General features: G+C 44.8%; 14 protein-coding genes across 15 annotated transcripts in view; all 14 read left to right on the plus strand.

Annotated features, from left to right (window-relative positions):
* Window positions 1-1,701: 1,701 nt before the first annotated feature.
* Window positions 1,702-3,081, plus strand: LOC142377977 (nuclear factor 7, ovary-like). Its single transcript, XM_075462313.1, has one exon. The coding sequence runs from the start codon at window positions 1,702-1,704 to the stop codon at window positions 3,079-3,081; it is 1,380 nt and encodes a 459-aa protein (XP_075318428.1).
* A 13,864-nt stretch (window positions 3,082-16,945) lies between these two features.
* LOC142377646 (nuclear factor 7, ovary-like) lies at window positions 16,946-19,865 on the plus strand. The gene has a single exon (XM_075461954.1). The coding sequence runs from the start codon at window positions 16,946-16,948 to the stop codon at window positions 18,329-18,331; it is 1,386 nt and encodes a 461-aa protein (XP_075318069.1). The 3' UTR covers window positions 18,332-19,865.
* Window positions 19,866-27,714: 7,849 nt separating this feature from the next.
* Window positions 27,715-30,040, plus strand: LOC142377647 (nuclear factor 7, ovary-like). The gene has a single exon (XM_075461955.1). It carries the CDS (start codon window positions 27,715-27,717, stop codon window positions 29,098-29,100), a length of 1,386 nt encoding a protein of 461 aa, XP_075318070.1. The 3' UTR covers window positions 29,101-30,040.
* A 9,273-nt stretch (window positions 30,041-39,313) lies between these two features.
* Window positions 39,314-43,722, plus strand: LOC142376656 (E3 ubiquitin-protein ligase TRIM35-like). Its single transcript, XM_075460100.1, has one exon. The coding sequence runs from the start codon at window positions 39,314-39,316 to the stop codon at window positions 40,697-40,699; it is 1,386 nt and encodes a 461-aa protein (XP_075316215.1). The 3' UTR covers window positions 40,700-43,722.
* An 8,254-nt stretch (window positions 43,723-51,976) lies between these two features.
* On the plus strand, window positions 51,977-54,310 carry LOC142377648 (nuclear factor 7, brain-like). Its single transcript, XM_075461957.1, has one exon. The coding sequence runs from the start codon at window positions 51,977-51,979 to the stop codon at window positions 53,357-53,359; it is 1,383 nt and encodes a 460-aa protein (XP_075318072.1). The 3' UTR covers window positions 53,360-54,310.
* A 5,720-nt stretch (window positions 54,311-60,030) lies between these two features.
* On the plus strand, window positions 60,031-61,482 carry LOC142377649 (nuclear factor 7, brain-like). The gene has a single exon (XM_075461958.1). The coding sequence runs from the start codon at window positions 60,031-60,033 to the stop codon at window positions 61,408-61,410; it is 1,380 nt and encodes a 459-aa protein (XP_075318073.1). The 3' UTR covers window positions 61,411-61,482.
* A 10,107-nt stretch (window positions 61,483-71,589) lies between these two features.
* On the plus strand, window positions 71,590-73,743 carry LOC142377650 (nuclear factor 7, brain-like). Its single transcript, XM_075461959.1, has one exon. It carries the CDS (start codon window positions 71,590-71,592, stop codon window positions 72,970-72,972), a length of 1,383 nt encoding a protein of 460 aa, XP_075318074.1. The 3' UTR covers window positions 72,973-73,743.
* Window positions 73,744-79,059: 5,316 nt separating this feature from the next.
* Window positions 79,060-80,442, plus strand: LOC142377651 (nuclear factor 7, brain-like). The gene has a single exon (XM_075461960.1). It carries the CDS (start codon window positions 79,060-79,062, stop codon window positions 80,440-80,442), a length of 1,383 nt encoding a protein of 460 aa, XP_075318075.1.
* Window positions 80,443-88,993: 8,551 nt separating this feature from the next.
* LOC142377652 (E3 ubiquitin-protein ligase TRIM35-like) lies at window positions 88,994-90,445 on the plus strand. The gene has a single exon (XM_075461961.1). The coding sequence runs from the start codon at window positions 88,994-88,996 to the stop codon at window positions 90,371-90,373; it is 1,380 nt and encodes a 459-aa protein (XP_075318076.1). The 3' UTR covers window positions 90,374-90,445.
* A 7,388-nt stretch (window positions 90,446-97,833) lies between these two features.
* On the plus strand, window positions 97,834-100,376 carry LOC142377653 (E3 ubiquitin-protein ligase TRIM35-like). The gene has a single exon (XM_075461962.1). The coding sequence runs from the start codon at window positions 97,834-97,836 to the stop codon at window positions 99,217-99,219; it is 1,386 nt and encodes a 461-aa protein (XP_075318077.1). The 3' UTR covers window positions 99,220-100,376.
* A 4,574-nt stretch (window positions 100,377-104,950) lies between these two features.
* Window positions 104,951-106,330, plus strand: LOC142377654 (E3 ubiquitin-protein ligase TRIM39-like). The gene has a single exon (XM_075461963.1). The coding sequence runs from the start codon at window positions 104,951-104,953 to the stop codon at window positions 106,328-106,330; it is 1,380 nt and encodes a 459-aa protein (XP_075318078.1).
* A 5,335-nt stretch (window positions 106,331-111,665) lies between these two features.
* On the plus strand, window positions 111,666-115,179 carry LOC142377656 (nuclear factor 7, ovary-like). The gene has a single exon (XM_075461964.1). It carries the CDS (start codon window positions 111,666-111,668, stop codon window positions 113,043-113,045), a length of 1,380 nt encoding a protein of 459 aa, XP_075318079.1. The 3' UTR covers window positions 113,046-115,179.
* Window positions 115,180-131,266: 16,087 nt separating this feature from the next.
* On the plus strand, window positions 131,267-135,381 carry LOC142377657 (nuclear factor 7, ovary-like). 2 transcript variants are annotated; one of them, XM_075461965.1, is made up of 3 exons: window positions 131,267-131,291; window positions 131,564-131,857; window positions 131,956-135,381. In XM_075461965.1, the coding sequence occupies exon 3, from the start codon at window positions 131,973-131,975 to the stop codon at window positions 133,353-133,355; it is 1,383 nt and encodes a 460-aa protein (XP_075318080.1). In that variant the 5' UTR covers window positions 131,267-131,291; window positions 131,564-131,857; window positions 131,956-131,972; the 3' UTR covers window positions 133,356-135,381. The 2 variants fall into 2 exon arrangements, with proteins under 2 accessions (XP_075318080.1, XP_075318081.1); XM_075461966.1 differs by having other exon boundaries at window positions 131,621-131,857.
* Window positions 135,382-141,623: 6,242 nt separating this feature from the next.
* LOC142377658 (E3 ubiquitin-protein ligase TRIM35-like) overlaps window positions 141,624-142,671 on the plus strand; it is a 2,019-nt gene continuing 971 nt past the window's right edge. Inside the window, exon 1 of the mRNA XM_075461968.1 lies at window positions 141,624-142,671. This exon is cut by the window's right edge and continues 971 nt beyond it. Coding sequence (XP_075318083.1) covers window positions 141,624-142,671 — 1,048 coding nt within the window.

Genomic DNA, 142,671 nt, shown 5'->3' on the forward strand with positions numbered 1-142,671 from the left:
GCCTCCTCAATCCTACCGACACGCCTTCCGATGAGGAAGCAGAGTTGGGGAGCTCAGACGTGGGACCTCCCATCTCTGGGGCTGAGGTCGCCGAGGTCGCCGAGGTGGTCAAAAAACTCCTCGGTGGCAAGGCCCCGGGGGTGGATGAGGTCCGTCCTGAGTTCCTCAAGGCTCTGGATGTTGTGGGGCTGTCTTGGTTGACACGCCTCTGCAGCATCGCGTGGACATCGGGGGCAGTGCCTCTGGACTGGCAGATCGGGGTGGTGGTCCCCCTCTTTAAAAAGGGGGACCGGAGGGTGTGTTCCAACTATAGGGGGATCACACTCCTCAGCCTCCCATGTAAGGTCTATTCAGGGGTACTGGAGAGGAGGATCCGACGGATAGTGGAATCTCGGATTCAGGAGGTGCAGTGTGGTTTTCGTCCTGGCCGTGGAACAGTGGACCAGCTCTATACCCTCCGCAGGGTCCTGGAGGGTGCATGGGAGTTCGCCCAACCAGTCTACATGTGTTTTGTGGACTTGGAGAAGGCGTTCGACCGTGTCCCTCGGGGACTCTTGTGGGGGGTGCTCCGGGAGTATGGAGTGCCGGACTCTTTGATACAGGCTGTTCGGTCTCTGTATGACCGGTGTCAGAGTTTGGTCCGCATTGCCGGCAGTAAGTCGGACATGTTTCCTGTGAGGGTTGGACTCCGTCAGGGCTGCCCTTTGTCACCGATTCTGTTCATAATTTTTATGGACCTAACCACTAAAGTTGGTTATTAAATAATTTACCATAGATATGTAGGCTACCCAGACAGACCAGTAGAGCTGACTTATATCTTATAATAACGAATGTACAGTAATAAAGATTTCAGCTGCTCAGGTAGCCTGGCCTAAATGACTGCAGGGGGCCTAAACGACTGCAGGGGGCCTAAACGACTGCAGGGGGGCCTAAACGACTGCAGGGGGGCCTAAACGACTGCAGGGGGCCTAAACGACCTGCTCCCGATTAGCCACAACCACCTATAGCCGGCTTCAGTCAAGTACAATTAGCTCCATTTTGTGCCACAACATTCACATTGTTTCAGCTGCATCTTGTGATCCCATCACATTGTCATGGCCAAACACACATGCTCACAGACACTGATGTTGTATGTGGTCATTGGGTATGTTTACTGTGATTAAAAACAGCTGGTTGCAGAAGTCATAACCTCCATATCTGCTGTTGCTGAGTTCAGCTGCTTATTCTTCTTTTTAACAGAGCTGCATCACAACTGAATGTTTTACATTCTTCATAGTATTTGTTGTTCTGAACTGTGCAGATAAAAATATAAAACCTACTTATCATTAACTTTCAGAGCTGCTGGCAGGTTTCTCTGGAATGAAACACACCTTAGTTGCAGGTAAGGCAGCAGGTCTAACAGGTTTAAGCTCCACCCGACTGACCTGAGACGGAGCAGGAAACAGTCAGAGATTCTTCTTCACTACAGAGAGACACACAGACGATCAGATTCACCTTCAGACCAAACTCACAGCTTCCTCTGAGCGAGTCCAGCTGCAGGAGAGAGAAGTGGAAACTTCAAGCTGCTCACACTCCACACACTGAAGGTGAGTTTGACCAAAAACACCACAAACAGTCAGTTTGATGAAGTCAGTAGAGCTGGGAGGGGAGCCATGGCTGACTGTATTCTGTCTGCTGTTTTCAGCTTCACTCACAGACTAAATGGCTTCCAGATCAGAGAGAAATTTCTGCTGTTCGGTCTGTCATGACATCTACCGATATCCTGTTATTCTGTCATGTAGCCACAGCTTCTGTAGAGACTGTCTGAGGAGCTGGTGGAAGGAGAAACCAGCACGACAGTGTCCAGTTTGTAGGAAAATATCTGTGACAGAACCACTCTGTAACCTCGGGTTGAAGAATCTGTGTGAGTCCTTCGTACAGGACAGAGATCACAGAGCTTCAGAGGCTCTCTGCAGTCTGCACTCTGAGAAACTCAAACTCTTCTGTCTGGACCATCAGCAGCCGGTTTGTCTCATCTGCAGAGATTCAGAAAAACACTCCAACCACAGATTCAGACCCATCGATGAAGCTGCACAGCAACACAAGAAGGAACTTCAGAAATCTCTGGAACCCTTAAAGAAGAAACTGGAGCTCCAGAAGAAAGTTACAGAGAAGTTTGATCAAACAGCAGAACACATTAAGGTCCAGGCCCGACACACAGAGAGGCAGATTAAGGAGCAGTTTAAGAAGCTTCGGCAGTTTTTAGCAGAGGAAGAGGAGGCCAGGCTGGCTGCACTGAGGGAGGAAGAGCAGCAGAAGAGTGGGATGATGAAGGAGAAGATGGAGGCTCTGAGCAGAGAGATGGCAGCTCTTTCAGACACAGTCAGAGCCACAGAGGAGGAGCTGAGAGCTGAAGGCGTCTCATTCCTGAACCACTACAAGGCTGCAGTGGAAAGAGTCCAGCGCTGCCCCCTGCTGGATGATCCACAGCTGCCTGCAGGAGCTCTGATAGACCAGGCCAAACACCTGGGCAACCTGGCCTTCAACATCTGGAACAAGATGAAGGACATGGTCCAATACACTCCTCTCATTATGGACCCAAACACTGCTGGTCCAAAGCTCATCCTGTCTGAGGATCTGACCGCTGTGAGTTTAGGAGAGGAACAGAACCTTCCTGATAATCCAGAGAGGTTCAGAGGATTCGCTGTTCTGAGTTCTGAGGGCTTTAACTCAGGGACTCACAGCTGGGATGTCGAGGTTGGAGACAGTACAGCCTGGTTACTTGGTGTGTTAGCAGAATCTGATGATAGGAAGGGAAGATTATCGACTGGATTGTGGATGATTGGGCTCTATAAAGGTGAATACAAAGCATGGTCACCACCAGCTGGACTCACTCTTCTGTCAGTACCAAAGAAGCTCCGGAGGATCAGAGTGAATCTGGACTGGAACAAAGGAAAGCTGACGTTCTCTGATCTTGGTAGAAACACACACATACACACCATCACACACACTTTCACTGAGAAGATGTTTCCATATATCTTCGGTGTGAATAAAGTGAAGATGTTACCTCTGAAGGTCTCAGTGACGGTGGAACAGATCTGATGTGTTCAGGATGAAGAACACAGTTCACATGAGACTTTATTGATCTGTTTGAAACTCAGTGTTTTCATCTTCAAACAGGAACATTTTAGACATTTTCAACTCTTCTTCTTTTAAATCAAACATGAAGACTTTCCTGTTCGCTGCATTTAATGAGCAGGAATCATTTGGCCTGGAGGACTCTGATTGATAACTCGTAACCAAAGAACCTTTTTGTGATTTGTAATGGAAAATGAATTCTTCTATGCATTGTATTGAGTGTTACTGTGTATAACCTGCAGATGACCTTGTTGCCAGATCCCAACACATCCCGTTTTTCTCTTTCCTCCCGAGAACACGGTGTGCTGGTTGTATGATAAAGCTGCACTTTAAGCAGGATAGAAGGGAAGCTGGGACTTGCAGCTGTGTCTGTGTAACCTCGACTGTAGCTGGGGAGGAAAGGTAGATAAGAACGCTCAACTACACCCGAGGAGCGATGACGCAACAATGTGCATTATAACCGACTTGTTTTTGTCTCGGTGGTCAGAGCAGCTCTGTACTTCGTGCTGTGTTGTTCTCTCTTGCAAGATATTATTAAAAGCCTCTTATCTCCTCAGAAAATAACCGACTCTGAGCCTTACTAACATTTCCACCACAGACTCTCAACCGCTTCTGTTTGAGTTCAGCCTCCACATTCGTTTCTTTGCACATCTCCTTTGCAGTTGTCTGTGCATCAGAAAATCCAGTGGTTCTGCAGCAGGTGAGGGAATGGCTGGTTTTCTTTAGCAGGTTGGCAGCGACCTCTAGCTGCACGGAGGGTGATTGCATCAGTTTACTCACACGCTGGATGTTGCTCAGAATGTCATACATGGCTGTACAGATGCGAATGGATCCAATCTCCTCAGCCAAAGACTGAGCTGCAACTCTCACCAAAGGGTCTACAGTTGACTCCCTCCAGGAGAGCCTCTCTGATTTGCCTCACTGCCTCAATGCTTTTTATGTCAGTGTCGAGGGTCCAATTCAGGTCATTTGAGACTTTAGATCCCAGAAACTTGAATTTCCAGCAATTATTTATCAATTATTTGTGTCATCTAGTCATGCTAACAGTGATCCATAAAAATGAGGAAGAGTGTGAGCAGCCTGTGACAGCACAGTCCCTCCAAAAGTTAAAACACACACTGAGCTAATCCTATAACTGGGCTGACTAAAAAGAATTTGGGTCCTGCAGACCCCTCCCACAGATTAACAGGCAAATTGGCCAGTCTTGGCTGAAACGAGTTTCAATGGGGGCTGTTATCACACAGTGAACCTAAACCAGCAGCAAGCCTACTTAGCAGTCAAAGTACAGCAAAAAGCAGCCTGGTACACAAGAAACATGTAATTTACTTATTCTGGATTAATCAAGGAGTTCACAGTCCCTCCAAAAGTTAAAACACACACTGAGCTAACACACTATCTGGGCTGACTAAAAAGAACTTGGGTCCTGCTGACCACTCCCACAGATTAACAGGCAAATTGTCTGGAACTAGTTTAAATGGGACTGTTATTACACAGTGAAACTAAACCAGCAGCAAGCCTACTTAGCAGTCAAAGTGTCACGGTGGGGTTTAGGGAAGGACACGGATGCGGACTTAAGAAGAAAGGTAGGTTTATTAAGGCAAAAATAACAATAACAAAGTTCAAACTAAAAGTGCGGCTGAGCCGGATACAGAAAACATAACTGGGAAAAAAAACAAACAAGGCTTTCATGGCATGGAATAAATAAATACTTGCTTTGGTCAGAACAGGTTGTGGCATGGCATGAAGGGCAGGTGACAAACATAAAGATCCGACGACAAAAGAGGGGAGACTGGAAACTAAATACAGGGCTGGGAGTGATTGGAGAGTGAGTGCAGCTGGTGACAATGACTAACGGGTGCAGTGAATGAACTGATGATGTGAATGAACCAATGACCAGAGTGAGGGGGAAAAACAAATGACAAGACTGAAACTCAAAACCTGGACATGAACTGAACACCTAAAACATAAAACTTAACACATGAGTCCCATGGCGTGACACAAAGTACAGTAAAAAGCAGCCTGGTACACAAGAAAAATGTTACTTACTTATTCTGGATGAATCAAGGAGTTCACAGGCCCTCCAAAAGTTAAAACACACACTGAGCTAACACACTTCCTGGGCTGACTAAAAAGAACTTGGGTCAAGCAGACTCCTCCCACAGATTAACAGGCAAATTGGCCAGTCTTGGCTGAAACTAGTTTCAATGTCGGCTGGCAATGTTGGCTGAAAGCCAACTTTTCGGGTAAAATTAGTTGCAGGGGGCTAAAATAAAGCTAGATATGATTAGCCACAACCACCTATAGCCGGCTTCAGTCAAGTACAATTATCTCCATTTTGTGCCACAACATTCACATTGTTTCAGCTGCATCTTGTGATCCCATCACATTGTCATGGCCAAACACACATGCTCACAGACACAGATGTTGTATATGGTCATTGGGTATGTTTACTGTGATTAAAAACAGCTGGTTGCAGAAGTCATAACCTCCATATCTGCTGTTGCTGAGTTTAGCTGCTTAATCTTCTTTTTCACAGAGCTGCATCACAACTGAATGTTTTAAATCAAATCAAATCAAATTTATTGGTATGGCAAATTTCATGTACAAACAATTAAAAGTGCTTTACATAAAATAAAAGCATTGCAGCAGGGAATCATTAAAAATACATGACATAATATAAAGAGAAATAATTAAAACCATTTATATTAATTTAAAAACAAGCAACAGTCCAGATAAGTTCAAAGATATTTTGCAGATTTCATGCATAGACACATGAGAAAAGAAATGTTTTTAACCTGGATTTAAAAAGGTTTACATTTGGTGAAAGTTTAATCTCCACTGGCAGTTTGTTCCACTTGTTTGCAGCATAACAGCTAAATGCTGCTTCTCCATGTTTAGTCTGGACTCTGGACTGGACCAGCTGACCTGAGTCCTTGGATCTAAGAGCTCTGCTGTGTTTATATTCTCTGAACATATCACAGATGTATTATGGGCCTAAACCGTTTTGGGATTTGTAAACCATCAGCAGGCTTTTAAAATCTATTCTGTGACTGGCTGGAAGCCAGAGTAAAGATTTTAAAACTGGTGTGATGTGTTCAGATCTCTTAGTCCGGGTTAAAACTCCAGCAGCAGCGTTCTGGATGAGCTGCAGATGTTTAATGCTCTTTTTGGGAAATACATTTGGGAAGTTTTACATTCTTCATAGTGTTTGTTGTTCTGAACTGTGCAGATAAAGTCATGAATGTCATCCTGCTGGCAGGCATGGAATGAAACACACCTTAGTTACAGGTGAGGCAGCAGGTCTAACAGGTTTAAGCTCCACCCAACTGACCTGAGACGGAGCAGGAAACAGTCAGAGATTCTTCTTCACTACAGAGAGACACACAGACGATCAGATTCACCTTCAGACCAAACTCACAGCTCCCTCTGAGCGAGTCCAGCTGCAGGAGAGACAAGTGGAAACTTCAAGCTGCTCACACTCCACACACTGAAGGTGAGTTTGACCAAAAACACCACAAACAGTCAGTTTGATGAAGTCAGTAGAGCTGGGAGGGGAGCCATGGCTGACTGTATTCTGTCTGCTGTTTTCAGCTTCACTCACAGACTAAATGGCTTCCAGATCAGAGAGAGATTTCTGCTGTTCGGTCTGTCATGACATCTACAGAGATCCTGTTGTTCTGTCATGTAGCCACAGCTTCTGTAGAGACTGTCTGAGGAGCTGGTGGAAGGACAAACCAGCACAAGAGTGTCCAGTTTGTAGGGAAATATCTGTGACAAAACCACTCTGTAACCTGGTGTTGAAGAATCTGTGTGAGTCCTTCGTACAGGACAGAGATCACAGAGCTTCAGAGGCTCTCTGCAGTCTGCACTCTGAGAAACTCAAACTCTTCTGTCTGGACCATCAGCAGCCGGTTTGTATCATCTGCAGAGATTCAGAAAAACACTCCAACCACAGATTCAGACCCATCGATGAAGCTGCACAGCAACACAAGAAGGAACTTCAGAAATCTCTGGAACCCTTAAAGGAGAAACTGGAGCTCCAGAAGAAAGTTACAGAGAAGTTTGATCAAACAGCAGAACACATTAAGGTCCAGGCCCGACACACAGAGAGGCAGATTAAGGAGCAGTTTAAGAAGCTTCAGCAGTTTTTAGCAGAGGAAGAGGAGGCCAGGCTGGCTGCACTGAGGGAGGAAGAGCAGCAGAAGAGTGGGATGATGAAGGAGAAGATGGAGGCTCTGAGCAGAGAGATGGCAGCTCTTTCAGACACAGTCAGAGCCACAGAGGAGGAGCTGAGAGCTGAAGGCGTCTCATTCCTGAACCACTACAAGGCTGCAGTGGAAAGAGTCCAGCGCTGCCCCCTGCTGGATGATCCACAGCTGCCTGCAGGAGCTCTGATAGACCAGGCCAAACACCTGGGCAACCTGGCCTTCAACATCTGGAACAAGATGAAGGACATGGTCCAATACACTCCTCTCATTATGGACCCAAACACTGCTGGTTCAAAGCTCATCCTGTCTGAGGATCTGACCGCTGTGAGTGCAGGAGAGGAACAGAACCTTCCTGATAATCCAGAGAGGTTCAGAAGATTCGGTGTTCTGAGTTCTGAGGGCTTTAACTCAGGGACTCACAGCTGGGATGTCGAGGTTGGAGACAGTACATGGTGGAGACTTGGTGTGTTAGCAGAATCTGCTGAGAGGAAGGAAGACATATTGCCTGGATTGTGGATGATTTGGTTTTATAAAGGTAAATACACACATACACACCATCACACACACTTTCACTGAGAAGATGTTTCCATATATCAACACTGATAATAAAGCTAAGATGTTACCTCTGAAGGTCTCAGTGACGGTGGAACAGATCTGATGTGTTCAGGATGAAGAACACAGTTCACATGAGACTTTATTGATCTGTGTGAAACTCAGTGTTTTCATCTTCAAACAGGAACATTTTAGATGTATTGATCTGATCTGTCAGCAGAGCTGCTGTTTGGCTTTAAACTCTGATCAGTTCAGTTTGATCAGCTTCATATCTGCTTAATAATCTGTACTGATGAAACGTCACATGAAGTCGATGACCTGAAGTTTAGTTTTGCTGTGGCAGCGGCTTCACCTTTAATTTCAGTTGCTGACATTTTCAAACGTGTTCGTTAATATGTTTAACATCCATGTTCTCAGCAGCGATCAATAATCTGTATTTTCACTGTGTTCCAGGTACATTTACATGTTTTTCTGCCTTTATAATGAGGGATGCTCTGATCGCTCAGCTGCTCATCATCAGATCAGACTGATCAGAGAAATATGATCATTTTAAATCAGTTAAACTCTGATCACAGACATCTGAATATAAAATGTATCTATAGATATAATATGGATCATATATGTGGAACAAACTCCCAGATAACTGCAGCTCTGCATCAACTCTTCTTCTTTTAAATCAAACATGAAGACTTTCCTGTTCGCTGCATTTACTGAGCAGGAATCATTTGGCCTGGAGGACTCTGATTGATAACTCGTAACCAAAGAACCTTTTTGTGATTTGTAATGGAAAATGAATTCTTCTATGCATTGTATTGAGTGTTACTGTGTATAACCTGCAGATGACCTTGTTGCCAGATCCCAACACATCCCGTTTTTCTCTTTCCTCCCGAGAACACGGTGTGCTGGTTGTATGATAAAGCTGCACTTTAAGCAGGATAGAAGGGAAGCTGGGACTTGCAGCTGTGTCTGTGTAACCTCGACTGTAGCTGGGGAGGAAAGGTAGATAAGAACGCTCAACTACACCCGAGGAGCGATGACGCAACAATGTGCATTATAACCGACTTGTTTTTGTCTCGGTGGTCAGAGCAGCTCTGTACTTCGTGCTGTGTTGTTCTCTCTTGCAAGATATTATTAAAAGCCTCTTATCTCCTCAGAAAATAACCGACTCTGAGCCTTACTAACATTTCCACCACAGACTCTCAACCGCTTTTGTCTGAGTTCAGCCTCCACATTCGTTTCTTTGCACATCTCCTTTGCAGTTGTCTGTGCATCAGAAAATCCAGTGGTTCTGCAGCAGGTGAGGGAATGGCTGGTTTTCTTTAGCAGGTTGGCAGCGACCTCTAGCTGCACGGAGGGTGATTGCATCAGTTTACTCACACGCTGGATCTGACTCAGAATGTCATTCATGGCTGTACAGATGCGAATGGATCCAATCTCCTCAGCCAAAGACTGAGCTGCAACTCTCACCAAAGGGTCTACAGTTGACTCCCTCACCTCCAGGAGAGCCTCTCTGATTTGCCTCACTGCCTCAATGCTTTTTATGTCAGTGTCGAGGGTCCAATTCAGGTCATTTCAGACTTTAGATCCCAGAAACTTGAATTTCCAGCAATTATTTATTGATTATATTTATCATCTAGTCGTACTAACAGTGGTCCATAAAAATGAGGAAGAGTGTGAGCAGCCTGTGACAGCACAGTCCCTCCAAAAGTTAAAACACACGCTGAGCTAATCCTATAACTGGGCTGATTAAAAAGAACTTGGGTCATGCAGACCCCTCCCACAGATTAACAGGCAAATTAGCTGAAACTAGTTTCAATGGGGGTTTTTATCACACAGTGAAACTAAACCAGCAGCAAGCCTACTTAGCAGTCAAAGTATAGCAAAAAGCAGCCTGGTACACAAGAAAAATGTTACTTACTTATTCTGGATGAATCCAGGAGTTCCCAGTCCCTCCAAAAGTTAAAACACACACTGAGCTAACACACGACCTGGGCTAACTAAGAAGAACTTGGGTCATGCAGACCCCTCCCACAGATTAACAGGCAAATTGGCGAGTCTTGGCTGACACTTGTTTTAATGTCGGCTGGCAATGTTGGCTGAAAGCCAACTTTTCGTGTAAAATTAGTTGCAGGGGGCTAAAATAAAGCTAGATATGATTAGCCACAGGGCTGCACGGTGGTGTGGTGGTTAGCACCGTCGCCTCACAGCAAGAAGGTTCCAGGTTCAACACCCAGCTGGGGCCTTTCTGTGTGGAGTTTGCATGTTCTCCCCGTGTATGCATGGGTTCTCTCCGGGTACTCCGGCTTCCTCCCACTGTCCAAAAAATCATGCATGTTAGGTTGATTGGCATCTCTAAATTGTCCTTAGGAGTGAGTGTGAGCGTGTGTGGTTGTTTGTCTCGTATGTCTCTATGTGGCCCTGCGATGGACTGGCGGCCTGTCCAGGGTGTACCCCGCCTCTCGCCCATTGACTGCTGGGATAGGCTCCAGCCCACCCGCGACCCGATCGATGGATTCAGCGGTATAGATAATGGATGGATGGATGGATGATTAGCCACAACCACCTATAGCCAGCTTCAGTATTATCTCCATTTTGTGCCACAACATTCACATTGTTTCAGCTCCATCTTGTGATCCCATCACATTGTCATGGCCACACACACATGCTCACAGACACTGATGTTGTATGTGGTCATTGGGTATGTTTACTGTGATTAAAAACAGCTGGTTGCAGAAGTCATAACCTCCATGTCGGCTGTTGTTGAGTTCAGCTTCTAATTCTTGTTTTTAACAGAGTTTGAATGTGAGCTGCATCACAAAATATAAAAATGCAGATAAAAATATAAAACCTGCTGATCATTAACTTTCAGAGCTGCTGGCAGGTTTCCCTCTCTGGAATGAAACACACCTTAGTTACAGGTGAGGCAGCAGGTCTAACAGGTTTAAGCTCCACCCGACTCACCTGAGACGGAGCAGGAAACAGTCAGAGATTCTTCTTCACTACAGAGAGACACACAGACGATCAGATTCACCTTCAGACCAAACTCACAGCTTCCTCTGAGCGAGTCCAGCTGCAGGAGAGACAAGTGGAAACTTCAAGCTGCTCACACTCCACACACTGAAGGTGAGTTTGTATGGAGTAAGACAGCTTCCAAAAAGATGTATCCATCATTCTAACCATTCGTACTCGTAATGATAAAGTTGTACACAAAATTCTGCTGTCTTACACACGAGTCTGAGCAATTGTTCGGGTTAGGAATGTTTTTTTATGTGAGTATGAATCTAAAAGCTGTGAGTGCAAAGTCTTGTGAATACAACTCTAATTTCTACGACTACGAATTCTCCACTGTGAACACGAATTCAAGTGTGTGGGTACAACTCGAAAAGTGTTGAAATGACATCACATTGCTCACAGGGGAAAGTAATCGAACCCCGATTGCTCCAACCGCGCATGCGCCAAAGATGGCCGACAGGAGTGCACGCACCATGGATGTATTAATACATCCATGGCATGCATGGTTACGCATTATGGAAAAATGACGAACATCGTGCAGACCCCCCACAAAAGAATACATTCTTGCGTCGTTACAATCCCGATTATGTAAAATACGGCTTCATAAACGGAGGTACCGAGGCAGTGCCGAGAGCCCAGTGCGTGGAGTGTGGGCTATCGCCGTCAAATGACTGAAACAGACTCAGAGCAACGCTGGAGGCTACTCTGAGAGTGAGCCTTTCCCCATCCCACCCAGACTGGATCTGACTGTGTCTCAGAGGCAGGCCCGAATGTCTCATTAGGAGGTGAAGATTCAAAAGATGGAGTTGTATTACTGTTGTTATTATTGTTGTTATTGTTGTTGTTAGTGTTGATTTGTCAGATATAAAGATTCTTCTGGTTCTTCATGCCTGCTGAACCAATTGTCAAATGACTTTGCAGATTATAAGGCTATAGTTTCATTTGCACTTTATTTCAATTTTATTTACAGTTTATTTCATTAAAAAAATATTCATATTATTCGAATGTATTTATTTTGTCACCCTTTTATGGATTCATTGATTTATATATATATTTAAAAATTTTTTATTATAGGTAAAATCTAAATATTGGTACTTTTTCAATTAAAAAGCCTGACTTGATCCTTTAAAAAAATTTATTGTCCCGGCTTGATTTGTGCCAGGAATTATCAGCCTGTTCAGTGGCTTGATGTGTGCAGGTTTACATACACATGTCTAATAAAAGTCTTTGTGATGATCCCATTTTATCATGTCATTTTATTTGACAAGGATCTGCTTGTCAAACTGTAAGTGGATTTGGTTTATTATTGAATACAAATCAAACCGTGAGTGAGGTCAATTAAACCTATACAGTGTAAATATTTAATGGGCCCTGGGCCACTTTGTACTATAAAAATTGGGCCTCAAGGTAAAAAAGGTTAAGAACCCTTGCCTTAGATATCACTACTCATGAGACACACACACACATTAGGTCTTGGGGGGTGCTAGCACTGAGTGGTATCTGGTGGTATCTGGTGTATCTTTGGGTATGTAGGCTGTCCGGAGGGCCACGCTCACAGTTCCACAAGGTTGCCTGCCCCTCAATTTTAAATGCTCACTATTAGGAAATATCAAAGAGCCAGAGGGGCAAGGGGAGGGGTCTTCCCACACCCCTGTTGCCTGGTTGCTGCCTGGGGCGGGAGGGGCCAGGAGGAGGAGTTGTCCTGCTGGTTCGGGGGCTGTGGCGGCTGGGGGGCTGCTGGCCCCCGGATGTGCCCGCTGCGCAACACCCCAGCGGAGTTGGGGGATGGAATGTGTGTGTGGATGTGTGTTTATTTATTTTTTTATTTTCTTATTTTTATTTTTATTTTTTTCTTATATGATTTATGGGGTGACTGGGTCTGGGTCTTGCTGTCCTCTGGCCTGCTTGTGTTGTTCCTGATGGGGGGGGGGCATTGCCTCTCCCTGCTGCTCGCGGCTTCACCCACCTGTGGGCACGTCTTGACTCCCGGGGCGCTTGCCCAGGGGCACTGGGGCGTGCGCTGGCCCACTGCGCTTGGCTGTCTGGGGTTCCTGGCCCTTTCGGGTGTTGGGCGGGGCCTCTGCCGGGGGGTTTGGTGGCGCTCGGGCTCGCGGGGGCCAGTTCCGGCACACGGCCCATGTCTGGGTGGCGGGGGCCTGGCGGGGCTGGTAGACTGCTGCCTCTGGTCACCGAGGGGCCTCTGCCCGATGCTTGTGGGGGCTCTGACCGGGGGCTTCCTCTGCTGTCTTCTGGGGGGATGTGTGGTTGTCCCTACGGTGGGCTTCCCGGGTTCTGTGCTCCTTGGGGGCTGTTGGTGGCCTGGGTGTCCTCTCAGCCTGCTTCTCATTGCTCGGGGGGTGAGGCTTGTGGCCCTATACACTTATACACTCATATTTAAGCATGGTTATTATGTGGGACCATCTATGTGTATTGCATGTTCATGCACACACGCACACACATTAGCCCAGTAGCATGTTCGCTAAGCAGTTGTGTTGTCCTGTGGTTTAAGGTCATCTGTATCCACAGTTGTATTATGTGATTGCTGCTGTTTGTGCTTTTTTGTTTGTTTGTTTGTGTGTTTGTTCTCTGCTCCTGGTGCCTCGAAGCCTGGATTCCCAACAAAAGCCGTGGATTGTCTTCAGTTTTGTTTTTACAGGTGTAGCAGATGGTTTTCTGATTTTTCATTGTTTTTGTCTCTTCATATTTCTGTTCTTTTTTTGTTTTTCCTTCTTCACTCTCCCTCTCTCTCTGTCCCCCGGTCCGGTTCGGCACTATCACATGTTAAGTATTGTAACAAAAAATAAATAAATAAAAATGAGGAGTTGATGGGCATCAAGGGGAGCTTTACATTCATAAAGCTTCCCTTTGGCATAGCAAATGTGTTTGGCATGAACGGTATTCAGATTACAATTCCACTGCCATAATGCTGGACAGGACAAGGGGTTAAAAAGAAAAGAAAAGAAAAAAAAAAGATGTGCAAAAAACCCACAAGATTTCACCCAAACATTTCATTATAAAATGTCATAATGGAAAATGTAAAATAAGCCTTAATAAATAAGTTATTTTACTGCTATTTATACTGTTGGGTAGATTAATCTGCAACAGTGAGCTGTATTTGATCAAATTTAAGGGTTTGGACATTGTAGAAAAGTTCTGAAGTCCTATTGAGGGTTGATCCATGGCAGCATGACTGCAGCAGCGACCATCACATCTGCTGACCTCCCTGACAACAACAAGAGAGAAACAATTCATTATCACAGCTGCAAAGTAATGCTGAAAAAAACGTACTTAATTAGTTAAAGACCGGTCAGCTAATGCCTCACAATGCCAAAAGAATTATTAAATGTATCATTACTATAGGCCTTTATGGTATTTTGGTAATGTTTTAAAATCTAACAATCAAAACAACTTTACATAATGTCACCTGACAATTAAAAGTTAACGGACTTTGAAATGATCACGTTAATTACCTCACGTTAGCCTTCGTTAACAGCTTTCAGTTAGGTCCCTAAATCCATTCCATTTTTAACTTTAACCCTCTGGGGTCTAAGGCCTTCCAAAGACTTTGAGGCAGTTGTCACCACCTTGACATTTTCAAGTATTTCAACTGTAAACATCTATGCAAAAGTGACACATATGGTTGTATTCTGAAAAGCCTCAAAAAAACAATGAGAGTGAAGTGAATGTAATATAAACACGTTTTATTTAGATTGAGGGGAAACACAACTGTACAAAAAAACAGGTTTTAGAGGTCTTCAAACAGTGCAAGAAAACACACTATAAATGTATCTAGCCAAGACTTTTGAAGGTTGAACCTTGTAAACAAAAGTGTTGGCTGCATAAAAGTAAAAAGTGCAGTCAGAAATGTTTTTTTGTTTTCACACAAACTGTAAAAAAGTAATTGTACCTCCAGGCAGTGTCTCTGTTAGTTGAATACTAATTAGATGGGTGTGTAACACCCCTGATTGCCCCCACCCCCCTGTCACTCTCCATGTGATAATTGTCTGTCACTGGCAGGACATTGCTGCCTTCCCCCACATGCTGGCTGAATGGGGCGTGTTCTCACCTGTGAACAGCCACTCAATCACCTGGTACTTTACATGTGAATAGCGATAGGTGTGGCCTAGGAAGCTGCTACTGTCTGAGAGTACAGAAAATCCAAAGATTTCTGTTCACTCTCTTTAAAAAGGGCCAGCTATATAATTTATTTAAAAATATATATATTTGAAAACTAGAAGTTTCAAGGTTTTCAATGGTGTCACTTATATGTTTCAATGACAAAAACTCACAGAGTTACAGATGTGTTTTTGGAGATGTGTCAAAAATCCCGCCGGTGGGCATTAGACCCCAGAGTGTTAACATCGACATTTCATGCAAACCAAATGTAAAAATAAGGATGTCTAACGGTGCGTTCACACCAGACGCGGTCGGGCGATGCGATTACATACAAAGTCAATGCAAAGACGCGATTAGACGCGGATTCGAGCCGGCGGCGCGGTGGGGCGGCGCGGTGAGGCGGTGCGGTGATGCGGTGGCCGCCGCGCGAGTGAAAATATGCAATTCGCGCGAGTTCAAAAAATCCAACTTTGGCGAAATATTCGCGCCAGACAGCCTATCAGCGTTGAGATTCTGGACGACAGTGACGTGGAGACAGATGGACAGGCGCTGTCTGTGACATGCAGATGGGACTGCAGATGGAAATTAGCTTCTAAGCTACAATCTGGTGCAGGTCATCTCTTTACTTTGTAATTAATGTACTTTGCACATGGTCCCTGACAAAATAAAATAAAAAAATTAAATCACCGCCTTCTCCAGGAGTTCCGTCTGGATGACGGCCGCCTCCAGCGGTACCCCAGGCCCACCAGGACCCAGCCCGACGACCCGCTCGGGAGGACCGGCGCCGCGATCTCTCGGCAGGACACCAACCACAGGCGCCCCGCAGCTGAAACGGAGCCGCGGCCCAGCTGCGGAGCGCCTGCAGCCGGCGTCCCGCCGAGAGATCACGGCACCGATCCTCCCGTGGCGGCCGCTTCCAGCGGTGTTTCGGGCTCGCCGGGACCCAGTTTGGTGGCCTGCTCGGGAGGATCGGTGCCGTGATCTCTCGGCGTGACGCCGGCTGCAGGCGCCGGTCCTCCCGAGCGGGTCGTCGGGCTGGGTCCTGGTGGGCCTGGGGTGCCGCTGGAGGCGGCCGTCATCCAGACGCAACTCCTGGAGAAGGCGATGAAATTATCCGAGCTGAATGCACCACCGGATGATGTCACTGACCCAGACACACGGCGTGTGCGTTTCAGACGAATCTCGGACTGCCACAGCAGGTACAAGGACGCGATCAGCCATGAATAGCCCCTTGAGCTATTCACTCGTTTTTTACTCGCGCGAAAGAGGCGTTTGAGGCGATGGAATTTAATTTACACCTGCGTCAACGATCGCGCGATGAAGGCGGTGCGAATATTCGCATCGCGTTTGGTGTGAACGCACCGTAAGAGTATACTTCTGATGGTTAATGCTTAAAAATGTAACATGGCTTTAAAATGCTGTTATTTCATTAACTTACCAGTAATTGTTCTTGACGAGCAGTTGAGATCAACGATGTATTACTCTATAGCTCTGCTGTCGGTCATCTTTGGCGCATGCGCGGTTGGAGCAATCTGGGTTTGATTACTTTCCCCTGTGAGCTATGTGATGTCATTTAAACACTTTTTTTGTCCTACCCACAAACTTGAATTCGTGTTCACAGTGGAGAATTCTTTGTCGTAGAAATTAGAGTTGTATTCACAAGACTCACAGCTATTAGATTCGTACTCACATAAAAAAAACATTCCTAATCTGAACAATTTTTCAGACTCATGTGTAAAACAGCAGAATTTTGTGTACAACTTTATCAATACGAGTACGAATGGTTAGAATGATGGAGACATCTTTTTGGAAGCTGTCTTATTCCATAAGTTTCACCAAAAACACCACAAACAGTCAGTTTGATGAAGTCAGTAGAGCTGGGAGGGGAGCCATGGCTGACTGTATTCTGTCTGCTGTTTTCAGCTTCACTCACAGACTAAATGGCTTCCATATCAGAGGAAGATTTGTGCTGTTCGGTCTGTCATGAGATCTACAGAGATCCTGTTCTCCTGTCATGTAGCCACAGCTTCTGTAGAGACTGTCTGAGGAGCTGGTGGAAGGAGAAACCAGCACAAGAGTGTCCAGTTTGTAAGAGAAGATCTTCAAAGGAAAGCCCACCCTGTACCCTGGCGTTGAAGAATCTGTGTGAGTCCTTCGTACAGGACAGAGATCACAGAGCTTCAGAGGCTCTCTGCAGTCTGCACTCTGAGAAACTCAAACTCTTCTGTCTGGACCATCAGCAGCCGGTTTGTCACATCTGCAGAGATTCAGAAAAACACTCCGACCACAGATTCAGACCCATCGATGAAGCTGCACAGCAACACAAGAAGGAACTTCAGAAATCTCTGGAACCCTTAAAGGAGAAACTGAAGCTCCAGAAGAAAGTTACAGAGAAGTTTGATCAAACAGCAGAACACATTAAGGTCCAGGCCCGACACACAGAGAGGCAGATTAAGGAGCAGTTTAAGAAGCTTCAGCAGTTTTTAGCAGAGGAAGAGGAGGCCAGGCTGGCTGCACTGAGGGAGGAAGAGCAGCAGAAGAGTGGGATGATGAAGGAGAAGATGGAGGCTCTGAGCAGAGAGATGGCAGCTCTTTCAGACACAGTCAGAGCCACAGAGGAGGAGCTGAGAGCTGAAGACGTCTCATTCCTGAACCACTACAAGGCTGCAGTGGAAAGAGTCCAGCGCTGCCCCCTGCTGGATGATCCACAGCTGCCTGCAGGAGCTCTGATAGACCAGGCCAAACACCTGGGCAACCTGGCCTTCAACATCTGGAACAAGATGAAGGACATGGTCCAATGCACTCCTCTCATTATGGACCCAAACACTGCTGGTTCATATCTCATCCTGTCTGAGGATCTGACCGCTGTGAGAGGAGGAGAGAAACAGAACCTTCCTGATAATCCAGAGAGGCTCGGAGGATTTCGTGTTCTGAGTTCTGAGGGCTTTAACTCAGGGACTCACAGCTGGGATGTCGAGGTTGGAGACAGTACAGTCTGGGGACTTGGTGTTTTAGCAGAATCTGCTGAAAGGAAGGGAGACATAAAGCCTCGATTGTGGGCAATTGGGCTCTGTGAAGGTGAATACTCAGTATGGTCACCACCAGCAGCTAAACTCACTCTTCTGTCAGTACCAAAGAAGCTCCGGAGGATCAGAGTGAATCTGGACTGGAACAAAGGAAAGCTGACGTTCTCTGATCTTGATACAAACACACACATACACACCATCACACACACTTTCACTGAGAAGATGTTTCCATATATTTCCACTAATAATAAAGCTAAGATGTTACCTCTGAAGGTCTCAGTGACGGTGGAACAGATCTGATGTGTTCAGGATGAAGAACACAGTTCACATGAGACTTTATTGATCTGTGTGAAACTCAGTGTTTCCATCTTCAAACAGGAACATTTTAGATGTATTGATCTGATCTGTCAGCAGAGCTGCTGTTTGGCTTTAAACTCTGATCAGTTCAGTTTGATCAGCTTCATATCTGCTTAATAATCTGTACTGATGAAACGTCACAGCAAGTCGATGACCTGAAGTTTAGTTTTGCTGTGGCAGCGGCTTCACCTTTAATTTCAGTTGCTGACATTTTCAAACGTGTTCATTGATATGTTTAACATCCATGCTCTCAGCAGCGATCAATAATCTGTATTTTCACTGTGTTCCAGGTACATTTACATGTTTTTATTACTCATCACAGACAGGAAGTAATGCTCCACTCTCAGTAAGGTTCATTTGAGTTAAGTTAATGTTTCCTATGATCTTGGATGCAAACTAACTATCCTCCTTTTTCACCTGGCACCTTAAACATGAATCACACGCTAACATTTGAAGTCTTTGTTAAACAGGACTGGACCAACCAGCAGTGATTTGAACATCCCACTCTGTAAAGGTTTCGTTTGTCTTGTTGTAGCTTGCACATTCTGGCCCACATGTCTACAGAGACAAAGAGCCCAACATCTTCAGTCAACATGTGGACTACATGTCCACCATTGTTGTAGCTTCTTCAGCTAACACGTGATCCCAGCCACCATCCTTTGACCTTACCGACCAAATGACCACAGCCACCATTTTGTTTAGTGATTCTTCCTCTTCTGTGATACACCCACAGATTATCTGTCTTTTACTGTTTCTATATGTTGTATATAGTGTTTTGAAGACAATCATGTTTATTGATAAAGGTATCATTGATTAAAGGGTACCATGCTAAGTTAAAAAAACTCGATTGTGCTATCTTAAAGGAGAAGTTATTATGGGTGCCAATGCCGAAGGAATTAGACACGCATACTAATCTGTTGCCAGACTCTTATTATTTTCCCGTTTCCGTCATGAATTTTGGCGCGCTACTTGTCCAGCAGCGATTGTCCGTCCGGCATAAAAAGCACACCGCTGCATGCGCAACGACCTCGATCAGTGTGCAATGATGTTTGGCTCTCATTAGTCAAAAGGAATTCCGGCAAAATTGGAAAAACCAGGAAAATTGTGATTGGGAAAATGCATTGAAAAGGAAAAAATAGGGGATATTTTTTGCAGTTGGCGCAAAAACTACCATTTTTTGGAGGCCTCATAACTCAGCCATACAGCATCACAGAGACATCATTCAAAGTTTATATGTGACAGGAGACTCTCAGCTTTAACTGAACAAAAGGGTTTGTTCATATATTATACAGCTTTGACACAACCGCAGTTTACGTTTTAGGAAGAGTAAAGCTCGGCCGAGGTGCTTCTCCCACTTAAATCCTCACTCAAAATTTGATACTGCACCAATTCCACGAACAAATGTCTCTCATGTCCAAAATATCTGCCCGATCTGGACAAATTTTACTTCAAAACGTAGGTATTTTTGTCCTCTTTCACCCAAAGTTCCACTCATTGAGCTCTGCCTCACAGATTTCTCACAAATCGCCTCTGAGCACAGAGAGTCCGCCCTCCAGCTCGCATTCCGCCCATTATAAACGGCTAAACTCATAAAATTCATGTGAAAACTCATTTTAAAACTGCCATAAAAAACGAGCCACACATAGTAGCTGAAGAAAAATTACACCGCTGGCTTCTGCTATCTCTTGTGAAGCTCACAGTTCAAGAATTATTCGGATACTACTTTTACTTTTCGAACAGTGACCGTTTGTTCGAGACAATGCGGTTAAAAAAATCCTCCAAGGTTAAAAACTCATAGTCTGTGTACAAATGTCAGTTGGAACTCACACCAGCGTTGCACAGGGTTAGGGTTGCCAACCGTCCCTTGAAAAACGGAATCGTCCCGTATTTAGAAACAAAAGCATCCGTCCCGTATTGAACTGAAAAGGGACGCACTTTGTCCCGTATTACTGTGAGAATCCAAAAATAGGCAGTATCATGCCAATGGAAATGAATAGCGGGGCTTTATATGAAAATATACGGTAAATTTTTCCCAGGCTGTCCTGCTCTGTGACCAATGAGCTGACAGCATATTCACACACGAGAATACGCTCATCCCATTGGTCGAGGAGTTACTGAGAAGATAGCGGAAGACAACAAAGCAGCATATATGGCAGTTACGCAGACGCCAACACTACTTTAAGCAGTGGGAGACAAAGTACTCAACTCCAATAATTGAGTCAAAGTATTGATACTCATGGTCAAATCTTACTCAACTACAAGTAAAAGTCGCTAAAAATTTTACTCAAGTTAAAGTACTGAAGAACTTACTTTTAAAAGTACAAACTACATTTTCTAATATCAGTACATTGCTGTATTGTTTTCTGAATGCTTTTACAGAACCATGTAACTCTGAAACCACTTAATGATGAACAGAGATGTAGACTTTTTGCACCACTCTGCTACAAAATAACAACAACACGGCAACTATGAGCCAACAGTGCAATAGTACTTTACTCAAACAGAAGGAAAAACATTTTTTCATTCATTCGTCTTAAAGTATTGGTGAAATAAAGACACAGGTAAAAAAAAAACAAATAACTTCTCCTTTAAGAAAGATACTTATTTTATTCAGTTAATTTGTTATTTTATATTAAAGTGAATTGCTGGATAATAATTTGTTTTCCATGTGTTCATGTCACTCAAAAATATGCATCTAATTCAATTCAGGTTCGAGTCAAATAGTTAAAAAATTGTTTCCAGGCCAGGAAGGGTGAAGGCAATCCGTTTCGGCCGACCCTTCTAATGAGGTGTCCCTTATTTATTTTTCGGGGAGTTGGCAACCCTAGTTGGAACTCACACGAGCCGCAGCTGGTGCCGTATCCGTAGCAACGCCTTGTTAAGCCTGCTCTGTTCTAAGACTGCTTATGAGGGTGGAGCCAAGATGGAAGCCCTGTTATAACAGCTTGATGTTATAAATCTGATCTGTTTTTCTCCTTTAAACTGATAGTGAGGGGAATTTTGAAAATACCCACAATGCAATGGGAAAACGCATTGAAAAGCACTTAACATTTTGGGGCTCAACAAGCATTTTGAAAATACCATAAAAGCTGTATTTTAAACAGGACCTTGATAAAAATGACATAACTCTTTTCAGCAGACCTGTCTTCTTTATTTTGGGCCTCGCAGATTGAAAAGCACTTAAAGAGCCAAAAACAGCCCTATTTTGGAGGCCTCATAACTCAGCCATACAGCATCACAGAGACATCATTCAAAGTTTATATGTGACAGGAGACTCTCAACTTCAACTGAAGTAAAGGGTTTGTTGATAGGGTGGGCAGTAGATTGGCACCCATCAAAATTTTTTCAGAAATGTTCTAGTTTGTAGTTATTGTGTATTTTTACTGTAATAGCTGCTGGTTGTGAAGGTCAGAGCTCAGATTCAAAGCCTTTATGTCTGTTCTGTATGTCTCATATCTGTCCCAGATTTACAAATAGTTATAAGCGCCTGCCTGTGGCAGTGGTACCACATGATTGAAGAGTTTCATGAATCATTTTGTTTATTATCAATAACTATCATTGGACATTAATTAATATTTGCTAATGACCAAGCCAGCTGCTTCTTGATCCCAAACACAACCAAAGCAATGACTTTGCCACATTTTCACCAAAATCTTGTGTAATGAGAAATTCAGGTTCTTCATTAATGTGTTGTGTTTCTCTTGGTTTCCCTAAAATGTTTTACAACAGAACTGCATGAACTGCTTCAGCTAATAATGTTTAACGTCATATGGTTGATTTTCCAACATGCTCTGTACTAAAGATGGAATTTGAACTGTCTGGACAAATATGTGTACGTGATGAAGACTGTATGAAAGGACCGATCTTAGCTTCAGTGGGTTGTCCAGACTCCTGAACCCCCGCGGTTGAAAGAGGCTGCACCCTATTGGGCCGAATAGTGAGACTTGGTGTCTGACTCTGATTATTGCTGATTATTGCTGGTTGTTCATTCTGGTTTGATTTATTATTCTGTAATAAATTATTTAAATCTTAGGAGACTTATTGTTGTCTTTGCTTCCTCTCCACAGAGCAAACAGTTGTTGCCTCTACAAACTTGAACATTAGACAAACAATCAATGTCTCCATTGCAGCTAATGGAAATGCAACTGTAAAAGTACAACAGGAAAATAAAGACGAGGTTTTAAAAAATCATTTAAAAAAATTACTTTGAAACATTACAAAGAAGCTGAGACCCTTAAAGGTGATGTTCATTTTTTTTTTTTTTTAAACCTGCACCTGGCTCATTTCTGGCACAAAATACGTTCATCTACTCACCAATAACAGTTTGGTGAAAGTCGGCGTCCTTCGGAAGATATTTAGATCACTCAATATCCGCATATATCCATATAACGGGAGAGAACAGGGCAGAGACAATACAGTCTCTAAATAAGACCCTATCTGTCTTAATTTCACCAATACTTTAAGCCGAATGAATGAATGAACGCGTACTATTGCACTGTTAGCTCAGAGCTGCCGTGTTGTTGTTATCCGGGGCTATCCAGGGTTTAAGGAAGCTTTCTGGACACGGGTCTAGTGGGATGACGTCATCGACACGCCACTTTGCTTAACTTCAGACCTCATTGATGTTGTTAACACATGTTATCTTTCAGGTGTTTGTCCAAAGGCTCTAAAAGCAGTGATCAAGCCATCATTAAAAAACAACTGTTTGGACTCCTCATAAAAGAAGGATGTGGCAGAATCAAACCTCCAGAACTTATTTTCAGTCCTTTAACACATTTTAAGTAATAACTCTCTAACACAGAGAACCTTTTTTCCATCCAAATCTCTGAATTAGTGTTTTGGATCTTTTAAACATTCTATTTTCAGATTATGGACTTTAGCTCTGGGCTGCACAGAGGTGGGGTGGTTAGCATCATCAACTCACAGCAAGAGGGTTCCTGGTCCGAATCCCTACTGGAGCCTTTTCTCTGTGGAGTTTGCATGTTCTCCTCATGTAAACTCTGTTGAAACAGGCTTGGTCAAACACAGGAACATTTTATTGCCAACCAGGTCCATATTGGAATTACAGATTTATGCATAAAATCTGGAGAGATCTTCAGAGCCCCAAAATCCATGCAATCTCTCCCTCTCTGTGGGTGCTTCTCCCGTTAAGTAGGGTGAAACCTTCCCATATTTGGTAACCCTGACGATGCTGCACTTCCTCGCCACCCGGCACATAGCCAGAAGATAATGTATTCATATCTGGTGGGCCTCGGACCAGCGGAAGATAATGGATGGATGGATCTGGTGGGCCTCCCCATGATGCACTCAGTGAGGAATGTGTTTTTTTTCAAAATGCTCTTTCGAACATCTGTTAAGTATCAGACACTACATATTTCCCCACTTTGGGACTATTTAGAGTCCAGGCCTCATTACAGAAACTTCCTAAGTCTGAAATCCTATCTTATCTTAAGATAGGAAGGGATTTAGGAATTTTGGTATTACAGAAGGAGGTTTCCTATTAGCCATTCCAGAACCATCCTAAGTTAGGAATATCTTAACTTAGGATGCCTAAGTTAGGAGACCATACACCCTGTCCTAAATTCCAATTTTTAACTGACAGTTAGTGAAATAATGGCAGCAGCACAGTTACTAGGCGTGTTTGAAGAGGAAGAAAACAGAAATTTAATGGTGGAAAGGCTACTGAGACCACACAACGACATGCTGAATTTTCCTGATGGGACTTTGATGTCTTTTTATCTTTTTATATTTATTTTTTTATAATTTATTAATTTTAAATTTATTAAATTTATTAATAAAATCTTCCAAACAATGCGGCCTTCCTCTCCTCCACCGCCCCAACCAACGCCTCCACCTCTTCATACGAGAAATTAAAAGCTCTCCTTTTCTTTGAATTGTTTGCGTCCATATTCATTATTAATTATGCTAGAACTATCTGGTTTTTTATCTGGCTGCCCCGATGAAAAAGTCGTTGTTGTTACATTCTATCAATCTCCTGCACATTCGAAGTGGCAGAAACAGACACGACCAATCGAAAAAATCTATATGATAGAGTAGTTAGGATTTCCTCACTTAAGTTAGGATGAGCAGTTAGGATTTGTTCTGTTATGTGGCCCCAGAACAATGAAATGATATCACAAATATGTGTTATAGCAAGTGACTGAACCCTGTCTGTGGACCTGTGCCAAAAAAAGCCTGATCGTTCGACATTATCTGTATCATAAAAAAACATAGTTTAAATCTTTTTAAATGTCCGGTTAAGCACTTTGCTGCTCTGTTATGAGACTCAGCTGATCCTAAGTCAGATTTTGCTCTTAAACCAAGCTTTTAAGGCTGTTCACCTCTTCATTTTCTCCATTGGTATTGACTTTAAAGCCGATTAAGAAAAAAATATTAATGTCTGTCAATAAAATCTGGGATCTAAACGCCAGCGCTTCCTCTAAAATCATTTCCGTTCTAAACTTATAATTGTGAATGCGACCAGCTCACACACTAAGTTAGCAGGCAAAATGCCTCTCTTTCCTCTCTTCTCTGTATTCTGCACTGCGAGTGTAACAAGGGTTCATTTGGCTTGTGTATAATTCCACAAAATGATTGTTTTTAAAATGACATTTATAAGAATAGTCAGGTGGAACTTTTGTTTTCTGTTTCTGTACATTCTTTTATGGGGGAGCAACGCCTAAACTCTTCCTCTTTTTTCTGATGTTCGGGGAGGAAAGGATGAGGAAAATAAAGACCTTCCAAAGAGCAGCCGTGTGGTCTCCATTCGTTCTAACCTTAACACAACGCAGAGGTTTCATACCGGTTACACGAGGACGGTCCGCTTTGTGGGGACACACACATTAAATTCTATTGTCAGCAGGGACTTTTCAAGGGTTAAATATTTCCTCAGGACTTCATTTAGATCCTGGTGCCTGTAGAGGGAACACACCAAAGGTTCCTGGAGAAAGTTTCCAGGATGGAGAAGCAGGCATGGACTGATAGTCGGGCGTGCCGGGCATTTGCCCGATGGGCCGACGTGCTATTTGGGCCGGCAGATCCGACATGTATATTAATAATATGTGTTATTATTATTATTATTATTATTATTATTATTGTTGTTATATATCGTCATCATCATCGTCATATCTACATAATGCATGAAGAAAAATTCAAATCAGCAGCGCAAGAGTCTGTTCCGATCAACCGGCCCTTACGACAGGCAACTGCAGCCCATTGGTTATCATCACTGACAGTCTAAAAAAGGGCTGGGCCAATCATGAAATAGAAAAACACCTTCACTCTCCGTGTTCACTTAGTGATGGATAGGAAACGCAAGGGAGGCGCGTTTTCTCTTTGTTTTCTCTGCACGACAAAAAGAAACGCGAACTTCAAGGGGACGCTGCGAAATGTGTCAAACTCACTGACATGTTCGCAACAGCTCTTCATCTGCTCCTGTGACTGATGTCAAATATGGTGGTGGTGGTGGTGGCTGTAGTGGAGGCGACGGCGAATCGAGCAGTGAACATGTCAATGCAGCTGCTGCAGTATTAGAACCTGCGGTAAGCTGGACAGTTTTCAGAGCCCCAAACTATGTAATGATAGGATAAACCAACCTACCCCTTAAGGAATGTGATAAAATAACATAACCCCAATAAAATTATGTTGGCTAATGTTCCATGGTCAAGTTAGATTGTATAGTAAACACAGGTGCTGCTACCCATAAACTTCATGCTACCACTAGCGGCTAATGATGAATTTTCTAGCCTACACTGAGTGCATGGGAAAATATGCCTAGGTTTGGCTAATACGTCTATGTCTTCCACCCTGAACTGAACACTTTTCAATGCGAGAACCTTAAAACCACTATTCACCAACAATAACAGAATGTAGCATGCAAATGTCATCATTAGACTATCATTGTTTGTGGGTAGAGTAGCCTTGGCTAGACCAAGGCTAAATGAGGTTTTGCCAAAAGGCAGGTAGTAGTTTCTATTAAGATGAATAAGGTCAATGAAAGAAAGTCACAAATTTTTTAAATCATATTATTTTGCTATATCATTTTGCTTGTTATGCCAATTAGGCTGTGTATCTGTATTTGTATACATATGTATACTGTGTATATGTATGACTCTCTAAGAGAGTCAAATAGTATTTCAAATGTATTTCTAAAGCCACTCCCCAATATGAAAAGCGAGTTAGCACTCTGATTTCATCATTAGGCTAATTGTTGAACTACTGTTAGAAGAAATTACATAATTTTTGTGTCAGTGTTATGCTAATGCAGCTGTGTCTGTCAACCAGACAATCCAAGAACTCTGGAACTGACTGCATCCTTATGTGAAAAAAAACACACACAGTGACAACACGTTTTGTTGTGCCAGGTTGAGAGAGCATCCCAAGAAGAGGAGAGTGGTAGTGTGAGAGAGGAGAGAGTTGGCGAGACTGAGGAAAGACATGGTGAGAGAGATGAGAGCAGAGAGCAGGAGGAAATCGATTACTTTAGATTTTCTTTAGTTTAGTTGCTTAACTTTTTGAATCACCACCCACAACGAAGCACAAAAAATCCAGTTGTGCAAAAGGTATTCACCACTAAAAATGCAAATTTTAAGTGTCCACTCTCACTAATTTCCATTAACCCATGCCTCAAGGTATTTATTTTTTCAAAATTTGCACAGTTGGTACACACATTCAGTACACCAAAAAAAAAAAAACTGACAATGTTTGTGTTGTGCAATGTGGTGGGCCAGTCTAGTCCAAAATGCCAGCGCCGATTTTTTGTCCCAGTCCACCCCTGTACAAGTAAACACTGGAGGAGGATGGGAAGCTTGTTGAGTTCAGCTGCTTATTCTTGTTTTTAACAAAGTTTAAATGTGAGCTGCATCACAACAAAATGTTTTACATTCTTTATAGAGTTTGTTGTTCTGAACTGTGCAGATAAAAATATAAAACCTACTTATCATTAACTTCCAGAGCTGCTGGCAGGTTTATCTCTGAACTCTGGAACGAAACACACCTTAGTTACAGGTGAGGCAGCAGGTCTAACAGGTTTAAGCTCCACCCGACTGAGCTGAGACGGAGCAGGAAACAGTCAGAGATTCTTCTTCACTACAGAGAGACACACAGACGATCAGATTCACCTTCAGACCAAACTCACAGCTTCCTCTGAGCGAGTCCAGCTGCAGGAGAGAGAAGTGGAAACTTCAAGCTGCTCACACTCCACACACTGAAGGTGAGTTTGACCAAAAACACCACAAACAGTCAGTTTGATGAAGTCAGTAGAGCTGGGAGGGGAGCCATGGCTGACTGTATTCTGTCTGCTGTTTTCAGCTTCACTCACAGACTAAATGGCTTCCAGATCAGAGGAAGATTTCTGCTGTTCGGTCTGTCATGAGATCTACAGAGATCCTGTTGTTCTGTCATGTAGCCACAGCTTCTGTAGAGACTGTCTGAGGAGCTGGTGGAAGGACAAACCAACACAAGAGTGTCCAGTTTGTAAGAGAAGATCTTCAAAGGACATCCCACCCTGTAACCTGGCGTTGAAGAATCTGTGTGAGTCCTTCGTACAGGACAGAGATCACAGAGCTTCAGAGGCTCTCTGCAGTCTGCACTCTGAGAAACTCAAACTCTTCTGTCTGGACCATCAGCAGCCGGTTTGTATCATCTGCAGAGATTCAGAAAAACACTCCAACCACAGATTCAGACCCATCGATGAAGCTGCACAGCAACACAAGAAGGAACTTCAGAAATCTCTGGAGCCCTTAAAGGAGAAACTGGAGCTCCAGAAGAAAGTTACAGAGAAGTTTGATCAAACAGCAGAACACATTAAGGTCCAGGCCCGACACACAGAGAGGCAGATTAAGGAGCAGTTTAAGAAGCTTCAGCAGTTTTTAGCAGAGGAAGAGGAGGCCAGGCTGGCTGCACTGAGGGAGGAAGAGCAGCAGAAGAGTGGGATGATGAAGGAGAAGATGGAGGCTCTGAGCAGAGAGATGGCAGCTCTTTCAGACACAGTCAGAGCCACAGAGGAGGAGCTGAGAGCTGAAGGCGTCTCATTCCTGAACCACTACAAGGCTGCAGTGGAAAGAGTCCAGCGCTGCCCCCTGCTGGATGATCCACAGCTGCCTGCAGGAGCTCTGATAGACCAGGCCAAACACCTGGGCAACCTGGCCTTCAACATCTGGAACAAGATGAAGGACATGGTCTGCTACACTCCTCTCATTATGGACCCAAACACTGCTGGTTCAGAGCTCATCCTGTCTGAGGATCTGACCGCTGTGAGTGCAGGAGAGGAACAGAACCTTCCTGATAATCCAGAGAGGCTTGATTATTACAGGTCTGTTCTGAGTTCTGAGGGCTTTAACTCAGGGACTCACAGCTGGGATGTCGAGGTTGGAGACAGTAAATGGTGGAGACTTGGTGTGTTAGCAAAGTCTAGTTATAGGAAGGGATATATATCGACTGGATTGTGGATGATTGGGCTCTATAAAGGTAAATACAAAGCATGTTCACCAGCAGCTGAACTCACTCTTCTGTCAGTACCAAAGAAGCTCCGGAGGATCAGAGTGAATCTGGACTGGAACAAAGGAAAGCTGACGTTCTCTGATCTGGATACAAACACACACATACACACCATCACACACACTTTCACTGAGAAGATGTTTCCATATATTTATACTGATGATAAAGCTAAGATGTTACCTCTGAAGGTCTCAGTGACGGTGGAACAGATCTGATGTGTTCAGGATGAAGAACACAGTTCACATGAGACTTTATTGATCTGTGTGAAACTCAGTGTTTTCATCTTCAAACAGGAACATTTTAGATGTATTGATCTGATCTGTCAGCAGAGCTGCTGTTTGGCTTTAAACTCTGATCAGTTCAGTTTGATCAGCTTCATATCTGCTTAATAATCTGTACTGATGAAACGTCACATGAAGTCGATGACCTGAAGTTTAGTTTTGCTGTGGCAGCGGCTTCACCTTTAATTTTAGTTGCTGACATGTTCAAACGTGTTCGTTAATCTGTTTAACATCCATGTTCTCAGCAGCGATCAATAATCTGTATTTTCACTGTGTTCCAGGTACATTTACATGTTTTTCTGCCTTTATAATGAGGGATGCTCTGATCGCTCAGCTGCTCATCATCAGATCAGACTGATCAGAGAAATATGATCATTTTAAATCAGTTAAACTCTGATCACAGACATCTGAATATAAAATGTATCTGTAGATATAATATGGATCATATATGTGGAACAAACTCCCAGATAACTGCAGCTCTGCATCAACTCTTCTTCTTTTAAATCAAACATGAAGACTTTCCTGTTCGCTGCATTTAATGAGCAGGAATCATTTGGCCTGGAGGACTCTGATTGATAACTCGTAACCAAAGAACCTTTTTGTGATTTGTAATGGAAAATGAATTCTTCTATGCATTGTATTGAGTGTTACTGTGTATAACCTGCAGATGACCTTGTTGCCAGATCCCAACACATCCCGTTTTTCTCTTTCCTCCCGAGAACACGGTGTGCTGGTTGTATGATAAAGCTGCACTTTAAGCAGGATAGAAGGGAAGCTGGGACTTGCAGCTGTGTCTGTGTAACCTCGACTGTAGCTGGGGAGGAAAGGTAGATAAGAACGCTCAACTACACCCGAGGAGCGATGACGCAGCAATGTGCATTATAATCGACTTGTTTTTGTCTCGGTGCTCAGAGCAGCTCTGTACTTCCTGCTGTGTTGTTCTCTCTTGCAAGATATTATTAAAAGCCTCTTATCTCCTCAGAAAATAACCGACTCTGAGCCTTACTAACATTTCCACCACAGACTCTCAAACGCTTTTGTTTAAGTTCAGCCTCCACATTCGTTTCTTTGCACATCTCCTTTGCAGCTGTCTGTGCATCAGAAAATCCAGTGGTTCTGCAGCAGGTGAGGGAATGGCTGGTTTTCTTTAGCAGGTTGGCAGCGACCTCTAGCTGCACGGAGGGTGATTGCATCAGTTTACTCACACGCTGGATCTAGCTCAGAATGTCATACATGGCTGTACAGATGCGAATGGATCCAATCTCCTCAGCCAAAGACTGAGCTGCAACTCTCACCAAAGGGTCTACAGTTGACTCCCTCACCTCCAGGAGAGCCTCTCTGATTTGCCTCACTGCCTCAATGCTTTTTATGTCAGTGTCGAGGGTCCAATTCAGGTCATTTGAGACTTTAGATCCCAGTAACTTGAATTTCCAGCAATTATTTATTGATTATATTTATCATCTAGTCGTACTAACAGTGGTCCATAAAAATGAGGAAGAGTGTGAGCAGCCTGTGACAGCACAGTCCCTCCAAAAGTTAAAACACACGCTGAGCTAATCCTATAACTGGGCTGATTAAAAAGAACTTGGGTCATGCAGACCCCTCCCACAGATTAACAGGCAAATTAGCTGAAACTAGTTTCAATGGGGGTTTTTATCACACAGTGAAACTAAACCAGCAGCAAGCCTACTTAGCAGTCAAAGTATAGCAAAAAGCAGCCTGGTACACAAGAAAAATGTTACTTACTTATTCTGGATGAATCCAGGAGTTCCCAGTCCCTCCAAAAGTTAAAACACACACTGAGCTAACACACTACCTGGGCTGACTAAGAAGAACTTGGGTCATGCAGACCCCTCCCACAGATTAATAGGGAAATTGGCGAGTCTTGGCTGACACTTGTTTTAATGTCGGCTGGCAATGTTGGCTGAAAGCCAACTTTTCGTGTAAAATTAGTTGCAGGGGGCTAAAATAAAGCTAGATATGATTAGCCACAACCACCTATAGCCGGCTTCAGTCAAGTACAATTAGCTCCATTTTGTGCCACAACATTCACATTGTTTCAGCTGCATCTTGTGATCCCATCACATTGTCATGGCCACACACACATGCTCACAGACACTGATGTTGTATATGGTCATTGGGTATGTTTACTGTGATTAAAAACAGCTGGTTGCAGAAGTCATAACCTCCATGTCTGCTGTTGTTGAGTTCAGCTTCTAATTCTTGTTTTTAACAGAGTTTGAATGTGAGCTGCATCACAAAATATAAAAATGCAGATAAAAATATAAAACCTGCTGATCATTAACTTTCAGAGCTGCTGGCAGGTTTCCCTCTCTGGAACAAAACACACCTTAGTTACAGGTGAGGCAGCAGGTCTAACAGGTTTAAGCTCCACCCGACTGACCTGAGACGGAGCAGGAAACAGTCAGAGATTCTTCTTCACTACAGAGAGACACACAGACGATCAGATTCACCTTCAGACCAAACTCACAGCTTCCTTTGAGCGAGTCCAGCTGCAGGAGAGAGAAGTGGAAACTTCAAGCTGCTCACACTCCACACACTGAAGGTGAGTTTGTATGGAGTAAGACAGCTTCCAAAAAGATGTATCCATCATTCTAACCATTCGTACTCGTAATGATAAAGTTGTACACAAAATTCTGCTGTCTTACACACGAGTCTGAGCAATTATTCGGGTTAGGAATGTTTTTTTATGTGAGTATGAATCTAAAAGCTGTGAGTGCAAAGTCATGTGAATACAACTCTAATTTCTACGACTACGAATTCTCCACTGTGAACACGAATTCAAGTGTGTGGGTACAACTCGAAAAGTGTTGAAATGACATCACATAGCTCACAGGGGAAAGTAATCGAACCCCGATTGCTCCAACCGCGCATGCGCCAAAGATGGCCGACAGGAGTGCACGCACCATGGATGTATTAATACATCCATGGCATGCATGGTTACGCATTATGGAAAAATGACGAACATCGTGCAGACCCCCCACAAAAGAATACATTTTTGCGTCGTTACATCCCGATTATGTAAAATACGGCTTCATAAACGGAGGTACCGAGGCAGTGCCGAGAGCCCAGTGCGTGGAGTTTGGGCTATCGCCGTCAAATGACTGAAACAGACTCAGAGCAACGCTGGAGGCTACTCTGAGAGTGAGCCTTTCCCCATCCCACCCAGACTGGATCTGACTGTGTCTCAGAGGCAGGCCCGAATGTCTCATTAGGAGGTGAAGATTAAAAAGATGGAGATGTATTACTGTTGTTATTATTGTTGTTATTGTTGTTGTTAGTGTTGATTTGTCAGATATAAAGATTCTTCTGGTTCTTCATGCCTGCTGAAGCAATTGTCAAATGACTTTGCAGATTATAAGGCTATAGTTTCATTTGCACTTTATTTTAATTTTATTTACAGTTTATTTCATTAAAAAAAATATTCATATTATTCGAATGTATTTATTTTGTCTCCCTTTTATGGATTCATTGATTTATATATATATTTTAAATTTTTTTATTATAAGTAAAATCTAAATATTGGTACTTTTTCAATTAAAAAGCCTGACTTGATCCTTTAAAAAAATGTATTGTCCCGGCTTGATTTGTGCCAGGAATTATCAGCCTGTTCAGTGGCTTGATGTGTGCAGGTTTACATACACATGTCTAATAAAAGTCTTTGTGATGATCCCATTTTATCATGTCATTTTATTTGACAAGGATCTGCTTGTCAAACTGTAAGTGGATTTGGTTTATTATTGAATACAAATCAAACCGTGAGTGAGGTCAATTAAACCTATACAGTGTAAATATTTAATGGGCCCTGGGCCACTTTGTACTATAAAAATTGGGCCTCAAGGTAAAAAAGGTTAAGAACCCTTGCCTTAGATATCACTACTCATGAGACACACACACACATTAGGTCTTGGGGGGTGCTAGCACTGAGTGGTATCTGATGGTATCTGGTGTATCTTTGGGTATGTAGGCTGTCCGGAGGGCCACGCTCACAGTTCCACAAGGTTGCCTGCCCCTCAATTTTAAATGCTCACTATTAGGAAATATCAAAGAGCCAGAGGGGCAAGGGGAGGGGTCTTCCCACACCCCTGTTGCCTGGTTGCTGCCTGGGGCGGGAGGGGCCAGGAGGAGGAGTTGTCCTGCTGGTTCGGGGGCTGTGGTGGCTGGGGGGCTGCTGGCCCCCGGATGTGCCCGCTGCGCAACACCCCAGCGGAGTTGGGGGATGGAATGTGTGTGTGGATGTGTGTTTATTTATTTTTTTATTTTCTTATTTTTATTTTTATTTTTTTCTTATATGATTTATGGGGTGACTGGGTCTGGGTCTTGCTGTCCTCTGGCCTGCTTGTGTTGTTCCTGATGGGGGGGGGGCATTGCTTCTCCCCGCTGCTCGCGGCTTCACCCACCTGTGGGCACGTCTTGACTCCCGGGGCGCTTGCCCAGGGGCACTGGGGCGTGCGCTGGCCCACTGCGCTTGGCTGTCTGGGGTTCCTGGCCCTTTCGGGTGTTGGGCGGGGCCTCTGCCGGGGGGTTTGGTGGCGCTCGGGCTCGCGGGGGCCAGTTCCGGCACACGGCCCATGTCTGGGTGGCGGGGGCCTGGCGGGGCTGGTAGACTGCTGCCTCTGGTCACCGAGGGGCCTCTGCCCGATGCTTGTGGGGGCTCTGACCGGGGGCTTCCTCTGCTGTCTTCTGGGGGGATGTGTGGTTGTCCCTACGGTGGGCTTCCCGGGTTCTGTGCTCCTTGGGGGCTGTTGGTGGCCTGGGTGTCCTCTCAGCCTGCTTCTCATTGCTCGGGGGGTGAGGCTTGTGGCCCTATACACTTATACACTCATATTTAAGCATGGTTATTATGTGGGACCATCTATGTGTATTGCATGTTCATGCACACACGCACACACATTAGCCCAGTAGCATGTTCGCTAAGCAGTTGTGTTGTCCTGTGGTTTAAGGTCATCTGTATCCACAGTTGTATTATGTGATTGCTGCTGTTTGTGCTTTTTTGTTTGTTTGTTTGTGTGTTTGTTCTCTGTTCCTGGTGCCTCGAAGCCTGGATTCCCAACAAAAGCCGTGGATTGTCTTCAGTTTTGTTTTTACAGGTGTAGCAGATGGTTTTCTGATTTTTCATTGTTTTTGTCTCTTCATATTTCTGTTCTTTTTTTGTTTTTCCTTCTTCACTCTCCCTCTCTCTCTGTCCCCCGGTCCGGTTCGGCACTATCACATGTTAAGTATTGTAACAAAAAATAAATAAATAAAAATGAGGAGTTGATGGGCATCAAGGGGAGCTTTACATTCATAAAGCTTCCCTTTGGCATAGCAAATGTGTTTGGCATGAACGGTATTCAGATTACAATTCCACTGCCATAATGCTGGACAGGACAAGGGGTTAAAAAGAAAAGAAAAGAAAAAAAAAAGATGTGCAAAAAACCCACAAGATTTCACCCAAACATTTCATTATAAAATGTCATAATGGAAAATGTAAAATAAGCCTTAATAAATAAGTTATTTTACTGCTATTTATACTGTTGGGTAGATTAATCTGCAACAGTGAGCTGTATTTGATCAAATTTAAGGGTTTGGACATTGTAGAAAAGTTCTGAAGTCCTATTGAGGGTTGATCCATGGCAGCATGACTGCAGCAGCGACCATCACATCTGCTGACCTCCCTGACAACAACAAGAGAGAAACAATTCATTATCACAGCTGCAAAGTAATGCTGAAAAAAACGTACTTAATTAGTTAAAGACCGGTCAGCTAATGCCTCACAATGCCAAAAGAATTATTAAATGTATCATTACTATAGGCCTTTATGGTATTTTGGTAATGTTTTAAAATCTAACAATCAAAACAACTTTACATAATGTCACCTGACAATTAAAAGTTAACGGACTTTGAAATGATCACGTTAATTACCTCACGTTAGCCTTCGTTAACAGCTTTCAGTTAGGTCCCTAAATCCATTCCATTTTTAACTTTAACCCTCTGGGGTCTAAGGCCTTCCAAAGACTTTGAGGCAGTTGTCACCACCTTGACATTTTCAAGTATTTCAACTGTAAACATCTATGCAAAAGTGACACATATGGTTGTATTCTGAAAAGCCTCAAAAAAACAATGAGAGTGAAGTGAATGTAATATAAACACGTTTTATTTAGATTGAGGGGAAACACAACTGTACAAAAAAACAGGTTTTAGAGGTCTTCAAACAGTGCAAGAAAACACACTATAAATGTATCTAGCCAAGACTTTTGAAGGTTGAACCTTGTAAACAAAAGTGTTGGCTGCATAAAAGTAAAAAGTGCAGTCAGAAATGTTTTTTTGTTTTCACATAAACTGTAAAAAAGTAATTGTACCTCCAGGCAGTGTCTCTGTTAGTTGAATACTAATTAGATGGGTGTGTAACACCCCTGATTGCCCCCACCCCCCTGTCACTCTCCATGTGATAAATGTCTGTCACTGGCAGGACATTGCTGCCTTCCCCCACATGCTGGCTGAATGGGGCGTGTTCTCACCTGTGAATAGCCACTCAATCACCTGGTACTTTACATGTGAATAGCGATAGGTGTGGCCTAGGAAGCTGCTACAGTCTGAGAGTACAGAAAATCCAAAGATTTCTGTTCACTCTCTTTAAAAAGGGCCAGCTATATAATTTATTTAAAAACATATATATTTGAAAATTAGAAGTTTCAAGGTTTTTAATGGTGTCACTTATATGTTTCAATGACAAAAACTCACAGAGTTACAGATGTGTTTTTGGAGATGTCAAAAATCCCGCCGGTGGGCATTAGACCCCAGAGTGTTAACATCGACATTTCATGCAAACCAAATGTAAAAATAAGGATGTCTAACGGTGCGTTCACACCAGACGCGGTCGGGCGATGCGATTACATACAAAGTCAATGCAAAGACGCGATTAGACGCGGATTCGAGCCGGCGGCGCGATGAGGCGCGGTGGGGCGGCGCGATGAGGCGCGGTGGGGCGGCGCGGTGAGGAGCGGTGAGGCGGTGCGGTGATGCGGTGGCCGCCGCGCGAGTGAAAATATGCGATTCGTGCGAGTTCAAAAAATCCAACTTTGGCGAAATATTCGCGCCAGACAGCCTATCAGCGTTGAGATTCTGGACGACAGTGACGTGGAGACAGATGGACAGGCCTGTCTGTGACATGCAGGTGAGACTGCACATGGAAATTAGCTTCTAAGCTACAATCTGGTGCAGGTCATCTCTTTACTTTGTAATTAATGTACTTTGCACATTGTCCCTGACAAAATAAAATAAAAAAATTAAATCACCGCCTTCTCCAGGAGTTCCGTCTGGATGACGGCCGCCTCCAGCGGCACCCCAGGCCCATCAGGACCCAGCCCGACGACCCGCTCGGGAGGACCGGCGCCGCGATCTCTCGGCAGGACACCAACCACAGGCGCCTCGCAACTGAAACGGAGCCGCGGCCCAGCTGCGGAGCGCCTGCAGCCGGCGTCCCGCCGAGAGATCACGGCACCGATCCTCCCGAGCAGGCCACCAAACTGGGTCCCGGCGAGCCCGAAACACCGCTGGAAGCGGCTGCCACGGGAGGATTGGTGGCCGTCATCCAGACGGAACTCATGGAGGACCGGCGCCGCGATCTCTCGGCCCAGCTGCGGAGCGCCTGCAGCCGGCGTCCCGCCGAGAGATCATGGCACCGATCCTCCGTGGCGGCCGCTTCCAGCGGTGTTTCGGGCTCGCCGGGACCCAGTTTGGTGGCCTGCTCGGGAGGATCGGTGCCGTGATCTCTCGGCGGGACGCCGGCTGCAGGCGCCGGTCCTCCCGAGCGGGTCGTCGGGCTGGGTCCTGGTGGGCCTGGGGTGCCGCTGGAGGCGGCCGTCATCCAGACGCAACTCCTGGAGAAGGCGATGAAATTATCCGAGCTGAATGCACCACCGGATGATGTCACTGACCCAGACACGACGGCGTGTGCGTTTCAGACGAATCTCGGACTGCCACAGCAGGTACAAGGACGCGATCAGCCATGGATAGCCCCTTGAGCTATTCACTCGTTTTTTACTCGCGCGAAAGAGGCGTTTGAGGCGATGGAATTTAATTTACACCTGCGGCAACGATCGCGCGATGAAGGCGGTGCGAATATTCGCATCGCGTTTGGTGTGAACGCACCGTTACGGTGCGTTCACACCAAACGCGGTCGGGCGATGCGATTACATACAAAGTCAATGCAAAGACGCGATTAGACGCGGATTTGAGCCGGCGGCGCGATGAGGCGCGGTGGGGCGGTGCGGTGATGCGGTGGCCGCCGCGCGAGTGAAAATATGCGATTCGCGCAAGTTAAAAAAATCCAACTTTGGCGAAATATTCGCGCCAGACAGCCTATCAACGTTGAGATTCTGGACGACAGTGACGTGGAGACAGATGGACAGGCGCTGTCTGTGACATGCAGATGGAAATTAGCTTCTAAGCTACAATCTGGTGCAGGTCATCTCTTTACTTTGTAATTAATGTACTTTGCACATGGTCCCTGACTAAATAAAATAAAAAAATTAAATCACCGCCTTCTCCAGGAGTTCCGTCTGGATGACGGCCGCCTCCAGCGGCACCCCAGGCCCACCAGGACCCAGCCCGACGACCCGCTCGGGAGGACCGGCGCCGCGATCTCTCGGCAGGACACCAACCACAGGCGCCCCGCAGCTGAAACGGAGCCGCGGCCCAGCTGCGGAGCGCCTGCAGCCGGCGTCCCGCCGAGAGATCACGGTACCGATCCTCCCGAGCAGGCCACCAAACTGGGTCCCGGCGAGCCCGAAACACCGCTGGAGGCGGCCGCCACGGGGGGATCGGTGCCGTGATCTCTCGGCGGGACGCCGGCTGCAGGCGCTCCGCAGCTGGGCCGCGGCTCCGTTTCAGCTGCGGGGCGCCTGTGGCATGGTGTCCTGCGAGAGATCGCGGCGCCGGTCCTCCCGAGCGGGTCGTCGGGCTGGGTCCTGGTGGGCCTGGGGTGCCGCTGGAGGCGGCCGTCATCCAGATGGAACTCATGGAGGACCGGCGCCGCGATCTCTCGGCCCAGCTGCGGAGCGCCTGCAGCCGGCGTCCCGCCGAGAGATCACGGCACCGATCCTCCCGTGGCGGCCGCTTCCAGCGGTGTTTCGGGCTCGCCGGGACCCAGTTTGGTGGCCTGCTCGGGAGGATCGGTGCCGTGATCTCTCGGCGTGACGCCGGCTGCAGGCGCCGGTCCTCCCGAGCGGGTCGTCGGGCTGGGTCCTGGTGGGCCTGGGGTGCCGCTGGAGGCGGCCGTCATCCAGACGCAACTCCTGGAGAAGGCGATGAAATTATCCGAGCTGAATGCACCACCGGATGATGTCACTGACCCAGACACACGGCGTGTGCGTTTCAGACGAATCTCGGACTGCCACAGCAGGTACAAGGACGCGATCAGCCATGGATAGCCCCTTGAGCTATTCACTCGTTTTTTACTCGCGCGAAAGAGGCGTTTGAGGCGATGGAATTTAATTTACACCTGCGTCAACGATCGCGCGATGAAGGCGGTGCGAATATTCGCATCGCGTTTGGTGTGAACGCAACGTAAGAGTATACTTCTGATGGTTAATGCTTAAAAATGTAACATGGGCTTAAAATGCTGTTATTTCATTAACTTACCAGTAATTGTTCTTGACGAGCAGTTGAGATCAACGATGTATTACTCTATAGCTCTGCGGTCGGTCATCTTTGGCGCATGCGCGGTTGGAGCAATCTGGGTTTGATTACTTTCCCCTGTGAGCTATGTGATGTCATTTAAACACTTTTTTTGTCCTACCCACAAACTTGAATTCGTGTTCACAGTGGAGAATTCTTTGTCGTAGAAATTAGAGTTGTATTCACAAGACTCACAGCTATTAGATTCATACTCACATAAAAAAAACATTCCTAATCCGAACAATTTTTCAGACTCATGTGTAAAACAGCAGAATTTTGTGTACAACTTTGTCATTACGAGTACGAATGGTTAGAATGATGGATACATCTTTTTGGAAGCTGTCTTATTCCATAAGTTTCACCAAAAACACCACAAACAGTCAGTTTGATGAAGTCAGTAGAGCTGGGAGGGGAGCCATGGCTGACTGTATTCTGTCTGCTGTTTTCAGCTTCACTCACAGACTAAATGGCTTCCATATCAGAGGAAGATTTGTGCTGTTCGGTCTGTCATGACATCTACAGAGATCCTGTTGTTCTGTCATGTAGCCACAGCTTCTGTAGAGACTGTCTGAGGAGCTGGTGGAAGGAGAAACCAGCACAAGAGTGTCCAGTTTGTAAGAGAAGATCTTCAAAGGAAAGCCCACCCTGTACCCTGGCGTTGAAGAATCTGTGTGAGTCCTTCGTACAGGACAGAGATCACAGAGCTTCAGAGGCTCTCTGCAGTCTGCACTCTGAGAAACTCAAACTCTTCTGTCTGGACCATCAGCAGCCGGTTTGTCACATCTGCAGAGATTCAGAAAAACACTCCAACCACAGATTCAGACCCATCGATGAAGCTGCACAGCAACACAAGAAGGAACTTCAGAAATCTCTGGAACCCTTAAAGGAGAAACTGGAGCTCCAGAAGGAAGTTACAGAGAAGTTTGATCAAACAGCAGAACACATTAAGGTCCAGGCCCGACACACAGAGAGGCAGATTAAGGAGCAGTTTAAGAAGCTTCGGCAGTTTTTAGCAGAGGAAGAGGAGGCCAGGCTGGCTGCACTGAGGGAGGAAGAGCAGCAGAAGAGTGGGATGATGAAGGAGAAGATGGAGGCTCTGAGCAGAGAGATGGCAGCTCTTTCAGACACAGTCAGAGCCACAGAGGAGGAGCTGAGAGCTGAAGGCGTCTCATTCCTGAACCACTACAAGGCTGCAGTGGAAAGAGTCCAGCGCTGCCCCCTGCTGGATGATCCACAGCTGCCTGCAGGAGCTCTGATAGACCAGGCCAAACACCTGGGCAACCTGGCCTTCAACATCTGGAACAAGATGAAGGACATGGTCTGCTACACTCCTCTCATTATGGACCCAAACACTGCTGGTTCATATCTCATCCTGTCTGAGGATCTGACCGCTGTGAGAGGAGGAGAGAAACAGAACCTTCCTGATAATCCAGAGAGGCTCGGAGGATTTCGTGTTCTGAGTTCTGAGGGCTTTAACTCAGGGACTCACAGCTGGGATGTCGAGGTTAGAGACAGTACAATCTGGGGACTTGGTGTTTTAGCAGAATCTGCTGAAAGGAAGGGAGACATAAAGCCTCGATTGTGGGCAATTGGGCTCTGTGAAGGTGAATACTCAGTATGGTCACCACCAGCAGCTAAACTCACTCTTCTGTCAGTACCAAAGAAGCTCCGGAGGATCAGAGTGAATCTGGACTGGAACAAAGGAAAGCTGACGTTCTCTGATCTTGATACAAATACACACATACACACCATCACACACACTTTCACTGAGAAGATGTTTCCATATATTTCCACTAATAATAAAGCTAAGATGTTACCTCTGAAGGTCTCAGTGACGGTGGAACAGATCTGATGTGTTCAGGATGAAGAACACAGTTCACATGAGACTTTATTGATCTGTGTGAAACTCAGTGTTTTCATCTTCAAACAGGAACATTTTAGATGTATTGATCTGATCTGTCAGCAGAGCTGCTGTTTGGCTTTAAACTCTGATCAGTTCAGTTTGATCAGCTTCATATCTGCTTAATAATCTGTACTGATGAAACGTCACATGAAGTCGATGACCTGAAGTTTAGTTTTGCTGTGGCAGAGGCTTCACATTTAATTTTAGTTGCTGACATTTTAAAACGTGTTCGTTAATATGTTTAACATCCATGCTCTCAGCAGCGATCAATAATCTGTATTTTCACTGTGTTCCAGGTACATTTACATGTTTTTATGACTCATCACAGACAGGAAGTAATGCTCCACTCTCAGTAAGGTTCAGTTGAGTTAAGTTAAGGTTTCCTATGATCTTGGATGCAAACTAACTATCCTCCTTTTTTCACCTGGCACCTTAAACATGAATCACACGCTAACATTTGAAGTCTTTGTTAAACAGGACTGGACCAACCAGCAGTGATTTGAACATCCCACTCTGTAAAGGTTTCCTTTGTCTTGTTGTAGCTTTCACATTTTGGCCCACATGTCTACAGAGACAAAGAGCCTAACATCTTCAGTCAACATGTGGACTACATGTCCGCCGTTGTTGTAGCTTCTTCAGCTAACACGTGATCCCAGCCACCATCCTCTGACCTTACCGACCAAATGGTCACAGTCACCATTTTGTTTAGTGATTCTTCCTCTTCTGTGATACACCCACAGATTATCTGTCTTTTATTGTTTCTATATGTTGTATATAGTGTTTTGAAGACAATCGTGTTTATTAAGAAAAGTATCATTGATTAAAGGCCACCATGCTAACTTAAAAAAACTTGATTGTGCTATCTTAAAGGAGAAGTTATAATGGGTGCCAATGCCGAAGGAATTGCACACATACACACACAGATTATCTGTTGCCAGACTCTTGTTATTTACTCGTTTCCGTCATGAAATTCGGCGCGCTACTGGTCTAGCAGCGATTGTCCGTCCGGCATAAAAAGCACACCGCTGCATGCGCAACGACCTCGATCAGTGTGCAATGATGTTTGGCTCTCATTAGTCAAAAGGAATTCCGGCAAAATTGGAAAAACCGGGAAAATGGTGAATGGGAAAATGCACTGAAAAGGAAAAAATAGGGGATATTTTTTGCAGTTGGCGCAAAAACTACCATTTTTTGGAGGCCTCATAACTCACCCATACAGCATCACACAGACATCATTCAAAGTTTATATGTGACAGGAGACTCTCAGCTTTAACTGAACAAAAGGCTTTGTTGATACATTATACAGCTTTGGCACAACCGCAGTTTACGTTTTAGGAAGAGTAAAGCTCGGCCAAGTGCTTCTGCCACTTAAATCCTCACTCAAAATTTGATACTGCACCAATTCCACGAACAAATGTCTCTCATGTCCAAAATATCTGCCCGATCTGGACACATTTTACTTCAAAACGTAGGTATTTTTGTCCTCTTTCACCCAAAGTCACAGTCATTGAGCTTTGCCTCACATATTTCTAACAAATCGCGTCTGAGCACAGAGAGTCCACCCTACAGCTCGCATTCCGCCCATTATAAACGCCTAAACTCATAAAATTCATGTGAAAACTTATTTTAAAACTGCCATAAAAAATGAGCCACACATAGTAGCCGAAGAAAAATTACACCGCTGGCTTCTGCTATCTCTTGTGAAGCTCACAGTTCAAGAATTATTCGGATACTACTTTTACTTTTCGAACAGCGGCCGTTTGTTTGAGACAATGCGGTTAAAAAAAACCTCCAAGGTTAAAAACTCATAGTCTGTGTACAAATGTCAGTTGGAACTCACACGAGCCGCAGCTGGTTCCGTATCCGTAGCAACGCCTTGTTAGCCTGCTCTGTTCTAAGACTGCTTATGAGGGCGGAGCCAAGATGGATGCCCTGTTATAACAGCTTGATGTTATAAATCTGATCTGCTTTTCTCCTTTAAACTGATAGTGAGGGGAATTTTGAAAATACCCACAATGCAATGGGAAAATGCATTGAAAAGCACTTAACGAGGGCATTATGAAAATGCCATAAAAGCTGTATTTTAAACAGGACCTTGATAAAAAATGACATAACTGTCTTCAGCAGACCTGTCTTCTGTATTCAATGGGAAAATTGATTGAAAAGTACTTAACTAGCCAAAAACTGCCCTATTTTGGAGGCCTCATAACTCAGCCATACAGCATCACAGAGACATCATTCAAAGTTTTTATGTGACAGGAAACTCTCGGCTTTAACTGAAGTAAAGGGTTTGTTGATAGGGCAGGCAGTAGATTGACACCCATCAAAATTTCTTCAAAAATTTTCTAGTTTGTAGGTGGTCGGTGGCGTAGTTGGTTAAGCAGCCGCCCCATGTACAGAGGCTAAAGTCCTCGCTCTAGCTGGCCCTGGTTCGACTCCCGCACCGAGCGGCCCTGTGCTGAGTGTCTTTCCCCCCTGCTTCCTGTCTCTCTCAAACTGTCCTAACATTAAAAGGCATAAAAAGCCCCAAAAAATACTTAAAAAAAAAAGTAGTTATTGTGTATTTTTACTGTAATAGCTGCTGGTTGTGAAGGTCAGAGCTCAGATTCAAAGCCTTTATGTCTGTTCTGTATGTCTCATATCTGTCCCAGATTTATAAATTGATATAAGACTCAGACTTAGACTTTCTTTCTATTGTCATTGCACAAAAAACACAAGTGAGTTTTTTACAACGAAATGTCGTTCCTCGACTACCGGTCAACATCGCTAGATATCCAAGCTATACAGACTGTACAATATAAAACGGTGTGGAAGTGCTGTGTGCCAGCACTCGGAATAAAGAATATAAAAAATATATAAATAAATAAAATGCACAAAGTGCAAAAGTGTTACTAAAATATTGCACTCAGCCTAAGGGAAATTGCACAGACAGAAGTGTGTAAGGTACAGTGCGAGTAATTGTCCATGTCAATTGGGGGGGGGGGTTGTTGTTATGTGGGGGAGATGGATGAATGTGCGTTGAGCAGTCTTATGGCCAGGGGGAAGAAGCTGTTCCTCAAACTGGTTGTCCTGCAGAAGATGCTTCGGAACCTTCTGCCGGACGCCAGCAGGCGGAATAGTCCATGGTTGGGGTGGGTGGGGTCTGTGAGGATCTGGTGGGCTCTGGACAGGCAGCGCCTGTCTGCTATGTCTCTGATAGGTGTGAGCTGAGTCCCGATGACCTTCTCCCCTGTCCTCACCACCCTCTGCAGAGACTTACAGTCGGAGGCCTTACAGCTCCCAGACCAGAGGGAGATGCAGTTGGTCAGCATGCTCTCAATTGTCCCTTTGTAGAAGGTCTGGAGGATGGGGGAGGGAGGGAAGCTCTCCTCATCCTATGCAGGAAGTGCAGGCGCTGTTGTCCCTTCTTCACCAGTGATGTGATGTGGGGTGACCAGCTGAGGTTGTCTGTGATGTGCACCCCCAGAAACTTGGTGCTGCTGACGACCTCCACAGCTGAGTCGTTGATGAGGAGTGGTGAGTGGCTGGGTCTGGATCTCCTGAAGTCAACGATGATCTCCTTGGTCTTGTTGACGTTCAAGATCAGGTTGTTACCTCTGCACCAGTCCACCAGATGACCCACCTCCTCCCAGTAGGCCACCTCGTTGTTGTCCCGGATGAGGCCCACTACTGTAGTGTTGTCTGCGTACTTCAGGATGTGGTTGGATCTGAAGCGTGGACGACAGTCGTGGATCATCAGGGTGAACAGCAGGGGGCTCAGGACGCAGCCCTGAGGGGTACCAGTGTTCAGGGTGATGACACTGGAGGTGTTGTTCCCCACTCTGACAGACTGGGTTCTGTCGGTGAGGAAGTCCAGCAGCCAGTTGCACAGGGGGGTGTTCAGTCCCAAGGGGCCCAATTTGCATACCAGGTCCTGGGTGATTATCGTGTTGAATGCTGAGCTGAAGTCCAGAAACAACATCCGCACGTGGGTGTTCTTCTCCTCCAGGTGCTCCAGGCTCTGGTGTAGCGCAGTGGAGACTGCATCCTCAGTGCAGCGCTTGGGCTGGTATGCAAACTGGAACGGTTGAGGAATGGGGGGAGTGTGGAAGTGATGTGGTCCTTAACTAGCCTTTCGAAGCACTTCATGATGGAAGATGTGAGTGCGACGGGTCGGTAGTCGTTAAGGCATGTGACTGTGGACGTTTTCGGGACCGGGACGATGGTGGCGGACTTGAAGCACCGGGGGACGACGGCCTGGTTCAGGGACGTGTTGAAGATGTCCGTGAGCACGTGGGCCAGCTGGTCTGAGCATTCCTTCATCAGCCGACTTGGAATGTTGTCAGGGCCTGCAGCTTTCCGTGCGTTAACCTTCCTCAGAGCTCTCCGCATAGCCGTGGTTTCGAGTCTGAGTGCCTGTTCGTCGGGGTGTGGAGTCGCTTTCCTCGCAGGGGTGTTGTTCAGCTCTTCGAATCTTACGAAGAAGTTGTTGAGCTCGTTGAGGAAGCCGGTATCGTTCTGACAGGATGGGGGTGTGGGTTTATAATCCGTGACGGTCTGGATGCCCTGCCACAGTTGTTTTGTGTTGCTGGAGTCTTGGAAGAGACCTTGGATTTTCCGACTGTGGGCTCGCTTGGCGTCTCTGATGGCACGGTTCAGATTGGCCCTCGCCGATATAAGTCCCTGCCTGTGGCAGTGGTGGCACATGATTGAAGAGTTTCACTAATCATTTTGTTTTTTATCAATAACTATCATTGGAAATTAATTAATATTTGCTAATGACCAAGCCAGCTGCTTCTTGATCCCAAACACAACCAAAGCAATGACTTTGCCACATTTTCACCAAAATCTTGCGTAATGGGAAATTTGGGTTCTTTGTTCATGTGTTGTGTTTCTCTTGGTTTCCCTGAAATGTTTTACAACAGAACTGCATAAACTGCTTCAGCTAATAATGTTTAACGTCATATGGTTGATTTTCCAATGTGCTCTGTACTAAAGATGGAATTTGAACTGTCTGGACAAATATGTGTACATGATGAAGACTGTATGAAAGGACCGATCTTAGCTTCAGTGGGTTGTCCAGACTCCTGAACCCCCGCGGTTGAAAGAGGCTGCACCCTATTGGGCCGAATAGTGAGACTTGGTGTCTGAATCTGTTTGATGATTATTGCTGACTATTGCTGGTTGTTCATTCTGATATGATTTATTATTCTATAATAAATTATATAAATCTTAGGAGACTTATTGTTGTCTTTGCTTCTTCTCCGCAGAGCAAACAGTTGTTGCCTCTACAAACTTGAACATTAGACAAACAATCAATGTCTCCATTGCAGCGAATGGAAATGCAACTGTAAAAGTACAACAGGAAAATAAAGACGAGGTTTTAAAAAATAATGAAAAAACTGACTTTGAAACATTACAAAGAAGCTAAGACCCTTAAAGGTGAAAGTTTTTTTTTTTTTTTAAACCTGCACCTTATTTCTGGCATCTACTCACCGATAACAGTTGGGTGAAAGTCGGCATCCTACAGAAGATATTTAGATCACTGGATATCTGCATATGTCCATATAACGGGAAAGGACAGGGCAGAGACAATACAGCCTCTAAATAAGACCTTATATGTCTTTATTTCCCCAATACTTTAAGCCGAATGAATGAATGAACGCGTATTATTGCACTGTTAGCTCAGAGCTGCCGTGTTATTGTTATTCGGGGCTATCGGGGGGCTTAAGGGAGCTTTCTACACACGAGTCTACTGGGATGACTTCAGCGACTTGCCGCTTTGCTTAAATTCAGACCTCATTGATGTTGTTAACACATGTTATCTTTCAGATTTTTGTCCAAAGGCTCTAAAAGCAGTGATCAAGCCATCATTAAAAAACAACTCCTCATAAAAGAAGGATGTAGCAGAATCAAACCCCCAGGACTTATTTTCAGTCCTTTAACACATTTTAAGTAATAACTCTCTAACACAGAGAACCTTTTTTCCAGCCAAATCTCTGAATTAGTGTTTTGGATCTTTTAAACATTCTATCTTCAGATTATGGACTTTAGCTCTGGGCTGCACAGAGGTGGGGTGGTTAGCATCATCACCTCACAGCAAGACGGTTCCTGGTCCGAATCCCTACTGGAGCCTTTTCTCTGCTGGTTCAGATCTCATCCTGTCTGAGGATCTGACCGCTGTGAGTGTAGGAGAGGAACAGAACCTTCCTGATAATCCAGAGAGGTTTGATTATCCCTGGTCTGTTCTGAGTTCTGAGGGCTTTAACTCAGGGACTCACAGCTGGGATGTCGAGGTTAGAGACAGTACAGTCTGGGGACTTGGTGTGTTAGCAGAGTCTGCTGAGAGGAAGTAAGACATAGAGTCTGGATTGTGGATGATTGAGCTCTATGAAGGTGAATACTCAGCATGGTCAACAGCAGCTGAACCCACTCTTCTGTCAGTACCAAAGAAGCTCCGGAGGATCAGAGTGAATCTGGACTGGAACAAAGGAAAGCTGACGTTCTCTGATCTTGATACAAACACACACATACACACCATCACACACACTTTCACTGAGAAGATGTTTCCGTATATTGACACTGATACTAAAGCTAAGATGTTACCTCTGAAGGTCTCAGTGACGGTGGAACAGATCTGATGTGTTCAGGATGAAGAACACAGTTCACATGAGACTTTATTGATCTGTGTGAAACTCAGTGTTTTCATCTTCAAACAGGAACATTTTAGATGTATTGATCTGATCTGTCAGCAGAGCTGCTGTTTGGCTTTAAACTCTGATCAGTTCAGTTTGATCAGCTTCATATCTGCTTAATAATCTGTACTGATGAAACGTCACATGAAGTCGATGACCTGAAGTTTAGTTTTGCTGTGGCAGCGGCTTCACCTTTAATTTCAGTTGCTGACATTTTCAAACGTGTTCGTTAATATGTTTAACATCCATGTTCTCAGCAGCGATCAATAGTCTGTATTTTCACTGTGTTCCAGGTAAATTTACATGTTTTTCTGCCTTTATAATGAGGGATGCTCTGATCGCTCAGCTGCTCATCATCAGATCAGACTGATCAGAGAAATATGATCATTTTAAATCAGTTAAACTCTGATCACAGACATCTGAATATAAAATGTATCTATAGATATAATATGGATCATATATGTGGAACCCCTCAAGGGGTGGATCCCAGACAACCCTTAACAGTTCGAGGTTGGGAGGGAGGGGCTCGAAGCCGGTCAGGCGGGGGACTAGAAACGGGCATGTAGTACCGGCTTCGGGCAGCAGGAGGCAGTGGTCTGGCAGACGCCCAGACCGCAGACGGCGTGGCAGGAGCAGGTGGAGGTCTGGCGGACGCCCAGACCTGACATGGAGAAGCTGCATTCAGCTTCTATGCTCCACATGTCTGGAACAAACTCCCAGAAAACCTCAGATCAGCTGAAACACTCAGTGTGTTTAAGTCCAGGTTGAAGACACACCTATTTTCAGCTACGTTTGAATAAAGCTCAAAACTTAATCACATTTTAACTACTGATTTTATATTGTTCTTATTTCTTTATTTTTGTTTCCAATTTAAATCATGCTTTTTATTTCTCTGATTTTATCTATTTTTTATTTTTATTTTTATTATTTCTTTTAAATGCCTTATTGTGATTTTATATAGCTGGGAAGCACTTTGAATTGCATTGTGTATGAATTGTGCTCTATAAATAAAATTGCCTTGCCTTGCCTTGCCTTGATAACGTCAGTGGCTCGTCCAGGAAGCGGCCCAACCTCGGACAAAGAGCAGGGATCAGGAAACACAAATGCAAGCAGAGGAAAGTAGGGCGCGCACACACTCAGGACTTTCTCACGTTCCTTTGGGAGAGTAGAGCAGGCGTTGTATAAAACTCTGGTCCAGGCCACGGTTCCTCGGGTTCGTTCGTTTCGTTCGTCTCGTCCGGTCTCGTCCTGCTCTCCAGGGCCCACCAGTGCCGGCCCGCCCGCCGCCGCTTCCGATCCCCGCGGAATCCCCCGCTGACTTCCCGTAAGTCTGCAAACATCCCTTTTTATACCCAACCCTTTCAATGTCCAAACAACCGGATAGGTAGAGTCCTAATTGTCCGTGTGGCAGAAAAGGTGTTGGCAATTGAGTCATTAGTGAGCCGCCAATGAGGAGACGGTATGTAGGGGGCAGTCAATTGGGAACACACGATGCACTCACAGCAACTCTATCATTGTATTCGCAGCACAGCGAACGGTAACACAGCAACCAGTATATATATATAAAGACACAGCAAATAATGAATAAACACAGCAAACAAAATAACCAAAATACCCCACCTCCAGCAGGCTGACACAAACACACTCCCTGGGCTGACTAAAAAGAACTTGGGTCATGCAGACCCCTCCCACAGATTAACATGCAAATTGTTCAGTCTTGGCTGAAACTCCAGAGAGGTTCAGAGGATTCGCTGTTCTGAGTTCTGAGGGCTCAACCTCAGGGACTCACAGCTGGGATATCGAGGTTGGAGACAGTACTTTCTGGGCACTTGGTGTGTTAGCGGATTCTGCTGAGAGGAAGGGAAGATAATAAACTGGATTGTGTGTGATTTGGCTCTATGAAGGTGAATACTCAGCATGGCCAACACCCGCTGAACCTACTCTTCTGTCAGTACCAAAGAAGCTCCGGAGGATCATCTGGAGGAGTGAATCTGGACAGGAACAAAGGAAAGCTGACATTCTCTGATCTTGATACAAACACACACATACACACCATCACACACACTTTCACCGAGAAGATGTTTCCATATATTGAGAATGATGATGAAGTGAAGATTTTCGGGCTCAATGTCCCCCACTTCCTTACAGGGGATTCCGCCAGCCGTTCCCAACAGACCCTCACAATACGTTTGGGCCTGCCAGGTCTGACCGGCTTCCTCCCCCACCAGCGGAGCCAACTCACCACCAGGTGGTGATCAGTTGATAGCTCCGCCCGATTGTCTTCACCCGAGTGTCCAGGACATACGGCCGCAAGTCCGACGATACGACCACAAAGTCGATCATCGAGCTGCGGCCTAGGGTGTCCTGGTGCCACATATGGACACCCTTCTGCCTGAACATGGTGTTCGTTATGGACAGTCCATGACGAGCACAGAAGTCCAACAACAGAACACCCCTCTGATTCAGATCGAGGGGGCCGTTCCTCCCAATCACGCCCCTCCAGGTCTCACTGTCATTGCCCACGTGAACATTGAAGTCCCCCAGCAGGACGAGGGAGTCTCCTGGAGGAGCACTCTCCAGTTCATCCTCCAGGAACTCCAAAAAGTGTTGGGACTCTGAACTGCTGCTCAGTGCAATTGCACAGTCAGGACCCGTCACCCCACCCTAAGGCGGAGGGAGGCTACCCTCTCGTCGACCGGGGTAAATCCCAATGTACAGGCGCACAGCCGGGGGGCAATAAGTATGCCCACACCTGCTCTGCGCCTCTCACCATGGGCAACTCCAGAGTGGAAGAGAGTCCGACCCCTCTCAAGGAGGCTGGTTCCGGAGCCCAAGCCATGAGTCAAGGTGAGTCCGACTATATCTAGCCGGAACCGCTCAGCCTCACGCTCCGGCTCAGACTCCTTCCCCAACAGAGAGGCGACGTTCCACGTCCCAAGAGCCAGCTTCAGTAGCCGAGGATCAGACCGCCAAGGTCTCCACGTCGGGGGACCCACGTCGAATTTTCGGGCTGTGCCCGACCGAGCCCCATGGCCACAAGTCCGGCCACCAGACACTTGCTGCCGGGCCCCGCCCCCGGGCCTGGCTCCATGAGGAGGCCCCAGAGACCCGCAACCAGGCAAAGGAAGACGTCGTCCAATTTTGTTTTGCTCCATAAAGGGTCTTGTGAGCTGTTCTTTGTCTGGTCCCCAATGTGTTTACCTTGGGTGACCCAAACAGGGGCTTAAGGTCCCGGGAAACATAACTCCCAGACTCATTGGGGCACGCAAACCCCCCCACCACGATAAGGTGACAGCTCATGGGGGAGGAGTTGATGAGTTAATAAGTGGTGTACAAATCTTGAAATGGATTCTTTTTATCTCTTTGAAAAGTTTCCACCTTATTTGAGTCTTCCGGTGAAACCCAGTTGGTTTTAAATCTGGACAAAGTCAGTCTGTTGTCGGAGAACCTGAAATAAACCCTGTCAGAAGGTCAAATGTAGAGCCTCGGTTTAACCTGGTAGCCTCTGATTTGCTGACCAGTTTGGATTACGCCCTTACTCTAACCTATAGCTCCAGCCTCCTTGCGACCCGGAGATTTAGTAAGCGGGTATAGAAAATGGATGAATGGATTCTGATTAGTTTCCAATGAATTGGATTTTAATAGCCTTGAATTGGACTGTACCTATGAAGTGCTCTGAGATATTTGTAGCGATTTGGCGCTTTACAGATAAAACTGAACTGAATTTAATGTATTCAAAATGTTAGATTGGGACATTGAAAACTGCTGGTTTGGGCTGCGCATGTGTGAGAACAATTCTTCAGAACTGCCTTTCACTCAGTTGGGATGGAGTAGAGTCGGGGCCTCATTCTGCCCTTTAGGATAAGGATCGATCACTTGCTCCCAACCGGTGAGCTTTTCTGGGCTTCAGACGGACACCCAGTCAGTCACCCGGCTTTAAGGCATGCAGTTACTTATCAGACAATAGTGTTCAAGTTTAATCAGCTATTCTGTTATTAAGGGAGAAGTTATTTGTGGTTATTGGGTATGTTTACTGTAAATAAAAACAGCTGGTCACAAAAGTCATAACCTCCATGTCGGCTGTTGTTGAGTTCAGCTGCTTATTGTTGTTTTCAACAGAGTTTGAATGTGAGCTGCATCACAAAATATAAAAATGCAGATAAAAATATAAAACCTACTGATCATTAACTTCCAAAGCTGCTGGCAGGTTTATCTCTGAACTCTGGAACGAACCACACCTTAGTTCGGGGAAGGTTTAAGCTCCACCCGACTGAGCTGAGACGGAGCAGGAAACAGTCAGAGATTCTTCTTCACTACAGAGAGACACACAGACGATCAGATTCACCTTCAGACCAAACTCACAGCTTCCTCTGAGCGAGTCCAGCTGCAGGAGAGAGAAGTGGAAACTTCAAGCTGCTCACACTCCACACACTGAAGGTGAGTTTGACCAAAAACACCACAAACAGTCAGTTTGATGAAGTCAGTAGAGCTGGGAGGGGAGCCATGGCTGACTGTATTCTGTCTGCTGTTTTCAGCTTCACTCACAGACTAAATGGCTTCCAGATCAGAGGAAGATTTCTGCTGTTCGGTCTGTCATGACATCTACAGAGATCCAGTTGTTCTGTCGTGTAGCCACAGCTTCTGTAGAGACTGTCTGAGGAGCTGGTGGAAGGACAAACCAGCACAAGAGTGTCCAGTTTGTAGGGAAATATCTGTGACAGAACCACTCTGTAACCTGGTATTGAAGAATCTGTGTGAGTCCTTCGTACAGGACAGAGATCACAGAGCTTCAGAGGCTCTCTGCAGTCTGCACTCTGAGAAACTCAAACTCTTCTGTCTGGACCATCAGCAGCCGGTTTGTCTCATCTGCAGAGATTCAGAAAAACACTCCGACCACAGATTCAGACCCATCCATGAAGCTGCACAGCAACACAAGAAGGAACTTCAGAAATCTCTGGAACCCTTAAAGGAGAAACTGGAGCTCCAGAAGGAAGTTACAGAGAAGTTTGATCAAACAGCAGAACACATTAAGGTCCAGGCCCGACACACAGAGAGGCAGATTAAGGAGCAGTTTAAGAAGCTTCGGCAGTTTTTAGCAGAGGAAGAGGAGGCCAGGCTGGCTGCACTGAGGGAGGAAGAGCAGCAGAAGAGTGGGATGATGAAGGAGAAGATGGAGGCTCTGAGCAGAGAGATGGCAGCTCTTTCAGACACAGTCAGAGCCACAGAGGAGGAGCTGAGAGCTGAAGGCGTCTCATTCCTGAACCACTACAAGGCTGCAGTGGAAAGAGTCCAGCGCTGCCCCCTGCTGGATGATCCACAGCTGCCTGCAGGAGCTCTGATAGACCAGGCCAAACACCTGGGCAACCTGGCCTTCAGCATCTGGAACAAGATGAAGGACATGGTCCAATACACTCCTCTCATTATGGACCCAAACACTGCTGGTTCAAAGCTCATCCTGTCTGAGGATCTGACCGCTGTGAGTGAAGGAGAGGAACAGAACCTTCCTGATAATCCAGAGAGGCTTGATTATCCCTGCGGTGTTCTGAGTTCTGAGGGCTTTAACTCAGGGACTCACAGCTGGGATGTCGAGGTTGGAGACAGTACATTCTGGGAACTTGGTGTGTTAGCAGAGTCTGCTGAGAGGAAGGAAGACATAAACTCTGGATTGTGGGTGATTGAGTTCTTCAAAGGTGAATACTCAGCATGGTCACCACCAGCTGAACTCACTCTTCTGTCAGTACCAAAGAAGCTCCGGAGGATCAGAGTGAATCTGGACTGGAACAAAGGAAAGCTGACGTTCTCTGATCTTGATACAAACACACACATACACACCATCACACACACTTTCACTGAGAAGATGTTTCCACATATTTTAACTGTGAATAAAGCTAAGATGTTACCTCTGAAGGTCTCAGTGACGGTGGAACAGATCTGATGTGTTCAGGATGAAGAACACAGTTCACATGAGACTTTATTGATCTGTGTGAAACTCAGTGTTTTCATCTTCAAACAGGAACATTTTAGATGTATTGATCTGATCTGTCAGCAGAGCTGCTGTTTGGCTTTAAACTCTGATCAGTTCAGTTTGATCAGCTTCATATCTGCTTAATAATCTGTACTGATGAAACGTCACATGAAGTCGATGACCTGAAGTTTAGTTTTGCTGTGGCAGCGGCTTCACCTTTAATTTCAGTTGCTGACATTTTCAAACGTGTTCGTTAATATGTTTAATATCCATGTTCTCAGCAGCGATCAATAATCTGTATTTTCACTGTGTTCCAGGTACATTTACATGTTTTTCTGCCTTTATAATGAGGGATGCTCTGATCGCTCAGCTGCTCATCATCAGATCAGACTGATCAGAGAAATATGATCATTTTAAATCAGTTAAACTCTGATCACAGACATCTGAATATAAAATGTATCTATAGATATAATATGGATCATATATGTGGAACAAACTCCCAGATAACTGCAGCTCTGCATCAACTCTTCTTCTTTTAAATCAAACATGAAGACTTTCCTGTTCGCTGCATTTAATGAGCAGGAATCATTTGGCCTGGAGGACTCTGATTGATAACTCGTAACCAAAGAACCTTTTTGTGATTTGTAATGGAAAATGAATTCTTCTATGCATTGTATTGAGTGTTACTGTGTATAACCTGCAGATGACCTTGTTGCCAGATCCCAACACATCCCGTTTTTCTCTTTCCTCCCGAGAACACGGTGTGCTGGTTGTATGATAAAGCTGCACTTTAAGCAGGATAGAAGGGAAGCTGGGACTTGCAGCTGTGTCTGTGTAACCTCGACTGTAGCTGGGGAGGAAAGGTAGATAAGAACGCTCAACTACACCCGAGGAGCGATGACGCAGCAATGTGCATTATAACCGACTTGTTTCTGTCTCGGTGGTCAGAGCAGCTCTGTACTTCGTGCTGTGTTGTTCTCTCTTGCAAGATATCATTAAAAGCCTTTTATCTCCTCAGAAAATAACCGACTCTGAGCCTTACTAACATTTCCACCACAGATTCTCAACCGCTTTTGAGTTCAGCCTCCACATTCATTTCATTGCACATCTCCTTTGCAGTTGTCTGTGCATCAGAAAATCCAGTGGTTCTGCAGCAGGTGAGGGAATGGCTGGTTTTCTTTAGCAGGTTGGCAGCGACCTCTAGCTGCACGGAGGGTGATTGCATCAGTTTACTCACACGCTGGATTTTGCTCAGAATGTCATACATGGCTGTACAAATGCGAATGGATCCAATCTCCTCAGCCAAAGACTGAGCTGCAACTCTCACCAAAGGGTCTACAGTTGACTCCCTCACCTCCAGGAGAGCCTCTCTGATTTGCCTCACTGCCTCAATGCTTTTTATGTCAGTGTCGAGGGTCCAATTCAGGTCATTTGAGACTTTAGATCCCCGAAACCTGAATTTCCAGCAATTATTTACCAATTATTTTTTGTCATCTAGTCGTACTAACAGTGGTCCATAAAAATGAGGAAGAGTGTGAGCAGCCTGTGACAGCACAGTCCCTCCAAAAGTTAAAACACACACTGAGCTAATCCTATAACTGGGCTGACTAAAAAGAACTTGGGTCATTCAGACTCCTCCCACAGATTAACAGGCAAACTGGTCAGTCTTGGCTGAAACTACTTTCAATGGGGGCTGTTATAACATAGTGAAACTAAACCAGCAACAAGCCTACTTAGCAGTCAAAGTAGAGCAAAAATCAGTCTGGCACACAAGGAAAATGTTACTTACTTATTCTGGATGAATCAAGGAGTTCACAGTCCCTCCAAAAGTTAAAACACACACTGAGCTAACACACTACCTGGGCTGACTAAAAAGAACCTGGGTCTTGCAGACCCCTCCCACAGATTAACAGGCAAATTGGCTTAAACTAGCTTCAATGGGGGCTGTTATCACACAGTAGCCGCTTTCGGACAGAGCCGTTCCAAGAACGCAGTTTTAAGAACGGTCCTACTCGAATTTTGTTCTGATAACTATCCTTCCCCAGCGGAACTGTTTCAGTATGCATTCGCACATGAGTCGGGACTGATGCACCGCGCGCAGCCGTCTTTGTCAGTGACGTGTTACTTTAGCGCGACATTCAACAACAAAACAAAACAAAACCCGGTAAAAGTAAGGAGAGAAGAAAAAACACCACAAAGAAGCTAATATGGAAAGCTAGGAGGCCACCGTGTTCATGGTCTGCATGATGGTGATATTAATCATGGACGATCACATGGGGCGTCTAACATGGAGGCTGGAAGAGCTCACAGAGAGAGTCAGGAGACGAAGGATGGAGCGCAGGCGATACTTTTTCATTTCATGAAGGAAGGAGAGCAGAGTGCCGCAGACAAAGGAGACAACGTGTAAGTTTAACTTATCAAATACCCGCCGGTTGTGTCCGAGTCGTATGAGTAAACATTTCAGCCTGATAACATGACAAGGGGCGGAGCTACCAACTACCAAACACCTACGTCAGATGTGTTATATAGAACCCTGAAAAGACCCAACCCCAGAGAAGGAGCTGAAATGGTTATAGGAGCTGAGGGAGATAGTCCCGAGTTCCTGTATGTCCGAATGCGGGAGAAAACGGTCCCGCGGATTAAAGGGTTATTAGAACTGCCAAAGGTTCCTACAGTCCGAAAGTGGCTAGTGAAAATAAACCAGCAGCAAGCCTACTTAGCAGTCAAAGTACAGCAAAAAGCAGCCTGGTACACAAGAAAAATGTTACTTACTTATTCTGGATAAATCAAGGAGTTCACAGTCCCTCCAAAAGTTTAATCATACATTGACCTAACAAACTACCTGGGCTGACTAAAAAGAACTTGGGTCATGCAGACCCCTCCCACAGATTAACAGGCAAATTGGCCACTCTTGGCTGAAACTAGTTTAAATCTGTTATCGCACAGTGAAACTAAACCAGCAGCAAGCCTACTTAGCAGTCAAAGTATAGCAAAAAGCAGCCTGGTACACAAGAAAAATGTTACAAAGTAAAAGTCAGGTTTATTGTCAAATTCCTCATATATACAAGACTTACAGAGAGATCAAAATTGCGTTCCTAAATATCCCACGGTGATGACAGGACAAGAAATTTACCAACAAGTAACACATGACAGTAAAAATTAAAGTGGACAGGCTTATTCTCGTCATACTAAAATAAAATACATAAAAAAATACATGAAAAATACATAAAAAAGATTACATACTTAGTCTGGATGAATCAAGGAGTTGACCATCCTTCCAAACGTTAAAACACACACTGAGCTAACACACTACCTGGGCTGACTAAAAAGAACTTGGGTCTTGCAGACCCCTCCCACAGATTAACCGGGAAATTGGCCACTCTTGGCTGAAACTAGTTTGATAAGGCTAGTAGCGGATGGGAAGAAACTGTTCTGTGGTGTGAGGATTTGGTCCTGATGGACCGCAGCCTCCTACCAGAGGGAAGTGTCTCAAAGAGTTTGTGACCGGGGTGGGAGGGATCAGCCACAATCTTCCCTGCACGCCTCAGAGTCCTGGAGGCGTATGTCTGTGAATAAAGTGAATTATTCTGATGACTGTATGTCAGATTTTAGTCACAGTCAGACAGTGACTGTGAATAAAGAGAAGGTGTTACCTCTGAAGGTCTCAGTTACGGTTAAACAGATCTGATGTGTTCAGGATGAAGAACACAGTTCACATGAGACTTTATTGATCTCTTTGAAACTCCGTGTTTTCATCTTCAAAAAGGAACATTTTAGATGTATTGATCTTTTGAGCGACCTCGATTGGTGTGCAATAATGTTTGGCTCTCATTAGTCGAAAGGAATTCCGGCAAAATTGGAAACAACGGGAAAATGGTGGATGGGAAAATGCATTGAAAATGAAAAAAGTAGGGCAGTTTTTTGCAGTTGGCGCAAAAACTACCCTATTTTGGAGGCCTCATAACTCAGCCATAAAGCATCACACAGACATCATTCAAAGTTTATATGTGACAGGAAACTCTCGGCTTTAACTGAGCAAAAGGCTTTGTTGATACATTATACAGCTTTGACACAACCGCAGTTTACGTTTTAGGAAGAGTAAAGCTCGGCCGAGGTGCTTCTCCCACTTAAATATCACTCAAAATTTGATACTGCACAAATTCCTCGAACAAATGCCTCTCATGTCCAAAATATCTGCCCGATCTGGACAAATTTGACTTCAAAACGTAGGTATTTTTGTCCTCTTTCACCCAAAGTCACACTCATTGAGCTCTGCCTCACAGATATCTCATAAATCGCCTCTGAGCACAGAGAGTCCACCCTCCAGCTCGCATTCCGCCCATTATAAACGGCTAAACTCATAAAATTCATGTGAAAACTTATTTTAAAAATGCCATTTTTTAAAAATTAGCCACACATAGTAGCCAAATAAAAATTACATTGCTGGCTTCTGCTATCTCTTGTGAAACTCACGGTTCAAGAATTATTCGGATACGACTTTTACTTTTCGAACAGCGACCGTTTGTTCGAGACAGTGCGGTTAAAAAAAAAACTCGAAAGTTAAAAACTCATAAGCCCTTTTCCATCAGATTCTGTAGCGAATTAAAAGTTATATCGCATTACTTTGTTGCGATATAAGATGCGTTCGGTTGGTTTTCCATCAAACAGGACGATTCTAGCGAAATAAAATGACATCACCGGAACGTGCTGATGCGTATTATTCTGACTCGACCAGATGATTTTCCATTACAAAAGTGGCGAATTGTAGCGAATTAGAATGCTCGGTAGCAGGAATTTAATTGCTCGCGCTGTTATTGTCAGCCTCCCGGAATAGTAACAGTTGCTATAACTTTCAAGGCTACGTACCTTTTCACCACCGGCTTTCGTTTTATTTATTAGGCTAGTTACTTATTTAGAGTTATGGACCGTAGGATAGGACTAAACATGCTGCTAGTGCTGCTATGTCAGCTTATAATAGCCATCAGAAATTTAAGATGGAGGATCCTTCATCCGCAGGATCCGCAGCATAATTAATTCTCGCCTCGCTCTCATCGATGAGAGCGAGGCGAGAATTAATTATGCTGCTTCAGGACCTCCCGAATTGTGTTTAAAAAAAGCAGAGTCTCTGCTCTCGACCATTTGTTTCTTTTATCATCGGATATGGTTGTTTCTAGTTGTTGCTGCTGTTTTGATACCGACAGGATAGGTGAAATGGGGCGGCTGAGCGGCTCAACAACAACATTCGAATCCTCGCGCTTTACCAATACCATCTGCGCATGCGTGGCTAGTCTGAATCGCATTAACCTTTTCCATCACTTCTGTAGCGATACAACTTAGCCCTGAACCACCTATTTCGAGCGAATTGATTTAATGCGACAAAACAGGCGTTCTAGCGATTTAACCGTTTTTCCATCACATGTATCGCACTAACTTCTTGATGCGCATCAAATTAAAGCGAATCATGTCGTTGATGGAAAAAGGGCCATAGTACAAATGTCAGTTGGAACTCAAACGAGCCGCAGCTGGTTCCGTATCCGTAGCAACGCCTTGTGAGCCTGCTCTGTTCTAAGACTGCTTATGAGGGAGGAGCCAAGATGGCTGCCCTGTTATAACAGCTTGATGTTATAAATCTGATCTGTTTTTCTCCTTTAAACTGATTGTGAGGGGAATTTTGAAAATACCCACAATGCAATGGGAAAATGCATTAAAAAGCACTTAACGAGGCCATTTTGAAAATGCCATAAATGTTGTATTTTAAACAGGACCTTGATAAAAATAACATAACTGTCTTCAGCAGACATCTCTTATGTCAATGGGAAAATGCCAAAAGCTTCCCTATTTTGGAGGCCTCATAAGTCAGCCACACAGAGACCTCATTCAAAGTTTATATGTGACAGGAAACTCTCAACTTTAACTGAAGTAAAGGGCTTGTTGATGGGGCGGGCAGTAGATTGGCACCCATCAAAATTTCTCCAGAAATTTTCTAGTTGCACTTACTCTAGCACAAGTTATGCTCTTAGCTTTTCTGTTTTGGAAGGAAATGCACTTAAGATTTCTTGTGAAGATTTCTTTTGCCTACCGATGTTGAACACACTTATCGTAAATCGCTTTGGATAAAAGCGTCTGCAAAATTGACCATAATGTAATGTAATGAAGATGGGAAACTTGCTGAGCTCAGCTGCTTATTCTTGTTTTTAACAGAGCTGCATCACAACAAAATGTTTTACATTCATCATAGTGTTTGTTGTTCTGAACTGTGCAGATAAAGTCAGGAATGTGATCCCGCTTGCAGGCATGGAACAAAACACACCTTAGTTACAGGTGAGGCAGCAGGTCTAACAGGTTTAAGCTCCACCCGACTGACCTGAGACGGAGCAGGAAACAGTCAGAGATTCTTCTTCACTACAGAGAGACACACAGACGATCAGATTCACCTTCAGACCAAACTCACAGCTTCCTCTGAGCGAGTCCAGCTGCAGGAGAGAGAAGTGGAAACTTCAAGCTGCTCACACTCCACACACTGAAGGTGAGTTTGACCAAAAACACCACAAACAGTCAGTTTGATGAAGTCAGTAGAGCTGGGAGGGGAGCCATGGCTGACTGTATTCTGTCTGCTGTTTTCAGCTTCACTCACAGACTAAATGGCTTCCAGATCAGAGAAAGATTTCTGCTGTTCGGTCTGTCATGACATCTACCGATATCCTGTTATTCTGTCATGTAGCCACAGCTTCTGTAGAGACTGTCTGAGGAGCTGGTGGAAGGAGAACCCAGCACGACAGTGTCCAGTTTGTAGGAAAATATCTGTGACAGAACCACTCTGTAACCTGGTATTGAAGAATCTGTGTGAGTCCTTCGTACAGGACAGAGATCACAGAGCTTCAGAGGCTCTCTGCAGTCTGCACTCTGAGAAACTCAAACTCTTCTGTCTGGACCATCAGCAGCCGGTTTGTATCATCTGCAGAGATTCAGAAAAACACTCCGACCACAGATTCAGACCCATCGATGAAGCTGCACAGCAACACAAGAAGGAACTTCAGAAATCTCTGGAACCCTTAAAGGAGAAACTGGAGCTCCAGAAGAAAGTTACAGAGAAGTTTGATCAAACAGCAGAACACATTAAGGTCCAGGCCCGACACACAGAGAGGCAGATTAAGGAGCAGTTTAAGAAGCTTCGGCAGTTTTTAGCAGAGGAAGAGGAGGCCAGGCTGGCTGCACTGAGGGAGGAAGAGCAGCAGAAGAGTGGGATGATGAAGGAGAAGATGGAGGCTCTGAGCAGAGAGATGGCAGCTCTTTCAGACACAGTCAGAGCCACAGAGGAGGAGCTGAGAGCTGAAGGCGTCTCATTCCTGAACCACTACAAGGCTGCAGTGGAAAGAGTCCAGCGCTGCCCCCTGCTGGATGATCCACAGCTGCCTGCAGGAGCTCTGATAGACCAGGCCAAACACCTGGGCAACCTGGCCTTCAACATCTGGAACAAGATGAAGGACATGGTCCAATACACTCCTCTCATTATGGACCCAAACACTGCTGGTCCAAAGCTCATCCTGTCTGAGGATCTGACCGCTGTGAGTTTAGGAGAGGAACAGAACCTTCCTGATAATCCAGAGAGGTTCAGAAGATTGGATGTTCTGAGTTCTGAGGGCTTTAACTCAGGGACTCACAGCTGGGATGTCGAGGTTGGAGACAGTACAGCCTGGGCACTTGGTGTGTTAGCAGAGTCTGCTCAGAGGAGGGGAAGATTTTCGACTGGATTGTGGATGATTGGGCTCTATAAAGGTGAATACAAAGCATGGTCACCACCAGCTGGACTCACTCTTCTGTCAGTACCAAAGAAGCTCCGGAGGATCAGAGTGAATCTGGACTGGAACAAAGGAAAGCTGACGTTCTCTGATCTTGATACAAACACACACATACACACCATAACACACACTTTCACTGAGAAGATGTTTCCATATATCTTCGGTGTGAATAAAGTGAAGATGTTACCTCTGAAGGTCTCAGTGACGGTGGAACAGATCTGATGTGTTCAGGATGAAGAACACAGTTCACATGAGACTTTATTGATCTGTGTGAAACTCAGTGTTTTCATCTTCAAACAGGAACATTTTAGACATTTTCAACTCTTCTTCTTTTAAATCAAACATGAAGACTTTCCTGTTCGCTGCATTTAATGAGCAGGAATCATTTGGCCTGGAGGACTCTGATTGATAACTCGTAACCAAAGAACCTTTTTGTGATTTGTAATGGAAAATGAATTCTTCTATGCATTGTATTGAGTGTTACTGTGTATAACCTGCAGATGACCTTGTTGCCAGATCCCAACACATCCCGTTTTTCTCTTTCCTCCCGAGAACACGGTGTGCTGGTTGTATGATAAAGCTGCACTTTAAGCAGGATAGAAGGGAAGCTGGGACTTGCAGCTGTGTCTGTGTAACCTCGACTGTAGCCGGGGAGGAAAGGTAGATAAGAACGCTCAACTACACCCGAGGAGCGATGACGCAGCAATGTGCATTATAACCGACTTGTTTTTGTCTCGGTGGTCAGAGCAGCTCTGTACTTCGTGTTGTGTTGTTCTCTCTTGCAAGATATTATTAAAAGCCTCTTATCTCCTCAGAAAATAACCGACTCTGAGCCTTACTAACATTTCCACCACAGATTCTCAACCGCTTTTGAGTTCAGCCTCCACATTAATTTCTTTGCACATCTCCTTTGCAGTTGTCTGTGCATCAGAAAATCCAGTGGTTCTGCAGCAGGTGAGGGAATGGCTGGTTTTCTTTAGCAGGTTGGCAGCGACCTCTAGCTGCACGGAGGGTGATTGCATCAGTTTACTCACACGCTGGATCTTGCTCAGAATGTCATACATGGCTGTACAAATGCGAATGGATCCAATCTCCTCAGCCAAAGACTGAGCTGCAACTCTCACCAAAGGGTCTACAGTTGACTCCCTCACCTCCAGGAGAGCCTCTCTGATTTGCCTCACTGCCTCAATGCTTTTTATGTCAGTGTCGAGGGTCCAATTCAGGTCATTTGAGACTTTAGATCCCCGAAACCTGAATTTCCAGCAATTATTTACCAATTATTTTTTATCATCTAGTCGTACTAACAGTGGTCCATAAAAATGAGGAAGAGTGTGAGCAGCCTGTGAAAGCACAGTCCCTCCAAAAGTTAAAACACACACTGAGCTAATCCTATAACTGGGCTGACTAAAAAGAACTTGGGTCATTCAGACTCCTCCCACAGATTAACAGGCAAACTGGTCAGTCTTTGCTGAAACTACTTTCAATGGGGGCTGTTATAACATAGTGAAACTAAACCAGCAACAAGCCTACTTAGCAGTCAAAGTACAGCAAAAAGCTGCCTGGTACACAAGGAAAATGTTACTTACTTATTCTGGATGAATCAAGGAGTTCACAGTCCCTCCAAAAGTTAAAACACACACTGAGCTAACAAACTACCTGGGCTGACTAAAAAGAACCTGGGTCTTGCAGACCCCTCCCACAGATTAACAGGCAAATTGGCTTAAACTAGCTTCAATGGGGGCTGTTCTCACACAGTAGCCGCTTTCGGACAGAGCCGTTCCAAGAACGCAGTTTTAAGAACGGTCCTACTCAAATTTTGTTCTGATAACTATCCTTCCCCAGCAGAACTGTTTCAGTATGCATTCGCACATGAGTCGGGACTGATGCACCGCGCGCAGCCGTCTTTGTCAGTGACGTGTTACTTTAGCGCGACATTCAACAACAAAACAAAACAAAACCCGGTAAAAGTAAGGAGAGAAGAAAAAACACCACAAAGAAGCTAATATGGAAAGCTAGGAGGCCACCGTGTTCATGGTCTGCATGATGGTGATATTAATCATGGACGATCACATCGGGCGTCTAACATGGAGGCTGGAAGAGCTCACAGAGAGAGTCAGGAGACGAAGGATGGAGCGCAGGCGATACTTTTTCATTTCATGAAGGAAGGAGAGCAGAGTGCCGCAGACAAAGGAGACAACGTGTAAGTTTAACTTATCAAATACCCGCCGGTTGTGTCCGAGTCGTATGAGTAAACATTTCAGCCTGATAACATGACAAGGGGCGGAGCTACCAACTACCAAACACCTACGTCAGATGTGTTATATAGAACCCTGAAAAGACCCAACCCCAGAGAAGGAGCTGAAATGGTTATAGGAGCTGAGGGAGATAGCCCCGAGTTCCTGTATGTCCGAATGCGGGAGAAAACGGTCCCGCGGATTAAAGGGTTATTAGAACTGCCAAAGGTTCCTACAGTCCGAAAGTGGCTAGTGAAACTAAACCAGCAGCAAGCCTACTTAGCAGTCAAAGTACAGCAAAAAGCAGCCTGGTACACAAGAAAAATGTTACTTACTTATTCTGGATAAATCAAGGAGTTCACAGTCCCTCCAAAAGTTTAATCATACATTGACCTAACAAACTACCTGGGCTGACTAAAAAGAACTTGGGTCATGCAGACCCCTCCCACAGATTCACAGGCAAATTGGCCACTCTTGGCTGAAACTAGTTTAAATCTGTTATCGCACAGTGAAACTAAACCAGCAGCAAGCCTACTTAGCAGTCAAAGTATAGCAAAAAGCAGCCTGGTACACAAGAAAAATGTTACAAAGTAAAAGTCAGGTTTATTGTCAAATTCCTCATATATACAAGACTTACAGAGAGATCAAAATTGCGTTCCTAAATATCCCACGGTGATGACAGGACAAGAAATTTACCAACAAGTAACACATGACAGTAAAAATTAAAGTGGACAGGCTTATTCTCGTCATTCTAAAATAAAATACATAAAAAAATACATGAAAAATACATAAAAAAGATTACATACTTAGTCTGGATGAATCAAGGAGTTGACCATCCTTCCAAACGTTAAAACACACACTAAGCTAACACACTACCTGGGCTGACTAAAAAGAACTTGGGTCTTGCAGACCCCTCCCACAGATTAACAGGCGAATTGGCCACTCTTGGCTGAAACTAGTTTGATAAGGCTAGTAGCGGATGGGAAGAAACTGTTCTGTGGCGTGAGGTTTTGGTCCTGATGGACCGCAGCCTCCTGCCAGAGGGAAGTGTCTCAAAGAGTTTGTGACCGGGGTGGGAGGGATCAGCCACAATCTTCCCTGCACGCCTCAGAGTCCTGGAGGCGTACATGTCTGTGAATAAAGTGAATTATTCTGATGACTGTGTGTCAGATTTTAGTCACAGTCAGACAGTGACTGTAAATAAAGCTAAGATGTTACCTCTGAAGGTCTCAGTTACGGTTAAACAGATCTGATGTGTTAAGGATGAAGAACACAGTTCACATGAGACTTTATTGATCTCTTTGAAACTCCGTGTTTTCATCTTCAAACAGGAACATTTTAGATGTATTGATCTTTTGAGCGACCTCGATCGGTGTGCAATGACGTTTGGCTCTCATTACTCGAAAGGAATTCCGGCAAAATTGGAAACAACGGGAAAATTGTGGATTGGAAAATGCATTGAAAATGAAAAAATAGGGGATATTTTTTGCAGTTGGCTCAAAAACTACCCTATTTTGGAGGCCTCATAACTCAGCCATAAAGCATCACACAGACATCATTCAAAGTTTATATGTGACAGGAAACTCTCGGCTTTAACTGAGCAAAAGGGTTTGTTGATACATTATACAGCTTTGACACAACCGCAGTTTCCATTTTAGGAAGAGTAAAGCTCGGCCGAGGTGCTTCTCCCACTTAAATATCACTCAAAATTTGATACTGCACAAATTCCTCGAACAAATGCTTCTCATGTCCAAAATATCTGCCCGATCTGGACAAATTTTACTTCAAAACGTAGGTATTTTTGTCCTCTTTCACCCAAAGTCACACTCATTGAGCTCTGCCTCACAGATATCTCATAAATCGCCTCTGAGCACAGAGAGTCCACCCTCCAGCTCGCATTCCGCCCATTATAAACGGCTAAACTCATAAAATTCATGTGAAAACTTATTTTAAAAATGCCATTTTTTAAAAATTAGCCACACATAGTAGCCAAATAAAAATTACATCGCTGGCTTCTGATGTCCCTTGTGAAACTCACGGTTCAAGAATTATTCAGATACGACTTATACTTTTCGAACAGCGACCGTTTGTTCGAGACAGTGCGGTTAAAAAAAAACTCCAAAGTTAAAAACTCATAAGCCCTTTTCCATCAGATTCTGTAGCGAATTAAAAGTTATATCGCATTACTTTGTTGCGATATAAGACGCGTTCGGTTGGTTTTCCATCAAACAGGACGATTCTAGCGAAATAAAATGACATCACCGGAACGTGCTGATGCGCATTATTCTGACTCGACCAGATGATTTTCCATTACAAAAGTGGCGAATTGTAGCGAATTAGAATGCTCGGTAGCGGGAATTTAATTGCTCGCGCTGTTATTGTCAGCCTCCTGTTATAACAGTTGCTATAACTTTCAAGGCTACGTACCTTTTCACCACCGGCTTTCGTTTTATTTATTAGGCTAGTTACTTATTTAGAGTTATGGACCGTAGGATAGGACTAAACATGCTGCTAGTGCTGCTATGTCAGCTTATAATTGCCGTCAGAAATTTAAGATGGAGGATCCTTCATCCGCAGGATCCGCAGCATAATTAATTCTCGCCTCGCTCTCATCGATGAGAGCGAGGCGAGAATTAATTATGCTGCTTCAGGACCTCCCGAATTGTGTTTAAAAAAAGCAGAGTCTCTGCTCTCGACCAGTTGTTTCTTTTATTATCGGACATTGTTGTTACTAGTTGTTGCTGCTGTTTTGATACCGACAGGATAGGTGAAATGGGGCGGCTGAGCGGCTCAACAACAACATTCGAATCCTCGCGCTTTACCAATACCATCTGCGCATGCGTGGCTAGTCTGAATCGCATTAACCTTTTCCATCACTTCTGTAGCGATACAACTTAGCTCTGAACCACCTATTTCGAGCGAATTGATTTAATGCGACAAAACAGGCGTTCTAGCGATTTAACCGTTTTTCCATCACATGTATCGCACTAACTTCTGATGCGCATCAAATTAAAGCGAATCATGTCGTTGATGGAAAAAGGGCTTATAGTCTGTGTACAAATGTCAGTTGGAACTCACACGAGCCGCAGCTGGTTCCGTATCCGTAGCAACGCCTTGTTAGCCTGCTCTGTTCTAAGACTGCTTATGAGGGCGGAGCCAAGATGGATGCCCTGTTATAACAGCTTGATGTTATAAATCTGATCTGTTTTTCTCCTTTAAACTGATAATGAGGGGAATTTTGAAAATACCCACAATGCAATGGGAAAATGCATTAAAAAGCACTTAACGAGGGCATTTTGAAAATGCCATAAAAGCTGTATTTTAAACAGGATCTTGATAAAAATAAAATAACTGTCTTCAGCAGACCTGTCTTCTGTATTCAATGGGAAAATCGATTGAAAAGTACTTCACGAGCCAAAAACTGCCCTATTTTGGAGGCCTCATAACTCAGCCATACAGCATCACAGAGACCTCATTCAAAGTTTTTATGTGACAGGAAACTCTCGGCTTTAACTGAAGTAAAGGGTTTGTTGATAGGGCGGGTAGTAGATTGACACCCATCAAAATTTCTTCAAAAATGTTCTAGTTTGTAGGTGGTCGGTGGCGTAGTTGGTTAAGCAGCTGCCCCATGTACAGAGGCTAAAGTCCTCGCTGCAGCTGGCCCCGGTTCGACTCCTGCACCGAGCGGCCCTGTGCTGAGTGTCTTTCCCCCCTGCTTCCTGTCTCTCTCAAACTGTCCTAACATTAAAAGGCACAAAAAGCCCCAAAAAAATACTTAAAAAAAAAAAAAAATTGTAGTTATTGTGTATTTTTACTGTAATAGCTGCTGGTTGTGAAGGTCAGAGCTAAGATTCAAAGCCTTTATGTCTGTTCTGTATGTCTCATATCTGTCCCAGATTTATAAATAGTTATAAGCGCCTGCCTGTGGCAGTGGTACCACATGATTGAAGAGTTTCACTAATCATTTTGTTTTTTATCAATAACTATCATTGGAAATTAATTCATATTTGATAATGACCAAGCCAGCTGCTTCTTGATCCCAAACACAACCAAAGCAATGACTTTGCCACATTTTCACCAAAATCTTGCGTAATGGGAAATTTGGGTTCTTCGTTCATGTGTTGTGTTTCTCTTGGTTTCCCTGAACTGTTTTACAACAGAACTGCATGAACTGCTTTAGCTAATAATGTTTAACGTCATATGGTTGATTTTTCAACGTGCTCTGTACTAAAGATGGAATTTGAACTGTCTGGACAAATATGTGTACGTGATGAAGACTGTATAAAAGGACCGATCTTAGCTTCAGTGGGTTGTCCAGACTCCTGAACCCCCGCGGTTGAAAGAGGCTGCACCCTATTGGGCCGAATAGTGACATTTGGTGTCTGAATCTGTTTGATGATTATTGCTGACTATTGCTGGTTGTTCATTCTGATATGATTTATTATTCTATAATAAATTATATAAATCTTAGGAAACTTATTGTTGTCTTTGCTTCCTCTCCACTGAGCAAACAGTTGTTGCCTCTACAAACTTGAACATTAGACAAACAATCAATGTCTCCATTGCAGCTAATGGAAATGCAACTGTAAAAGTACAACAGGAAAATAAAGACGAGGTTTTAAAAAATAATAAAAAAAACTGACTTTGAAACATTACAAAGAAGCTAAGACCCTTAAAGGTGAAAGGTTTTTTTTTTTTTTAAACCTGCACCTTATTTCTGGCATCTACTCACCGATAACAGTTGGGTGAAAGTCGGCATCCTACAGAAGATATTTAGATCACTGGATATCTGCATATGTCCATATAACGGGAAAGGGCAGGGCAGAGACAATACAGCCTCTAAATAAGACCTTATCTGTCTTTATTTCACCAATACTTTAAGCCGAATGAATGAATGAACACGTACTATTGCACTGTTAGCTCAGAGCTGCCGTGTTGTTGTTATCCGGGGCTATCGGGGGGCTTAAGGAAGCTTTCTGGACACGAGTCTAGTGGGATGACTTCAGCGACGTGCCACTTTGCTTAACTTCAGACCTCATTGATGTTGTTAACACATTTTATCTTTCAGGTGTTTGTCCAAAGGCTCTAAAAGCAGTGATCAAGCCATCATTAAAAAACAACTGTTTGGACTCCTCACAAAAGAAAGATGTAGCAGAATCAAACCCCCAGAACTTATTTTCAGTCCTTTAACACATTTTAAGTAATAACTCTCTAACACAGAGAACCTTTTTCCAGAAAATCCAGTGGTTCTGCAGCATATGAGGGAATGGCTGGTTTTCTTCAGCAGGTTGGCAGCGACCAGTGTTGTATAGTAACCAAGTAAAAATACTTCACTACTGTACTTAAGTATATTTTGGAATACTTTGTACTTTCCTCGAGTTTAAATTTTTTTGACAACTTTCCCTTTTACTTCACTATATTTCCGAACTTAATTGCATACTTTTACTCCAATACATTTTCATTGTTTAGTTACTCGTTACAAAAAAAGAGAGAGAGAGAGAGAAAAAACGCAACAGTGTTTTAGCCCCATTTAATGTAGTTTTACAAAAAAGGTCTTCCTCTTCAGATGCCAGATAAGCTGCAGTTCCCTCCTAATTCTTTTTTTCTTTTGCATAATGACCGGTTGTGTGTGCACCTCCTATAGTTTGTGAAGTACAGTAATCGTAACAGCTTTTTTTCTTGGTGATGTTGGCTGCATTTTCTGTACTGAGTTATTTTATTTATTTTTTTATAAAGGTTTAAAAAAGGGGTTTCAAACTGGACTCCCTCTTCAGTAACAGATAAGCTTCAGTTTTCTCCTATTTTTTTCTTTAAATTTTGTTTATAATGATGGCAATAACAGCAGCAGCCTCTTTTGTTTCATTTTTTGCTTAATGGTGTAATGTACGCCTCATTTTCAGCACTGACCTTACTTGAAGAAGAAAAACTTAAAGGTTCACAAAGTTTGTATTTTCTGTCTAAACCTGGTCTAAATTTTGGGACCATCTATGTGTATTGCATGTTCATGCACACACACACACACACACACACACACACACACACACACACACACACACACACACACACACACACACACACACACACACACACACACACACACACACACACACACACACACATTCATTAGCCCAGTAGCATGCTCACTATGTTCACTAAGCAGTTGTTGTGCTGTCCTGTGGTTTAAGGTCACCTGTGTATTATATGAGATTGCTGCTGCTTGTGTTTTTTGTTTGTGTGTTTGTTCTCTGCTTGTCTGCTTACAGGTGCTCCTGGTGCTTCTAAAGCTGGATTCCCCACAAAAGCCGTGAATCGTCTTCAGTTTTGATTCTACAGGTGTAGCAGCTGGTTGTCTGATTTTTCATTGTTTTTTATGTTTGTCTCTTCATGTTGCTGTTCCTTTTTTCTCTTCTTCGCTCTCCCTCTCTCTCTGTCCCCCGGTCCGGTTCGGCACTATTATCATATCATGTTAAATATTGTAACAAAAATAAAAAAATAAAAATTAGAAAAAAAATAAAAAAAATAAAAAAATAAAAAATAATTGGCCAGTCTTGGGGTGTTCGGTGGTGTAGTGGGTTAAGCAGGCGCCCCATGTACAGAGGTTTCAGTCCTCCCTGCAGCTGGCCGGTTCGAGTCCCGCACCGGAGGGCCCTTTGCTGCATGTGTTCCCCCTCTCTGTGCTTCCTGTCTCTCTCCAACTGTCCTGTCCATTAAAGGCGTAAAAAGCCCCAAAAAATAATATTTTTTTAAATTAAAAAAATTGGCCAGTCTTGGAAGGTTCCAGGTTCAACACCCAGCTGGGGCCTTTCTGTGTGGAGTTTGCATGTTCTCCCCGTGTATGCGTGGGTTCTCTCCGGGTACTCCGGCTTCCTCCCACTGTCCAAAAAAATCATGCATGTTAGGTTGATTGGCATCTCTAAATTGTCCTTAGGAGTGAGTGTGAGCGTGCATGGTTGTTTGTCTCGTTTGTCTCTATGTGGCCCTGCGATGGACTGGCGGCCTGTCCAGGGTGTACCCCGCCTCTCGCCCATTGACTGCTGGGATAGGCTCCAGCCCACCCGCGACCCGATCGACGGATTCAGCGGTATAGATAATGGATGGATGGGCCAGTCTTGGCTGAAACTACTTTCAATGGGGGCTTTTATCACACAGCAAAACTAAACCAGCAGCAATCCTACTTAGCAGTCAAAGTATAGCAAAAAGCAGCCTGGTACACAAGAAAAATGTTACTTACTTCTTTTGTTGCCAGAAACAAAGACTTCATTTAACTTGAGATTACTCCGTCTTATTCTTGAGCTTCCAATTAAAGAATCGATCTAACAATAGATAAAACTGAACTGAATTTAATGTATTCAAAATGTTAGATTGGGACATTGAAACTGCTGGTTTGGGCTGCACATGTGCCAGAACAATTTTTCAGAACTGCCTTTCACTCAGTTGGGATGGAGTAGAGTCGGGGCCTCATTCTGCCCTTTAGGATAAGGATCGATCACTTGCTCCCAACCGGTGAGCTTTTCTGGGCTTCAGACGGACACCCAGTCAGTCACCCGGCTTTAAGGCATGCAGTTACTTATCAGACAATAGTGTTCAAGTTTAATCAGCTATTCTGTTATTAAGGGAACAGGTTGTTTGTGGTCATTGGGTATGTTTACTGTAACTAAAAACAGCTGGTCACAAAAGTCATAACCTCCATGTCGGCTGTTGTTGAGTTCAGCTGCTTATTGTTGTTTTCAACAGAGTTTGAATGTGAGCTGCATCACAAAATATAAAAATGCAGATAAAAATATAAAACCTGCTGATCATTAACTTCCAGAGCTGCTGGCAGGTTTATCTCTGAACTCTGGAACCAAACACACCTTAGTTCAGGGAAGGTTTAAGCTCCACCCGACTGACCTGAGACGGAGCAGGAAACAGTCAGAGATTCTTCTTCACTACAGAGAGACACACAGACGATCAGATTCACCTTCAGACCAAACTCACAGCTTCCTCTGAGCGAGTCCAGCTGCAGGAGAGAGAAGTGGAAACTTCAAGCTGCTCACACTCCACACACTGAAGGTGAGTTTGACCAAAAACACCACAAACAGTCAGTTTGATGAAGTCAGTAGAGCTGGGAGGGGAGCCATGGCTGACTGTATTCTGTCTGCTGTTTTCAGCTTCACTCACAGACTAAATGGCTTCCAGATCAGAGGAAGATTTCTGCTGTTCGGTCTGTCATGACATCTACAGAGATCCTGTTGTTCTGTCATGTAGCCACAGCTTCTGTAGAGACTGTCTGAGGAGCTGGTGGAAGGACAAACCAGCACAAGAGTGTCCAGTTTGTAGGGAAATATCTGTGACAGAACCACTCTGTACCCTGGCGTTGAAGAATCTGTGTGAGTCCTTCGTACAGGACAGAGATCACAGAGCTTCAGAGGCTCTCTGCAGTCTGCACTCTGAGAAACTCAAACTCTTCTGTCTGGACCATCAGCAGCCGGTTTGTATCATCTGCAGAGATTCAGAAAAACACTCCAACCACAGATTCAGACCCATCGATGAAGCTGCACAGCAACACAAGAAGGAACTTCAGAAATCTCTGGAACCCTTAAAGGAGAAACTGGAGCTCCAGAAGAAAGTTACAGAGAAGTTTGATCAAACAGCAGAACACATTAAGGTCCAGGCCCGACACACAGAGAGGCAGATTAAGGAGCAGTTTAAGAAGCTTCGGCAGTTTTTAGCAGAGGAAGAGGAGGCCAGGCTGGCTGCACTGAGGGAGGAAGAGCAGCAGAAGAGTGGGATGATGAAGGAGAAGATGGAGGCTCTGAGCAGAGAGATGGCAGCTCTTTCAGACACAGTCAGAGCCACAGAGGAGGAGCTGAGAGCTGAAGGCGTCTCATTCCTGAACCACTACAAGGCTGCAGTGGAAAGAGTCCAGCGCTGCCCCCTGCTGGATGATCCACAGCTGCCTGCAGGAGCTCTGATAGACCAGGCCAAACACCTGGGCAACCTGGCCTTCAACATCTGGAACAAGATGAAGGACATGGTCCAATACACTCCTCTCATTATGGACCCAAACACTGCTGGTTCAGAGCTCATCCTGTCTGAGGATCTGACCGCTGTGAGTGCAGGAGAGGAACAGAACCTTCCTGATAATCCAGAGAGGGTTGATTATTCCAGGTCTGTTCTGAGTTCTGAGGGCTTTAACTCAGGGACTCACAGCTGGGATGTCGAGGTTGGAGACAGTACAGTCTGGATACTTGGTGTGTTAGCAGAGTCTGCTGAGAGGAAGGGAGACATATTTTCTGGATTGTGGATGATTGTGCTCTATAAAGGTAAATACTCAGCATGGTCACCACCAGGTGAACTCCCTCTTCTGTCAGTACCAAAGAAGCTCCGGAGGATCAGAGTGAATCTGGACTGGAACAAAGGAAAGCTGACGTTCTCTGATCTTGATACAAACACACACATACACACCATCACACACACTTTCACTGAGAAGATGTTTCCATATATTTCCACTGATAATAAAGCTAAGATGTTACCTCTGAAGGTCTCAGTGACGGTGGAACAGATCTGATGTGTTCAGGATGAAGAACACAGTTCACATGAGACTTTATTGATCTGTGTGAAACTCAGTGTTTTCATCTTCAAACAGGAACATTTTAGATGTATTGATCTGATCTGTCAGCAGAGCTGCTGTTTGGCTTTAAACTCTGATCAGTTCAGTTTGATCAGCTTCATATCTGCTTAATAATCTGTACTGATGAAACGTCACATGAAGTCGATGACCTGAAGTTTAGTTTTGCTGTGGCAGCGGCTTCACCTTTAATTTCAGTTGCTGACATTTTCAAACGTGCTCGTTAATATGTTTAACATCCATGTTCTCAGCAGCGATCAATAATCTGTATTTTCACTGTGTTCCAGGTACATTTACATGTTTTTCTGCCTTTATAATGAGGGATGCTCTGATCGCTCAGCTGCTCATCATCAGATCAGACTGATCAGAGAAATATGATCATTTTAAATCAGTTAAACTCTGATCACAGACATCTGAATATAAAATGTATCTATAGATATAATATGGATCATATATGTGGAACCCCTCAAGGGGTGGATCCCAGACAACCCTTAACAGTTCGAGGTTGGGAGGGAGGGGCTCGAAGCCGGTCAGGCGGGGGACTAGAAACGGGCATGTAGTACCGGCTTCGGGCAGCAGGAGGCAGTGGTCTGGCAGACGCCCAGACCGCAGACGGCGTGGCAGGAGCAGGTGGAGGTCTGGCGGACGCCCAGACCTGACATGGAGAAGCTGCATTCAGCTTCTATGCTCCACATGTCTGGAACAAACTCCCAGAAAACCTCAGATCAGCTGAAACACTCAGTGTGTTTAAGTCCAGGCTGAAGACACACCTATTTTCAGCTACGTTTGAATAAAGCTCAAAACTTAATCACATTTTAACTACTGATTTTATATTGTTCTTATTTCTTTATTTTTGTTTCCAATTTAAATCATGCTTTTTATTTCTCTGATTTTATCTATTTTTTATTTTTATTTTCATTATTTCTTTTAAATGCCTTATTGTGATTTTATATAGCTGGGAAGCACTTTGAATTGCATTGTGTATGAATTGTGCTCTATAAATAAAATTGCCTTGCCTTGCCTTGCCTTGCCTTGATAACGTCAGTGGCTCGTCCAGGAAGCGGCCCAACCTCGGACAAAGAGCAGGGATCAGGAAACACAAATGCAAGCAGAGGAAAGTAGGGCGCGCACACACTCAGGACTTTCTCACGTTCCTTTGGGAGAGTAGAGCAGGCGTTGTATAAAACTCTGGTCCAGGCCACGGTTCCTCGGGTTCGTTCGTTTCGTTCGTCTCGTCCGGTCTCGTCCTGCTCTCCAGGGCCCACCAGTGCCGGCCCGCCCGCCGCCGCTTCCGATCCCCGCGGAACCCCCCGCTGACTTCCCGTAAGTCTGCAAACATCCCTTTTTATACCCAACCCTTTCAATGTCCAAACAACCGGATAGGTAGAGTCCTAATTGTCCGTGTGGCAGATAAGGTGTTGGCAATTGAGTCATTAGTGAGCCGCCAATGAGGAGACGGTATGTAGGGGGCAGTCAATTGGGAACACACGATGCACTCACAGCAACTCTATCATTGTATTCGCAGCACAGCGAACGGTAACACAGCAACCAGTATATATATATAAAAACACAGCAAATAATGAATAAACACAGCAAACAAAATAACCAAAATACCCCACCTCCAGCAGGCTGACACAAACACACTCCCTGGGCTGACTAAAAAGAACTTGGGTCATGCAGACCCCTCCCACAGATTAACATGCAAATTGTTCAGTCTTGGCTGAAACTCCAGAGAGGTTCAGAGGATTCGCTGTTCTGAGTTCTGAGGGCTCAACCTCAGGGACTCACAGCTGGGATATCGAGGTTGGAGACAGTACTTTCTGGGCACTTGGTGTATTAGCGGATTCTGCTGAGAGGAAGGGAAGATAATAAACTGGATTGTGTGTGATTTGGCTCTATGAAGGTGAATACTCAGCATGGCCAACACCCGCTGAACCTACTCTTCTGTCAGTACCAAAGAAGCTCCGGAGGATCATCTGGAGGAGTGAATCTGGACAGGAACAAAGGAAAGCTGACATTCTCTGATGTTGATACAAACACACACATACACACCATCACACACACTTTCACCGAGAAGATGTTTCCACATATTGAGAATGATGATGAAGTGAAGATTTTCGGGCTCAATGTCCCCCACTTCCTTACAGGGGATTCCGCCAGCCGTTCCCAACAGACCCTCACAATACCTTTGGGCCTGCCAGGTCTGACCGGCTTCCTCCCCCACCAGCGGAGCCAACTCACCACCAGGTGGTGATCAGTTGATAGCTCCGCCCGATTGTCTTCACCCGAGTGTCCAGGACATACGGCCGCAAGTCCGACGATACAACCACAAAGTCGATCATCGAGCTGCGGCCTAGGGTGTCCTGGTGCCACATATGGAAACCCTTCTGCCTGAACATGGTGTTCGTTATGGACAGTCCATGACGAGCACAGAAGTCCAACAACAGAACACCCCTCTGATTCAGATCGGGGGGGCCGTTCCTCCCAATCACGCCCCTCCAGGTCTCACTGTCATTGCCCACGTGAACATTGAAGTCCCCCAGCAGGACGAGGGAGTCTCCTGGAGGAGCACTCTCCAGTTCATCCTCCAGGAACTCCAAAAAGTGTTGGGACTCTGAACTGCTGCTCAGTGCAATTGCACAGTCAGGACCCGTCACCCCACCCTAAGGCGGAGGGAGGCTACCCTCTCGTCGACCGGGGTAAATCCCAATGTACAGGCGCACAGCCGGGGGGCAATAAGTATGCCCACACCTGCTCTGCGCCTCTCACCATGGGCAACTCCAGAGTGGAAGAGAGTCCGACCCCTCTCAAGGAGGCTGGTTCCGGAGCCCAAGCCATGAGTCAAGGTGAGTCCGACTATATCTAGCCGGAACCGCTCAGCCTCACGCTCCGGCTCAGACTCCTTCCCCAACAGAGAGGCGACGTTCCACGTCCCAAGAGCCAGCTTCAGTAGCCGAGGATCAGACCGCCAAGGTCTCCACGTCGGGGGACCCACGTCGAATTTTCGGGCTGTGCCCGACCGAGCCCCATGGCCATAAGTCCGGCCACCAGACACTTGCTGCCGGGCCCCGCCCCCGGGCCTGGCTCCATGAGGAGGCCCCAGTGACCCGCAACCAGGCAAAGGAAGACGTCGTCCAATTTTGTTTTGCTCCATAAAGGGTCTTGTGAGCTGTTCTTTGTCTGGTCCCCAATGTGTTTACCTTGGGTGACCCAAACAGGGGCTTAAGGTCACGGGAAACATAACTCCCAGACTCATTGGGGCACGCAAACCCCCCCACCACGGTAAGGTGACAGCTCATGGGGGAGGAGTTGATGAGTTGATAAGTGGTGTACAAATTTTGAAATGGATTCTTTTTATCTCTTTGAAAAGTTTCCACCTTATTTGAGTCTTCCGGTGAAACCCAGTTGGTTTTAAACATGGACAAAGTCAGTCTGTTCTCAGAGAACCTGAAATAAACCCTGTCAGAAGGTCAAATGTAGAGCCTCGGTTTGACCTGGTAGCCTCTGATTTGCTGACCAGTTTGGATTGCGCCCTTACTCTAACATATAGCTCCAGCCTCCTTGCGACCCGGAGATTTAGTAAGCGGGTATAGAAAATGGATGAATGGATTCTGATTAGTTTCCAATGAATTGGATTTTAATAGCCTTGAATTGGACTGTACCTATGAAGTGCTCTGAGATATTTGTAGCGATTTGGCGCTTTACAGATAAAACTGAACTGAATTTAATGTATTCAAAATGTTAGATTGGGACATTGAAACTGCTGGTTTGGGCTGCACATGTGCCAGAACAATTCTTCAGAACTGCCTTTCACTCAGTTGGGATGGAGTAGAGTCGGGGCCTCATTCTGCCCTTTAGGATAAGGATCGATCACTTGCTCCCAACCGGTGAGCTTTTCTGGGCTTCAGACGGACACCCAGTCAGTCACCCGGCTTTAAGGCATGCAGTTACTTATCAGACAATAGTGTTCAAGTTTAATCAGCTATTCTGTTATTAAGGGAGAAGTTATTTGTGGTTATTGGGTATGTTTACTGTAATTAAAAACAGCTGGTCACAAAAGTCATAACCTCCATGTCGGCTGTTGTTGAGTTCAGCTGCTTATTGTTGTTTTCAACAGAGTTTGAATGTGAGCTGCATCACAAAATATAAAAATGCAGATAAAACTAGAAAGCTGCAAGCAGCTGTGAGCGGGACCGAGGTGTGCGTACGTTGGGATGTGCGTACGTTGGGACATGCGCTGGATGCTGGAGCTGCAGCTCTACCTAAACGCACGATGACCTCTGCGTACGTACAAGCACATAATAACCCCAATGCGGAGGGGTTTTTGAAAATTTCTAGGGGGCGCCACTGAGCCATTTTGCTCCACCTACACACGATACCCTTTACATATGTACGAGTTCTTCAGGGTGGACGTGTGTGCCAAGTTTCTTGATCTTGCGATGATGATAAGGGTTTCAAATCACAAACGCCATCACACGATTTTCACCGCCTGGCCACGCCCACACCGTTCAGAGTTTGGAAAAGTTTCTCCATGAAGTTTTGCCCCCATGTCTTAAGAGTAACCTGGCTAAGTTTGAAGCTTGTAGCATTAAATTTGTAGGAGTAGTTTGATAAAATGTGAGGTTTGGAAAGAAAAGACGTTTCCAACCACCAGCAGGTGGCGCTATAGGTGGATGTCACTATTTTATATGTGCGCGTTCAGGCTGGGTCCAGCAATCACCGTATGAAGTTTGGGACGGATTGGATAATGTATGTGGAAGTTATAAGCGACTTAATTTTTCATGGCAAGTCATAAATTTGAGGCGTCGCCACGGCCACACCCTTTGAGGTTTGAAAAAGTTTCTCCATGAATTTTTCCTCCCATGTCTTAAGAGTAACCTGGCCAAGTTTGAAGTCTGTAGCATTAAATCTGTAGGACGAGTTCGATCAAATGCGAGATGTAGAATAAAAGAGATGTTTCCAACCCCCAGCAGGTGGCGCTATAGGTGGATGTCGTTATAATAATATGTACGCGTTCAGGCTGGGTCCAGCATTCACCGTATGGAGTTTGGGACAGATTGGATAATGTATGTGGGAGTTATAAGCGACTTCATTTTTCGTGGCGAGTGATGGCGAGTCATCAAACTTTGAGGCGTCGCCACGGCCACGCCCTTTAAGTTTTGAAAAAGTTGGCCAATGAATTTTTCCCTCCATGTCTTAAGAGTAACCTGGCCAAGTTTGAAGTCTGTAGCATTAAATCTGTAGGACAAGTTCGATCTTAAGCAAGGCGTGGAATCGGTCAAAAATGGCACGAAAACGCACTTTCCATCCAAAATGGCCGCCTTCCTGTCTACGTGGGACCATGGCGACATGAGACTTTTTTTTGCATCTGGGCATGATGAATGAGGGTACCGAATTTCGTCGTCCCACGCGAAACTAATCCTATTAAGGGGACCATTTTTAAGCATCATAGGGGGCGCTACAGAGTCAATGAGCGACTCCCAAAAATATAAAGTTTAGATTCTTTCATGTCGTCGACTGGCAGGTGGCGCTCGCAAAATTTCCTGAGTTTTCGCATACCTTTTGCAAAGAATAAGAAAGAATAATAATAAACCTTACAGATACAATAGGGTCCTTGCAGTTTCACTGCTCGGTCCCTAAATATAAAACCTGCTGATCATTAACTTCCAGAGCTGCTGGCAGGTTTATCTCTGAACTCTGGAACGAAACACACCTTAGTTCGGGGAAGGTTTAAGCTCCACCCGACTGAGCTGAGACGGAGCAGGAAACAGTCAGAGATTCTTCTTCACTACAGAGAGACACACAGACGATCAGATTCACCTTCAGACCAAACTCACAGCTTCCTCTGAGCGAGTCCAGCTGCAGGAGAGAGAAGTGGAAACTTCAAGCTGCTCACACTCCACACACTGAAGGTGAGTTTGACCAAAAACACCACAAACAGTCAGTTTGATGAAGTCAGTAGAGCTGGGAGGGGAGCCATGGCTGACTGTATTCTGTCTGCTGTTTTCAGCTTCACTCACAGACTAAATGGCTTCCAGATCAGAGGAAGATTTGTGCTGTTCGGTCTGTCATGACATCTACAGAGATCCTGTTGTTCTGTCATGTAGCCACAGATTCTGTAGAGACTGTCTGAGGAGCTGGTGGAAGGAGAAACTAGCACAAGAGTGTCCAGTTTGTAGGGAAATATCTGTGACAGAACCACTCTGTAACCTGGTGTTGAAGAATCTGTGTGAGTCCTTCGTACAGGACAGAGATCACAGAGCTTCAGAGGCTCTCTGCAGTCTGCACTCTGAGAAACTCAAACTCTTCTGTCTGGACCATCAGCAGCCGGTTTGTATCATCTGCAGAGATTCAGAAAAACACTCCGACCACAGATTCAGACCCATCGATGAAGCTGCACAGCAACACAAGAAGGAACTTCAGAAATCTCTGGAACCCTTAAAGGAGAAACTGGAGCTCCAGAAGAAAGTTACAGAGAAGTTTGATCAAACAGCAGAACACATTAAGGTCCAGGCCCGACACACAGAGAGGCAGATTAAGGAGCAGTTTAAGAAGCTTCAGCAGTTTTTAGCAGAGGAAGAGGAGGCCAGGCTGGCTGCACTGAGGGAGGAAGAGCAGCAGAAGAGTGGGATGATGAAGGAGAAGATGGAGGCTCTGAGCAGAGAGATGGCAGCTCTTTCAGACACAGTCAGAGCCACAGAGGAGGAGCTGAGAGCTGAAGGCGTCTCATTCCTGAACCACTACAAGGCTGCAGTGGAAAGAGTCCAGCGCTGCCCCCTGCTGGATGATCCACAGCTGCCTGCAGGAGCTCTGATAGACCAGGCCAAACACCTGGGCAACCTGGCCTTCAACATCTGGAACAAGATGAAGGACATGGTCCAATACACTCCTCTCATTATGGACCCAAACACTGCTGGTCCAAAGCTCATCCTGTCTGAGGATCTGACCGCTGCGAGTATAGAAGAGGAACAGAACCTTCCTGATAATCCAGAGAGGTTTGATTTTCACAGGTCTGTTCTGAGTTCTGAGGGCTTTAACTCAGGGACTCACAGCTGGGATGTCGAGGTTGGAGACAGTACAGTCTGGGGACTTGGTGTGTTAGCAGAGTCTGCTGAGAGGAAGGGAATATTATCGACTGGATTGTGGGCGATTTGGCTCTTAGAAGGTGAATACTCAGTATGGTCACCACCAGCTAAACTGACTTTTCTGTTAGTACCAAAGAAGCTCCGGAGGATCAGAGTGAATCTGGACTGGAACAAAGGAAAGTTGACGTTCTCTGATCTTGATACAAACACACACATACACACCATCACACACACTTTCACTGAGAAGATGTTTCAGTTTATTGACACTGATAATAAAGCTAAGATGTTACCTCTGAAGGTCTCAGTGACGGTGGAACAGATCTGATGTGTTCAGGATGAAGAACACAGTTCACATGAGACTTTATTGATCTGTGTGAAACTCAGTGTTTTCATCTTCAAACAGGAACATTTTAGATCTAATCTAAATCTAATCTGTCAGCAGAGCTGCTGTTTGGCTTTAAACTCTGATCAGTTCAGTTTGATCAGCTTCATATCTGCTTAATAATCTGTACTGATGAAACGTCACATGAAGTCGATGACCTGAAGTTTAGTTTTGCTGTGGCAGCGGCTTCACCTTTAATTTCAGTTGCTGACATTTTCAAACGTGTTCGTTAATATGTTTAACATCCATGTTCTCAGCAGCGATCAATAATCTGTATTTCCACTGTGTTCCAGGTACATTTACATGTTTTTCTGCCTTTATAATGAGGGATGCTCTGATCGCTCAGCTGCTCATCATCAGATCAGACTGATCAGAGAAATATGATCATTTTAAATCAGTTAAACTCTGATCACAGACATCTGAATATAAAATGTAAATATAGATATAATATGGATCATATATGTGGAACAAACTCCCAGATAACTGCAGCTCTGCATCAACTCTTCTTCTTTTAAATCAAACATGAAGACTTTCCTGTTCGCTGCATTTAATGAGCAGGAATCATTTGGCCTGGAGGACTTTGATTGATAACTCGTAACCAAAGAACCTTTTTGTGATTTGTAATGGAAAATGAATTCTTCTATGCATTGTATTGAGTGTTACTGTGTATAACCTGCAGATGACCTTGTTGCCAGATCCCAACACATCCCGTTTTTCTCTTTCCTCCCGAGAACACGGTGTGCTGGTTGTATGATAAAGCTGCACTTTAAGCAGGATAGAAGGGAAGCTGGGACTTGCAGCTGTGTCTGTGTAACCTCGACTGTAGCTGGGGAGGAAAGGTAGATAAGAACGCTCAACTACACCCGAGGAGCGATGACGCAACAATGTGCATTATAACTGACTTGTTTTTGTCTCGGTGGTCAGAGCAGCTCTGTACTTCGTGCTGTGTTGTTCTCTCTTGCAAGATATCATTAAAAGCCTCTTATCTCCTCAGAAAATAACCGACTCTGAGCCTTACTAACATTTCCACCACAGATTCTCAACCGCTTTTGTTTGAGTTCAGCCTCCACATTCATTTCTTTGCACATCTCCTTTGCAGTTGTCTGTGCATCAGAAAATCCAGTGGTTCTGCAGCAGGTGAGGGAATGGCTGGTTTTCTTTAGCAGGTTGGCAGCGACCTCTAGCTGCACGGAGGGTGATTGCATCAGTTTACTCACACGCTGGATCTTGCTCAGAATGTCATACATGGCTGTACAAATATGAATGGATCATATCTACTCACCTAAAGACTGAGCTGCAACTCTCACCAAAGGGTCTACAGTTGACTCCCTCCAGGAGAGCCTCTCTGATTTGCCTCACTATCTTTATGCTTTTTATGTCAGTGTCGAGGGTCCAATTCAGATCATTTGAGACTTTAGATCCCAGAAACTTGAATTTCCAGCAATTATTTATCAATTATTTGTATCATGTTCTGGACTGAGTTCAATTCAGTGTAATTACAAAGGTAATTAGTGTGCTATTTCCTCCTCCTGCCACTAGGTGGTGTCTTTGCTTTTGGGGTTGGGCTTAACATTTGGGCAGTCATATTGAATTTCAGACCAGTATTGGCATGGTAGTGTGAGCAGCAGCTACATCTTAATCCATCCTCTTTGAAATCACTTATAGAAGCATCGTCTGTAAGTATTTTTGAAGGATATTGTTAGGATAAATATATAATGTGTATATTTCTGCATATTTTTGTAATTTCATCCAAGTGAGGGCTATTGATATTTGACATGCTGTTTCATATATCCAGCTAGAAGCTATAGTAGTTTTCTAGGCTAGTTGTAGGCCCTATGTTTGGGGATCTGTATTAGATATTTTAGTGATTACATATTTTATGCTGATTGTGTGTTTTATCTTGTTTTTCCATTTCAGTTTTACACCTATTTACATGCTGTCAGTTTGAATAAATCTACAAAATCTGACCAGTGTGTGATGGGAGTCATCTGTCTGTCTAATTGAAGAAGGGGGACTCTTTAATGAGGGCAGAACATATCATCTAGTCATACTAACAGTGGTCCATAAAAATGAGGAAGAGTGTGAGCAGCCTGCGACAGCACAGTCCCTCCAAAAGTTAAAACACACACTGAGCTAATCCTATAACTGGGCTGACTAAAAAGACCTTTGGTCATGCAGACCCCTCCCACAGATTAACAGGCAAATTGTCTGGAACTAGTTTAAATGGGGGCTGTTATTACACAGTTAAACTAAACGAGCAGCAAGCCTACTTAGCAGTCAAAGTGTCACGGTGGGATTTAGGGAATGACACGGATGCGGACTTAAGAAGAAAGGTAGGTTTATTAAGGCAAAAATAACAATAACAAAGTTCAAACTAAAAGTGCGGCTGAGCCGGATTCAGAAAACATAACCGGGAAAAAAACAAACAAGGCTTTCATGGCATGGAATAAATAGATACTTGCTTTGGTCAGAACAGGTTGTGGCATGGCATGAAGGGCAGGTGACAAACACAAAGATCCAACGACAAAACAGGGGAGACTGGAAACTAAATAGAGGGCTGGGAGTGATTGGAGAGTGAGTGACAATGACTAAGGGGTGCAGTGAATGAACTAATGATGTGAATGAACCAATGACCAGAGTGAGGGGGAAAAACAAATGACAAGACTGAAACTCAAAACCTGGACATGAACTGAACACCTAAAACTTAACACATGAGTCCCATGGCGTGACACAAAGTACAGCAAAAAGCAGCCTGGTACACAAGAAAAATGTTACTTACTTATTCTGGATGAATCAAGGAGTTCACAGTCCCTCCAAAAGTTAAAACACACACTGAGTTAACACACTACCTGGGCTGACTAAAAAGAACTTGGGTCAAGCAGACCCCTCCCACAGATTAATAGGGAAATTGGCCAGTCTTGGCTGAAACTAGTTTTAATGTCGGCTGGCAATGTTGGCTGAAAGCCAACTTTTCGTGTAAAATTAGTTGCAGGGGGCTAAAATAAAGCTAGATATGATTAGCCACAACCACCTATAGCCAGCTTCAGTCAAGTACAATTATCTCCATTTTGTGCCACAACATTCACATTGTTTCAGCTGCATCTTGTGATCCCATCACATTATCATGGCCAAACACACATGCTCACAGACACTGATGTTGTATATGGTCATTGGGTATGTTTACTGTGATTAAAAACAGCTGGTTGCAGAAGTCATAACCTCCATATCTGCTGTTGCTGAGTTCAGCTGCTTATTCTTCTTTTTCACAGAGCTGCATCACAACTGAATGTTTTACATTCTTCATAGTGTTTGTTGTTCTGAACTGTGCAGATAAAAATATAAAACCTACTTATCATTAACTTTCAGAGCTGCTGGCAGGTTTCCCTCTCTGGAACAAAACACACCTTAGTTACAGGTGAGGCAGCAGGTCTAACAGCTTTAAGCTCCACCCGACTGACCTGAGACGGAGCAGGAAACAGTCAGAGATTCTTCTTCACTACAGAGATCAAATCAAATCAAATCAAATTTATTTGTATAGCACATTTCATGTACAAACAGTTCAAAGTGCTTCACATAAAATAAAAGCATTGCAGCAGGGAGTGCAAGAAGCATTAAAAATACATAAAATAATATAAAGAGAAACAAATAAAATCATTTAAATGAATTTAAAATCAGGCAACAGTCTAGATAAGTTAAAAGATATTTCATGCATAGACACATGAGAAAAGAAATGTTTTTAACCTGGATTTAAAAATGTCTCCATTTGGTGAAAGTTTAATCTCCACTGGCAGTTTGTTCCACTTGTTTGCAGCATAACAGCTAAATGCTGCTTCTCCATGTTTAGTCTGGACTCTGGACTGGACCAGCTGACCTGAGTCCTTGGATCTAAGAGCTCTGCTGGGTTTATATTCTCTGAACATATCACAGATGTATTTTGGGCCTAAACCGTTCTGGGATTTGTAAACCATCAGCAGGCTTTTAAAATCTATTCTGTGACTGACTGGAAGCCAGTGTAAAGATTTTAAAACTGGTGTGATGTGTTCAGATCTCTTAGTCCGGGTTAAAACTCTAGCAGCAGCGTTCTGGATGAGCTGCAGATGTTTAATGCTCTTTTTGGGAAGTCCAGTTAAAAGAGCATTACAGTAATCGAGTCTACTGGAGATGAATGCATGGATGAGTTTCTCCTGGTCTTTCTGGGAGAGGAAACCTTTAATTCTGTTGATGTTTCTGAGGTGGTAAAAAGCTGCCTTGGTGACAGCTTTGATGTGGCTGCTGAAAGTTAGATCTGAGTCTATCAACACTCCGAGGTTACCAACTTGGTCAGTGATTGTAAGGTCCCGAGTCTCAAGATATTTACCAACGCTGACCCTCTTCTCTTTGCTACCAAACAGAATGATCTCAGTTTTGTCTTCATTTAATTGTAGAAAATTCTCTCTCATCCAGGTGTTTACTTCCTCCAGACACTGACACAGTACGTCTGCTGGGCTGCAGTCGTCCGGTGACAGAGACACATAAAGTTGTGTATCGTCTGCATAACTGTGATAATTGATGTTGAAATTCTGCCATATCTGACCCAAAGGGAGCATATACAAGTTAAACAGAAGAGGTCCAAGAATTGACCCCTGGGGGACTCCACAAGTCATGGCCACTCGCTCAGATTCATAGCTGCCAATTGTAACAAAATAACTCCGGCCTTCTAAGTAGGACCTGAACCAGTTAAGGACCGCTCCAGAAAGTCCAACCCAGTTTTCCAGCCTGTGCAACAGGATTCTGTGATCTACAGTATCAAACGCAGCGCTGAGGTCCAACAGAACCAGGACTGAAACATAACCAGAATCAGTATTCAACCTGATGTCGTTTAACACTTTGACCAGAGCTGTTTCAGTGCTGTGATGACGTCTGAAGCCTGATTGAAACTTATCAAGACTTCCACTTTCATTCAGAAAGTCGTTGAGCTGGTTAAATACAACTTTCTCAATAATCTTGGATATAAAAGAGAGATTAGAGACAGGTCTGTAGTTGTTCATCATAGAGGCGTCTAGAGTTCTCTTCTTTAGGAGTGGCTTAATGGCAGCTGTCTTTAGTGACTTGGGAAAAATGCCTGATGCCAGTGAGCTGTTAACTATTCGTAGGAGATCACTTTCTACTGAGGTAAAAACAGTTTTTAAAAGGTCGGATGGTATTATGTCCAGAGAACAAGTTGTTGATTTCAGCTGCCGAACTGTTTCCTCTAGGATTTTTAAATTAACAATATTAAATTGTGACATAACTTCAGTTATTTCTAGGTTTTAGACAAAGATTAGTTTTCTTGTTTTTCTGTGTTGCGTTAATATTTTGTCTAATTGTTTTGATTTTTTGGCTAAAAAAGTTGGCAAATTCGTTGCATTTCTCAGTGGAGAAGAGGTCTGGGTTTGACTGTTTAGGAGGATTTGTGAGTTTTTCAACCATAGCAAACAGAGTTCGAGAATTGTTGACATTCTTATTAATCATTTCAGATAAATGCAGCTGTCTGGCCTTGCACAGCACATTGTTATAACTACGCAGGCTTTCTTTGTATAGCTCATAGTGAATCTGAAGCTTTGTTTTCCTCCATTTACGTTCAGCTTTCCTGCATTCTCTTTTCAGATTTTTGACCGTAGTGGTGTTTCTCCATGGGGTTTTCTGTTTGATCAAGGTGCTCTTGATTCTTATCGGTGCAACAGCTTCCATTACATTAAAAATGTTCAAGTTAAAATGATCCAGCATTCCTTCAACCGACTCTGCGCTCATTGTTGGTAACATAACTATGGCCTCCCTAAACTGAGCACTTGTTTTCTCATTGATATACCTCTTCTTAACTGAGAAGCTGGTTGTTTGAACATTCTGAGTAATATGTAAATCAAATAAAATACAAAAATGGTCAGACAAGGCCAAATCAGTAACAACAACAGAAGAAATATCAACACCTTTAGAAATGACCAGGTCCAGAATGTGACCTCGAAGGTGGGTAGGTTCTGTTACATGTTGCCACAAACCAAACATGTGGTAGTTAGTAAGGTGGTTCCAAACCCAACCAAGGGGAGGAAGTGGAAACCAAGAACGGCAGCTCAGGAGGCAGAAGCAACTCTTAGACATGCAGAGATTGTGGGTAATGTGCAAATAGGCCGGGGAGGCTTGGGGCTTGGCCCAGGCAAACCAGTGTGGAGTAGAGCAGGTCCCAAGGAGAAGAGAAAGCTAGTAGTTGAGCAGGTTCGTAGACAGGAGGAAATGTCAAGGGGTGCAAAGGCAGTGGCTCAGGCTAAGCAGGGACGGTGGGTGAATTGGGAAGGTGTAGAGAAGAAAAAGCTTAGTTGGAAAGAACTGTGGAGTATGGAGGAAAGGAGTATTAGATTTTTGATAGGAGCAACATGTGATGTATTGCCAACTCCCCAGAACCTAAAACTCTGGGTAAATGGAGACCCGTTATGCTCGTTATGTTCAGGTACTGCAACTCTAAGGCATATTTTGTCAGGTTGTAAGGTTAGTCTGTCACAAGGCCGGTATACATGGCGATATGACCAAGTATTAAGAAGCTTAGCTGCAGGTATTGAAGATAAACGAAGGCAGGTAAACTTAGGAGGGTCTAAGGTGAAGAGAGTGGCAATTCAGTTTGTTCAAGAGGGAGATAAAGTTAATAAGACGATAAGGAGGCACGGCAGCTTGGAGGATGCTTGTGATTGGGAGATGCAGGTAGATTTAGGAAATAAGCTTGTTGTTCCCCAGGAGATAGCCTCTACAAATCTAAGGCCTGATATAGTCTTGTGGTCTAGGAGTAGAATGAGAGTCTATTTCATAGAGCTGACTGTTCCTTGGGAGGAATTAGTTGCAGAAGCATATGAAAGGAAAAAGCTTAGGTATGTGGAGTTGGGGGCAGAAGCAGAGCAGCGAGGATGGAAGGTTAGAATCTGTCCAGTGGAAGTAGGATGTAGAGGATTTGTTGCAAAGTCTGTTGTCTCATTGTTGAGAGAGCTGGGTGTAAGTGGACAGAGTGTGAGGAAAATAGTGAAGGAAGTGTCAGATGAGGCAGTAAAGTCCAGTCAGTGGATTTGGAAATTAAGAAGAAATAGCAGCTGGGGGCCCAGCAGGGGGAGCACTTAGGGTAAACAGACTTTTGGAAAAAGCAAAGAAGAAGTTCAAGATATTTAAGTGGAGGGTGTGGCCCATGTGAGCATTTTGAAACCAGGCGGCCATTTTGGGTGAGTTGGCTTTGCGTGAGTTGTATGGCTTATTTTTTGCTGGCATTTTTAGTGATTATAGGACTGTTTAGGTGAGTTTGTCTGCTGAATCTGCTGGTGTGTCTTGTCCTGCCTCCACCTCTGGCACCCTCTATATTTTCATTACCCCCTACCCGAACCAGGGTTTGAATCCCCACCCCGCTGTGACTGGTGTGCAGTTGGTGAGAGGCTGGGGTTGCTTGTGGCTGTGGGAAAAAAAAAAAAAAGAAAAGATGGTGGTTGTGGTGTGACGAACAGTGTTGGCTGGCATTAGGAGGGTGACTCTGGGACGCCAGTGGTCACTGTCTAGCCTCCTGGAGGTGTCGTGCGCCCAACTAGACGAAACACTGATGAAAGGAGGTTCCCACCTGATGACCCCAATGACATGTTGGTCAGCACTGCTCACTGGTCTATATTATTCACTGAGTCTGGTCCTTTTTTCTTTTCTTTTTCTTTAGCACAAGTTTCTTGTGTTTACCTTGAAAGGAAGTGGGAAGAAGGGCAAGGAAAAAAGATAGGTGAATGAGTGAATCTTTATGTTACAGCCTTCTTAATGTTTCTTGCTCTGAACTGTGCAGATAAAAATGTAAAACCTGTTAAATATTAATTTTCAGAGCTGCTCATAGACACACCAAAGCTCCTGCAGAAAGTTTATATATTGTGGAAAGAGACTTATATTAAGTACGGTGGTGAGGAAACTAAAGGACAAAGACAGCAAGTCAGGAAGAAGAGGAGAACACACTGGAGGAAGATGGCAAGCTTGTTGAGTTCAGCTGCTTATTCTTGTTTTTAACAGAGTTTAAATGTGAGTTGCATCACAACAAAATGTTTTACAACCTTCATAGAGTTTGTTGTTCTGAACTGTGCAGATAAAAATATAAAACCTGCTGATCATTAACTTCCAGAGCTGCTGGCAGGTTTATCTCTGAACTCTGGAACGAAACACACCTTAGTTCAGGGAAGGTTTAAGCTCCACCCGACTGACCTGAGACGGAGCAGGAAACAGTCAGAGATTCTTCTTCACTACAGAGAGACACACAGACGATCAGATTCACCTTCAGACCAAACTCACAGCTTCCTCTGAGCGAGTCCAGCTGCAGGAGAGAGAAGTGGAAACTTCAAGCTGCTCACACTCCACACACTGAAGGTGAGTTTGACCAAAAACACCACAAACAGTCAGTTTGATGAAGTCAGTAGAGCTGGGAGGGGAGCCATGGCTGACTGTATTCTGTCTGCTGTTTTCAGCTTCACTCACAGACTAAATGGCTTCCAGATCAGAGGAAGATTTCTGCTGTTCGGCCTGTCATGACATCTACAGAGATCCTGTTGTTCTGTCATGTAGCCACAGCTTCTGTAGAGACTGTCTGAGGAGCTGGTGGAAGGAGAAACCAGCACAAGAGTGTCCAGTTTGTAAGAGAAGATCTGTGACAGAACCACCCTGTAACCTGGCGTTGAAGAATCTGTGTGAGTCCTTCGTACAGGACAGAGATCACAGAGCTTCAGAGGCTCTCTGCAGTCTGCACTCTGAGAAACTCAAACTCTTCTGTCTGGACCATCAGCAGCCGGTTTGTATCATCTGCAGAGATTCAGAAAAACACTCCAACCACAGATTCAGACCCATCGATGAAGCTGCACAGCAACACAAGAAGGAACTTCAGAAATCTCTGGAACCCTTAAAGAAGAAACTGGAGCTCCAGAAGAAAGTTACAGAGAAGTTTGATCAAACAGCAGAACACATTAAGGTCCAGGCCCGACACACAGAGAGGCAGATTAAGGAGCAGTTTAAGAAGCTTCAGCAGTTTTTAGCAGAGGAAGAGGAGGCCAGGCTGGCTGCACTGAGGGAGGAAGAGCAGCAGAAGAGTGGGATGATGAAGGAGAAGATGGAGGCTCTGAGCAGAGAGATGGCAGCTCTTTCAGACACAGTCAGAGCCACAGAGGAGGAGCTGAGAGCTGAAGGCGTCTCATTCCTGAACCACTACAAGGCTGCAGTGGAAAGAGTCCAGCGCTGCCCCCTGCTGGATGATCCACAGCTGCCTGCAGGAGCTCTGATAGACCAGGCCAAACACCTGGGCAACCTGGCCTTCAACATCTGGAACAAGATGAAGGACATGGTCTGCTACACTCCTCTCATTATGGACCCAAACACTGCTGGTCCAAAGCTCATCCTGTCTGAGGATCTGACCGCTGTGAGTTTAGGAGAGGAACAGAACCTTCCTGATAATCCAGAGAGGGTTGATGATCCCTGGTCTGTTCTGAGTTCTGAGGGCTTTAACTCAGGGACTCACAGCTGGGATGTCGAGGTTGGAGACAGTACAGACTGGGTACTTGGTGTGAAAGGGTCTGCTGAGAGAAAGGGAGAATTATTTTCTGGATTGTGGATGATTGAGCTCTATGAAGGTGAATACTCAGCACGGTCACCAGCAGCTGGATTCACTCTTCTGTCAGTACCAAAGAAGCTCCGGAGGATCAGAGTGAATCTGGACTGGAACAAAGGAAAGCTGACGTTCTATGATCTTGATACAAACACACACATACACACCATCACACACACTTTCACTGAGAAGATGTTTCCATTTATTTTGACTAAGAATAAAGCTAAGATGTTACCTCTGAAGGTCTCAGTGACGGTGGAACAGATCTGATGTGTTCAGGATGAAGAACACAGTTCACATGAGACTTTATTGATCTGTGTGAAACTCAGTGTTTTCATCTTCAAACAGGAACATTTTAGATGTATTGATCTGATCTGTCAGCAGAGCTGCTGTTTGGCTTTAAACTCTGATCAGTTCAGTTTGATCAGCTTCATATCTTCTTAATAATCTGTACTGATGAAACGTCACATGAAGTCGATGACCTGATGTTTAGTTTTGCTGTGTTAGCAGCTTCACCTTTAATTTTAGTTACCGTTACCTTTTAGTTTATGTTTAACATCCATGCTCTCAGCAGCGATCAATAATCTGTATTTTCACTGTGTTCCAGGTACATTTACATGTTTTTATGACTCATCACAGACAGGAAGTAATGCTCCACTCTCAGTAAGGTTCATTCGAGTTAAGTTAATGTTTCCTATGATCTTGGATGCAAACTAACTATCTTCCTTTTTTCACCTGGCACCTTAAACATGAATCACACGCTAACATTTGAAGTCTTTGTTAACCAGGACCAACCAGCAGTGATTTGAACATCCCACTCTGTAAAGGTTTCCTTTGTCTTGCTGTTGCTTGCACAATCTGGCCCACATGTCTACAGAGACAAAGAGCCCAACATCTTCAGTCAACATGTGGACTACATGTCCGCCTTTGTTGTAGTTTCTTCAGCTAACATGTGATCCCAGCCACCATCCTCTGACCTTACCGACCAAATGATCACAGCCACCATTTTGTTTAGTGATTCTTCCTTCTTCTGTGATACACCCACAGATTATCTGTCTTTTACTGTTTCTATATGTTGTATATAGTGTTTTGAAGACAATCGTGTTTATTGATAAAAGTATCATTGATTAAAGGGCACCATGCTAACTTAAAAAAACTTGATTGTGCTATCTTAAAGGAGAAGTTATAATGGGTGCCAATGCCGAAGGAATTACACACATACACACACACACTAATCTGTTGCCAGACTCGGCGCGCTACTGGTCTAGCAGCGATGGTCCGTCCGTCATAAAAAGCACACCGCTGCATGCGCAACGACCTCGATCAGTGTGCAATGATGTTTGGCTCTCATTAGTCAAAAGGAATTCTGGCAAAATTGGAAAAACCAGGAAAATGGTGAATGGGAAAATGCATTGAAAATGAAAAAATAGGGGATATTTGTTGCAGTTGGCGCAAAAACTACTATTTTTTGGAGGCCTAATAACTCAGCCATACAGCATCACAGAGAGCATCATTCAATGTTTATATGTGACAGGAAACTCTCAGCTTTAACTGAACAAAAGGGTTTGTTGATATATTATACAGCTTTGACACAACCACAGTTTACGTTTTAGGAAGAGTAAAGCTCGGCCAAGGTGCTTCTCCCACTTAAATCCTCACTCAAAATTTGATACTGCACCAATTCCACGAACAAATGTCTCTCATGTCCAAAATATCTGCCCGATCTGGACAAATTTTACTTCAAAACGTAGGTATTTTTGTCCTCTTTCACCCAAAGTCCCACTCATTGAGCTCTGCCTCACAGATTTCTCACAAATCGCCTCTGAGCACAGAGAGTCCACCCTCCAGCTCGCATTCCGCCCATTATAAACGGCTAAACTCATAAAATTCATGTGAAAACTTATTTTAAAACTGCCATAAAAAACGAGCCACACATAGTAGCTGAAGAAAAATTACACCGCTGGCTTCTGCTATCTCTTGTGAAGCTCACAGTTCAAGAATTATTCGGATACTACTTTTACTTTTCGAACAGCGACCGTTTGTTCGAGACAATGCGGTTAAAAAAATCCTCCAAGGTTAAAAACTCATAGTCTGTGTACAAATGTCAGTTGGAACTCACACGAGCCGCAGCTGGTTCCGTATCCGTAGCAACGCCTTGTGAGCCTGCTCTGTTCTAAGACTGCTTATGAGGGCGGAGCCAAGATGGAAGCCCTGTTATAACAGCTTGATGTTATAAATCTGATCTGCTTTTCTCCTTTAAACTGATAGTGAGGAGAATTTTGAAAATACCCACAATGCAATGGGAAAATGCATTAAAAAGCACTTAACGAGGGCATTATGAAAATGCCATAAAAGCTGTATTTTAAACAGGATCTTGATAAAAATAACATAACTGTCTTCAGCAGACCTGTCTTCTGTATTCAATGGGAAAATCGATTGAAAAGTACTTAACGAGCCAAAAACTGCCCTATTTTGGAGGCCTCATAACGCAGCCATACAGCATCACAGAGACCTCATTCAAAGTTTTTATGTGACAGGAAACTCTCGGCTTTAACTGAAGTAAAGGGTTTGTTGATAGGGCGGGCAGTAGATTGGCACCCATTAAAATTTCTTCAAAAATTTTCTAGTTTGTAGGTGGTCGGTGGCGTAGTGGGTTAAGCAGGCGCCCCATGTACAGAGGCTAAAGTCCTCGCTGCAGCTGGCCCCGGTTCGACTCCCGCACCGAGCGGCCCTGTGCTGCGTGTCTTTCCCCCCTGCTTCCCGTCTCTCTCAAACTGTCCTAACATTAAAAGGCATAAAAAGCCCCAAAAAAATACTTTAAAAAAAAATTGTAGTTATTGTGTATTTTTACTGTAATAGCTGCTGGTTGTGAAGGTCAGAGCTAAGATTCAAAGCCTTTATGTCTGTTCTGTATGTCTCATATCTGTCCCAGATTCATAAATAGATATAAGCGCCTGCCTGTGGCAGTGGTACCACATGATTGAAGAGTTTCACTTACCGTATTTTGCGCACTATAGAGCGCACTGGGTTAAAAGGCGCACTGTCAATGAATGGTCTATTTTCGAACTTTTTTCATATATAAAGCGCACCGGGCTATAAGGCGCATAAAGCGAAACAAAACAGTGTCGTTGCTGTTACCTGGCAGTTCAGTGATGATTCGAAAACGAAACTTATAAAATAGGCCCGGCGCATGCGCAAAACCACAAAGTAGCAATTCTCGACAAGTAGCACAAATCAACTGAACACCAGCCTTCGTCGTGAAAGCTCTGACCACAATTGAGACTGATACCTTAGCCCAGGCATCCACGATCCATTGGCAGATAGTAGCGAAAGTCGCCCGGCGCTGTCTCCCTCCCTTGGTGAATGTGTGTTCGCCTTCTGTCATCAGCTGCTCCCACGCAGCTCGCAGTTTAACTTTGAACGCCCTGTTTACACTGATTCATGTCCCGTGCTAACGCTGTTGCCTTCAGACTGTAGACGCTTCTACCCGCTGCTCTCTGTTCAATAACCCACTGTTCAATTTTGTTATTATTATGGTGAATCACAATATATATTACTCCGCTACGCTCATGACTACTGTAGCCGTAATGCTGCGGTGCGGCTTTGTAGTTTACCAAAGTCTTACTAAAACATTTTGACAGAGCGTGCACCACACAAAATCGCTTCGGGGTCCGTAAGCTAACAAGAATAAATCCATATATAAAGCGCTCCGGGTTATAAGGCGCACTTTTGTTTTTTGCGAAAATTTTAGGCTTTTAAGTGCGCCTTATGGTGCAGAAAATACGGTATCATTTTGTTTTTTATCAATAACTATCATTGGACATTAATTAATATTTGCTGATGACCAAGCCAGCTGCTTCTTGATCCCAAACACAACCAAAGCAATGACTTTGCCACATTTTCACCAAAATCTTGTGCAATGGGAAATTTGGGTTCTTCGTTCATGTGTTGTGTTTCTCTTGGTTTCCCTGAACTGTTTTACAACAGAACTGCATGAACTGCTTCAGCTAATAATGTTTAACATCATATGGTTGATTTTCCAACGTGCTCTGTACTAAAGATGGAATTTGAACTGTCTGGACAAATATGTGTACGTGATGAAGACTGTATGAAAGGACCGATCTTAGCATCAGTGGGTTGTCCAGACTCCTGAACCCCCGCGGTTGAAAGAGGCTGCACCCTATTGGGCCGAATAGTGAGATTTGGTGTCTAAATCTGTTTGATGATTATTGCTGACTGTTGCTGGTTGTTCATTCTGATTTGATTTATTATTCTATAATAAATTATATAAATCTTAGGAAACTTATTGTTGTCTTTGCTTCCTCTCCACAGAGCAAACAGTTGTTGCCTCTACAAACTTGAACATTAGACAAACAATCAATGTCTCCATTGCAGCTAATGGAAATGCAACGTTCCGCTCACTGTAAAAGTACAACAGGAAAATAAAGACGAGGTGTTAAAAAATAATAAAAAAAACTGACTTTGAAACATTACAAAGAAGCTAAGACCCTTAAAGGTGAAAGTTTTTGTTTTTTTTAAAAACCTGCACCTTATTTCTGGCATCTACTCACCGATAACAGTTGGGTGAAAGTCGGCATCCTACAGAAGATATTTAGATCACTGGATATCTGCATATGTCCATATAACGGGAAAGGGCAGGGCAGAGACAATACAGCCTCTAAATAAGGCCTTATATGTCTTTATTTCACCAATACTTTAAGCCGAATTAATGAATGAACGCGTACTATTGCACTGTTAGCTCAGAGCTGCCGTGTTGTTGTTATCCGGGGCTATCGGGGGGCTTAAGAAGCTTTCTGGACACGAGTCTAGTGGGATGACTTCAGCGACGTGCCACTTTGCTTAACTTCAGACCTAATTGATGTTGTTGTAGGAGCCATAATTATTTTCTTTATATTTTTTGTTTTCATTATGGTTATTGGTTCACTTTGATTTGTGTTTTTGTTTATTGGTTATCATTGGACATGGGTGTGACATTGGGCGTGTGTGGTGCGCAATTGGAAACCCTTAATTAGCCCTACCTGGCCCCTGTGCGTGAGTTCAGTTTGGCGTGGGGTGAGTACGGGGGAAGGCTATCCTTTTGTGTACCGCATCGCAATTCTCACATTGCATCGCACTTCTCATATCGCAGAGACAAAAGCCTTGTCTCAACGTGTGTGCTCTACCTTGCAAACGGAAAGGACTATTGGAGTCTATATGATATGGAGAGCAATAAACGGAAGAATACCGGAATGAGTGTGTGGACATTACATCATTGAGTGCGCGTAAGACAACTGATTTCCCCCTGCTTAGCCCACAGCGGCGCTGAACGAATAGGTGTTGGATTTAGCCGCAATAGTTGTTAACACATGTTATCTTTCAGGTGTTTGTCCAAAGGCTCTAAAAGCAGTGATCAAGCCATCATTAAAAAACAACTGTTTGGACTCCTAACAAAAGAAGGATGTAGCAGAATCAAACCCCCAGAACTTATTTTCAGTCCTTTAACACATTTTAAGTAATAACTCTCTAACACAGAGAACCTTTTTCCATCCAAATATCTGAATTAGTGTTTTGGATCTTTTAAACATTCTGTTTTCAGATTATGGTCTTTAACTCTGGGCTGCACAGAGGTGGGGTGGTTAGCATCATCACCTCACAGCAAGACGGTTCCTGGTCCGAATCCCTACTGGAACCTTTTCTCTGCTGGTTCAGATCTCATCCTGTCTGAGGATCTGACCTCTGTGAGTGTAGGTACGGCGTGGCAGGAACAGGCGGTGGTCTGGCCGATGCCCAGACCCCCGATGACTTGGCAGCAGGCGGTGGTCTGGTCGGCACCCAGACTTCCGTTGTGAATGAACCAATGACCAGAGTGAGGGGGGAAAACAAATGACAAGACTGAAACTCAAAACCTGGACATGAACTGAACACCTAAAACTTAACACATGAGTCCCTGGGCGTGACAGAACCCCCCCCCCCCCAAGGGGTGGATCCCAGACAACCCTTAACAGTCCGAGGGTGGGAGGGCGGGGCTCGACTGCAGACGGCGTGGCAGGAGCAGGTGGAGGTCTGGCGGACGCCCAGACTTCTGACGGCGTGACAGGAAAAGGCAGTGGTCTGGCGGACGCCCAGACCTCTGACGGCGTGGCTGGAACAGGCAGTGGTCTGGCGGACGCCCAGACCGCACACGACGTGGCAGGAACAGGCGGTGGTGTGGCGGACGCCCAGACCGCAGACAGCGTGGCAGGAGAAGGCGGTGGTGTGGCGGACGCCCAGACCAGAGACAGCGTGGCAGGAGAAGGTGGAGGTCTGGCGGACGCCCAGATCGCAGACGTCGTGGCAGGAACAGGCGGTGGTGTGGCGGACGCCCAGACCGCAGACAGCGTGGCAGGAGAAGGCGGTGGTGTGGCGGACGCCCAGACCACAGACAGCGTGGCAGGAGAAGGTGGAGGTCTGGCGGACGTCCAGACGGCAGACGGCGTGGCAGGAACAGGCGGAGATCTTGCGGACGCCCAGACCGCAGACGGCGTGGCAGGAACAGGTGGAGGTCTGGCAGACGCCCAAACCGCAGACGGCGTGACAGGAACAGGCGGTGGTCTGGCGGACGCCCAGACCTCTGACGGCGTGGCAGGAACAGGCGGAGGTCTGGCGGACGCCCAGACCGCAGACGGCGTGGCAGGAACAGGCGGTGGTTTTGCGGACGCCCAGACCGCAGACGGCGTGACAGGAACAGGCGGTGGTCTGGCGGACGCCCAGACCTCTGACGGCGTGGCAAGAACAGGCGGAGGTCTGGCGGAAGCCCAGACCGCAGACGTTGTGGCAGGAACAGGCGATGGTTTGGTGGACGCCCAGACCCCCGATGACGTGGCAGCAGGCGGTGGTCTGGTTGGCACCCAGACTTCCGTTGGCGCGGCGGCAGGAGGTGGCGGTCCTACGGACACCCAGACCTCCGGCTGCGCGGCGGCAGTAGACGATGGTCTGGTTGGCACCCAGACTAGAGTCCTTTGCCTTAAAGAAAAGTAAAAAATAATGAAACCGGAGTGCCAGAGTTTCCTGCCTTTTCTTTTATGATACTTACCACCCACAAAGACTGTTTGAGCACCTGTGTTTAAGACTTGGATCCTCGCAGCGCTTCCGTTTTTCCCTTTTTTCTGAACAAGACTAGATCTATTCTTTGGCTGACTGGAAGCCATAGTAAAGATTTTAAAGCTGCTGTGATGTGTTCAGATCTCTATGTCCGGGTTAAAACTCCAGCAGCAGCGTTCTGGATGAGCTACAGATGTTTAATGCTCTTTTTGGGAAGTACATTTGGGAAGTTTTACATTCTTCATAGTGTTTGTTGTTCTGAACTGTGCAGACAAAGTCATGAATGTCATGCTGCTGGCAGGCATGGAATGAAACACACCTTAGTTACAGGTGAGGCAGCAGGTCTAACAGGTTTAAGCTCCACCCGACTGACCTGAGACGGAGCAGGAAACAGTCAGAGATTCTTCTTCACTACAGAGAGACACACAGACGATCAGATTCACCTTCAGACCAAACTCACAGCTTCCTCTGAGCGAGTCCAGCTGCAGGAGAGAGAAGTGGAAACTTCAAGCTGCTCACACTCCACACACTGAAGGTGAGTTTGACCAAAAACACCACAAACAGTCAGTTTGATGAAGTCAGTAGAGCTGGGAGGGGAGCCATGGCTGACTGTATTCTGTCTGCTGTTTTCAGCTTCACTCACAGACTAAATGGCTTCCAGATCAGAGAGAGATTTCTGCTGTTCGGTCTGTCATGACATCTACAGAGATCCTGTTGTTCTGTCATGTAGCCACAGCTTCTGTAGAGACTGTCTGAGGAGCTGGTGGAAGGACAAACCAGCACAAGAGTGTCCAGTTTGTAAGAGAAGATCTTCAAACGACATCCCACCTATAAACCTGGCGTTGAAGAATCTGTGTGAGTCCTTCGTACAGGACAGAGATCACAGAGCTTCAGAGGCTTTCTGCAGTCTGCACTCTGAGAAACTCAAACTCTTCTGTCTGGACCATCAGCAGCCGGTTTGTCTCATCTGCAGAGATTCAGAAAAACACTCCGACCACAGATTCAGACCCATCGATGAAGCTGCACAGCAACAAAAGAAGGAACTTCAGAACTCTCTGGAACCCTTAAAGAAGAAACTGAAGCTCCAGAAGAAAGTTACAGAGAAGTTTGATCAAACAGCAGAACACATTAAGGTCCAGGCCCGACACACAGAGAGGCAGATTAAGGAGCAGTTTAAGAAGCTTCAGCAGTTTTTAGCAGAGGAAGAGGAGGCCAGGCTGGCTGCACTGAGGGAGGAAGAGCAGCAGAAGAGTGGGATGATGAAGGAGAAGATGGAGGCTCTGAGCAGAGAGATGGCAGCTCTTTCAGACACAGTCAGAGCCACAGAGGAGGAGCTGAGAGCTGAAGGCGTCTCATTCCTGAACCACTACAAGGCTGCAGTGGAAAGAGTCCAGCGCTGCCCCCTGCTGGATGATCCACAGCTGCCTGCAGGAGCTCTGATAGACCAGGCCAAACACCTGGGCAACCTGGCCTTCAACATCTGGACCAAGATGAAGGACATGGTCTGCTACACTCCTCTCATTATGGACCCAAACACTGCTGGTTCAAAGGTCATCCTGTCTGAGGATCTGACCGCTGTGAGTGCAGGAGAGGAACAGAACCTTCCTGATAATCCAGAGAGGTTTGCTTATCCCTGGTCTGTTCTGAGTTCTGAGGGCTTTAACTCAGGGACTCACAGCTGGGATGTCGAGGTTGGAGACAGTACAGACTGGACACTTGGTGTGTTAGCAGAGTCTGCTGAGAGGAAGGGAATATTCTCGACTGGATTGTGGGTGATTGGGCTCTATGAAGGTAAATACAGAGCTTCATCACCAGCAGCTGGAAACACTCTTCTGTCAGTACCAAAGAAGCTCCGGAGGATCAGAGTGAATCTGGACTGGAACAAAGGAAAGCTGACGTTCTCTGATCTTGATACAAACACACACATACACACCTTCACACACACTTTCACTGAGAAGATGTTTCCATATATTTACACTGATGATAAAGCTAAGATGTTACCTCTGAAGGTCTCAGTGACGGTGGAACAGATCTGATGTGTTCAGGATGAAGAACACAGTTCACATGAGACTTTATTGATCTGTGTGAAACTCAGTGTTTTCATCTTCAAACAGGAACATTTTAGATGTATTGATCTGATCTGTCAGCAGAGCTGCTGTTTGGCTTTAAACTCTGATCAGTTCAGTTTGATCAGCTTCATATCTGCTTAATAATCTGTACTGATGAAACGTCACATGAAGTCGATGACCTGAAGTTTAGTTTTGCTGTGGCAGCGGCTTCACCTTTAATTTCAGTTGCTGACATTTTCAAACGTGTTCGTTAATATGTTTAACATCCATGTTCTCAGCAGCGATCAATAATCTGTATTTTCACTGTGTTCCAGGTACATTTACATGTTTTTCTGCCTTTATAATGAGGGATGCTCTGATCGCTCAGCTGCTCATCATCAGATCAGACTGATCAGAGAAATATGATCATTTTAAATCAGTTAAACTCTGATCACATACATCTGAATATAAAATGTATCTGTAGATATAATATGGATCATATATGTGGAACAAACTCCCAGATAACTGCAGCTCTGCATCAACTCTTCTTCTTTTAAATCAAACATGAAGACTTTCCTGTTCGCTGCATTTAATGAGCAGGAATCATTTGGCCTGGAGGACTCTGATGGATAACTCGTAACCAAATAACCTTTTTGTGATTTGTAATGGAAAATGAATTCTTCTATGCATTGTATTGAGTGTTACTGTGTATAACCTGCAGATGACCTTGTTGCCAGATCCCAACACATCCCGTTTTTCTCTTTCCTCCCGAGAACACGGTGTGCTGGTCGTATGATAAAGCTGCACTTTAAGCAGGATAGAAGGGAAGCTGGGACTTGCAGCTGTGTCTGTGTAACCTCGACTGTAGCTGGGGAGGAAAGGTAGATAAGAACGCTCAACTACACCCGAGGAGCGATGACGCAACAATGTGCATTATAACCGACTTGTTTTTGTCTCGGTGGTCAGAGCAGCTCTGTACTTCATGCTGTGTCAGTAGCGGTGGAAGGGGGGTGCTGCCGGGGCTGCAGCCCCCCCTGGTGGTGGCTGCGGTAACATCACTGTAAACCCAAATGTTTGAAATAAATACAATATTTTAAAAAGTATATATATATACTATCTATAAATTATATGCAGTGTAATAGAGTTGTGGGAATATGTGGGAAAATACTTTTTTTTTTTTAGCAGCTCAGCACCAGTACCGCCAGGAGACGGCGGCAGCGGGCCCAGTATGACCAGAGCCCCCGATGCCGGCGGCGAGGCAACGTTTCAACCAACTATTAACTTTCCAGGAAGGAGATTCGGCATTTCTCTGTATTTTATTTCTTAATTTCAGATATGCGAAGTTGCTTGGCCATGGGGATCGCTGCTTGCTGGGAACTTCTATTTTTGTCGTTACCAGTTGCCGCTTGCTGTTTTTGTTTTTTTAAATGTTGTTTCTGATGGCCGCTTCCTTTTTCTGTTGATGTTTTTGTTTTAGGGCCATTGTTTTTTCTTGCTGGGCCTCACCACCAAGGACAGCGCTTCAATGTAGCGTTTTAATGCAGTTAATTTCGTTCAGGACTTTTGTCAGGTTGTAATAAAATTTTCATTGAATATAAGAATTTATGTGTTTTATTTGCATGTAGCTTCTGGGAGCCAGTAAGCAGCCTAGTAGTGTGCAATGTGATAGGGTACAGTAGCAGAAAAAAATACAATGACGTCACTCGTTCATTCATTCAGTTGGCAGCCCCCCCTACTTAAAACATCTTCCCTGTGCTGTGTTGTTCTCTCTTGCAAGATATTATTAAAAGCCTTTTATCTCCTCAGAAAATAACCGACTCTGAGCCTTACTAACATTTCCACCACAGATTCTCAACCGCTTCTGTTTGAGTTCAGCCTCCACATTCATTTCTTTGCACATCTCCTTTGCAGCTGTCTGTGCATCAGAAAATCCAGTGGTTCTGCAGCAGATGAGGGAATGGCTGGTTTTCTTTAGCAGGTTGGCAGCGACCTCTAGCTGCACGGAGGGTGATTGCATCAGTTTACTCACACGCTGGATCTTGCTCAGAATGTCATACATGGCAGTACAGATGCGAATGGATCCAATCTCCTCAGCCAAAGACTGAGCTGCAACTCTCACCAAAGGGTCTACAGTTGACTCCCTCACCTCCAGGAGAGCCTCTCTGATTTGCCTCACTGCCTCAATGCTTTTTATGTCAGTGTCGAGGGTCCAATTCAGGTCATTTGAGACTTTAGATCCCAGAAACCTGAATTTCCAGCAATTATTTACCAATTATTTTTTATCATCTAGTCGTACTAACAGTGGTCCATAAAAATGAGGATGAGTGTGAGCAGCATGTGACAGCACAGTCCCTCCAAAAGTTAAAACACACACTGAGCTAACACACTACCTGAGCTGACTGAAAACAACTTGGGTCTTGCAGACCCCTCCCACAGATTAACCGGCGAATTGGCCACTCTTGGCTGAAACTAGTTTGATAAGGCTAGTAGCGGATGAGAAGAAACCTTTCTTGTGGCGTGAGGTTTTGGTCCTGATGGACCGCAGCCGCCTGCCAGAGGGAAGTGTCTCAAAGAGTTTGTGACCGGGGTGGGAGGGATCAGCCACAATCTTCCCTGCACGCCTCAGAGTCCTGGAGGCATACATGTCTGTGAATAAAGTGAATTATTCTGATGACTGTGTGTCAGATTTTAGTCACAGTCAGACAGTGACTGTAAATACAGCTAAGATGTTACCTCTGAAGGTCTCAGTGACGGTGGAACAGATCTGATGTGTTCAGGATGAAGAACACAGTTCACATGAGACTTTATTGATCTGTGTGAAACTCAGTGTTTTCATCTTCAAACAGGAACATTTTAGATGTATTGATCTTTTGAGCGACCTCGATCGGTGTGCAATGACGTTTTGGCTCTCATTAGTCGAAAGGAATTCCGGCAAAATTGGAAAAAACGGGAAAATTGTGGATTGGAAAATGCATTGAAAATGAAAAAAATAGGGCAGTTTTTTGCAGTTGGCGCAAAAACAACCCTATATTTGAGGCCTCATAACTCAGCCATAAAGAATCACACAGACATCATTCAAAGTTTATATGTGACAGGAAACTCTCGGCTTTAACTGAGCAAAAGGGTTTGTTGATACATTATACAGCTTTGACACAACCGCAGTTTACGTTTTAGGAAGAGTAAAGCTCGGCCAAGGTGCTTCTCCCACTTAAATATCACTCAAAATTTGATACTGCACAAATTCCTCGAACAAATGCTTCTCATGTCCAAAATATCTGCCCGATGTGGACAAATTTTACTTCAAAACGTAGGTATTTTTGTCCTCTTTTACCCAAAGTCACACTCATTGAGCTCTGCCTCACAGATTTCTCATAAATTGCCTCTGAGCACAGAGAGTCCACCCTCCAGCTCCCATTCCGCCCATTATAAACGCCTAAAATCATAAAATTCATGTGAAAACTTATTTTAAAAATGCCATTTTTTAAAAATTAGCCACACATAGTAGCCAAATAAAAATTACATCGCTGGCTTCTGATGTCCCTTGTGAAACTCACGGTTCAAGAATTATTAAGATACGACTTATACTTTTCGAACAGCGACCGTTTGTTCGAGACAGTGCGGTTAAAAAAAAACTCCAAAGTTAAAAACTCATAAGCCCTTTTTCCATCAGATTCTGTAGCGAATTAAAAGTTATATCGCATTACTTTGTTGCGATATAAGATGCGTTCGGTTGGTTTTCCATCAAACAGGACGATTCTAGCGAAATAAAATGACATCACCGGAACGTGCTGATGCGCATTATTCTGACTCGACCAGATGATTTTCCATTACAAAAGTGGCGAATTGTAGCGAATTAGAATGCTCGGTAGCGGGAATTTAATTGCTCGCGCTGTTATTGTCAGCCTCCTGTTATAACAGTTGCTATAACTTTCAAGGCTACGTACCTTTTCACCACCGGCTTTCGTTTTATTTATTAGGCTAGTTACTTATTTAGAGTTATGGACCGTAGGATAGGACTAAACATGCTGCTAGTGCTGCTATGTCAGCTTATAATAGCCGTCAGAAATTTAAGATGGAGGATCCTTCATCCGCAGGATCCGCAGCATAATTAATTCTCGCCTCGCTCTCATCGATGAGAGCGAGGCGAGAATTAATTATGCTGCTTCAGGACCTCCCGAATTGTGTTTAAAAAAAGCAGAGTCTCTGCTCTCGACCAGTTGTTTCTTTTATTATCGGACATTGTTGTTACTAGTTGTTGCTGCTGTTTTGATACCGACAGGATAGGTGAAATGGGGCGGCTGAGCGGCTCAACAACAACATTCGAATCCTCGCGCTTTACCAATACCATCTGCGCATGCGTGGCTAGTCTGAATCGCATTAACCTTTTCCATCACTTCTGTAGCGATACAACTTAGCCCTGAACCACCTATTTCGAGCGAATTGATTTAATGCGACAAAACAGGCGTTCTAGCGATTTAACCGTTTTTCCATCACATGTATCGCACTAACTTCTTGATGCGCATCAAATTAAAGCGAATCATGTCGTTGATGGAAAAAGGGCCATAGTACAAATGTCAGTTGGAACTCAAACGAGCCGCAGCTGGTTCCGTATCCGTAGCAACGCCTTGTGAGCCTGCTCTGTTCTAAGACTGCTTATGAGGGAGGAGCCAAGATGGCTGCCCTGTTATAACAGCTTGATGTTATAAATTTGATCTGTTTTTCTCCTTTAAACTGATAATGAGGGGAATTTTGAAAATACCCACAATGCAATGGGAAAATGCATTAAAAAGCACTTAACGAGGGCATTTTGAAAATGCCATAAAAGCTGTATTTTAAACAGGATCTTGATAAAAATAACATAACTGCCTTCAGCAGACATGTCTTATGTCAATGGGAAAATGCCAAAAGCTTCCCTATTTTGGAGGCCTCATAAGTCAGCCACACAGAGACCTCATTCAAAGTTTATATGTGACAGGAAACTCTCAACTTTAACTGAAGTAAAGGGCTTGTTGATGGGGCGGGCAGTAGATTGGCACCCATCAAAATTTCTCCAGAAATTTTCTAGTTGCACTTACTCTAGCACAAGTTATGCTCTTAGCTTTTCTGTTTTGGAAGGAAATGCACTTAAGATTTCTTGTGAAGATTTCTTTTACCTACCGATGTTGAACACACTTATCGTAAATCGCTTTGGATAAAAGCGTCTGCAAAATTGACCATAATGTAATGTAATGAAGATGGGAAGCTTGCTGAGCTCAGCTGCTTATTCTTGTTTTTAACAGAGCTGCATCACAACAACATACTTTACATTCTTCATAGTGTTTGTTGTTCTGAACTGTGCAGATAAAGTCAGGAATGTGATCCCGCTGGCAGGCATGGAACAAAACACACCTTAGTTACAGGTGAGGCAGCAGGTCTAACAGGTTTAAGCTCCACCCGACTGACCTGAGACGGAGCAGGAAACAGTCAGAGATTCTTCTTCACTACAGAGAGACACACAGACGATCAGATTCACCTTCAGACCAAACTCACAGCTTCCTCTGAGCGAGTCCAGCTGCAGGAGAGAGAAGTGGAAACTTCAAGCTGCTCACACTCCACACACTGAAGGTGAGTTTGACCAAAAACACCACAAACAGTCAGTTTGATGAAGTCAGTAGAGCTGGGAGGGGAGCCATGGCTGACTGTATTCTGTCTGCTGTTTTCAGCTTCACTCACAGACTAAATGGCTTCCAGATCAGAGAAAGATTTCTGCTGTTCGGTCTGTCATGACATCTACAGATATCCTGTTATTCTGTCATGTAGCCACAGCTTCTGTAGAGACTGTCTGAGGAGCTGGTGGAAGGAGAAACCAGCACGACAGTGTCCAGTTTGTAGGAAAATATCTGTGACAGAACCACTCTGTAACCTGGGGTTGAAGAATCTGTGTGAGTCCTTCGTACAGGACAGAGATCACAGAGCTTCAGAGGCTCTCTGCAGTCTGCACTCTGAGAAACTCAAACTCTTCTGTCTGGACCATCAGCAGCCGGTTTGTCTCATCTGCAGAGATTCAGAAAAACACTCCAACCACAGATTCAGACCCATCGATGAAGCTGCACAGCAACACAAGAAGGAACTTCAGAAATCTCTGGAACCCTTAAAGAAGAAACTGGAGCTCCAGAAGAAAGTTACAGAGAAGTTTGATCAAACAGCAGAACACATTAAGGTCCAGGCCCGACACACAGAGAGGCAGATTAAGGAGCAGTTTAAGAAGCTTCAGCAGTTTTTAGCGGAGGAAGAGGAGGCCAGGCTGGCTGCACTGAGGGAGGAAGAGCAGCAGAAGAGTGGGATGATGAAGGAGAAGATGGAGGCTCTGAGCAGAGAGATGGCAGCTCTTTCAGACACAGTCAGAGCCACAGAGGAGGAGCTGAGAGCTGAAGGCGTCTCATTCCTGAACCACTACAAGGCTGCAGTGGAAAGAGTCCAGCGCTGCCCCCTGCTGGATGATCCACAGCTGCCTGCAGGAGCTCTGATAGACCAGGCCAAACACCTGGGCAACCTGGCCTTCAACATCTGGAACAAGATGAAGGACATGGTCTGCTACACTCCTCTCATTATGGACCCAAACACTGCTGGTCCAAAGCTCATCCTGTCTGAGGATCTGACCGCTGTGAGTTTAGGAGAGGAACAGAACCTTCCTGATAATCCAGAGAGGTTCAGAGGATTTCGTGTTCTGAGTTCTGAGGGCTTTAACTCAGGGACCCACAGCTGGGATGTCGAGGTTGGAGACAGTACAGCCTGGGGACTTGGTGTGTTAGCAGAGTCTGCTGAGAGGAAGGGAAGATTATCGACTGGATTGTGGATGATTGGGCTCTATGAAGGTAAATACTCAGCATGGTCACCACCAGCTGGACTCACTGTTCTGTCAGTACCAAAGAAGCTCCGGAGGATCAGAGTGAATCTGGACTGGAACAAAGGAAAGCTGACGTTCTCTGATCTTGGTAGAAACATACACATACACACCATCACACACACTTTCACTGAGAAGATGTTTCCATATATCTTCGGTGTGAATAAAGTGAAGATGTTACCTCTGAAGGTCTCAGTGACGGTGGAACAGATCTGATGTGTTCAGGATGAAGAACACAGTTCACATGAGACTTTATTGATCTGTTTGAAACTCAGTGTTTTCATCTTCAAACAGGAACATTTTAGACATTTTCAACTCTTCTTCTTTTAAATCAAACATGAAGACTTTCCTGTTCGCTGCATTTAATGAGCAGGAATCATTTGGCCTGGAGGACTCTGATTGATAACTCGTAACCAAAGAACCTTTTTGTGATTTGTAATGGAAAATGAATTCTTCTATGCATTGTATTGAGTGTTACTGTGTATAACCTGCAGATGACCTTGTTGCCAGATCCCAACACATCCCGTTTTTCTCTTTCCTCCGGAGAACACGGTGTGCTGGTTGTATGATAAAGCTGCACTTTAAGCAGGATAGAAGGGAAGCTGGGACTTGCAGCTGTGTCTGTGTAACCTCGACTGTAGCTGGGGAGGAAAGGTAGATAAGAACGCTCAACTACACCCGAGGAGCGATGACGCAGCAATGTGCATTATAACCGACTTGTTTTTGTCTCGGTGGTCAGAGCAGCTCTGTACTTCGTGCTGTGTTGTTCTCTCTTGCAAGATATTATTAAAAGCCTCTTATCTCCTCAGAAAATAACCGACTCTGAGCCTTACTAACATTTCCACCACAGACTCTCAACCGCTTTTGTTTGAGTTCAGCCTCCACATTCATTTCTTTGCACATCTCCTTTGCAGTTGTCTGTGCATCAGAAAATCCAGTGGTTCTGCAGCAGGTGAGGGAATGGCTGGTTTTCTTTAGCAGGTTGGCAGCGACCTCTAGCTGCACGGAGGGTGATTGCATCAGTTTACTCACACGCTGGATCTTGCTCAGAATGTCATACATGGCTGTACAAATGTGAATGGATCCAATCTCCTCAGCCAAAGACTGAGCTGCAACTCTCACCAAAGGGTCTACAGTTGACTCCCTCACCTCCAGGAGAGCCTCTCTAATTTGCCTCACTATCTTAATGCTTTTTATGTCAGTGTCGAGGGTCCAATTCAGATCATTTGAGACTTTAGATCCCAGAAACCTGAATTTCCAGCAATTATTTACCAATTATTTTCTATCATCTAGTCGTACTAACAGTGGTCCATAAAAATGAGGATGAGTGTGAGCAGCATGTGACAGCACAGTCCCTCCAAAAGTTAAAACACACACTGAGCTAACACACTACCTGAGCTGACTGAAAACAACTTGGGTCTTGCAGACCCCTCCCACAGATTAACAGGCAAATTGGCCACTCTTGGCTGAAACTAGTTTGATAAGGCTAGTAGCGGATGGGAAGAAACTGTTCTGTGGTGTGAGGATTTGGTCCTGATGGACCGCAGCCTCCTGCCAGAGGGAAGTGTCTCAAAGAGTTTGTGACCGGGGTGGGAGGGATCAGCCACAATCTTCCCTGCACGCCTCAGAGTCCTGGAGGCGTACATGTCTGTGAATAAAGTGAATTATTCTGATGACTGTGTGTCAGATTTTAGTCACAGTCAGACAGTGACTGATAATAAAGCTAAGATGTTACCTCTGAAGGTCTCAGTGACGGTGGAACAGATCTGATGTGTTCAGGATGAAGAACACAGTTCACATGAGACTTTATTGATCTGTGTGAAACTCCGTGTTTTCATCTTCAAACAGGAACATTTTAGATGTATTGATCTTTTGAGCGACCTCGATCGGTGTGCAATGACGTTTGGCTCTCATTAGTCGAAAGGAATTCCGGCAAAATTGGAAACAACGGGAAAATGGTGGATGGGAAAATGCATTGAAAATGAAAAAAATAGGGCAGTTTTTTGCAGTTGGCGCAAAAACAACCCTATTTTGGAAGCCTCATAACTCAGCCATAAAGCATCACACAGACATCATTCAAAGTTTATATGTGACAGGAAACTCTCGGCTTTAACTGAGCAAAAGGGTTTGTTGATGCATTATACAGCTTTGACACAACCGCAGTTTACGTTTTAGGAAGAGTAAAGCTCGGCCGAGGTGCTTCTCCCACTTAAATATCACTCAAAATTTGATACTGCATCAATTCCTCGAACAAATGCCTCTCATGTCCAAAATATCTGCCCGATCTGGACAAATTTGACTTCAAAACGTAGGTATTTTTGTCCTCTTTTACCCAAAGTCACACTCATTGAGCTCTGCCTCACAGATTTCTCATAAATCGCCTCTGAGCACAGAGAGTCAACCCTCCAGCTCGCATTCCGCCCATTATAAACGCCTAAACTCATAAAATTCATGTGAAAACTTATTTTAAAAATGCCATTTTTTAAAAATTAGCCACACATAGTAGCCAAATAAAAATTACACCGCTGGCTTCTGCTATCTCTTGTGAAGCTTATGGTTCAAGAATTATTCAGATACGACTTTTACTTTTTGAACAGCGACCGTTTGTTCGAGACAGTGCGGTCAAAGAAACCCTCCAAGGTTAAAAACTCATAAGCCCTTTTTCCATCAGATTCTGTAGCGAATTAAAAGTTATATCGCATTACTTTGTTGCGATATAAGATGCGTTCGGTTGGTTTTCCATCAAACAGGACGATTCTAGCGAAATAAAATGACATCACCGGAACGTGCTGATGCGCATTATTCTGACTCGACCAGATGATTTTCCATTACAAAAGTGGCGAATTGTAGCGAATTAGAATGCTCGGTAGCGGGAATTTAATTGCTCGCGCTGTTATTGTCAGCCTCCTGTTATAACAGTTGCTATAACTTTCAAGGCTACGTACCTTTTCACCACCGGCTTTCGTTTTATTTATCAGGCTAGTTACTTATTTAGAGTTATGGACCGTAGGATAGGACTAAACATGCTGCTAGTGCTGCTATGTCAGCTTATAATAGCCGTCAGAAATTTAAAGTGATACTCCGGAGTAGATTCAACCTGGGGTCATTTGAACGGTGACATCCAGCCAAGTAGCCCACCCGCAGTTTTTTCGATATTGGCTGAACATCAGCTGAGTTACTGAGTTATCCCGAATAGCTTCGTACAAGGGTTAATGGATCCTGGCAGTATCTCCAAAATTACCACACTAAAATCACATGCCATGACACCAAACTTCTACAGTACAGTAGTACAAATATGGTCTGTACTCAAAAAGCGATGCATTTGGAAGTTTGAAAATAGTCCAGGAGTTTATTATTATCAACACAAGCCTAATAGCTTCTCTGCAGCTAAAGCTGCGTCGACGTCACTTCAGGGAGCTGGGAGCTTCAAAGTAAGATGAGGGTTGATCTACTACTGTAGACAACAAAGTATATGCTATATTCTACATGTTTTTTTTATGAATTTTTATGTTGCAGAGTTGTGAAATTATTTTATCAATGGAGAAATTGAGCAGCCTTGCTTTGTTGTCTACAGTAGTAGATCAACCCTCATCTTATTTTGAAGCTCCCAGCTCCCAGAAGTGACGTCGACGCAGCTTTAGCAGCAGAGAAGCTATCAGGCTTGTGTTGATAATAATAAACTCCTGGACTATTTTCAAACTTCCAAATGCATCGTTTGGTGAGTACAGACCATATTTGTACTACTGTAGAAGTTTGGTGTCATGGCATGTGATTTTAGTGTGGTAATTTTGGAGATACGGACCGGGATCCATTAGCCCTTGTACGAAGCTATTCGGGATAACTCAGTAACTCAGCTGATGTTCAGCCAATATCGAAAAAACTGCGGGTGGGCTACTTGGCTGGATATCACGGTTCAAATGATCCCAGGTTGAATCTACTCCGGAGTATCGCTTTAAGAAGGAGGATGAGAGCGAGGCGAGAATTAATTATGCTGCTTCAGGACCTCCCGAATTGTGTTTAAAAAAAGCAGAGTCTCTGCTCTCGACCAGTTGTTTCTTTTATCATCGGACATTGTTGTTACTAGTTGTTGCTGCTGTTTTGATACCGACAGGATAGGTGAAATGGGGCGGCTGAGCGGCTCAACAACAACATTCGAATCCTCACGCTTTACCAATACCATCTGCGCATGCGTGGCTAGTCTGAATCGCATTAACCTTTTCCATCACTTCTGTAGCGATACAACTTAGCCCTGAACCACCTATTTCGAGCGAATTGATTTAATGCGACAAAACAGGCGTTCTAGCGATTTAACCGTTTTTCCATCACATGTATCGCACTAACTTCTTGATGCGCATCAAATTAAAGCGAATCATGTCGTTGATGGAAAAAGGGCCATAGTACAAATGTCAGTTGGAACTCAAACGAGCCGCAGCTGGTTCCGTATCCGTAGCAACGCCTTGTGAGCCTGCTCTGTTCTAAGACTGCTTATGAGGGAGGAGCCAAGATGGCTGCCCTGTTATAACAGCTTGATGTTATAAATCTGATCTGCTCTTCTCCTTTAAACTGATTGTGAGGGGAATTTTGAAAATACCCACAATGCAATGGGAAAATGCATTAAAAAGCACTTAACGAGGCCATTTTAAAAATGCCATAAATGTTGTATTTTAAACAGGACCTTGATAAAAATAACATAACTGCCTTCAGCAGACATGTCTTATGTCAATGGGAAAATGCCAAAAGCTTCCCTATTTTGGAGGCCTCATAAGTCAGCCACACAGAGACCTCATTCAAAGTTTATATGTGACAGGAAACTCTCAACTTTAACTGAAGTAAAGGGCTTGTTGATGGGGCGGGCAGTAGATTGGCACCCATCAAAATTTCTCCAGAAATTTTCTAGTTTCACTTACTCTAGCACAAGTTATGCTCTTAGCTTTTCTGTTTTGGAAGGAAAGGCACTTAAGATTTCTTGTGAAGATTTCTTTTGCCTACCGAAGTTGAACACACTTATTGTAAATCGCTTTGGATAAAAGCGTCTGCAAAATTGACCATAATGTAATGTAATGAAGATGGGAAGCTTGCTGAGCTCAGCTGCTTATTCTTGTTTTTAACAGAGCTGCATCACAACAACATACTTTACATTCTTCATAGTGTTTGTTGTTCTGAACTGTGCAGATAAAGTCATGAATGTCATCCCGCTGGCAGCCATGGAATGAAACACACCTTAGTTACAGGTGAGGCAGCAGGTCTAACAGGTTTAAGCTCCACCCGACTCACCTGAGACGGAGCAGGAAACAGTCAGAGATTCTTCTTCACTACAGAGAGACACACAGACGATCAGATTCACCTTCAGACCAAACTCACAGCTTCCTCTGAGCGAGTCCAGCTGCAGGAGAGAGAAGTGGAAACTTCAAGCTGCTCACACTCCACACACTGAAGGTGAGTTTGACCAAAAACACCACAAACAGTCAGTTTGATGAAGTCAGTAGAGCTGGGAGGGGAGCCATGGCTGACTGTATTCTGTCTGCTGTTTTCAGCTTCACTCACAGACTAAATGGCTTCCAGATCAGAGAGAAATTTCTGCTGTTCGGTCTGTCATGACATCTACAGAGATCCTGTTGTTCTGTCATGTAGCCACAGCTTCTGTAGAGACTGTCTGAGGAGCTGGTGGAAGGACAAACCAGCACAAGAGTGTCCAGTTTGTAAGAGAAGATCTGTGACAGAACCACTCTGTAACCTGGTGTTGAAGAATCTGTGTGAGTCCTTCGTACAGGACAGAGATCACAGAGCTTCAGAGGCTCTCTGCAGTCTGCACTCTGAGAAACTCAAACTCTTCTGTCTGGACCATCAGCAGCCGGTTTGTCTTATCTGCAGAGATTCAGAAAAACACTCCAACCACAGAATCAGACCCATCGATGAAGCTGCACAGCAACACAAGAAGGAACTTCAGAAATCTCTGGAACCCTTAAAGGAGAAACTGGAGCTCCAGAAGAAAGTTACAGAGAAGTTTGATCAAACAGCAGAACACATTAAGGTCCAGGCCCGACACACAGAGAGGCAGATTAAGGAGCAGTTTAAGAAGCTTCAGCAGTTTTTAGCAGAGGAAGAGGAGGCCAGGCTGGCTGCACTGAGGGAGGAAGAGCAGCAGAAGAGTGGGATGATGAAGGAGAAGATGGAGGCTCTGAGCAGAGAGATGGCAGCTCTTTCAGACACAGTCAGAGCCACAGAGGAGGAGCTGAGAGCTGAAGGCGTCTCATTCCTGAACCACTACAAGGCTGCAGTGGAAAGAGTCCAGCGCTGCCCCCTGCTGGATGATCCACAGCTGCCTGCAGGAGCTCTGATAGACCAGGCCAAACACCTGGGCAACCTGGCCTTCAACATCTGGAACAACATGAAGGACATGGTCTGCTACACTCCTCTCATTATGGACCCAAACACTGCTGGTTCAAAGCTCATCCTGTCTGAGGATCTGACCGCTGTGAGTGAAGGAGAGAAACAGAACCTTCCTGATAATCCAGAGAGGTTTGATTTTCCCTGGTCTGTTCTGAGTTCTGAGGGCTTTAACTCAGGGACTCACAGCTGGGATGTCGAGGTTGGAGAGAGTACATTCTGGGAACTTGGCGTGAAAGCAGAGTCTGCCGAGAGGAAGGGAAGAGTATCGACTGGATTGTGGGTGATTGAGCTCTTCGAAGGTAAATACAGAGCATGGTCACCAGCAGCTGAACTCACTCTTCTGTCAGTACCAAAGAAGCTCCGGAGGATCAGAGTGAATCTGGACTGGAACAAAGGAAAGCTGACGTTCTCTGATCTTGATACAAACACACACATACACACCATCACACACACTTTCACTGAGAAGATGTTTCCAGTTATTAATACTGATAAAGCTAAGATGTTACCTCTGAAGGTCTCAGTGACGGTGGAACAGATCTGATGTGTTCAGGATGAAGAACACAGTTCACATGAGACTTTATTGATCTGTGTGAAACTCAGTGTTTCCATCTTCAAACAGGAACATTTTAGATGTATTGATCTGATCTGTCAGCAGAGCTGCTGTTTGGCTTTAAACTCTGATCAGTTCAGTTTGATCAGCTTCATATCTGCTTAATAATCTGTACTGATGAAACGTCACATGAAGTCGATGACCTGAAGTTTAGTTCTGCTGTGGCAGCGGCTTCACCTTTAATTTTAGTTGCTGACATTTTCAAACGTGTTCGTTAATATGTTTAACATCCATGTTCTCAGCAGCGATCAATAATCTGTATTTTCACTGTGTTCCAGGTACATTTACATGTTTTTATGACTCATCACAGACAGGAAGTAATGCTCCACTCTCAGTAAGGTTCATTTGAGTTAAGTTAATGTTTCCTATGATCTTGGATGCAAACTAACTATCTTCCTTTTTTCACCTGGCACCTTAAACATGAATCACACGCTAACATTTGAAGTCTTTGTTAACCAGGACCAACCAGCAGTGATTTGAACATCCCACTCTGTAAAGGTTTCCTTTGTCTTGTAGCTTGCACATTCTGGCCCACATGTCTACAGAGACAAAGAGCCCAACATCTTCAGTCAACATGTGGACTACATGTCCGCCTTTGTTGTAGCTTCTTCAGCTAACACGTGGTCCCAGCCACCATCCTCTGACCTTACCGACCAAATGGTCACAGTCACCATTTTGTTTAGTGATTCTTCCCTCTTCTCTGATACACACACAGATTATCTGTCTTTTACTGTTTCTATATGTTGTATATAGTGTTTTGAAGACAATCGTGTTTATTGATAAAAGTATCATTGATTAAAGGGTACCATGATAACTTAAAAAAACTTGATTGTGCTATCTCAAAGGAGAAGTTATAATGGGTGCCAATGCCGAAGGAATTGCACACATACACACACACACTAATCTGTTGCCAGACTCTTGTTATTTTCTCGTTTTCGTCATGAATTTTCGGCGCGCTACTGGTCTAGCAGCTATGGTCCGTCCGGCATAAAAAGCACACCGCTGCATGCGCAACGACCTCGATCAGTGTGCAATGATGTTTGGCTCTCATTAGTCAAAAGGAATTCCGGCAAAATTGGAAAAACCTGGAAAATTGTGAATGGGAAAATGCATTGAAAAGGAAAAAATAGGGGATATTTTTTGCAGTTGGCGCAAAAACTACCATTTTTTGGAGGCCTCATAACTCAGCCATAAAGCATCACACAGACATCATTCAAAGTTTATATGTGACAGGAAACTCTCAGCTTTGACTGAACAAAAGGGTTTGTTGATACATTATACAACTTTGACACAACCGCAGTTTCCATTTTAGGAAGAGTAAAGCTCGGCCAAGTGCTTCTGCCACTTAAATCCTCACTCAAAATTTGATACTGCACCAATTCCTCGAACAAATGTCTCTCATGTCCAAAATATCTGCCCAATCTGGACACATTTTACTTCAAAACATAGGTATTTTTGTCCTCTTTCACCCAAAGTCACAGTCATTGAGCTCTGCCTCACATATTTCTCACAAATCGCCTCTGAGCACAGAGAGTCCACCCTCCAGCTCGCATTCCGCCCATTATAAACGCCTAAACTCATAAAATTCATGTGAAAACTTATTTTAAAACTGCCATAAAAAACGAGCCACACATAGTAGCTGAAGAAAAATTACACCGCTGGCTTCTGCTATCTCTTGTGAAGCTCACGGTTCAAGAATTATTCGGATACTACTTTTACTTTTTGAACAGCGACCGTTTGTTCGAGACAGTGCGGTCAAAAAAACCCTCCAAGGTTAAAAACTCATAAGCCCTTTTTCCATCAACGACATGATTCGCTTTAATTTGACGCGCATCAAGAAGTTAGTGCGATACATGTGATGGAAAAACGGTTAAATCGCTAGAACGCCTGTTTTGTCGCATTAAATCAATTCGCTCGAAATAGGTGGTTCAGGGCTAAGTTGTATCGCTACAGAAGTGATGGAAAAGGTTAATGCGATTCAGACTAGCCACGCATGCGCAGATGGTATTGGTAAAGCGCGAGGATTCGAATGTTGTTGTTGAGCCGCTCAGCCGCCCCATTTCACCTATCCTGTCTGTATCAAAACAGCAGCAACAACTAGTAACAACAATGTCCGATGATAAAAGAAACAACTGGTCGAGAGCAGAGACTCTTTTTTTAAACACAATTCGGGAGGTCCTGAAGCAGCATAATTAATTCTCGCCTCGCTCTCATCCTCCTTCTTAAATTTCTGACGGCTATTATAAGCTGACAGCAGCACTAGCAGCATGTTTAGTCCTATCCTGCGGTCCATAACTCTAAATAAGTAACTAGCCTAATAAATAAAACGAAAGCCGGTGGTGAAAAGGTACGTAGCCTTGAAAGTTATAGCAACTGTTATAACAGGAGGCTGACAATAACAGCGCGAGCAATTAAATTCCCGCTACCGAGCATTCTAATTCGCTACAATTCGCCACTTTTGTAATGGAAAATCATCTGGTCGAGTCAGAATAATGCGCATCAGCATGTTCCGGTGATGTCATTTTATTTCGCTAGAATCGTCCTGTTTGATGGAAAACCAACCGAACGCGTCTTATATCGCAACAAAGTAATGCGATATAACTTTTAATTCGCTACAGAATCTGATGGAAAAAGGGCTATAGTCTGTGTACAAATGTCAGTTGGAACTCACACGAGCCGCAGCTGGTGCCGTATCCGTAGCAACGCCTTGTTAGCCTGCTCTGTTCTAAGACTGCTTATGAGGGCGGAGCCAAGATGGATGCCCTGTTATAACAGCTTGATGTTATAAATGATCTGTTTTTCTCCTTTAAACTGATAGTGAGGGGAATTTTGAAAATACCCACAATGCAATGGGAAAATGCATTGAAAAGCACTTAACGAGGGCATTTTGAAAATGCCATAAAAGCTGTATTTTAAACAGGACCTTGATAAAAAATGACATAACTGTCTTCAGCAGACCTGTCTTCTTTATTCAATGGGAAAATCGATTGAAAAGTACTTAACGAGCCAAAAACTGCCCTATTTTGGAGGCCTCATAACTCAGCCATACAGCATCACAGAGACCTCATTCAAAGTTTTTATGTGACAGGAAACTCTCGGCTTTAACTGAAGTAAAGCGTTTGTTGATAGGGCGGGTAGTAGATTGGCACCCATCAAAATTTCTTCAAAGATTTTCTAGTTTGTAGGTGGTCGGTGGCGTAGTTGGTTAAGCAGCCGCCCCATGTACAGAGGCTAAAGTCCTCGCTGCAGCTGGCCCCGGTTCGACTCCCGCACCGAGCGGCCCTGTGCTGCGTGTCTTTCCCCCCTGCTTCCTGTCTCTCTCAAACTGTCCTAACATTAAAAGGCATAAAAAGCCCCAAAAAAATACTTTAAAAAAAATTGTAGTTATTGTGTATTTTTACTCTAATAGCTGCTGGTTGTGAAGGTCAGAGCTCAGATTCAAAGCCTTTATGTCTGTTCTGTATGTCTCATATCTGTCCCAGATTTATAAATAGATATAAGCGCCTGCCTGTGGCAGTGGTACCACATGATTGAAGAGTTTCACTAATCATTTTGTTTTTTATCAATAACTATCATTGGAAATTAATTAATATTTGCTAATGACCAAGCCAGCTGCTTCTTGATCCCAAACACAACCAAAGCAATGACTTTGCCACATTTTCACCAAAATCTTGTGTAATGGGAAATTCAGGTTCTTCGTTAATGTGTTGTGTTTCTCTAGGTTTCCCTAAAATGTTTTACAACAGAACTGCATGAACTGCTTTAGCTAATAATGTTTAACGTCATATGGTTGATTTTCCAACGTGCTCTGTACTAAAGATGGATTTGAATTGTCTGGACAAATATGTGTACGTGATGAAGACAGTATGAAAGGACTGATCTTAGCTTCAGTGGGTTGTCCAGACTCCTGAACCCCCGCGGTTGAAAGAGGCTGCATCCTATTGGGCCGAATAGTGAGACTCTGTTTGATGATTATTGCTGACTATTGCTGGTTGTTCATTCTGGTTTGATTTATTATTCTGTAATAAATTATTTAAATCTTAGGAGACTTATTTTTGTCTTTGCTTCCTCTCCACAGAGCAAACAGTTGTTGCCTCTACAAACTTGAACATTAGACAAACAATCAATGTCTCCATTGCAGCGAATGGAAATGGAACTGTAAAAGTACAACAGGAAAATAAAGACGAGGTTTTAAAAAATAATAAAAAAAACTGACTTTGAACCATTACAAAGAAGTTAAGACCCCCAAAGGTGAAAGTTTTTGTTTTTTTTTAAACCTGCACCTTATTTCTGGCATCTACTCACCGATAACAGTTGGGTGGAAGTCGGCATCCTACAGAAGATATTTAGATCACTGGATATCTGCATATGTCCATATAACGGGAAAGGGCAGGGCAGAGACAATACAGCCTCTAAATAAGGCCTTATATGTCTTAATTTCACCAATACTTTAAGCCGAATGAATGAATGAACGCGTACTATTGTTAGCTCAGAGCTGCCGTGTTGTTGTTATCTGGGGCTATCGGGGGGCTTAAGAAGCTTTCTGGACACGAGTCTAGTGGGATGACTTCAGCGACGTGCCACTTTGCTTGACTTCAGACCTCATGGATGTTGTTGTAGGAGCCATAATTATTTTCTTTATATTTTTTGTTTTCATTATGGTTATTGGTTCACTTTGATTTGTGTTTTTGTTTATTGGTTATCATTGGACATGGGTGTGACATTGGGCGTGTGTGGTGCGCAATTGGAAACCCTTAATTAGCCCTACCTGGCCCCTGTGCGTGAGTTCAGTTTGGCGTGGGGTGAGTACGGGGGAAGGCTATCCTTTTGTGTACCGCATCGCAATTCTCACATCGCATCGCACTTCTCATATCGCAGAGACAAAAGCCTTGTGTCAACGTGTTTGCTCTACCTTGCAAACGGAAAGGACTATTGGAGTCTATATGATATGGAGAGCAATAAACGGAAGAATGCCGGAATGAGTGTGTGGACATTACATCATTGAGTGCGCGTAAGACAACTGATTTCCCCCTGCTTAGCTCACAGCGGCGCTGAACGAAAAGGTGTTGGATTTAGCCGCAATAGTTGTTAACACATGTTATCTTTCAGGTGTTTGTCCAAAGGCTCTAAAAGCAGTGATCAAGCCATTATTAAAAAACAACTGTTTGGACTCCTCATAAAAGAAGGATGTAGCAGAATCAAACCCCCAGAACTTATTTTCAGTCCTTTAACACATTTTAAGTAATAACTCTCTAACACAGAGAACCATTTTCCATCCAAATATCTGAATTAGTGTTTTGGATCTTTTAAACATTCTATTTTCAGATTATGGTCTTTAACTCTGGGCTGCACATAGGTGGGGTGGTTAGCATCGTCACCTCACAGCAAGACGGTTCCTGGTCCGAATCCCTACTGGAACCTTTTCTCTGCTGGTTCAGATTTCATCCTGTCTGAGGATCTGACCTCTGTGAGTGTAGGTACGGCGTGGCAGGAACAGGCGGTGGTCTGGCGGACACCCAGACCGCAGACGGCAAGGCAGGAACAGGAGGTGGTCTGGCCGATGCCCAGACCCCCGATGACTTGGCAGCAGGCGGTGGTCTGGTCGGCACCCAGACTTCCGTTGTGAATGAACCAATGACCAGAGTGAGGGGGGAAAACAAATGACAAGACTGAAACTCAAAACCTGGACATGAACTGAACACCTAAAACTTAACACATGAGTCCCTGGGCGTGACCCCCCCCCCCCCCAAGGGGTGGATCCCAGACAACCCTTAACAGTCCGAGGGTGGGAGGGCGGGGCTCGACTGCAGACGGCGTGGCAGGAGCAGGTGGAGGTCTGGCGTACGCCCAGACATCTGACTGCGTGACAGGAAAAGGCAGTGGTCTGGCGGACGCCCAGACCTCTGACGGCGTGGCTGGAACAGGCAGATGTCTGGCGGACGCCCAGACCGCAGACGACGTGGCAGGAACAGGCGGTGGTGTGGCGGACGCCCAGACCGCAGACAGCGTGGCAGGAGAAGGTGGAGGTCTGGCGGACGCCCAGACCCCCGATGACGTGGCAGCAGGCGGTGGTCCGGCGGACGCCCAGACCCCCGATGACGTGGCAGCAGGCGGTGGTCTGGTTGGCACCCAGACTTCCGTTGGCAAGGCGGCAGGAGGCGGCAGGAGACAATGGTCTGGTTGGCACCCAGACCCCCAACGACGTGGCAGCAGGAGGCGGTTGTCTGTTGGATGCCCAGAATCCCGTCGGCGTGGCAGCAGGAGACGGAGCCGGAGACCGTCCAGCAGGTGGCTGGACGTCCGGCGAGGGGGGATCCAACCCTTTAAGGGATGGATCCCAGACATCCCCATTGTCTGGGGGTGGGAGGGAGGGGCTCGGAAAACTGAGTCCATGGGCCGGGGCCCCATGGGCTCTGAGGTCTTGTCAGGCCCTGTGGCCTCTGGGTTCGTGGTCGGCTTCTGGGACGGGTACATGGTCGGGCTTGTGGTCGGGTTCTGGGACAGGTTCGATGTCAGGTTCGATGTCAGGTTCGATGTCAGGCTCTTGGTCAGGTTCTTGGTCAGGTTCATGGTCAGGCTCGTGGTCAGGCTCGTGGTCAGGCTCGTGGTCAGGCTCGTGGTCAAGCTCGTGGTCAGGCTCGTGGTCAGGCCCTGTGGCCTCTTGGTCAGACTCGTGGTCAGGCCCTGTGGCCTCTTGGTCAGGCTCTTGGTCAGGCTCATGGTCAGGCTCGTTGTCAGGCTCGTGGTCAGGCTCTGGGGCCAGCTCGGACAATGCTAGGGCCAGCTCGGATAATGCTGGGTCCTGGGGCTGCGGGTCCTGGGAGCCTGAGGAAGCGGAGGGAGAGGAGCTGTACAGCTCAATTACCTCATGAGGCTCCAAGCCAAAAACGTCCTGCGAGGCATCGCGCGGCACAGTTCCGGCTTGGCTCCATGCGGACTCCAGAACAGGGTGCCACCCCCGGAGGAACAGCAGGAGCTCAACAGCCACCCGCAGTCTCTGGAACGGAGAGTCCCACTCCAAACAGAGCCAAAACTCAATGGAGAGATCCCAAAAACGGTCTGAGTCCGCCGCGTCTATTGCTGGTCGGATCTTTCTGTCACGGTGGGGTTTAAGGAAGGACACGGATGCGGACTTAAGAAGAAAGGCAGGTTTATTAACTAAAATAACAAAAACAAAGTTCTAACTAAAAGCGCGGCTGAGACGGATTCAGAAAACATAACTGGGAAAAACAAACAAGGCTTTCATGGCATGGAATAAATAAATACTTGCTTTGGTCAGAACAGGTTGTGGCATGGCATGAAGGGCAGGTGACAAACACAAAGATCCAACGACAAAACGGGGGAGACTGGACACTAAATAGATGGCTGGGAGTGATTGGAGAGTGAGTGCAGCTGGTGACAATGACTAACGGGTGCAGTAAATGAACTAATGATGTGAGTGAACCAATGACCAGAGTGAGGGGGAAAAACAAATGACAAGACCGAAACTCAAAACCTGGACATGAACTGAAAACCTAAAACTTAACACATGAGTCCCTGGGCGTGACAGAACCCTCCCCTCAAGGGGTGGATCCCAGACAACCCTTAACAGTTCTTGGGTGGGAAGGAGGGGCTCAAAGCTGGTCAGGCGGGGGACCAGAAACGGGAATGTGGTACCGGCTTCGGGCAGCAGGAGGCAGTGGTCTGGCGGACGCCCAGACCGCAGACAGCGTGACAGGAACAGGCGGTGGTCTGGCGGACGCCCAGACCTCTGACAGCGTGACAGGAACAGGCGGTGGTCTGGCGGACGCCCAGACCTCTGACGGCGTGACAGGAACAGGCGGTGGTCTGGCGGACGCCCAGACCTCTGACGGCGTGACAGGAACAGGCGGTGGTCTGGCGGACGCCCAGACCTCTGATGGCATGGCAGGAACAGGCGGTGGTCTGGCGGACGCCCAGACCGCAGACGGCGTGGCAGGAACAGGCGGTGGTCTGGCGGACGCCCTGACCGCAGACGGCGTGGCAGGAATAGACGGTGGTCTGGCGGACGCCCAGACTGCAGACGGTGTGGCAGGAACAGGCGGTGGTCTGGCGGACGCCCAGACCGCAGACGGCGTGGCAGGAACAGGCGGTGGTCTGGCGGACGCCCAGACCGCAGACGGCGTGGCAGGAACAGGCGGTGGTCTGGCGGATGCCCAGACCGCAGATGGCGTGGCAGGAACAGGCGGTGGTCTGGCGGACGCCCTGACCGCAGACGGCGTGGCAGGAATAGACGGTGGTCTGGCGGACGCCCAGACTGCAGACGGTGTGGCAGGAACAGGCGGTGGTCTGGCGGACGCCCTGACCGCAGACGGCGTGGCAGGAACAGGCGGTGGTCTGGCGGACGCCCTGACCGCAGACGGCTTGGCAGGAACAGGCGGTGGTCTGGCGGACGCCCAGACCTCTGATGGCGTGGCAGGAATAGACGGTGGTCTGGCGGACGCCCAGACTGCAGACGGTGTGGCAGGAACAGGCAGTGGTCTGGCGGACGCCCTGACCTCTGACGGCGTGACAGGAACAGGCAGTGGTCTGGCGGACGCCCAGACCTCTGACGGCGTGGCTGGAACAGGCAGTGGTCTGGCGGACGCCCTGACCTCTGACGGCGTGACAGGAACAGGCAGTGGTCTGGCGGACGCCCAGACCTCTGACGGCGTGGCTGGAACAGGCAGTGGTCTGGCGGACGCCCTGACCGCAGACGGCGTGACAGGAACAGGCAGTGGTCTGGCGGACGCCCTGACCTCTGACGGCGTGACAGGAACAGGCAGTGGTCTGGCGGACGCCCAGACCGCAGACGGCGTGGCAGGAACAGGCGGTGGTCTGGCGGACGCCCAGACCGCAGATGGCGTGGCACATGAGTCCCATGGCGTGACAGAACCCCCCCTCAAGTGGTGGATCCCACACAACTTTTAACAGTCTGAGGGTGGAAGGGAGGGGCTCGAAGCCGGTCAGGCGGGGGACCAAAAACGGGCATTTGGTACCGGCTTCGGGCAGCAGGAGGCAGTGGTCTGGCGGACGCCCAGACCGCAGACGGCGTGGCAGGAACAGGCGGTGGTCTGGAAGACGCCCAGACCGCAGACGGCATGGCAGGAACAGGCGGTGGTCTGGCGGACGCCCAGACCCCCGATGACGTGGCAGTAGGCGGTGGTCTGGTTGGCACCCAGACTTCCGTTGTGAATGAACCAATGACCAGAGTGAGGGGGAAAAACAAATGACAAGACTGAAACTCAAAACCTGGACATGAACTGAACACCTAAAACATAAAACTTAACACATGAGTCCCATGGCGTGACACAAAGTACAGCAAAAAGCTGCCTGGTACACAAGAAAAATGTTACTTACTTATTCTGGATTAATCAAGGAGTTCACAGTCACTCCAAAAGTTAAAACACACACTGAGCTAACACACGAAAAAGAACTTGGGTCATGCAGACCCCTCCCACAGATTAACAGACAAATTGGCTAGTCTTGGATGTATGTATTTATTTATTGAATTTTTTTATTATATCATTTATGGGGTGACTGGGTCTGGGTCCTGCTGTCCTCTGGCCTGCTTGTGCTGTTCCTGATGGGGGGTGGGCAGTGCTTCTCCCCGCTGCTCGCCGCCTCAACCACCTGTGGGCACTTCTTGACTCCCGGGGCGCCTGCCCAGTGCCCCTGGGCAAGCGCACCTAAGGTCACCTGTGTATTATGAGATTGCTGCTGCTTGTGTTTTTTGTTATTTTTTGTTTGTGTGTTTTTTTTTCTCTGCTTGTCTGCTTACAGGTGCTCCTGGTGCCTCTAAGGTTGGATTCCCCACAAAAGCCTTGAATCGTCTTCAGTTTTGTTTTTACAGGTGTAGCAGCTGGTTGTCGGATTTTTCATTTTTTTTTATGTTTGTCTCTTCATGTTTCTGTTCTTTTTTTCTCTTCTTCGCTTTCCCTCTCTCTCTGTCCCCCGGTCCGGTTCGGCTCTATTATCATATCATGTTAAATATTGTAACATAAATAAATAAATAAAAATGAGGAGTTGATGGGCATCAAGGGGAGCTTTACATTCATAAAGCTTCCCTTGGCATAGCGAATGTGTTTAGCATAAACGGTATTCAGATTACAATTCTGCTGCCATAATGCTGGACAGGACAAGGGAAAAAAAAAAAAAGCACTCCATCACATCCACAATGTCCTCCTCTGCTGCCAGCAGGCATGCTCCGGAGACATCATGGACTGACAGCGGGGCGACGGCATCAAGCTGGTCGCCCCAGCTTGTGCCCTTGGGGATGGTGTCTCCCTCGGGGCACTCCGTCTTTGACTCCTGTGGTGGGGGGTTGGGTACCCCCAACATAGGATCGGTGGTTGACAGGCTGGCCAGCCGCGCCAGTCTGCGTCGGCGGGTTTTATTTGAAAACTGCGCAAAGTGCTCGCAAGTTACCAGGGTTGCTAGGGCGGCCTGAGCGTGTTGCAGCCCGAGGCACGCCGAGCAGGTGGAGTGGGTATCCGCCCCAGAAATTTTCTTGCTGCACACGCACCCTTTGGTTGCAGGTGTGGACCCCTCCATGGTGAAAAACCAGCGGCTACTGTTTGGGGACAGTCTAGCTGATGGTGGCTACTTTTTGCAAAATATTGCTAGCATGTGATGTCATACAACTTCATGTCAAAAGAGGCAAACTAGGGGCGGTCCGTGGCGTAGTGGGTTAAACAGGTGCCCCATGTACAGAGGCTACAGTCCTCGCTGCAGCGGGCCCCGGCTCGACTTCCGCACCGAGTGGCCCTGTGCTGCGTGTCTTTCCCCTTTCTCTGCTTCCTGTCTCCCTCCAACTGTTCTAACATTAAAGGCATAAAAAGCCCCAAAAAATACTTTTTATTTTATTTCTATGTTTTTACATTTTAGATCTGTTCATAATTTTTATAAATTTTTATTTGTAAATATTAGCATTTTAGCTCAATAGCTTCCAGGTCATGTGATCAATTGACTCCAAATCAATTTGGGATCATGTAACTACACTGGCTGCAAGAAATACACCTTTTATTTTTACAATTTAGTTCTGTTCATAATTTTTATTGATTTTTACATGTAAATATTAGCATTTTAGCTCAATAGCTTCCAGATAACGTGATCCAGGGCTCTCAAGTTTTCAAGTTTGCTTGGAGTGAGATTTGGGCGGGGCAGGGGCCGGGCCGTTTGCGCAGGGGGGTTTCTTTCGTTTTTAAGGGGGAGGGGGGGCTGGTCCCTTGCAGTATCCCATCGCCATAAACTACCTACTTAAAGAACAAAGAAATTGTTTTATTTATACCAAAATCACAAATCTTCACTTTTACACCAAATTCTGCTATATTTTTAAATGAATTGTTTTAGGTATGAAAAGTCTTATGCAAAGTGTTGTTGTAAGTGTTTGTGGCAGATTTTGATGCTTGATGACTGATATTGGGGGCTCCCATTTAAAGCACTGTGGCTCAATGTCAGCCATTTTCAGTCATGATGGATGACAGAGTTCCATTCAGAAACAAAGTGTTCCTGGTCTTGGTTTTATTGAGCCCCACCATGGAAAAAACCCTCTCTGCATCAGCAGTTCAGTGTGGCAGAACCAGGGCTCTCAAGTCTCACGCAATGAGCGTGAAACACACGCATTTCAGCAAGTTCACACGTTCACACGCCACACATGCCATTTCTCATGCTGAGAAATGATCAACTTCATTGCACAGAAATACTAATGGCCGATACTATAAACGAGTCAATGGCAGGTTACTGTGCGCTCCTACAGCTCAGAATAGCTCTGGTACAGCTGTCTTGATTTAGCAACCCATCGGCAAATCACAAAATAAAATTTCTCAGCCAATCAGAAAACAGAATTTCTTGTTGCCGGGTGAGGTCTGAAATAGCTTAGCATGTGTGCATTTATTAATAATATACATTTATTTCATGTACACATAAATATAATAAATACAAGTGAAAAACATTTCCAACATAATGATTATTACTACAATACTACAAAGTATTGTTGCATGATCACTTATACAACCTTTCATGTAGATGTGAAAAGGAGATTGACACCGCAGGGAACTGAACCCCATACTGGTAAACCAGGAGTACCACTACCGGTACCTTTTGCTTTTTAACACTAAATGAAAAGGTAAAGCAAAACCTGCATTAGGAACAGCATATCAGTGTCAGAATTTTATGTTTTACTGTGATTAACTACACTATATATTGTTGATGAAATGTGTATAATTAAATGGTCACATGTGTTTAGAATTGGGCTATAAAGTGGTTATGAATACACATATTACTTCAATGATGTCCTAATGCAGGAAACGAAACCTTTGTAAGCTATGTACCATAAACTTTGGACAGTTATAAACACTGACACCATCACTCTTTGTAGTTATTCAAAAATATTAAGTAACACCTCATGATCACTAGAATATTAAATGATGGAATCAGTACTTACAATTTATTAGTGATAAACAATAAATTCATTCATAATTTTAAACAGTAAATACATGTTACAATTGATTAAAACACAAAATACATTATTATATAAATATTGACAATATATACACATGTGCCTTTGATAATGATACATAATTATTTCTTGTACACACATACATAATAAATACAAGTGCCAAACCTTTACAACATAAAATCATGCCATGTCCAAATTTACAACATCACCCTGGCCTCACACATGTAGAATTGGGTAAAGTTCTTGTCTGAATTCACACATTACCAGCAACGAAACACTATTGCCTCATGATCACTAAAATATGTGGGCACCACCGAAGCCTCTAGATATGGTTTTTACATATACGTGATCAATTAGCGTCCCTCTCTGTTGTGGGTTCTGTCACTAACTAGACATACCCTCTACTTGTAAGAAACTGGGAGATTGTTGATGATTTCAAAATCTCACCATTGAAATCTCCCATGACAGCAACTGTGTTACTCAGTGAATCGAGCCAATCAACCAACAGCCCTAGATTTTCCTTTAACAAAGAGATGGGATAAGATGGTGGTCGATAAACAACTGCCAGAACTATGTTGTAAGTAGCAAACCTACACACTACACATTCCAAATTGACACGTGGGACATCTAAAATGTCTCATTCCACACTGTCAGTGCTATACATGCCAACTACACCATGTTGTTGGTCTTGAAGTGCGAGCAAGGCAGGATGGCTGCTACTGTAGGATAAACTTCGTGGACAGTTGTGAAAAGTGAACCCAGCAATCTTAGTTGTCTCCGATGTGAAGGCTGCAGGCAGCCACATTTCTGTGACAGCAATACAGTTAGGCTGCAAGGGCTGTGCACACAATGCCAAATCCACTGCATGTCTCGTCGAACTTTGCAAAATTCATTGAAAACACAGTGAAACTGTTTTGGCTCAATGTGTGCCGAGGTATAGCACCTGTCACAAAAGGAGCCATACTGTTAATGGCATCCTGAACATCTTCCCTGCAATATATGCGCTTCTCTTCAAACTCCTGAATGATTAACCCTGAAAGAGTCCTAACACGACTTAATGCCACATATGCTTGGCCAGAGGAAAATATCTTTGCTAAATTAACTACAGCGTTATCAACAGTTAGGCCTTGAACTTTGTGTGCTGTACAGGCCCACGCTAGTTTCAGTGGGAATTGCCGCTGCAATCCACCGTTTTTTGTGGCTCTGTCTTCTTCAGGTTCAATACCTATAGACTCTTGCAAAAGTAATGCCAAGTTAGGGCACTGCCTTCTCCTCTGTTGTCCAACCAAATCGTCATCAAATTTTACATCGACTTTTAGTAGAAACTTGCTCTTTTCTGACATAAGCACTTCAGTAACTACACCACAGACACCATTGACAAGGCCATCTGCCACATCAACATTTTTACACAGCATTAATCGCGCATCCTTCCCTAAGAACAGCGTCTCTACCAAACAGGTGTTTTGTGCTTTGGCATGATGGCCATCTAACAACCTCAGTTGTCCTGTTTTCGCATCATTAATAAAATCCTGCGCATTTACTTCAACGTAATCTGGACAAGCCTTAAATAGCTGTTGCATGTTATGCTCATTTACTTGTCTATTAGTTGCAAATATGTGCAAGGCAGAGCTTTCCTCAGCAGTTTCACAGCGTCTCAACACATCCAAATCACTTTTCAACATCGGAGTCTTTTTGCTACGACACCTAACCCTATTTAACAACTCAGCAAAGACTTTGTCTTTCTGTCTAACTATTTCAGTTAGCTCAACAACTTTAAACAAGCTCGACCACAAGGTGTTACTAACGTCCTCCACAGACAACGACTTGCATCTTACAGGCAGCAACTGGAAAAAGTCCCCTACTGCAACTACACTAACATTGCCAAATGGTGAAAAATCACCAGTTTGTTTTATCTGTCTCAATCTACCGTGAATATATGAGAACAGATTGTTATCCACCATGGATATCTCATCTATTATCAACAGCTGCAGATCACAATATTTGGCACGCAAGGAGTTAAGCAGATTGCAGTTTGATAGACGCATCAGAATCCAATCATCGTTCAGTATGATTGGATAGTGTTTTTCCTGGATTGTTCGTTCTAGAGGCCACTAAAACTTTTCATTTTTGTGTCAAAACTTTTAATTCATTGGTTGCAATGGGGGTGTGAAGAGTATTTCAAGCAATATGTTAAAAAAATGCTCCAGAAAAAGAACCCCTACCCCACCTTTAAGTTTCTCCTCCCCCAAAGGAGTGTACGGTAAGCGTACATCCTTTCCTATACCAAATGTTGAATGGATTGTTACTGCCTGCAAATTGAATGCTGCAATCCCTGTAGGAGCCATCAACAACACACATATGTTGTCTGGATGACGGCAACCTGTGGCAAACACAACACACAAAATCTGGTCCATCTCTGACTTTATCTAAAAGCTGCATAACAAAGTCAAATTGCAGGCGCTTTTCTTTCAACTGCTGCCTATTCAGCTTCATACCTGCTGCAACACGCTGTTTATATTCAACATTTGCATACTGTGTTCTACTCATCTCCTTCTTCTTGATACGTGACATTAGTCCTGCACATGGTCTCACTCACTTCCTTCTTCTTGGCTTGATACGTGACATTAGTCCTGTACATGGTCCTATTCATTTCCTTGACACTCTGTCTATGTAACCTATATTTCAATTTACTCATAGCCTTATACTTTTCCTTATACAAACTATTTTGAGCATAATTTCTTTTACTTCTTTCCTTCTGGCTTTCCTTCCGCCAAAGCTTTCCTGTATATGTAAACACTCTTTGTCTTGCCTGTTCTGCAGGTTGCTCGTTAAATACATACGGTGTTTGGTGTCTGAAATTGTATCCATCACATGTCTGCACTTTACAATAACCATAACACGCCTGTGTTTCAGGCTGTTGAACACACACTACGTTTTCATAATGGTTACCATTGCAATTCTTTACATAAACTGCCTGTTTGGAGAATTTATGTTTGTGACAACCATATTCAAGCCAACGGTCATTGTGAAGAATCTTACATTCTATTCTGAATTTAACAGGGAGCCAATGAAGAGAAGCTAAAAGGGAGGGCCCAAACACCCTGCGGGGGAAACTCATTTCGGCTGCTTGTATTCGCGATCTCATTGTTTCGGTCACTACCTAAACTAAACAAGCTGAGGCTGCGTTTCAGTTTTATGCTCCTAACATCTGGAACAGTCTTCCAGAAGATGTGAGACAGGCCTCAACTCTGACAATGTTTAAATCCAGGCTGAAAACAGTTCTGTTTAGCTGTGCATATGACACCTGAAAGTCTGCACTTTTAAATCAATTAATTAATGATTATTTTTAATGTTTTTTTTAATTTTTTTATTCTTTTTAATGATTTTATTGCCTTCTTGTGATTTTATGTAGCTGTAAAGCTCGTGACCATAGGTGAGGGTAGGAACGTAGACTGACCGGTAAATGGAAAGCTTGGCCTTCTGGCTCAGCTCCTTCTTCACCACGACGGGCCGGTGCAGAGCCCGCATCACTGCAGACGCCGCACCGATCCGTCTGTCAATCTCCTGCTCCATTCGTCCCTCACTCCTGAAAAAGACCCCGAGATACTTGAACTCCTCCACTTGGGGAGGGATCTCATTCCCGACCCGGAGAGAGCATTCCACCCTTTGACCGAGGACCATGGTCTCAGATTTGGAGGTGCTGATTCTCATCCCAGCCGCTTCACACTCAGCTGCGAACCGCTCCAGTGAGAGCTGAAGGTCACGGCCCGACGACGCCAACAGAACCGCATCGTCCGCAAAGAGCAGAGACCCGATTCTGAGGTCGCCAAAACGCCTAGAAATTCTGTCCATAAAAGTTATGAACTGAATCGGTGAATGCAATTTTATTTTGCAAAGTCGAATGAATTTGCTCTCTAGCGCCTCGCGTTTTCAAACGTGCGTTGCAACTTCTTGAACTACGGCAGGCGGTATGTGTCAAGATTCAAGAAGCTATAGCTTCAGACTCAAGGTCCATACAAACAAAAAGACATCAAGACACACAGTACAAAGGATTACATAACACACATACAATAACACTATAAATACAGATGACAGATAACATGTCAGATAACATAAGTTGACATAGCCTTTGGTGTGCAAACAACGCAATTAGTCATATTCCGGGAGTTATCGGAAGTGACGTCGACGCAGCGTTAGCGTTAGCAGTGTTAGCGTTAGCAGCAGCAGCGTTGTTAGCAGCAGTGTGTAGTTGCTATCTGGAAAGTGTTCTTTTAAATAAACTCCCGGTAAACTTACAAACTTTCTAATGCCTCGTTTTGTGAGTTAAGAGCCTATGTGTACTACGGTAGAAGTTTGGTAACAATCAATGCATTATTAGTGGGATAATTTACCAGATAAAATCTATTTACCATTAGCGCCAGTAATAAGCCATTCGGCGGACGTGAGGCCTGGCGTTGGGGAAAACGCGATTCGAAGTGCTTTGTGTCCCTCTCGGCACTTTGTCGTTTTTCATAGAGCGGAAGGACATGGCAGCCTCCATAGAGCTCGCCCGCTCTATGTAGATACAGACAAGTTATTCTTCACTCAGGAGGATAAGTGAGATTGTTGACAGAGATAATTTTACACCAATGAGGACTAATTTATGAATGAATATGTTGATTTGAGCTTATAAATGACTTAATTTATTACATAGTGTCCCTTTAAGGCATGCAGTTACTTATCAGACAATAGTGTTCAAGTTTAATCAGCTATTCTGTTATGAAGGGAGAAGTTATTTGTGGTCATTGGGTATGTTTACTGTAATTAAAAACAGCTGGTCACAAAAGTCATAACCTCCATGTCGGCTGTTGTTGAGTTCAGCTGCTTATTGTTGTTTTCAACAGAGTTTGAATGTGAGCTGCATCACAAAATATAAAAATGCAGATAAAAATATAAAACCTGCTGATCATTAACTTTCAGAGCTGCTGGCAGGTTTCCCTCTCTGGAACAAAACACACCTTAGTTACAGGTGAGGCAGCAGGTCTAACAGGTTTAAGCTCCACCTGACTGAGCTGAGACGGAGCAGGAAACAGTCAGAGATTCTTCTTCACTACAGAGAGACACACAGACGATCAGATTCACCTTCAGACTAGTGATGGGAAGTTTGGCTCTTTATTTAGGATCTTTTGTAGCCTATATTTTACCTTAACTTTGCAAAAAAAAGTCATGGTTTATGTGTTGAAAACCCTTTTGCTTTCAGTGTTTTTATGAGAGACCTTATAATTACCTAATTCTTTGCATTTATTCTGTGACAAAACCACTTTTACATTTGTTTATTTCAATTAAACTTTTTTATTGCACAAATTAACAATAAACTTCAAACAAATCCACAGAACAGAACCAAAACCAAACTCCTTAATTCTCACGTGAATACCGCATGCTGGTCGCCATGCTGGCCAATCATAACAAAGCTCTGTGTAACCAGAGCTGGGACTGAGTGTAACGTTGTTAAAAATGCATCTTATTATTTGTTATTTCCAAATCGTATTTGTAAGTTTTATTTATCATTTCATGATTATTTTGAGTATTTATGAATTTTATCTCCGAGTTATATTCATTTACCATTATTTTATACATTTTCCCTGAGTTAATTACACACCTGCACTCTGCCCTTTTTGTTGCTCCTGGGCTTCTGTAGCCCCTCCCCTCTGCCCTCACAGTCCCGTTGTGTTCTGCTGAGGGTAAGTTGTGGGGAAAATACAGCTGTGACATCGTGTCATTTTCTTTGAAAATTTGGCCATTTATGATTTAAATATTTGTTGTACATTATTCTCTGTTATATACTTTATGTTACCAAGCTGTCTTGTGTTAATTTTTTTTATCGTTAATATAAGTTTTATGGATGTTTTTAGGTTCGCGTTTTTGGCGCGATTTATCCATGCGTTAGGTTAGCATCAGGTTGCTGGTTTGCACTTCCTGGCGGTGTTTAACATTCTATGGTGTATATGTTTAGGAGCAGAGGTGTAGGGAGAGACAGAAGGCTAATAACCTCTGTTAATGTCTTCTGCAGAAAATTAAACACAGAAAAGCAACGTCTTGAGTCCTCTTCCTACATGCCCAAATACACACCCGTTACATGAGCACTGAAAGTGAAACTAAGCAGCGAATGGAAAAAAACTGAGCCGGCTCTCGCTTGTGCGCATGACTCATCACGACTTCAGACCAAACTCACAGCTTCCTCTGAGCGAGTCCAGCTGCAGGAGAGAGAAGTGGAAACTTCAAGCTGCTCACACTCCACACACTGAAGGTGAGTTTGACCAAAAACACCACAAACAGTCAGTTTGATGAAGTCAGTAGAGCTGGGAGGGGAGCCATGGCTGACTGTGTTCTGTCTGCTGTTTTCAGCTTCACTCACAGACTAAATGGCTTCCAGATCAGAGGAAGATTTCTGCTGTTCGGTCTGTCATGACATCTACAGAGATCCTGTTGTTCTGTCATGTAGCCACAGCTTCTGTAGAGACTGTCTGAGGAGCTGGTGGAAGGACAAACCAGTACAAGAGTGTCCAGTTTGTAAGAGAAGATCTTCAAAGAACATCCCACCCTGTACCCTGGTGTTGAAGAATCTGTGTGAGTCCTTCGTACAGGACAGAGATCACAGAGCTTCAGAGGCTCTCTGCAGTCTGCACTCTGAGAAACTCAAACTCTTCTGTCTGGACCATCAGCAGCTGGTTTGTCTCATCTGCAGAGATTCAGAAAAACACTCCAACCACAGATTCAGACCCATCGATGAAGCTGCACAGCAACACAAGAAGGAACTTCAGAAATCTCTGGAACCCTTAAAGGAGAAACTGGAGCTCCAGAAGAAAGTTACAGAGAAGTTTGATCAAACAGCAGAACACATTAAGGTCCAGGCCCGACACACAGAGAGGCAGATTAAGGAGCAGTTTAAGAAGCTTCAGCAGTTTTTAGCAGAGGAAGAGGAGGCCAGGCTGGCTGCACTGAGGCAGGAAGAGCAGCAGAAGAGTGGGATGATGAAGGAGAAGATGGAGGCTCTGAGCAGAGAGATGGCAGCTCTTTCAGACACAGTCAGAGCCACAGAGGAGGAGCTGAGAGCTGAAGGCGTCTCATTCCTGAACCACTACAAGGCTGCAGTGGAAAGAGTCCAGCGCTGCCCCCTGCTGGATGATCCACAGCTGCCTGCAGGAGCTCTGATAGACCAGGCCAAACACCTGGGCAACCTGGCCTTCAACATCTGGAACAAGATGAAGGACATGGTCTGCTACACTCCTCTCATTATGGACCCAAACACTGCTGGTTCAAAGGTCATCCTGTCTGAGGATCTGACCGCTGTGAGTTTAGGAGAGGAACAGAACCTTCCTGATAATCCAGAGAGGCTCAGAAGATTCGCTGTTCTGAGTTCTGAGGGCTTTAACTCAGGGACTCACAGCTGGGATGTCGAGGTTGGAGACAGTACAGTCTGGAGACTTGGTGTGTTAGCAGAGTCTGCTGATAGGAAGGGAAGCATAGAGTCTGGATTGTTGATGATTGAGCTCGATGAAGGTGAATACGCAACATGGTCACCAGCAGCTGGACACAGTCTTCTGTCAGTACCAAAGAAGCTCCGGAGGATCAGAGTGAATCTGGACTGGAACAAAGGAAAGCTGACGTTCTCTGATCTTCATACAAACACACACATACACACCATCACACACACTTTCACTGAGAAGATGTTTCCATTTATTAACACTGATAATAAAGCTAAGATGTTACCTCTGAAGGTCTCAGTGACGGTGGAACAGATCTGATGTGTTCAGGATGAAGAACACAGTTCACATGAGACTTTATTGATCTGTGTGAAACTCAGTGTTTTCATCTTCAAACAGGAACATTTTAGATGTATTGATCTGATCTGTCAGCAGAGCTGCTGTTTGGCTTTAAACTCTGATCAGTTCAGTTTGATCAGCTTCACATCTGCTTAATAATCTGTACTGATGAAACGTCACATGAAGTCGATGACCTGAAGTTTAGTTTTGCTGTGGCAGCGGCTTCATCTTTAATTTCAGTTGCTGACATTTTCAAACGTGTTCGTTAATATGTTTAACATCCATGTTCTCAGCAGCGATCAATAATCTGTATTTTCACTGTGTTCCAGGTACATTTACATGTTTTTCTGCCTTTATAATGAGGGATGCTCTGATCGCTCAGCTGCTCATCATCAGATCAGACTGATCAGAGAAATATGATCATTTTAAATCAGTTAAACTCTGATCACAGACATCTGAATATAAAATGTATCTGTAGATATAATATGGATCATATATGTGGAACAAACTCCCAGATAACTGCAGCTCTGCATCAACTCTTCTTTTAAATCAAACATGAAGACTTTCCTGTTCGCTGCATTTAATGAGCAGGAATCATTTGGCCTGGAGGACTTTGATAACTCGTAACCAAAGAACCTTTTTGTGATTTGTAATGGAAAATGAATTCTTCTATGCATTGTATTGAGTGTTACTGTGTATAACCTGCAGATGACCTTGTTGCCAGATCCCAACACATCCCGTTTTTCTCTTTCCTCCCGAGAACACGGTGTGCTGGTTGTATGATAAAGCTGCACTTTAAGCAGGATAGAAGGGAAGCTGGGACTTGCAGCTGTGTCTGTGTAACCTCGACTGTAGCTGGGGAGGAAAGGTAGATAAGAACGCTCAACTACACCCGAGGAGCGATGACGCAGCAATGTGCATTATAACCGACTTGTTTTTGTCTCGGTGGTCAGAGCAGCTCTGTACTTCGTGCTGTGTCAGTAGCGGTGGAAGGAGGGTGCTGCCGGGGCTGCAGCCCCCCCTGGTGGTGGCTGCGGTAACATCACTGTAAACCCAAATGTTTGAAATAAATACAATATTTTAAAAAGTATATATATATACTATCTATAAATTATATGCGGTGTAATAGAGTTGTGGGAATATGTGGGAAAATACTTTTTTTTGTTTTAATTGTGGAGGGGACTCACCAGGCAGACGCTTCAGCATATTCAATTTTAGTCGAACAAAAATGGCAAGTGACAACAGTGGACGTGGAGTAAAGCAGAAAGGAATATTGGATTTTTTCTCAAGTAACGGTACTGTGCCTATTTAAAAAAAAAAAAAAAAAACTCATCCGACCGAGGATGAGGACAACAACAACAAAGAAGATGGAAATAGCACGACAGGAGAAATCCCAGCTAGCATTAGCAGCTCAGCACCAGTACCACCAGGAGACGGCGGCAGCGGGCCCAGTATGACCAGGGCCCCCGATGCCGGCGGCGAGGCACAGTTTCAACCAACTATTAACTTTCCAGGAAGGAGATTCGGCATTTCTCTGTATTTTATTTCTTAATTTCAGATATGCGAAGTTGCTTGGCCATGGGGATCGCTGCTTGCTGGGAACTTCTATTTTTGTCGTTACCAGTTGCCGCTTGCTGTTTTTGTTTTTTTAAATGTTGTTTCTGATGGCCGCTTCCTTTTTCTGTTGATGTTTTTTTTAGGGCCATTGTTTTTTCTTGCTGGGCCTCAGCACCAAGGACAGCGCTTCAATGTAGCGTTTTAATGCAGTTAATTTTGTTCAGGACTTTTGTCAGGTTGTACTAAAATTTTCATTGAATATAAGAATTTATGTGTTTTATTACTTCTGGGAGCCAGTAAGCAGGCTAGTAGTGTGCAATGTGATAGGGTACAGTAGCAGAAAAAAAATACGATGACGTCACTCATTCATTCATTCAGTTGGCAGCCCCCCCTACTTAAAACATCTTCCAGCATGCCTGTGCTGTGTTGTTTTCTCTTACAAGATATTATTAAAAGCCTCTTATCTCCTCAGAAAATAACCGACTCTGAGCCTTACTAACATTTCCACCACAGATTCTCAACCGCTTTTGTTTGAGTTCAGCCTCCGCATTAATTTCTTTGCACATCTCCTTTGCAGTTGTCTGTGCATCAGAAAATCCAGTGGTTCTGCAGCGGGTGAGGGAATGGCTGGTTATCTTTAGCAGGTTGGCAGCGACCTCTAGCTGCACGGAGGCTGATTGCATCAGTTTACTCACACGCTGGATCTTGCTCAGAATCTTTTATCATCTTGTCGTACCAACACTGATTCATAAAAATGAGGAAGAGTGTGAGCAGCCTGTGAAAGCAGAGTCATTCCAAAAGTTAAAACACACACTGAGCTAACACATTACCTGGGCTGACTAAAAATAACTTGGGTCATGCAGAGCCCTCCCACAGATTAACATACAAATTGGCCAGTCTTGGCTGAAACTAGTTTCAATGGGGGCTGTTATCACACAGTGAAACTAAACCAGCAGCAAGCCTACTTAGCAGTCAAGGTACAGCAAAAAGCAGCCTGGTACACAAGAAAAATGTTACCTACTTATTCTGGATGAATCACGGAGTTCACAGTCCCTCCAAAAGTTAAAACACACACCGAGCTAACTCACTTCCTGGGCTGACTAAAAATAATTTAGGTCCTGCTGACCCCTCCCACAGATTTACAGGCAAATTGTCTGGTACTAGTTTAAATGGGGGCTGTTAATACACAGTGAAACTAAACCAGCAGCAAGCCTACTTAGCAGTCAAAATGTCACGGTGGGGTTTAAGGAAGGACACGGATGCGGACTTAAGAAGAAAGGTAGGTTTATTAAGGCAAAAACAACAATAACAAAGTTCAAACTAAAAGCGCGGCTGAGCCGGATTCAAAAAACATAACTGGGAAAAAAGAAACAAGGCTTTCATGGCATGGAATAAATAAATACTTGCTTTGGTCAGAACAGGTTGTGGCATGGCATGAAGGGCAGGTGACAAACACAAAGATCCGACGACAAAACGGGAGAATGGAAACTAAATAGAGGGATGGGAGTGATTGGAGAGTGAGTGCAGCTGGTGACAATGACTAACGGGTGCAGTGAATGAACTAATGATGTGAATGAACCAATGACCAGAGTGAGGGGGAAAAACAAATGAAAAGAATGAAAGTCAAAACCTGGACATGAACTGAACACCTAAAACTTAACACATGAGTTCCATGGCGTGACAGAACCCCCCCCCCTCAAGGGGTGGATCCCAGACAACCCTTAACAGTCCGAGGGCTGGAGGGAGGGGCTCGAAGCCGGTCAGGCGGGGGACCAGAAACGGGCATGTGGTACCGGCTTCGGGCAGCAGGAGGCAATGGTCTGGCGGACGCCCAGACCTCTGACGCCGTGGCTAGAATAGCCAGTGGTCTGGCGGACGCCCAGACCGCAGACGGCATGGCAGGAACAGGCGGTGGTCTGGCGGACGCCCATAACGCAGACGGCGTGACAGGAACAGGCAGTGGTCTGGCGGACGCCCCGAAACCGCAGAAGGCGTGGCAGGAACAGGCGGTGGTCTGGCGGACGCCCAGACCGCAGACGGCGTGGCAGGAAAAGGCGGTGGTCTTGCGGTCGCCCAGACCGCAGACGGCGTGTTAGGAACAGGCGGTGGTCTGGCGGACGCCCAGACCACAGACGGTGTGGAAGGAACAGGTGGAGGTCTGGCAGATGCCCAGACCGCAGACGGCGTGGCAGGAACAGGCGGGGGTCTGGCGGACGCCCAGACCGCAGACGGCGTGGAAGGAACAGGTGGAGGTCTGGCGGATGCCCAGACCGCAGATGGCGTGGCAGGAACAGGCGGTGGTCTGGTTGGCACCCAGACTTCCGTTGGGAATTAACCAATGACCAGAGTGAGGGGGAAAAACAAATGACAAGACTGAAATTCAAAACCTGGACATGAACTGAACACCTAAAACAAAACTTAACACATGAGTCCCATGGCGTGACACAAAGTAAAGCATAAAGCTTCCTGGTATACAAGAAAAATGTTACTTACTTATTCTGAATGAATCAAGGAGTTCATAGTCCCTCCAAAAGTTAAAACACACACTGAGCTAAAACACGTCCTGGGCTGACTAAAAATAACTTAGGTCAAGCAGACCCCTCCCACAGATTAATTGGGAAATTGGCCAGTCTTGGCTTCAACTAGTTTTAATGTCGGCTGGCAATGTTGGCTGAAAGCCAACTTTTCGTGTAAAATTTGTTGCAGGGGGCTAAAATAAGGCTAGATATGATTAGCCACAAACACCTATAGCCAGCTTCAGTCAAGTACAATTAGCTCCATTTTGTGCCACAACATTCACATTGTTTCAGCTGCATCTTGTGATCCCATCACATTGTCATGGCCAAACACACATGCTCACAGACACTGATGTTGTATATGGTCATTGGGTATGTTTACTGTGATTAAAAGCAGCTGGTTGCAGAAGTCATAACCTCCATGTCTGCTGTTGCTGAGTTCAGCTGCCTATTCTTCTTTTTAAAAGAGTTTTATCAAAACTGAATGTTTTAAATCAAATCAAATTTATTTGTATAGCACATTTCATGTACAAACAATTAAAAGTGCTTTACATAAAATAAAAGCATTGCAGCAGAGAATCATTAAAAATAGATAAAAGAATATAAAGAGACATAACTAAAACCATTTATATTAATTTAAAATCAAGCAACAGTCAAGATAAGTTCAAAAATATTTTGCAGATTTCATGCATAGACACATGAGAAAAGAAATGTTTTTAACCTGGATTTAAGTGAGGAACTCAGGACGGACCTCATCCACCCCCGGGGCCTTGCCACCGAGGAGTTTTTTGACCACCTCGGCAACCTCAGCCCCAGAAATGGGAGTCCCCACGTCCGAGCTCCCCAACTCTGCTTCCTCATCAGAAGGCGTGTCGGTAGGATTGAGGAGGCCCTCAAAGTATTCCCCCCACCGACTCACGACGTCCTTAGTTGAAGTCACCAGCACAGCTTTATCATACAACCAGCACACGGTGTCCATTTTCTTTGATAATCATAGGGTTTTTTGGGAGCTGTTCTTTGTCTTGTCCCTCATCTAGGATCTGTTTGCCATGGGTGACCCTACCAGGGGCTTAAATCCCCAGACAACATAGCTCCCAGACTCATTGTGGCACGCAAACCCCCCCACCAAGGTAAGGTGACAGCTCAAGGGGGAACCTCCCAAAGATTAACAGGCAAATTGTCCAGTCTTGGCTGTAACTAGTTTCAATGGGGGCTGTTATCACACAGTGAAACTAAACCAGCAGCAAGCCTACTTAGCAGTCAAAGTATAGCAAAAAGCAGCCTAGTACACAAGAAAAATGTTACTTAATTATTCTGGATGAATCAAGGAGTTCACAGTCCCTCCAAAAGTTAAAACACACACTGAGTTAACACACGACATGGGCTGACTAAAAATAACTTGGGTCAAGCAGACCCCTCCCACAGATTAACAGGCAAATTGGCTGAAACTAGTTTCAATGGGGGCTGTTATCACACAGTGAAACTTAGGCTGCGGCTACACGAAAACGTTTTTCACTGTAAACGATACTTTTTCTTATCGTTTGGCTGTCGCGGCCACACGGAGCCGGCGTTCCCACTACCCAAAAATGATAGTTTTTGAAAACGGGTTCCAGAGTGGGAAGATTTGAAAATGAGGTTGTTTCGTTTCCATTGTTACAGCGAAAACGATTTTACGTCAGTCAAACGTTGACGCTGTGAGACTTCTCTATTGTCTCACAGCGTGGCGTGTGTACTGCATCGTTTCATCGTTTTCATCCGTTTTTGTCTGGACCCGAGTCTTTACAGCAGCGTTGCCGTGTGGTTGCAAGAATTTTCGTACCCGTTTAAAAAAAAAAACTCGTTTTGTTTCCGTGTAGCCGTAGCCTAAATCAGCAGCAATTATTAGCAGTCATAGTATAGCAAAAAGCAGCCTGGTGCAAAAGAAAAATGTTACTTACTTATTCTGGATGAATCAATGAGTTCACAGTCCCTCCAAAAGTTAAAACACACACTGATCTAACAAACTTACCTGGGCTGACTAAAAATAACTTGTCTCACATCTTCTGGAAGACTGTTCCAGATTTTAGGACCATAAAACTGAAATGCAGCCTCACCTTGTTTAGTCCTGACTCTTGTTGAGACCCCTCCCTGAGGTTCTCAGAGCCCGAGTTGGTTCATATGGCTTTAACATGTCTCAGATGTACTTTGGCGCTTGACCATGAAGATATTTGTACACGAGCAGAGCTGTTTTAAAGTCTATTCTCTGAGCGACAGGAAGCCAGTGCAGAGACCTGAGCACTGGACTAATATGGTCGTATTTCCTGGTTCTAGTCAGGACTCAAGCAGCAGCGTTCTGGATGTACTGCAGCTTTCTTACAGCCCGTTTAGAGCCCAGTGAGCAGGCCGTTACAGCAGTCTAACCTTTTGGAGACAAACGCATGGATCAGTCTCTCTAAGTCTGGTTTAGACACTATTCCTTTGATTCTGGCAATGTTTTTTAGATGGTAAAAAGCTGCTGATGTTACAGATTTAATGTGGCTGTTAAAGTTCAGGTCTGAGTCCAATATTACCCCGAGATTTCTAACTTGATCGTTAGGTTTTAGAGAGAGAGTCTCAAGGTGACTGATAACACTTTCTCTTTGTTTCTGTGGGCCACAGACAATGATTTCAGTTTTGTCTGAGTTTAGCTGGAGAAATTGTTTTGCATCAACACACTGATCTGTTTGATGCAGCGACACAATGTATCTACAGGCCCGTGTTCTCCTGCCGTCAGTGACACGTAGATCTGAGTGTCATCTGCATAGTTGTGGTAGGACACATTATAGCTGCGTATTAGCTGGCCTAGTGGAAGCATGTACAGATTGAACAATACGGGTCCCAGGATTGACCCATGGGGAACCCCACAGGTCATAGCCATTTGGTCTGAGACACAGTTACCAATTTCAACAAAAATATTTCCTGTCATCCAGATAGGACTTGAACCAGTTTAAAGCACGACCAGAGATTCCCACCCAGTCTTCTAACCTCTGTAATAAGATCACATGGTCAACTGTGTCAAAGGCAGCACTCAGGTCCAGCAGAACTAAGACTGTGACTTTACTCTCATCTGTGTTCAGGCGGATGTCATTTGTCACCTTGATCAGAGCTGTCTCAGTGCTGTGGTGGGGCCTAAAGCCTGATTGGAAAGTATCAAAAGCATTGTTAGACAGGAGAAAGTCACTAAGCTGTTGGTATACAACTTTTTCTAGGACTTTGCCTAAGAATGGCAGGTTTGATATGGGCCGGTAGTTGTTCAGTACTGTGGCATCAATGCTGTTCTTCTTTAGAAGAGGCTTAATGACAGCAGTTTTTAAGGCCTTTGGAAATGTTCCAGTCTGGAGTGAGATGTTGACTAGATGAGCGAGTTGTGGTAACAAACTGCTCAGCACAGACTTTAGGAATCTAGTGGGCAACTCATCAAGGCAGCACGTTGATGAACTCAGACTGCAGATGGTCTCTGACTGTTTTGTCAGTAACAGGTGTGAAATGTGTCAGCTCGAGGTGTCTAGCTGGCTGCAGAGTAGTTATTTGTGTTGTGGAAATTATTGCATTTTTAATGCCTTGAACTTTGTCATTAAAGAATATTGCAAACTCATTACACTTGGATGTAGAAATGAGTTCTAAAGGCAGTGAAACTGGAGGGTTTGTTAATCTGTTTACTGTAGCAAACAGGACACGAGAGTTGTTACAGCAGTTTTTGATGATTTCAGAAAAATAACTCTCCCTTGTTCTATGCAAAGTCTGGTTGAACACACATAGCTTTTCTTTGTAAGTCTCATAATGAACCTGGAGCTTTGACTAGCGCCATTTCCGTTCGGCTCTCCGGCACTCCCTTTTCTGTGCCCTGACCTGTCTAACAGGTTTAAGCTCCACCCGACTCACCTGAGACGGAGCAGGAAACAGTCAGAGATTCTTCTTCACTACAGAGAGACACACAGACGATCAGATTCACCTTCAGACCAAACTCACAGCTTCCTCTGAGCGAGTCCAGCTGCAGGAGAGAGAAGTGGAAACTTCAAGCTGCTCACACTCCACACACTGAAGGTGAGTTTGACCAAAAACACCACAAACAGTCAGTTTGATGAAGTCAGTAGAGCTGGGAGGGGAGCCATGGCTGACTGTATTCTGTCTGCTGTTTTCAGCTTCACTCACAGACTAAATGGCTTTCAGATCAGAGGAAGATTTCTGCTGTTCGGTCTGTCATGACATCTACAGAGATCCTGTTGTTCTGTCATGTAGCCACAGCTTCTGTAGAGACTGTCTGAGGAGCTGGTGGAAGGAGAAACCAGCAAGAGAGTGTCCAGTTTGTAAGAGAAGATCTTCAAAGGACATCCCACCCTGTAACCTGGTGTTGAAGAATCTGTGTGAGTCCTTCGTACAGGACAGAGATCACAGAGCTTCAGAGGCTCTCTGCAGTCTGCACTCTGAGAAACTCAAACTCTTCTGTCTGGACCATCAGCAGCCGGTTTGTATCATCTGCAGAGATTCAGAAAAACACTCCAACCACAGAATCAGACCCATCGATGAAGCTGCACAGCAACACAAGAAGGAACTTCAGAAATCTCTGGAACCCTTAAAGAAGAAACTGAAGCTCCAGAAGAAAGTTACAGAGAAGTTTGATCAAACAGCAGAACACATTAAGGTCCAGGCCCGACACACAGAGAGGCAGATTAAGGAGCAGTTTAAGAAGCTTCAGCAGTTTTTAGCAGAGGAAGAGGAGGCCAGGCTGGCTGCACTGAGGGAGGAAGAGCAGCAGAAGAGTGGGATGATGAAGGAGAAGATGGAGGCTCTGAGCAGAGAGATGGCAGCTCTTTCAGACACAGTCAGAGCCACAGAGGAGGAGCTGAGAGCTGAAGGCGTCTCATTCCTGAACCACTACAAGGCTGCAGTGGAAAGAGTCCAGCGCTGCCCCCTGCTGGATGATCCACAGCTGCCTGCAGGAGCTCTGATAGACCAGGCCAAACACCTGGGCAACCTGGCCTTCAACATCTGGAACAAGATGAAGGACATGGTCTGCTACACTCCTCTCATTATGGACCCAAACACTGCTGGTTCAAAGCTCATCCTGTCTGAGGATCTGACCGCTGTGAGACGAGGAGAGGAACAGAACCTTCCTGATAATCCAGAGAGGCTCAGAGGATTGGCTGTTCTGAGTTCTGAGGGCTTTAACTCAGGGACTCACAGCTGGGATGTTGAGGTTGGAGACA

This window comes from Odontesthes bonariensis, chromosome 3 (genome assembly GCF_027942865.1).
Source record: "Odontesthes bonariensis isolate fOdoBon6 chromosome 3, fOdoBon6.hap1, whole genome shotgun sequence".
Classification (NCBI taxonomy): domain Eukaryota; kingdom Metazoa; phylum Chordata; class Actinopteri; order Atheriniformes; family Atherinopsidae; genus Odontesthes; species Odontesthes bonariensis.

What these genes read in the sequence shown, in the direction of transcription:
- LOC142377977 (XM_075462313.1), top strand. Translation starts at nt 1,702, where the DNA reads ATGGCTTCCAGATCAGAGAGAAATTTCTGCTGTTCGGTCTGTCATGAC.
- LOC142377657 (XM_075461965.1), top strand. Translation starts at nt 131,973, where the DNA reads ATGGCTTCCAGATCAGAGGAAGATTTCTGCTGTTCGGTCTGTCATGAC.
- LOC142376656 (XM_075460100.1), top strand. Translation starts at nt 39,314, where the DNA reads ATGGCTTCCATATCAGAGGAAGATTTGTGCTGTTCGGTCTGTCATGAC.
- LOC142377654 (XM_075461963.1), top strand. Translation starts at nt 104,951, where the DNA reads ATGGCTTCCAGATCAGAGAAAGATTTCTGCTGTTCGGTCTGTCATGAC.
- LOC142377656 (XM_075461964.1), top strand. Translation starts at nt 111,666, where the DNA reads ATGGCTTCCAGATCAGAGAGAAATTTCTGCTGTTCGGTCTGTCATGAC.
- LOC142377653 (XM_075461962.1), top strand. Translation starts at nt 97,834, where the DNA reads ATGGCTTCCAGATCAGAGAGAGATTTCTGCTGTTCGGTCTGTCATGAC.
- LOC142377650 (XM_075461959.1), top strand. Translation starts at nt 71,590, where the DNA reads ATGGCTTCCAGATCAGAGGAAGATTTCTGCTGTTCGGTCTGTCATGAC.
- LOC142377646 (XM_075461954.1), top strand. Translation starts at nt 16,946, where the DNA reads ATGGCTTCCATATCAGAGGAAGATTTGTGCTGTTCGGTCTGTCATGAG.
- LOC142377649 (XM_075461958.1), top strand. Translation starts at nt 60,031, where the DNA reads ATGGCTTCCAGATCAGAGAAAGATTTCTGCTGTTCGGTCTGTCATGAC.
- LOC142377651 (XM_075461960.1), top strand. Translation starts at nt 79,060, where the DNA reads ATGGCTTCCAGATCAGAGGAAGATTTGTGCTGTTCGGTCTGTCATGAC.
- LOC142377652 (XM_075461961.1), top strand. Translation starts at nt 88,994, where the DNA reads ATGGCTTCCAGATCAGAGGAAGATTTCTGCTGTTCGGCCTGTCATGAC.
- LOC142377647 (XM_075461955.1), top strand. Translation starts at nt 27,715, where the DNA reads ATGGCTTCCAGATCAGAGGAAGATTTCTGCTGTTCGGTCTGTCATGAG.
- LOC142377648 (XM_075461957.1), top strand. Translation starts at nt 51,977, where the DNA reads ATGGCTTCCAGATCAGAGGAAGATTTCTGCTGTTCGGTCTGTCATGAC.